Below are 137,501 nucleotides of genomic sequence, written 5' to 3'. Positions count from 1 at the left end.
AAGGAAACACAGGGTTTTATAGGTTTCAACACAATTTTCAGAGGTGTGAAAAGAACACCGTATCCCCTTGCCGTGCCTCAGGGGGATGAATGCATGCACCTGTGTTACAGTCCCCGTGAAGTGACCATGGTCCTCTGCTGGCACTGGTGGCACTGCTGGCAGTGTGGTGTGCATGAAGGCAGCAGGCAGCCCCCTCTTCTGAGGTCAGGAGACTTGTCCTGGAATAGCACATGGCCAATGCATAGGGAAGGGTTAATATTTGGATGCAGAGGCTGAAGACCTGCAGGCTGGGCTTTACTTCAAGTCCAGCCAGAACTTGAGATGGTTTGTATTAAAAAAAAAAAGAAAAAAAAAAAAGAGGTTTGGGGTTTTTTTAACAGCAAGAAAACATCTTTGGATCCCAGCTGGGTCCACGGGCTGGTAAGACATAAGGGTACCACCATCCTTTATCTGGATTTTTCCATTCTCTGAGGTATCTCAACCCTCCGTCTGCCCAAGATAATGGAGAGGCAGCCAAAATGGCATTTTAAACTCTTGGCTCTCTCTACCATCAATTGGACAAAGCAAAGAGGCAGGATGGGAGAAACTGGCTTTCTTGAAACTTCTGTTTGATGGCGAGGGGTCACACCCCCTTCAATAGAGATTGGAGTCGGGGGTCATTTTACATCTGCCTTTAATGAAGAATGGTGGGAAGGGAATTTTAGCTCCGATGAGCTAATTAAATATATATATATAATTTCCACTCTTTTAGCAAGGGAAAAAAAAAAGCCTTGGACCAGCTGCTCGGTCATTGTTTGTGAATTTAAAAATAAAAGTTTCTTGGCATAGGTTTCAGAGATGGAGGCAGTATCTTGCATTGTCATTCCAGAGAGTAAAGGAGACTGAGGGAAAAAGGGATGAGGCCAGGCAAGGATAGTTCAGCGTGACTACGTGTTGCTCAGGTGTGTCTTGGCTTTTGAGCTTCTTTTCCCTCTGGCTGGTTTAGGTAATCAACATCCTGCCCAGATGGTGAGCCTCACCAGGGACAGATTTACAGGTACCACACCCTAAAGAGGCTGGAAATATCCTGCTGTGGGGTGGCTAATGCTTGGCAGTGCCATGAGCACATTGGAGGGACTAAATGGCCCTAAGCAGCCTCACCTGGGACTCTCACCCCATGTAAGCTCCATTTAAGCTCAGGTCCAGGTACCCACTCCTGGCCTGAACCCTGTTGTAGGTGTATCTGTGTCTAGCCTTGTCCCCAGCTGTCCTGGTTTCCTGACTGATTGTTCCAAGTGGGCTCCAGTCTTTAGCTGCTAGTAGCTTGGTCTCCAGGATGCACCTTTGACCTGTGCTGCAGCCTTCTCTTCAGCCCTGTCTCCTGCTGCTCCTGACAGTATCTTCATTTGTCTAAGGCTGGGACTGGAATTTGTACCTGTTGTCACCTTGGTGGTGTTGATCACCTGTGGGACCATGCTGGGAGTGTGCTTGGCCTGAGCTGAGCTCTCCTCAGTCCCAAACTGTGCTGGAGCCTGGTCTTGGCTGTGTGTGACCCAGATCCACACCTCCTTCTTTGGTGAAGGCCATGGACTTTGCACCCTACTGCTTCCCTAGTGACCTTAGGGTACTACTGCATGCCTTTTTCTGTCCCTATGGCTTCTCAACACTGGCTTTTCCATGTCCCCTCCCACTCCTTGGCTAACTACAGTGGGGCCTTGGCACCCCTCCCCATGTCTCCCTGCCTCTGGGAGTGTTTCCTCACCTCTGTGTCTCTGAAGCACACTCATGTGCCTGCACTGCTTCCAAGTTATGATCCCAACCTGGCTTCAAGTTCCCTGTCCCCACACTGTGACCTTAAACAGGTCTTGTGCCACCATCCTCACCCAGTTAGTTCCATGACCTTGCTGTGTGTTATCCAATGGACAGCAGCCAGGGCATTTTACAAGGAGCCATCTACAGAGCCCAGACCTCCACGAGGTATGAGAACACACCTTGATGTTATGCTCCATTTAGCCCCAGCTGTGCTGGAAGTATATCTGTGCCTGTTCCTGTCCCTGGCTCTCCTGGCTTACTCACTAGTTTTCCTAGACAGACTCAACACCTGCTTTGTGGGTCACTTCATCTCCAGCCCCATCTCTGTTTCTGCTTTGGTGTTGAGGAATTATACCTGGAACAGGCGGGTCACACCAAGGCTGGAGTCATGCCTGGAGTGTCCTCTCTTATGGAACAACCCTCCTCTTGCTGATGACAAGCCAGACCATAGTAGGAAGCCTCCTCTCAGGGGCGTTGGTGCTGGTTTTTCCCTTCCCACCCTGCTGCATCCATTACTCTGATGCTTTCTGGCAGCAGCCACACATAGAACTGGAGACCTGAACTTTTCCGTTCCCCCACCTCCAGTGCTGCCAATCCCTCCGAGCTGGGAATGGGCACTACTCACTCTCCAGCAGCAAACAGGTCCTGGCTCTCCCTCTCACTTCCTGAGTCCCATGTGCTGTTCACTCCTTCTAAGAGGGAAGGAAGGGGAGAATTCCTTTCTTGCCCAGTGGGTCCAGCCCTGCTTGGCTTCTCTGCAGGCTCACTATATTGGCTGGGCTGTGGCTGCTTTCCCATTCCTGTGAGCACCAAGTGCTGCTCCTTCGCCTCTCCTGTTCCAGCAATGACTCTGGCACACTTGTGCTGTCATTCTGAAGAGCCTGTCCCTGAATGCTTGGCAAAAGTGAAATTAGCAATAATAGTAATTAAAAAGACTAATAATCCCCCCAGACACATTGTGCAATCAGGGAAAGAGAGTGAAGTAGGGAGGGCCTGGCTGGCCTCAAAGTCCTGCTCCACCTGCCTGTCAACTCATTGACCAAGCTGGGGAGGGTCAGAGGAAGCTCTTGGAAGACACTGTTTGAAGCCAAAGGAAGGTGAGAAAAGTTTTCCCTTTCTTTTGAGTCAGTCTCCCAGCCCACCTGCCTGGATTCCACTATTGAAAAAGATCTCTGCATCTCCAGACACCCCACAGACATGCTGGCAAGTTTGAGTTTGCTGCTGATGTCCATCTTTGTGCAGAAAATGCTGCTGGCCCATGCTTCCCTTTCCACTGACACTGAGCCATGTGGTCAGTACGCAGTTTAGGCTTTTTTCCTCTCCAGGAGCAAGGCTGAAAGGATTCACATGTGTGCACTTAAGACATGTCTGTTTGTCAAGAGGTGTTGGCTCCCTCCTCACTGTGGTTATGGGAAGGCCTTTTTGTTTAAAAAAGAAAACAAATGAATAGATTCCCCTGACACCCAGACTTATCAGGCACAAACCCAAGGGAGTCCCTTGTTTAAACATCAGGAGTACATTGCTGGATAACATGCCTCCTCTCCCTCCCCTCTTGGGGTTTCTTGGGATTGTGTCAGGCTTTTTTCTGCCTTTATTTGTTCTTTCTGAGCTTCTTGCTTCTGGACAGGTCTACCTGGGGAAAGTGGGAGGACGGTGAGGGTCCTACAGGCTTGAGGGCTAGAACAGCACAAGGGCAGCAGTGCTCTGAGGAACTGCCGTGGCAGAGCTGTAGGAGAGGATGCCACGAGCAGATGAAAGCATATGGACAGTGTTTAGGGCAGGTCAGGGCCATGACATGAGGAGGCTGAATTGGGAGAGAAAGTTTCATCTCCCCTTTCCTCTTAGGTTTCCCTCTCTTTTCTGCACATCTAAGTGGGGGAGGAAAAAAAACAGTGTGCTCCCTTCCTCCCTGTCTTACAAAAACAGAGACTAGAGTCAAACTTGGAATTCCCCTCTGTCTCATCACTGGGGAGACAGGGTCTTGGTGGTGATCTCACCCCATCAGAAACCTCTCTGTGCACAAGGCTAAGCAAGCAATGAAGAGGGAGGACAGGGAGGAAGGGAGCTATGGCAGGAAACCAAGAATACATCAGACACTCTAAATTTAGATCTTTTTATTCAGCTTGGACAATATTCCTTGATTTCTCATTGTTCAGGAGAGGGCAGAGGGCAGGGGATCTATTGAAAGGCTTTGTCCTGAGAGATGCCACTTTGTCTGAATATATGGAGGGTGGAGGAGCCACACATCATGTTGGTCTGGCATGGGGGAGAGGTGCATGTCCCACAGTTCCAAATGGCTTTGTGATGGAGTGGTGGGTGGGCACCTCTGAGCAGCTCTGGCAGCTGTGAGAAACAGCTCAGGGCTCCCCTCAGCCCTGCATTCACAGGCCAGGCAGGCACCCGTGAGCAGCGAGCAGCACCTCTGCTTTGGGCCAGGTCCCCATGGCAGCGGGACATCAGGCACAGGGCGGGTAGGATAAATACACACCCACTCTATACATCTCATTTTCTATATGTCTCAATGCCTTTCTGGCATTGCAGCTCAAGGTCTATTTTTAAACTCCCTCCTTTATTACATGGACCAGAAGATAGTGGCGGCCTGCCTCCTGCCAGGCCAGGCGTGCTGCTCTCCCACGCACCCCAGGGAGCAAGTGGTCCCCTGCAGGACATGGGGGGTACCCTGCCCAATGACAGGGGTGAGGTGCAGGGTGGGCTGTGGGTGGGCATGACCTCACTTTTCTCTCCAGGCTCAGGCCACAGCAGGCACAGCAAACTGGGGTGCCTGGCTGCATTTGTGCTGTTGCAAGGCAGCTGCTGATACAAGAGTCCCGCTGCAGAGTGTTTCATCCCACTGTATCAGTGTGATGTCAGTTTCGCTTTGGGCCCGCAGCTTAAGGGAGGCAAATGGGCTGAAAGTCGGCTGCAGCATCACCAAATCTGCCTGCTGGTGGTGTCAGTACCACCAGATGCGTACAGGCAAGAGGACCAGTTCTTGCAGGTAGCGCAAGAGGTGCTTTCCGTCGTGTCTGATGCCCTGACCCCCAGCGAGTAGCATTTTGAGTGGGTTTTGCTCTGTGAGCAGCAACAGCAGGTGGCAGGGGCCAGGGGGAGAGGAGAGCCACTTGGTTTTCGACCCTCATCTTCGTTTCACATGAGTCATGTTACGTTCAGAACTGAGTAACTGCTAGGGCTATTTTTACTGCAGCTCAGCAAAGCTTCCTTCTCGCTGCTGCCACTGCCACCACCGCTCGCTGCGGACCCAGCGGCAAAGGATGGGGACATGGTGAGTGGAAGAGGGTGAGGGCAGGGGAAGCAGTGTTTGGGGTGGTGTCAATGGAAAGGGGGATCACTGCCCACCTAATCAATTTGGAAACAAAAATAGTATATGCCTTTTGAAAAACAACAGATGACCTGAGATATGTGGTGTATTCACACACACATATGTATATATTTATTATACTGGGAGAGGGGATGGGGGGAGGGAGAGAAATTCCTTTTGAGTGCTATTCACCAGTCTGGAAAAATAAAGAAGGAAAGCAGAACATTTTTTCCTTTCATCAAAACAGGAAAGAGAGGGGGAATCGGGTGGGGAGTAGATCCATAGACATAATGGATGGTTGCCAGTGTAAGGAAATTGTTCCCTTCTACCCTAAACTTGGGGGTTGGGGTGGGGGAGAAATCTATGGCACTATTATCAGGGAAGGCTGCATCCCCTCCTCCCCACTCGATGCAGGAACGTGTGTGCATATGGGAAAGTGCTGGGAAATCAGTGCCCCCCAGCCTTGCTTTTTCTCTTTGAATCCTGCTCTAGATGCACATCTGCAGAGATGTGAAATGCCTTTGCATTCTCCTTCATCTCAAAGCACAGGACAAGAAGGTACAGCCGGCAGGAGCCCTCTCCCTCTCTGCCGTTGTCAGGGGCTAGGCTCTGCCCTCTGCATGTGTCTGCATGCTCGTCCCCCTTCCTCATCCTCTCCTCTCTGCCAGGTTCCTGTCAGGAATGGGTGAGATGAAGAGGTGGTGAGGGGCTGGGGGAATCCCTCTGGCGGAGAGAGACAGGCAGAGGGGAGTGGTTTCCAGGGAAAGCCTGGCAGGTCCCATCAAACGCCTGCTCCCCAGGTGACACCTTCCCTTTCCTCTGGAGCCGCTGGCTCTGTCAGGGTTTTACTCATCCTTGGAAAGCATTTTCCCTGCCAGCGCCAGGGGCGAGAATACAAATTATGCAAGCCCTGAATACCCTGAGGCTCTGCCTTTCTCCAGCGCCAAATACAAATACCAAGCTCCTTGCCTGTCTCTGTCTCCTTCCTTTGGTCTCTCTTCTCCTTTCCTCCTTCTTCCTCCATTAAGCTGAACTCAGTCATTAGGAAGTCGGGGAAGCTCGCATGTCAGCACCCCCGGGGCAAATGGTGTACAACAAACACAGTGTGAGCAACGCGCAATAACCCTGTCCTTATCACCTGGGGTAGTCAGGATAAACCCCGCTCAGCCGGGGGCTGTGGTGTAAAATCAACTCGCCCACAGAATGGATCTCCGCGTGTAAATGAGGTGTAAAACTTACTCTAGGGTCCTCGTTTCGGTGCCGCGGCGTCCCCCCGCCATAGATGGCTGCGGCAGCCCCACGGCACAGGCGTAGGGATTGCTCATCCTTCTCCTGAACTTAGAGACCGGAGCAGCAGCAACACCTAAGTTAGATACCTTGAGTGGGCGGGCTGACTACACATTGGCTGTCAACACGTCTTAATCTCTTTCCATTGATTGTTTTCAAAATAGGACTCATCATGGAGAGGCTGAGACATCTCAGCTGTTCAGACTGAGCCTTGCTTTCCATTGTAAGCCCTGTTTTTCTTTCTGTTGTTTCATAATTCTCTACCCCCTCTGAAGAAAAACAAAACAAAACAAAACAAACAAACAAAAAAAACCCCCCAAAAAACCCCCAAAAAAACAAAAAAAAAACAAAACAAAACAAAACAAAAAACACCAAAAAAACAAACAAACAAAAAAAAACACCACCAAACATCTGTCACCTCTCACTTCGTGCCGCTGTGGATGGTGGCTAGTACTGTCATTTTTTCCAACATCACGAGAAGAGGGGAGAGCAGCCTTGCAGCCTTGCCTATTGTCCTCGGACACGTGTTGCTCTCCTCCCTAGTGATAAGAGAATAACCAGGGAGATGAGTGCAGCTGTTTGCAGGTTTGAGAGCTGTAGTGGTGGTGAAAGTGTTTTAATAAGAAGTCCTGGTGCAGGCTCTTAGGAAATCTGGTTTTCTTGTGGTTTGTCTGCAGGGCGATGGCCAGCTAGCACAGTTACAACCAGATCTTGTCAAGTCATGATGCTCTAATGGGACATTTATATGGTCCAGACGCTTCATGTGGCTTCAAAATACCTTCCCAATATATGCCATAGTGGTTTCAAACTCTTATCCTGCGACATCTGGGACACCAATAGCCCTGCAGGCCTCCATGCCTACTCCACAGGCCAGGAGAAGAGGAGATCCAGTCATTCCCATTAGTTTTAGGAGTTTGTGGGACAGTTGTCAAACTAATTTCACAGAAGTAAGAGCATCAAAGAAGCCCCCAGCAGACTCAAGGCACACCAGTTTTAGGTGCATGCACCCCTATCGAACTCAATGTCAGTGAGACTGACCTAGCCAGTCTAAAGATATCACTAGAGAAAAATCTGTCTTAAAAACAGAAAGAGTAAGGAAAAACCACTGAAGCCTGAGCAGCTTGAGTATCACTTTGCTCTGTTTCCAGGCAGGGTCATAGGTAGATGATTAGTCAAATTCCAAACATCCTCTTCCTTGCTGTCTGGAGGTTCAACAGGGATTAGCTTTTTGTTTCTGATGTCAAGCTTCTAAAAACTGCCCAGCATCATCCACATGAAAATAAATAACTCTATTTCTATCCCATCTAGCATGTAATAGAGCTGGATATTAAAAAAAAAAAAAAAAAAAAAAAAAAAGGAACAAAAAACTGCACACCACACATATCTCATCCAAAATCAGGCCCTGCAGCAGCTCTTGTTGCTACCAATCAAGAAATTTGCAGCAGTCCCTGCTAGCTTTCTGCTGAGACCTTCTTCTCTCCAGCAGCAATATCTCTCCCTGCTGAGGAATTTGATCAGCCCTCCCACACACAGGCTGTTCTGTTCTCCCTGGCCAGGCAGCCACTACAGCGTGGGGGACTCCCCACAGAGGTGGCGTGAAGGTGGTGAAGCCACACCAGCTTATGTGAGGGCAGAAATCCTCAAAAGGCACCTGGGCCTCCATTGACCCCTTGGGAACCTTAAACATGTAATGGGTCATGGGCATTCAGGACCCAGCTGTCCTCAGATCCCTCTACAGAGAAAGAAGAACTCAAATCCCCACCTTTCCCCCTGCTGACTGCTAAAAAGCCCAAGGCTACAGCATTTCTTTGGCTGGTTCCATCTGGAAAGAGGTGAGATGGTCTGAGGCCCTTTTAAAACCTTTTGTTTGAAGCCCTCTGCAGATTTTAAAAGGTATTTCAGCACCCAGGTGGACATCAGGGTTGCAGCTCCACACTGCTTGGGGGTTAGAGCCAAATTATCATCACTTGAAATGGCTGGTACGCTGCTGGCAGGCCAGGATGGAGAATGAGGGGAATTCCAAGACTGTCCTGAGGAATTTGGGGTGGGACAGGGCTAACATGGCTGGAGCATCTAAGATAAAGAGTTGTAAGGTTTCTGGCGGTGGAAATGAGCAAAGGTATGCCTTGCATTTCTTCTTCCTCTCCCTTGAACTCCAATACTGGAACCGAGCCACTTGAGACTTAATTTGAGGGACTCTCAGGACCCTCCTTATCCCTGCACTCATGCACCTCAGATGGCCTGGGCTTTGGAGTTGACATGGTTTTGACCAACTCCCCAGCTGTGGAGAAATCTGCCCACTCTTCTTCTGGGTTAGGGTGAAAAAGGGTGATCCCTTGCGACCCAAGAGCACCATGCTGCCCCAGAGGACCCAGGTATTTTAAGAAAGCTATATGGAGGACCCCCAGTATTCCTTGTTTCTCTGTGCTTCCTGACCAACATCCACATCCATGAGACCAAAGTCAGGTTCAGGGGCATAGGGAGGTGCTCCAAACTGGGAGCTGCTGTCTGGTGCCTGCTACAGAGAAGCATTTGGGGGGCTGCCTGCTGCTCAGTTCTAGTGGCTGCTCCTCCTGCACCTGGACACTTCGGATGATGCATATGGAAGTGTTGGTGCAAGATGGGCTTGGCTGCAGGAGACTTGCAGGCACCCAGAGGGTCTAAGGGAGCATGTGTGATGCTGTGAGATGAGGCCACCAGTATGCCAGTGGGTGTATGTATGTGAGAAGGGAAGAGAGAGGGTGAGAATGAAGGAGAACACATGGATGCCCAGGGATGTGCGAATGAGACAAAATTTGCACGTAGCTGTGCATGCGAGTGGCTCGAACAGAAGCGTGTGTGTAGCATAGAAAAAGCAGGGAAGATGCTTGGGATTCAGAGCGAATGCCTGAAGAGTGCCTGCGGTGCATGACGGTGCAGGAATGTATTGGAGGATACGAGCCTGCACAAAGCTGGTGCAGAGATCCCTCCTGGTTGTGCCTGGAGTTGCTTTACCAGAGTGCAAATCAGTGCCGGAAGATCACTCGTATGTACATGAGAAGGTATTTTCTCAATAGGATATGACTCTTTCTTGAACTCACCTTTTAGCAGCCTTCCCCTCCCCAAACCTCTCCCCCTCCCAGAGCAAATATCTGCTCTCTTAATTTCCCTTCAGATGTTTTTTACATTTTGGAGATAATCATGCAGCAAAATACCTCTGGGTGCCATGAGCAACAAACACCAGATTGTCATACAGCAACACAAATTTCTCTGGCCTCTTTTTTCCCCCTGCACACAAAGAGATGCAAGATATTAAAGCCATCTCTCTCCCTAGAGCTAGTGGTGTAGCAGGGCAGGGAAGGCGGCAAGCAGACCTTAGAGAAATGGGCTCCAGACTGAAACAGCAAGAACCTGGGGCCAAAAAAAATAACAAACTACAGTGCTGAGAACTCGTCTCTTCTTATCGCTTGCCGAGGAGGCAGGAATTTCTGTCCCCATTCCTCATGCGATATTAAAGCCACATTATACAGGTTGCTTCAGCATTAGTAATTTTTAATTAATCATTTAAATTAACACACTTTTTATTTTGTCAGCAATGAAGTGCTACTCTCTCACTAGATTTGTTCCTTGATACCCAGCCAAGAGGAGGATGGCAAGTTATGCTCCACCCATCTCCTCTCCTTCATAAAAGGAGCAGCTCCAAGTGCCAGCTTAGTCTCTCTTGCAGCTCGCAGAAAATAAAGACCCATCGGCTCACTCATCTCTCCTGCAATTTTACCTTTTCTGCATTTTTTTGCTTTTCCTTTCTTGTTGCAACAGAGTGTGGAAGGCAGCATCAGTGGCTCCACTTTGAGGCTTGTCAAGGCTCAGCACACGCACACAAATACACACTCACAACCCAGAGCAAAATCATCTGCTCTCACCTGTCTTGAAACCCAAAGCAAACCTCCTATCCAAGCAATCTGCCAACACTTGGAACGAGAAGGCACCTGAGCCAGAATCTAATGTAAGGGGAAGAAATTCAGTGTACTCTGGCAACTTTTCTCTAAAAAGCAAGTGACCAAAAGGAAGGAAGGGAGCATTTTAAGAAGAGGACAACTAAAGAAAGAAGATTTCATTTTTTTTGGATTTTACACCGAACTTTGGAAAAGTTTTTTTTTTCCTTTTAGTTATCATTCTGTGCACCTTCTTCTAAGAACATTGAGACATTGTTACCTGCATGTAAAAGCTTTTACAGATATACAATTTTTTAAAGGAAAGAAAATCAAGAGGAAGAACAGCATGTGGACCACCTAGCCAAAGGCAGCGCTGAAGCATCCCTTGCAGCAAGGGGGACCTAGACTCTGGATGTGTATAATTCCGAGAGACTGCATTTTTTTTCTCACTGGGCTTATGAGATAGCGCAAAGGCAGGCGAGTCACCGAGAATTACTTCTGTCTCCCCTCACCACCACCACCACCTCCACGTCCTCTTCCAAGGGCTCCTGAGACTCTCTCACCTCCTCCCGGCTCGCAGGGGACATGGGAACGCGCAGCGCCCTCGATGCCTGAGGCCGGGCGACCGCGGGGCTGTCTGCGAGAAGCGCTTCCCTCCCGGGGCTCGCCGTCCATGTGCCCGCAGCCGGCGGGGCCTGGAGTCGGGATGAATTTCGGCGTGGTCTTCGCGTTCATCCTGTCGCTGCCCCTGGCCCGCATGGAGGTGAGTTTCCGCCGCGGGCAGCGGGCGGTGCTGCCGAGCTGCCGGCTCCGCGCCGGGGGAGAGCCGCCGGCGGCTCCGGCCCGCAGGTGCGGCGGGCGCAGCCCGGGGGCGGCCGGGGAGCGGCGGGGACGCGGAGCCCGGGGCGCGGTCCCGGCTCCGCTCCGCGGGAAGGGCTGCGGCGGGGCACGGCCGCGCTAATGGCGGGCAGCGACCGCCGCCCTCTGCCCGGAGGGCAGCGCCCGCTGCAGCGGGCACCCCTCTGGAGCGGGCACCCCTCTGGAGCGGGCACCCCTCTGGAGCGGGCGCTCTCGTCGGGATGGGCGCGCCGAGGGGGACGAGCCTGGGAATACGCTCACCCCCCGGCTGCAGGGGCTGAGGAGACCAGGCTCTGGTTAATGTGGGAGCAGGGATGCTGCTGGCGAGCCTCGGGGAACCAACCCGCGGCTTCTTGCCCTGCCTCACCAACGGCTGTCGACCCGGGTCGGGTGCTGGCTCCCTCGAGCCTCTCACCCCACCCGATGATTTTGGCATCACGGCAGTCCGGGCGCAGCAGGGACTGGGGTCCTCTTGACACCTCTGGAATAACGCACAGTGTGAAATCCACTTTGGCTTCACCAGGGGGGCAGCGGAGAATGGGCGTGGGGCATTGGAAGTGGGAGGAAAGGGACGGTGGAGTAGAGGCACCGCACCGACGCTGAGAGGCATGGTTATTGAGTAAGGTGTGTGCCCAGCTGGGGGAAGGGGCAGGACCTGAGTGTCTGCTGTGCTTCCACGGTCACGCAAGCATCGTGCCCTGCAGTCCTGAATGCGCTGCTCAGGAAGAAGCTGAGCAGATAGTAAGGGCCAGGTGGTGGATTTGAACAAACACCCCAACCCACTTTGGTTTCCCTATGTAGAAATCAAAGTCTCATCCCCAGCCCTGGTTGAGGAAAAGGAGCCCCAAACCCCCAAAGTCTTTGACCTCTGCTGTCACATTTCATCATCTGATTGCATGCAGATTGGGGGGATCAGAAAGCCCCTAACACTCCCACACAGTGCTCAGCTCCCACTGCAGCCCTACCCAAGATGGCAAAACTGTGGGTTGGATCTGCAGCTTGATTTTCAGGGGCAGGAAATATCCTTCGATCAAAACTTTCCCCTCTTTGCATCATTTTTCTCTTTTCCTTCCTCATTTTTGGGCGGGCTAAGTGGGTGCACCCCTTGTGGGATGGCAAAGAAGATGTTGAGTGCAAAGCATCACGTTCACCTCACTGTGGGCCCATTTTGCCCCTGCCCAAGCCACAAAAGGAAGCAGTTAGAGCTGTGGGCTGCCCAGTGGTCATGTTTGTTTTGGGCAGCAGATGGTATTTCCTCTGTGGATGGCTCAGATCTCTTTCTCTCATACAACATGAAACATCAGCTGGGGTTGGCAATGGGGAAGGGTGAAGATGGAAATGTCTGATCCCAATGAGCTGTAACTCAGTTGCCATAATCAGATTGAAATACTGCACAGCTCTGTGACAGCCTAGTAGAGTTAGAGTTTGGTAATTCTGGCCCGAGGTTTCATGGGAGGAATTGTGGTATTTCTCATTGTATGACAGGAGAACCAAGAACGTTTCTGCTTGGGTAGATGCTTCAGCCTGCAGCCAGTGCTTACAGTTATTTTCAGGGCAATGTGTTGCACCCTCTGCACCAGACACAACACAGCTCCCACCAGGCTGCTGAACCAGAGTTGTCATCTGATTGGGGCTTGCAGCTCCTCCCCAGCCCTGCCAGAGAAAGTGAATGAGGACCAGTAGCTCCCCAGATCAATAGAGGCCCTGAGCAAAGAGATGGAGCCTCCTGAGTCCCTCTTTGATCACACCCATCTGGAGCTGGAGGGCCCTGGAGCTCTTCCAGCCAGAGGAAGTACAAGCCTCAGCGGGAAGGTATTTACCAGTTGGGAAGTGAGGATGCTAAATCTATTTGCATTTGCCCTATGGGCTGTAATAGTTGCCTTGCAACATTTACAGAGATGGGCTGAGCCAGTTGTGGTTGTGCCGGGGTGAAGCCCCACTGGCAGTGCTTTCTGGAATTCCCAAGGAATGGGGTGCGGCTGGGTGCTTGCTTATAGCCTCGGCCCAGCTCTCCATTGCATCTTCCTGCTGCAAGGCTCCAGTGTTCTTCCCTAGTCTTCCTAGCACGAGGCAGTGACAAGGACAAAGCAGTGGAAGCTGGGATAGATGACATGTCTGGGGTGAGCTTGTGGAAGGAGCCAGGCGAGTCGTCCCTGCCTCTCTCTCCCTGTCAGCTGATGTGCAGCAGCGGGAGGGAATGACATGGCTCCTGCACTGTTTCCAGTGCTGCTGCTACACAACCAGCCCCGGGGGTGGAAATGCCTCAAGTCCTTGCAGGGGACGTGTGGGGTGAGTGTGGAGGAGCAGTGGAGTCCCCCTTGAAATGGAAAAAGGGTGTGTAGATCTGGCTGTATTTTAGGAACATGGACTAGATCAAACGTTGTTTGATTACTTTAAGAGGGGAGAACATAAGCCATGACTCGAAGTGGAAGGGGTTCATGTGAAGAGGGTTGTACCTGCTGCAGAGTACTGTGACAGGCATTTGTCAGGGTCCCCTGTAGCCAGGGTTGGTGCTGGAAGGGTGGGAGGCCTGTACCGGGGAAGTGCTGGTGGCCTGGTGGCAGGTGCTGCTGGTCTTGCCCTCTGCCAGGGAATGCAGTGGAGTCTCCCCTCAGGGTCCACACATCAGCTTCAGAGGGAATTAAAAAATGCTGTTTGTTTGGAGTTTTTTGCCTGGCTGATCACTTGAGACCCTGCTGCCAAGATTCTTTTGCCATGGTCAGTGTGGAGGTGCTCAGAAAGTCCTCTTCTCCTGGGCAGGAGAGCGAGTAGGTGGATGTTTCCCTGCTCTTCACAAACTGGTGCTGCTGATACCATTCTGTCCTTCTATGTGCAGTCACACCAGCTTAGAAATGGGAGTCCTCACCTCAGGAGTATCCTTATCTGATTTCTTTGAGCCCTGAAGGTCTGCCTTCCCTGCTCATTGCACAATCTTTGCTCCCTCCTCCTCCTCTGTACCTACCAAGAGACACAACTTCAGGCAAGACTGTGAAACCCTCACCAGAGGGTGTAGTTCACAACACTGTGTATTCCCTACACCAGCTTGGCAGATGCTGATGGCAAGGGGACCTTTCAGCATCCCTGGTGCTCAAAAGCATAAGTTGGGAAAAAACTCCAGAGCAAGAGGTGGTGGGGCTAGGAAGGAGGCAGATTTTGGGAGAGTGCATGTGTGGGGACAGGAACAGGGGAATTGCTGCACCTGCATTTATTTGCAGTGGCCAAACAGTGCTGCTGGACATCTGGGAGAAGGGGAGCAAAGCTGACGTGCTGAGTGTCACAGCCACAGTGCAGGCAGCAGCTGCTCTGCTGCCTTCTGTCAGATGTGCCATGGCCCCTCAAGCACCAGCAACCAGCACAAGAAAGGGAATTGAACATCCCTGCCAAGGGATTGAAGATTGGGGGTGCCCTTGCAACTCAGGGGAGAGTCAAAGTCAGGAACTGGGGAGCAGAGGAAAGGAGGGAAGAACAGACTTTCTTCTAAGAATTGAGGGCCTTGCAGGAATATAAAGCCAGGCCTTGGGGCACTTGACAGCCAGCCAAGAGTCCATTGAGACAAAAGTCTTCTTTGATCTGCCGCACAGTTAAAAAAGGAGATTGTTAACCTGTGTTAGACAAATAACTCCAGAGGAGCTGCTAAGCAGGAAAAGTACCAGCTGCTTGGGCTGGTCTCTTGGGGATCCCACCTCTCTTGCAATGCTCCTCTATCTTCTGACTCCACGGGATTAAGTGAAGGTAATTGATGGACCTCTGCTTCTGTGTGTCTCATCCCACAAGTGCCCCAGGTGTGTGTGATGTCTGATCTCAGGGCCTCCCAGGCACAGGGCTGGGGCAGGGGCCAGAGGCATGGCTGTTCCCAGTGACAGACCCCAGAGGGAGCAAGGACAAGGCAGGCAGCTCAGGTTTGTTGCTGCTTTTAGGCTGGCCTTGGCCTTGGTTTACAAGGGTAAAATAAGGAGCTTCACAGGCTTGCAGTTGTCACTGACAGAGTTGCCTTACAAAAATGGGGGAGGACAGGATTATGAGCCATGTGGGCTGGTGTTACACCATAGCTATGCTGGTAGTATCTGCAACAAGAAAAAATTGGCATCTAAAACTGCTGCCATGAGCAGGGAGTGGAGCTTATTGCTACAGGCAGTCACCAGAAATACAGCTCCTGAGGGCTTACACTTTTCAATCCCTGATTCATATCTGCTCCCCCTGCTCAGTTAGCAAGGTGACACCTCCCAGCTTGCTTCCAAAGTCACCAAGTCTCGTAACACCTGCCCACGCTCTCCCCCCAGCAAGTGCTGGAGTTTAAAATAAAGTTCCATTTCCTACATATATTAAGTGTCAGGAAGGTCCAGGGGCATCCGTGCAAAGCAGCATTTGTACACAAAAACATTTGGCTGACCGGTGCAAACATTGAAAGCCTGCAATTTCACCATCCAGCACTGAGCTCTGACTGCAAGTACTGGGAATTGCAAATGATCCCTCTTCCAGTAAATGCGTGTAGCACAAGGCAGGAAAGTGCTGCAGAGCCTCTCCAGCACTGGGCTGTTGGTCCCCTTCTTCCTCACGCAGCAGGAGATGTCAGAAGGCATCTTCATTTCACAGCTATTCAGTGATCCCTGAATTATACAAGTCTCTCTCTCGCTGTGCATTCATCACTGATGCTGCTTCCCTCTCCCTCAGAGACTGAGGGAGTAATGCCTGGGGACATAAAGTCTGCCTTTTCCTGAAGGAGGACAGCCAGATCTGTGGTGAGATGTGACAGGGACAGGGATGGAGCAGGGCAGGGCAAGAAAGCTTGGTCTGACTGAAGATGGCTGGTGGATCTGGCTGTGGAGGTTTAGGATGCTGGTGTTGTCTGCTCTGCAGCTCTCTTCAGGAGGTTTCTGAACCTTCTTGGGCTTCAGCAACCTTCACATCACTGCATCCCAGTTTAAGTTATAGTAGTAGAGGGTGGTCTGGCAGGGCTGAGGAAGGAGCACTGCTGTTGTCCTGCTATGGAAGCAAATCGTGGGTGGCCAAGGACAGACAGTGTAAGATAGTGCCAGGCTCAAGCAACCATCCAAAAATGGCTGCAGGTTTGGGCCAAAGCCGTCAAGGTTTAAAGCAAATGTTTAGCCACCTGCCTGGTGGCTTTTCTCACTTTGAGCGGAAGGAAAATGTTCTGCACTGAACGCAGGCAGGGAGGGAATAGCTCCTGTACAGTAGGAGGACCACACACATGCCACCAACTGTCCATAAAAACCCACGCAAAAATCCCAGCATTTCACAGGCACACAAGCCAAACTCTCCTCTCAGTTACAGGGACATGTGTAGGGCTGTGCCTCAGACAGCATCCAGCACCCGGCTGAAAGCAGCTTTTCCACTTGAGTAGCACTGAATGAAGAGAGCTCCCAGCTAAGCAAACACTTTGGCCAGTACTTTCCTCTGTCTCTTTTTCCAGTCTTTCGGAAGTATGTTTTAATCAGCACTTGCCTTCCCACACCACTCCTTTGTACTCTTATTAAGTGCTGTCACTGGGGCCCACTCTAGCCTAGTGCCAGAGTAAAATTCCCAAGAGACTGATGGCATTGCACCTGCCTGTACAAACTCTGTATTTGGCCCATTGTCTGATGTTGCTAAACCTGCTTACTTAAGGTTTTTTCGTGCTGGTGTGCAATGACATCCAAACTTCCATATGTTTCTTCCTCCAAATCAGCTCCTCAGCCCATCACCTCCTTGCAGCTTTTGTGGTTTCACTGCAGGCTCACGCTGGGGCAGCCTCAGCCGTGAAGGCCAATCTTCATCTCCACCCCCCCCCCGCCTTTTTTTCCTTTAAAAAAGAGTATGCAAATGATGTATATTATTGGGCCTCTGTGGTTTGAAAACACACGTGCTCGCACACGCACATACACACGATAACTGACAAAGCCCGTGAAGGAGTTTCATAACGGAGGGAAATATTGGGAAGGTTTTATCTGATAGTGTAAGGGAAGTCTGTTAAAATGCCTTTACTGCAGGCAGCAGGAATGAGAAGCCACCTGGAGAAGTCATACACCACCGGAGAAGGAAGCCTTGCTGGCTGCTTGCATAGGGTCCAGGGCTCTGCTGCACAGCCTGGGTATTTTTTGGCTTTTTTAGTCTCTTGTCAGCTTTGTGAGAGGGGTTCTCTTGCCTTTTTTTTAGGTTTCAAGTTCATGCCTTCATGAGGAATAATGTCCTCAAGGTTTCAAAGCCAACGCAAAACAACACACATCTTTGCATTTCCCTGGTTCTGGCGTGTCTCCCCCATGCTTGATTCCCTGTTCCCACTCCCTGACACAGTCAGTATTTGCAGATCATCTCTCTAATGCTTGTTTCTCCCTTTCTTTTATTTTTGTCATCTGGCAGGGGGACCCCATACCTGAAGACATTTATGAGATTTTGGGTGGCAGCTCAGTGCGCTCCATCAGTGACCTCCAGCGTGCCCTGCAGATAGACTCCGTAGGTAAATCTCCTCTTTGCCAAATGCTCTTCTATTTTTAATTAAGTTTTTGGGAAGGCTGGGAGGGGATATTCTGTTTTTCAGCAGGCACACTATCAACAGACTTCATTATAAATATAGGAAATATTCAGGAGCCAAGACCTGGCTGTTTACAGACTTAGTCCCCCTGAAACTTGTGGGAGCTAGAGGCAACTGGATGCTTTTTTAGATCTGCTAACTGTCTGAACACTGGCTTTCAAAAATGGTAGGAGATGGGCCAGGTGAGTGCAAGGAACTGAGATCATCATTCTTCACCCTGGAAGATGCTCCCTCAGCAAGGCTTGAATTGGACAAGGATCATTTTAAGAGGCAGCAAAATGGGAGGTGGAAATAGGGTGACAGAGGGGGAAAGGGCTGAGTGGATTTCCAGGTTTAGCATGCACAAAAGGCTATGAGCTCCAAGAGGCTCTTAGGATGCAGAGAGCAGCAGAGCATGTGTCCATGGGTGAGCTATGGGACAGGGGCTAAGTCAGGGTAGTGTTGCTTCACCTTCTGCCCATAGATAAGAGCTCCAGGGGCTGCAGGGCCTCAGGACCACTTGGCCAGGGCTGAGTGCAGTGAACAGCAGAAGCAGCGAAGCGTGGAGGGGTCGGCACGTGTGGGAACTGGAGCACGCGCCACGGCGGCTGGGCTGGCCCAGGAATTTATTTATAAACGGTCTCTTCAGAGCAAATTCCTTTCTATTCTAACCCTGCTCCCGCCCGTTGTCCCCCAGCCCCCCCAGCTCGACTTCTCTCTCGTGTTTTGTCTGTTTTGAGCTTTGTAATCCTTGCCGAGACACTATCTACGGGGGAACAGAATTTCCTGCTTTTGTTTCCTATGCCAGTCCAACCACTGGCGCAGTCTCAAAAGCATTCCCGCTGCCTTTCAAAATGGCCCTGGAGGGGCAGAGGGGGAAAGCGAGGGGGAGGGCACCAGCTGTGTTCAGCTATTGTTTGTCTTAGAAAGAGGCAATGAGGCTCCCCACCACTGCCAGGGCTGCTCCCTGCCTGCACCAGTTCCCTCCTCCTCATCCACAAGCCACACAATGGGGCAACTTCCAAAATTAGCCTTGCTGGATTGTCCCAGGCTGATCCTCCCCACCCCAAATGTCTTCAGTACTGATCCAGGGTGTAGAAGGACAACCTAGAGGAGGGAGAGACATGGTTCTCAACGGATTTGTTTTGAGTCAACAGTTGTTGCTATTTTTTTGGCCTCATTTGTCTTCTCTCATCAATTCAACTCATGCACCAAAGGCAGCCCCCACCTTCATTTGATTAAATGCCACAGAATGGAGGAGTGGGCAAGGAGCAGCTAAGAAGATGCATCCAATCTGTCATGGCCCATTGTCTAAGGAACAGATACATCTCTCTCATGGCTATTAACCAGTCTCATGATTAAGAAATAAAATGGCCTTATCTGGTTGCCTCCAGAAGCCCAGGGGTATGAGAGAAGGCTGCAGAGCTTTGAGTCGCTAGTTTCACTTCAGGCCCCAGACAGGAAAGGCTGGTCAGGGAAACAAAAAGTGGTATTGTGAAGCTGTTTCTTTGTTTCACCCCATGGCTCTCATCTGTTCCCAGGTACTGACTGAGGGGCATTGACATTTGTTTGCCCTGTGAGGAATTAGCAAATTAGTGTGTTAGCAAAATAATCCTGAAGTTGCTGGAGCTATTATTCCCTGTGCTGTCTGTGCACCCTGTGTGTGTCACAGGTGCTTCCCTCCACTGACTGCCAGAATGAGGCAGCTCCAGGAGGCAGATGGGCTGAGATAGTGCTCTCCTGAACTTGAGCACTACTGCAGACCAGGGAACAGAAGTGTGTCAAGTGGGAGTCATCTCCTTAACTGTGGTTGCCCACCAAGCAGTGGCTGTCCATGTAAACCAGTCATCCAGACACCTTCTCTAGCCCAAAGAGGCTCTTCTAAAGCGTGATCCACCAATTCTCATTTTGAGAGTTTGCCTAAGGGTGAAACAAATGGTGCCTAGAATTGATCACACCTTTCCAACCACTTTAAAGGGTGTCTGTCTGTCTGTCTACATCACACATTGATGTTGACTGCTTATTGACAGGCACATGATTTCTGCCTTGTGAATGCAGCCTCTGTGCACCCATCCCAAATCCATCATCAATTGCTTGAGACCTGAGCAGAGAGCCAAGTCCCTGCTCCCCTTTATGAGAAGGCTGCACTAGCACAGGGCTGAGGAAGAGGAATGGGACCTGATAGGTAAGGGAAGTCTGCTCCACCACACATCTGATAAAGAGAAATCTTCCACTGGCCCCTAATTCCCTTTTAAAAAATTGCTCCCTTGATGCTGATGTCCATTTGGTTTCCTTCAGCTGCTAAAGCAGGTCAGAGAAGGAAAGAGCTGTGGCTGGGTGGGAGTTATCTTCGAGTGCAGCCATTGTCCCGAGCTCAGGAGGGGCTGCGTGTTGGAGTGCTCCATGGGGATTATGGGCATTTCTCTATTCAGCACTTCCTATGGGAAAAAGCAGTGGGGTGGGAGGGAACTGCTCAGTGCTGGCCTGAATGCTATCGGTCTTCCTCTCTCATTGCTGACTGAACCACCTCCAGATCCTGCCTCTTACCTTAAAGTAGTCTAGACAAAAAGTAATTTTAACTTTATTTTTCTGTTCTTCTGTCATAAAACTGCTCTTACCTAGAGCAGCTGAGGTGAGTTGGGAGAGGGAAAGCAAGCACCCCACCTACCATGCATCCCCCACTTCACCTGCCCTCTCACCTCCCAACTCTCCCAGTCCCAAGCAATTCCAACAAGTCACCTCAGTGTTAAATAACGAATGTTCTGCTTGTCCCTTCTGGTCTTTGATCCTCCTTGGTGTTATCCTGGTCTCAGCTGGCCAATCTGAATCCCTCTGCAGCTCCTCTCTGATACCAGAAGGTCCTGATAGGGGCCTTATCTTTCTTGAGCTGGAGTTTTCCTCTCCTAGACCCGATTGGGTCCCCTCTTTCATGATAGGCTTGTTGCTCTGAGCTGCCTAGGCAGAGCAAAGAGTGTCTGTGCCCCAGCACAGCTGTGACCTTGCTTGTGGAGTTACATGTGGCATGATGTCCTGAGTCTGTGGTTTATCCCATGTCCCTGCACTTTGCCTGGTGATCTGAGCACAAGTGCTTGCTGTCTTCTCCTGTCTCTACTTGGTGGTATTAGGTCATATCTTACTCTTTGCAGAGCAGGATAGCTCAAGCCTGAACCTGAATGCAACTCAGCACCCTGTGGCCCTGTCTCGAGAGCGACGAAGCCTAGGTGAGCTGAGGGTCTTGCACCTTGTTATTGTTGGAGCGCTCACTTGAGCAGCCATTGGGTGGTCCAGATACGTGTCTGAGATACAGATGTAGGGGTGGGTAGATGTTATATTGCGTCTGTATGTGTGGAGGCATGAGAAGGAGGGTCTGGGCCTGGAGTGGGAGCTGAGTGTTTCACTCTGGGAGGGCAGAAGAGGGAGTCTGGACTTCTGTGCACTGCTCTCCTTTAAATCCCAGTGGTACTTGTTTGCTCTAAAGTGTCATCATCTGCTTGGGCTGCAGTGAGAGGCATCATTGTGCAGGGGCTTCCTCCACAGGGCATGGCTCTGTATAGGGAGAGAGCTGGAGGGGTGGAAGAAAGAGAAAGAACATGCGTGTGTGTGTATGCTTGTGCATGTGAGAGCCATGTGGGATTCTTCACTTGCAGCAGAGGTGGCTGTAGTGTGTTGGTGACAGCTGCAAAGCCCATTTCATCCCCTGTTTCTCTCTTGGCCTTCTGTAGATGCTCTGGCAGCAGCAGAGACAGCTGTCCTTGCAGAGTGCAAGACACGAGAGGTGGTCTTTGAAATCTCCCGCAACATGGTGGACAGCACCAATGCCAACTTCGTGGTGTGGCCGCCCTGTGTGGAGGTGCAGCGCTGCTCTGGGTGTTGCAACAACCGCAACGTGCAGTGCCGCCCCACGCAGATCCGCGTTCGGCACGTCCAGGTGAGGGACACACCTGCCACTGCTCCCTCCTCCTGCCACCCACCACCATCCCTGTGCCCCAAAACCAAACATAGGGCGAGTCTCAGGTGCTGGGCTCATGCAGTCATCTGGCCCCTCTGCACTGACCACTCAGTGCTGCAGCTGCTGGTGGGGGTGACACCCATGCCAGCTGCTGAAAGGGCTGGTGCTGTCCAGCAGCTGGGACCTGTCACCACACAGAGCTACAGGGCATTGTCCCCAGCTGCAGCTCCACGACACAGTCCTTCCTGTTGGCTTGAGGCAGCCTTGTGTGCTATGTTAGAGCAGAGGAAACAGGGTGGTTTAATTGTGGGAACTAGATTTGATGCAAAAAGAGGAGGGTTTGCAGTGTCAGTCTCCATCCCCCACTGCTGCTGCGGCTGCTTTCCAAGACATGCACTGGAACAGCTTCTCTTTCTCAGCCTACAGTTACCTCCTGACCTGCTCTATCAGCCAGCAGACACCTAACAGCTGACCTCTTGCTCTGATCCTCCCCTCACAGCTACTAGTGATCTCCTCACAGCTTCCTCCCAGACAGCTTGTTTAAAAATAATATTCATCCTATACTAATCCTCTGCCTAAGCCGTAAGAGACTCCTCCAGGCAGGCAGCAGAGGTTGGCTGGGCGAGATTGTATTCACATAGCCCTTTTCATCAGGAAATTCCTTTCTCAGAAAAGCCAGGCTGAATGAGGAAAATATGGGGGGAGCAGGAGTTGTTTTTCTGGAAAAAAACAAGTGAGAGGTCAAAAGCCAGCCTGAAAAAGTGACCTGGAAATGGTTTCTTTGAGGACAGAGGTCTCTCTATTGTTTGGCTGGAAGTGTTTGTCTAGCGAGCAGCATGTGGTCTGAAGCGTGTGGAGTGGGCTTTCAAGGAAAGATAAACAGCCTGGCTTGCTTCAGCGCTGGCTGAGGGATGCTGCAGGGGCCAGTGGGTTTAGAGGAATTCCATCCCAGATGCACAGCAGAGTGAGTATTTATAGTTTGTGGAGCACTTCAGGGACGGCAGAGTTGTTAGAAAACCTGAGTGGGGTCAGGCCTGACTGCTGAGTGGGAGGAGTGGAGGACCCCCTAAAAAGCTTGTGCCCTGTGGTGGGATATGGAGCAATGAGTCTTCCCTCTGAGTCAGCACTGGTGGAGAGTCCGAGGGAATTTCCAGAGCACCGCCTTTCCCATGAAGAGCCAAGGGCTTCAGCCCTGAAAGTTATTAAAGAGCTTGAGACAAATTCAGACAGGCCTCAGCAGAGCTGATGAGGCTGTGTTAGCTTGCTTCGGACCTGAGTTCTTCTCTTTTTGCCCTTCCTATAGGTTCCTGTGGGAATTATCCTGGTTGCCCCAGGTCTCTGCATCTGTCAAAAATGGGCTAGCAAGTCCTGCATATTCCATGTTTCTGTCTCTGATTAACCAGTCATCCTGCTTAAGCTCTGGCAATAGTTAGGATCAGGGAAACCAACCAGAGACATCCAAACTTGCCTGGTCTGGGTCTGCTCTGCTGCCAGGTTCAGAATTATCTCCCATACATACCACCTCTGAGTATGCGTTTGAGTTTTGAGTTTGAATTTTGAATTTGAACGGGGCTCTGTAAGCTGCCTTCTGACCCTTTAGGAAGAAAGCCAGGGCTAAAGTGCACTGACGCTGACTAATTTTACCAAGTGGGAGCCATGGCTGTATTAATCTTTTGCCTGCCTTCCTCTTGCAAATAGGTGAACAAGATTGAATTTGTCCAGAGGAAGCCAAAATTCACAAAAGTCGTTGTCCCTTTAGAGGACCATGTGCAGTGTCGGTGTGAAGCTGTGTTCCGACCACCCCCCAGGAACATCCGTCCAGGGCCACATGAACAGAGACGTAAGGATCTTGGCATTAGTAGAATGAAGGGAGGTGTGAGAAGAGGGCCTGGGGAGAAAGAAAAGAGACCTCCACTGGTTTCAATCTGCTTAGCTCCAGTGAATCCCAAGAGCCTTCTCTGGTTTATAGCAGCTGAAGGACCTTTACCGGGATGTCTGCCTGCTGGGAAGGGGCTGAAACTGGGGGAGAAGGAGAGGGGAAGGTGACAGGTGAGGGGAAGGGCATGGTGGGAAAAAGGAAAGGGCAGAGATTATGGAGAACAGAGGACAAGGAACAGAAGAACAGAAAGAGGCCTTGTGGCCCTGCTGTTGCAGAGCTCTTTGTTGACAGTGTGTGGAGAAGGGTATTTCAACAGCAGCCATCTGCCCCTGGCTGTACAGACACTCTCCCCTCTGTTTTGGCAGGCTTGTCACCAGCGTTCACCACAGCCGCTGTCTCACAGAGGCGGCGAGTACGCCGGCCGCCAGCACAGAAGAGGAAACATAAGAAGTACAAGCATGTCAATGATAAGAAAGTGCTGAAAGAAATCCTCATAGCATAGAAGTGCTGGCAGGGGAGAGAGAGCACAAGGCAAGTAACAGCAAGCTGCTTTTCCAGTCAGGAGAGATGTCCTCCTGGGACATGGCATCTTAGACCATTCCCACACCACTGGCCACTCGTTCAGTGTGGAAATACTGCAGGACAAAACCTAGGTTGAAGGAGGGGAAAGAACTAGGTTGGGTACCAACATGTGGGTTCTATTTATGGAATTAAGGCTCTTTGCAAAATTGGAATGATCATGTTGCAGCCATCCTTGCTCTCAGGCCCCGCCCTCTCCTTTCTCTGCCTCCCTTTCAGGCAGAGAGCAAGCTTGACTTCTCCCTACACCTAAATCCCCTCGGGGTCCATGTAATTAATCTCTTCTGTGAAGCAACTCCTCTTCTAGTTTCTCTATTGGTTCTCCACTGAAAACAGAGAATTAATGTTGCTCTAGGGATCCGTTTTCCTTTTATTTCATTAGTTGAGTTGGCAGAAAGACTGAAAAGCAGCAACACTTTTGGTTCATCACTCTCTTAGAGGGAAGCCTATGTGCATGAGAAAGGTCATACCAGAGGAATGGAGAACTGGAATCTCTGGCAAGAGATCTGGATTTTGTCAGGCCAGGGTCTGATTCTTCTCTCCATGACTTGTGTAAACAGGAGTAATTCACTCATCAGAAGAAGAATTTCACTGGTACAAGGGAAAGGAGGCTAAGCCCTGGTTCCCCATGAGAGGAAAAAGTGCAGAAAAGAGGGAAAAAGTAGTCAAGGTGCAGATTGGTGGGAGCTGAATTTAGAGAAATGTGACACAGCTTAACAGGGAGAACCCTGGCCCACAGCTCAGCAGTTCCAGCTCTGCTGCAGCCACCTGAATAAGCCCAGGCCACCACTTCACGTTCACTTCCCCTCACCCCAGGAGAGGGGACAGCAGGCTTCCATTCGTGGCATTTCAGGATCTGGGGACAAGGGGCACCAGGCAGTGTTTTGAGACTGGTATTCCCATGCTTAGCACTACAGTGGCTCTGATTATCCCAGGATTCTCCTGGCCACCCTAAAATTCCCAGGATAGAAATGATGCAAACCCATGCAAATCTCAGCTCTGGCTCAAGCTGTTCAGGGGAAAAAAATAGAGGAGGTCAAAATTCCTCCTAGGCTTCTAATCTGGCTCTTTGGCACAAATATTTCTGGAGGAGAAAAGGGGATAGGAGGGGTGTTGCAGCGGGCAGAGGGTTACATGTTCTAATGCTGTATCTGGTTTTGTTTCCCTTCCAGGTTTATTTCATATATTTGCTGTATTGCCCCCATGGGGTCTTTGGAATGATAACTTTTCCTCTTTGTCCATCTGCCTCGATGTCTGATTCAGACAGCAAGTGGTGCTTCCCTTTCCATCAGTGGACCTTCTCCCACCAAAGCCTCCCTTTCATTTATTAGCATAATTTTAAAGTTTTACACACACACACACACACACACACACACACACACACAAGGACAAGGACAACCTACACATATATATATGAGAAAAGAACAAAGTACAAATAAAACCATGAATGCCAGCAGCCATAACTTGCGATAACAGGACAATTTCTTCCCTGCTATGGAGAACAGGATGGAAAATGTGAAAAGGAAAATGGGTCCAATTACTTCTGAGAGAAGGAGAAAAACAGATGGACAGAGGCCATAAGGGGAATATTCTCCCGTTCCCTCATGCTTCTGGTAAAGCTGGGGGTGCCCAGCTGAGATCTACTCTTGCATTGGACCTACCTTTTGGAAACAGGCAAATCTCAGATTGTGAGCAGCGACCAATGATGGAAAATGCACTAAGGACTTTTATTGCCCTACCTGGACAGATATATATTTTTAATGTGCGTGTGTATATTTTATTTTTAAAAAGAAAAACCAAAACCACTAAGGTATACAACATCTCGGGGAACAGAACAAACAAGCAAAGAAATAAAACAAAGAAGCCAAATGCATTCCCCCACTCCCTCTTTCCCTACTCCTGGTGCTGACTGGAAGGTGTTTGGATTATGGGGAAGGTGCACACCGCAGCAAAATCATCTCCACACCCCTGGCCCCTGCCAAGGGGAGCCATCTTTGCACATGCTGCTGGAGAATTCAACTTTCCAGGCTCGGAATCAAATTATTTTTTAAATTCACTCTGGATGGATGTGTGTGTATAAGTGTGTGTGTGTGTGTGTATATATACACATATATATACACACACACATATGCATGCGTGTGCGTGTGTATGTGTATTTATACATACATATATAAATATATATATATATATATATATATATGTTCTTAAATAGATTTAATTCCCCAGTGGCAGGAAGCTCAGAGGCACATGCATGCATCAACTTCACTGGGCTGGCAGAAAACACACTGTTACTGCAAAGTGCCTGCAAGGCTGGGGATGGGGCAGGCAGAGGCATCATCTGATCTCTCTCTTTCTTGTTACCCTTTTCTCTCACTCTGCACCAGCCCCCTCTCATCACAACTTCCTTGCAGGAGGTGAAGTGGCACCACAACAAGACCAAGGACAACCAAACTTAGAAGCATGACCTAATCTCAGTGAGTTGTCCTTGCCTTCTCTGTGGTCTTGAAAGCAGAATCATGTCATTCCCACGAGGTTTTTAACCCCTTCCTGGATGTCCTGCACACTATGCCTCCACTAATCTTCCCCTGCCAATGTTCCCACATCTCTCATAATTTTCCTCACATTTTCCCTCTCAAATTCCTTCTTGATGTTTACCTATTAAATGTTCCCAACCCACTTAACTTGGAAGTTGATCCCTTATGTGGACAGCTCTGTGTAGGTATAGAGAAAGAAATGAGGATGGTCTTCACAGTTGGCAGCAGCTGTCTGAGACAGTCCTCCTCTTCTAAGTGAGGGTCCTCTTCTAAAACTAGAGGGTCCGTTATAGAGTCCCCCCTGGACCATTGCCTGTCTTTGAGGAGGGAAGGAGGACTGTCTGGGCAAGGGCTGGTTTTGCCCAGGTAATATTATCCGTTAGCAGAATTGTTACATATGATGGGAATTCCCAGCATCACCTTGGAGTCGGGGTCTTGAATTAGGCTGTGCTGGGTGCTGCACACATGAAGAAAATTCCTGTCCAGAGCAATCACACGACACTTCTCCCCTCGCACACACCCCCCAGTTTTGGGGGAAAGCTCTGGAGGGAGATGGGGAAAGTAGCCAAAGCCACAGCCTGGGAGCTGTTAAGAGATGTGGAGGGACCCAGTCCTCACCCCCTGCAAAACCAGAGCACTTCTCGTACCACTGCCAAGGCAGCACGTTGCTCCCTCCCTCCAGCCCCAAGTCCTCAAGTCTTAAGACACTTTCTTACCCTGTTCCAAAATCTGTTTCTTTTGGTTTGTAAATATGATGAGGTTCTGTTTTGGTTTAGTTTAATTTTTTGCCTTTTTTTAATGTAAGATTAATTTATACTCAGTATTGTATTTAAAGTTGTAAAAAAAAAAAAAAAAAAAAAAAAAAGGACAGCTCTTGAACAGCATTTTCTCTTCCTTTCGTGAGCTGAACAGAAAGCAGAGGCCAAACCAGCTCACTGCAGGGCACAGCAGGATTTCCAGGGCCTCCAGTTTCCTTTTCAGGACACTTATTCTGAGATGGCAGAGAGAAGCAACTAAAGCTGGGAAATTCCTGAGACCCTGTGCACAGCTCTGCCCATGGCCAGCCATGCTGTGCTCCTCCTACCTCACTTGGGCTAGATTGAAATTACTCAGGTGCTGGGATTTTTGTCTTGAAGAGGTCCCCTTCTCCTTAGCTGCCCTGCTAGGACACCCGGCCAGAATTTCCCTGTGCTTTCATCCCATCTCCGGATTCCTTTGCTTTGAAGGGCTTGGGACAGTCAGCACTGTTTACACTTCCCAAAGCTGTACAAACAGTTGTCCCCTTCCCTCCTTAGTCGCATAGTCTAGACAACAGCAGTGCTTCCCTTGGTCAAAAAGGCCGTTGCATTTCCTTTTCCTCCCAGCAAGGGAGGTATCATACATCTGGCATTTGAGTGCCTTGCTGTGGGGAGCAAAGGCAGGTCCTGCCCTGTGCCTCAGTTTTGGTGCCTCCCCAGCACATGCACAGCACCCTCAGTCCATGGCTCAGCTGTGAGGTATGCAGACCCAAGCACAGACTTGTGCTGCAATGGTAAACCTGGGGACATCAGTGTCTAGGAGTAATCCAGGATGTCCTTAAAGGACAAGCTTGATGCTCACAGGTCTGTATCTTGCTGGACATGGTTCATTTTGGGGTGACTGCCTGTTTTCTCTCATCCTCCAAATGGTGAGCTCTATCTGCCCCCAAGAATGAAAACACTGGTAAAATCACAATCCCCACTTTGACTTGCAGAGGGTAATTCAAGGAAAAGAAAGATTTTTGACATGAGACTTCTTTGGGCTTGAGGGCCTGTCAGCAGGGACTTTGAGAAGAAAAGAGTGCAAAGAGAGGTACAAGGCACAGGAAGCATGGGAGCATCATCTTGGACTGGGGAGTGGGAGGAAGGGCTTGGTGTCCCAGCGTCCAGCACACTGTCTGCCCATGGATGTCCCCAGGCAACCCCATCTGCAAGTGCAGTCTCTGCTTTTAACAGCTTGGAATGGACTGGTGCTTAAAGGCTGCAAGCCCTGGCACCTGGAGCCACCCCCTGCCTAATGCCTGGCACTCACATGCAGCAGCTACTTGTCCAGGGGCTTGCTCAGATGCTCCTTGCTTGCCACAGCACCCTGGTGCGCATTCAGCACAGATCAGAGTGGAGCACAAGAAGGAGGGACCTGTGCCACTTCTTAAGGCTGGAGCAGGTCATTAATATCCACCCTGCACAGCCAGGCTCAGGAAATAAATCCTGGCAGCATGTTGCTGGAAACTGTCTCCTGCAGCTTGGTGAACCCATTGCTACAGCTTATCTCAGAGATGATGGGGAGTTTTGGCAACTGTCCCTGGTTTAGCTGCTCAACTGCTACTTTACCTGAAGGCCCAGTCTTGGGATATGTCATTCAACAGGAGGTCCACCTTTTGATAGAGGAAATGCATCCAGCCTTCCAGGCAGTTAAGAGAGGCTGCAGCAATGGATCCTCTCATGGTAGCAGAGCTCCTGAAAGCAGCACGCAGATGGGAGAGCAAGGCAGGGGGCTATTTAGGCACAAGAAGCAAACCCCTGTGCTCTAGAGCCAGACTTCCTAGATTTTAGCACTGGTGGTTTGAAACATGAAATCTGTTTCATGGGTAAATGAAGTGAAAAATCACTTCACAAGAACAGGCCTAGGAAAACCCTTCACTGCTTATTTTATTGGTGGAATACGAACAGCTTAAACTCTCCCCATACCTGGCTGTGGCTCAAAGGAAGATCCTTCTCCAGCCCAGACATGTGGCATAAAGCCCATACAGGCATTCTCCTCCCTGTGCTCAGCTGTGCCTCCCTGGCACAAGCTGTGCCGCCACCATGAGAGCCACTGTGTCCTGCTGCCTCACAGTCCAGACCTGGCTGGAGACAGCTCAATGGAAACCAGCGCTTTCCCTCTTTATCCCAGGGTGGGATAGGGATGCATTGGAGTGTGGCCCCATCTCATTGTACATGCACCAAAATTTGGTGGGCCCCAGGGATGGAGAAGCCAGCTATGCCAAGGGAAAAGCAGGGTACAAATAAGGAGGAAAATATGAAGACTTGAAAGCTATTTAGGAAAAAATCCCACAACAAAAACCTGTTGCCTGAGCATGCAGCTGTCGCCTTCAGACAGCCCATGACCAAAGGATGCTGCCCCTCCCTGATCCATGATCTGCCTGTGATCAAGTGAACTTGTTGCAGGCTTGGGAATTTCCAATCTTAAAAGACTCTGCAAGGAAGCCAGGCAGCCTCAGCTGTTTGTGGATTTTGTCACAGAGCAGAGAGCCCTACAAAAACTGAGTGCTAAGAGGAATGGGAAGTAACCCCAAATACTGTGGCCTCCCTGCAAGGAGTGCAGACACTGCCTTAACACAAGGAGTTAACAGGCATAGCAGTGGATCCGTGAAGCTCTTGGCAGAGGAGCCAGGAGATTAAAGATACCAAAATATAAAATTATGGCAGAACTCACCTACTGTTTTGCGCCCCCCCCTCCCCACTCCTCCAAGTCAGGGAGATTCCAGATAGGACTCTGGCATGATGGACTGCCTTGGATTCACAGCAAACTCTGGAGTAAATGCAGCCTCAAGGGAAACAACCCCCTTTTTTATTACTCTTTCATTACTATCTCAATAAAGCTGTTTGCAAGGGATTAAGCCCAAACATGGCAGGCACCCAGGCAGCAGGAAGGTTTGTGGTTTGACAGTCAATGTACTTTTCAAAATGTTTGCTGTGAATTTTTTTTGCACATGCTACAAAAGTTAAATGGACAGTGCAGGAACACCAGGCAAGCAGCTTGGCCATAAGTCTTGTCCCAGCAGCTTTGGAAACTCACAAGTTCCCAAATGTCCCAACCTTTGGCCCTGGCCAAAACTGGCCAATGTAGTCAGTGAAGACAGGCTCTGGTCCCCAACCCCAGGCCCTGCCTGGCTGTTTTCTGTGGGAAAACAATTGATTTTTCAGCAGGAATCTCAGCACAGACCCAGGGAAGAGCAGAGGAAATGGTGTCAGCTACTGTTGGTCTCTTCAGCTGTGAGCAGCAACATCAGAGACAAAAGTAAATTAAGTCAGCACAGGAAAAGTGCTGATGACTGAACCAAGGTGTGCTCCCAGAAAGAAGCCCTTCCTCACACCTGTATCCACCCCACAGAGGGGATTCCCCAGGCCTTGGGTGGGGATTTCAGCAGATTCATGGATATCAGCAGGTCGGGAGATTGCTCAGGAGAGCTGACATTAGGGCATGCTGGGGTATTAGCTTCTCCTAGAAAGAAGGCCAGGGGGTTTTGCTGTGAAGCTGCACACACTGGCTTGATACCTGTGAGGAAAAGTTCTGGGAAGTGCCTGCATTTCTGCGGGGTGCCTGCAACGTCTCCTGGGCATCTCTCATGCCAAAGGGCTGTGCAAAGTGACCTGTGCCTTTAAAATCTGCAGAGGTGTTATTTAGGTGGAAAAAAAATGTTTCACCGTGACCATGGTTATTGTTTGTATTTCAGTAATTGACGGGGGGTGGGGAGAGAGAGACAGAGACAGAGAGAGAGAGAAAGAGAGAAAAGACCTTCCTTCCCTCTGACAGGTTCAGGAATTTTTTCTACTAATTAAGAATAAAAACAAAATGCTTGCAGTGGGAGGGGGATGGGAGGAAAAGGGGGTCCCCCTGGTGTCCCATAAACCTGGTAGCCATGGACAAAACACCACAATCACAGCAGAGCCTTGCCCTGGAAAGTTTGAGACAGTTCTGGTCACTGGAGCGAAGCAGGAGCACACTTCTCACTCACAAGGGACCCTGCTTTCCAGCATCTCAGGCTGGATGAGGAGCAGCTCCTGCCCAGAAGGATGCACAAATATGTATGAGGCTCTTAGTCTGTGAAGGGTAGGACCAGTGCCTGCTGCAGCGAGGCGACAGCCAGTGGTGCAGGTCATCCCCTGGGAGGGATGGGGGATGCTTTACACATCAGACATGTCTCCAGCTACAGTGAGATGCAGTCAGATGGATGTAAAAGGACTGAAATTAGTGTTCCTTGCATTCAGGTTTGGCTGGGTTGAGGCTCTCCTTGCTCCACTGAGGCAGGCATGCAGAACAGCCCTGTAATTGAATAAGGCATTTTCCCAGCATGGCCACCTTCAAGTGTCTTAAATGAAACAGAAAGGAGCAGCTGAACAGGATCTGCAGTTTTTTCCCCATGATACATATTTTCCCTTTTTCCATGGATAGTCCCACTGGGTATGCTGTGACCTATTGTTGTATTTATTTATTTACTCAGGTCTTATAGATTATTTCAAAGCTCATGGCCAGGAAGGAGCAGCTAGATGCTGTTGCCATGTGGGACACAAAATCTGCTCCGGTTTCCCACTTTGAACACAGATGATAAGGCAGGTGCAATCCCCAAACCCAGGACTAAATCCTGTTCCCTTACCTCCTTGCTCTAACCTAGAAAGTGGAATATTTCATTGCAAGTTCATCCTGTGTGGTTTTTTTTCCAAGCAAGAGGTTAGCTGATTGGAGCAATTTGAGTTAAGGGGCTGCTTCTCTTTTTGGGGAAAGACAATGGCTGGGTGGAAGGGTGTAAGAGAAGCTTTGGGTGCTTGGAGACTTCCTGAAGACAGATACCACAAATCCCTGAAGAAGCACAACCAATAAGAGAGAATTTCTTTTTCCTAGCTGGAAAATGTGAATATTTTTCAACTTGGAATAAAACATCCTCCAAGGAAATTGGGTGCATATGCACACCCATCCAGGGAATGGAGGCCCTTGGGCAGCAAATGCTGGGAGCTGGCACAGTGCTGCTGTGCCTACTGTGCATTGTCTGTGCTGTGGTGCAGATGGGGAAAGATGTCATCGCTGCTGGTAGTGTCCCTGGCATTTGGAACACTTGTGACTACAAATCCAAAGTGTCACAAGTGTGAGCTGTGAGTGGGTCTTGAACTTCAGATGTGATCAGTTGTTACAGAGCCAGAGTGGAGGGAAACAAGGGCCTCGTGAGACCTGTATGCCTGTGCTCAGCCAGAGCAGTTCCACCTTACATTTCTGCAGGCTGAGGTGGTCACTGCAGTGCTTGAACTGGGGAGAGTAACAAGGACTGCTGCTCCCCAGTACTGATAGGACCTGGCTCCCTGTGGTATGTGTCACTGCATGGGAGAGGTCACTGTGCCAAATTTTGGAAGTTAGCAGAGGATATGGGATATATTGGATATGGGCATCTGCATCTCAGCTTTCCATCGCTGGTATGGGATGCCAAGAGTTCCCATCTACAGGTTTGGAAAGGACCTGAGAAGTTTGTGAGGAGCTGCTAGAACCAGTTACGGAGAGACACAGTGGAGTAAAGGAGTGGGAAGATGAAGGTAAAGCCCAAAGCAAGGATTTGCTTTTTGGGAACTTTTTCTTTCACTCCTTTCCACCCCTCACCCAGAGACCCCTCCTGCTTGCCAGGAAACCTGGTCAGGGCAAGCATTTTGCCACCTGGCTTATGCACGCACCAGTCAAGGAAACAATTCTGCAACTGAAAGAGGAAATCTCAGTCCTGGCTATTTCCAACCGCTATTGTTTGTTACCCAACTCATGCATTACACAGACTAGTAGGCAAGGCAGCAAGATTGCAACACTATGCATGTGCTTTCAGACACTTAATTTTAGCATTGCATCCTCTGATTTGTGGTACTGAGAAAACCCAGTTCTAAGGAAAGAGGAAATCAGTGTTTCTGACACTTGATTTTGACCATAAAAGGAAGCAGATAATTTCAGTGACCTAATAGGTTTAGTCATTCAGACTGTAATCCTCTGACTGTCCATTGAATCCCTGGTGGGGTTTTCCCATTCCCGAGGAGGTGGATTGCTCGGGAGCTCTGGGCTGGGCTGAAATCCTTGAGTGACTGGAGCTTTTGTTCCTCTGATTAAGCTCCTGATCTTTGGACCTTTCCTCTGGGCAGCACAGGACACATGCACGCCCCTTGCCGAGCAATCTCAGGATGGGACTGGCTTTGCCAGCAGTGTCAGACCTTGACACCCTTTCTCCTACAGACCCAAATATGTTTTTAAGGCACTTGTCAACGTGTCCAAAATCTTCCTGCCTTTCCCCAATAACAGGGCTCTCCTCAGCTGCAGATATGAAAGGCATTTTTCAAAGAAGTTGAATACAATGAATTTAGAAATAAACAGCTCTGAAGGGAGCCTCTGTGCAGCACTGGTGGCTGAGTTCAAAGTGCAAAAGCCCCTTTTGCCTTGTCCTGCACTCAGCTCTGCTCTGCAGCATGGCTTAGTTCCCTTCCAGGGAGGGGAAAAAAGGCCTTCCATGCTGGGAAGAAATTGGTATTGATGTATGGCAGCTCTTCCCTACAGAAGCAGGCCCTGAGACAGCAAGGACCTGCCTCCCTGATGAGCAAAGGCGTCTTAGCTGGCGCTGACTACAGTCCCACAGATACCCTGACCTTGTATTGCAGGGATTCCCCCACCAGCAATGCAGCAAAGAAACACACAGGCCTACCAAAATCACAGTGCTTGTCGCAAGTGTCCACCCCTCATCCAAGCAACAAGCAAACCCCAAACCTCTCCAGCTCCTCATCCCACCAGTGCCAGGGCAAAGGCACCTGGCACTGGGATGAGGCTGAGACCCTTGCTGCATGTCCAGCCATGGGTATGGAAACTGCATATGGCAGGTTTTCTTCCCAATGGCTGCAGGGAGGTCTGCCACCAGGACTCCCTTGAGAGCTTCCCAAAAGCTTGTCCAGGCCTAAGAATGGCTGTGCTGACCACTTCCTAAAATGTAGAAGCATATTTGGGGTTTGTTTTTTTGGTTGGTTTGGTTGTTTTTTTGGTTTTTTTGTTTGGTTTTTTTTTTTGCAATCCTACAGAGAGAACATGCTTTCAATTCCTCAAAAACAGCATTCTGCATGTGATCAAAGGCATTGTCCTCTGTCCTCCGTGGGTCCCTTCCCCTTCCAACAACACGTGTGTGCAGATGGTGATGGGAGCCAGGGAGTCTCCTTCTCCTTCCTTTTCAGTAGTCAGTGGGACTATGACACATGCCTGTTTCATTGAGAAAGGTACCAAAGCACAGAATGCTGTGAAAGGGGAAAGAGGGAAGCTGGAGTAGGTGGAACAGGAGTATGCTTTAAAGGAAGAAAACTCTTTTTTCCAAGTACCTGGTTGTGCAAGACCCAAGGATTGTGATATGACTGTGGGACAAAACCATCATGACATAGCTTTGGCTGAAGGTCAGCATTGGCCTTGTTTGGTTTGGCGGGGGGGGGAGGGGAAATAAAAACAAGAAAGAAAGAAAAGAGGTCTAGAAATATCTGAGTTGCTGATCCTGGCTCATCTCTGCAAGGGTGGAGGAGCTGGGACCAACAAAGGGGCACTCTTGGGCTCTGTGCTTCTTTGGGAATGAAGCAGGGCTCTGGGTGTTTTCCTGCACCCCCAAGAGCTGAAACATTGCCGAGAGAAAGAGAGTGGTGTCCTCCATCCCTATGATTGTTCCCAACATCCACTTGGGTGCAGGGGAAATGCCAAGCATCCTTCACTTGTCTGGATACAGTGAAAAGTGCAATCTGGCTGATGAGTTGGAGATTGTGGAAGAGGAAGGAGCAACAGAAATATGCTTATTGTGAGCTAAAATCAAGTACTCATACCAGGGTAACTTCTTCTGCTGTATATACCTGTCCTCTGTATGCACACACTCCAGTGGGAAAGAGAGCAGGGCTTTCTCGTCCAGTGGGTGCCCTGCTCTTCCCTCTGGGCTGTTTTGCAGTTGCAGGGCAAGACAAGAATGCCAGGAATGTGAAATCCCGGCACACTGCCCTGTGTCCTGTCCCCATCTGTCCCCCCCGCCGGCTGCGTCCCGCTTCCCCGGCCCGTCGCAAGAACAGGATATTCACCCAAGCGACGAGCGACATACACTCACACACGTCTTGTTATCAGGAAAAAACACTCAGTCAGCGTCTGGAATGGGCTCTAATTAACTATGTGGCCACCGGGACTTCCCAGTGGGGCCTTGAGGAAAGCATTCACTCATGATGGGATACGGGCAGAGTGGGCAGCAGTGGGTCAGTTCTTCCAAGACCACGAGCTTGGCAAGGGCTGGAGGTAAGCCTTGACTGCTAGCACAGCCCTGTCATCACCCCCCAGTGGTCCCTTTCCTCCTGCTCTCCCTCCTGGCAGAGCCACAGGGTGGCAGGGAGAGCCTCTACAGAGCAGAGCATCCACCCCAGTGCAGGGTTTCACCCCCTCCTTGCTGTGGTGGAGTTAGGGTTCTCAGGCTGAGAGCTGTCCCCAGCCCCCTTTCCCTGTGTTGGCCACCCTCAGTCATGTCAACATATCCCTGCTTCCAGCACAGGTTCTGCAAAGACGTCCTGTCTCAGGTAAACAGGATCTCGCCGCACTGTGTGACCTTGTTTACCTCCCTGAAAGAATTTGGCTGGAATTTTTTTTTTTTTTTTTTTTGCTAAGGGCTGGTGAGTCACCCTGCAGAAATGTGTGCTGCCTTTCCACACTGACTCACCTCTTTGCCCAGACTTCTGCCCTTCCCTCCTACCCCCGAGCTCTTGGGTAGTTGAGAAGCCCCGTTTAACTGATGATAGAACCCACGGATCAGTGCTGGTACCTGTGCCAGTGGATGTGGCAGTGGTGTCACAGGAAACACAGCCAAGCATTTGGGCAGTCTCTGTGCCAAAACACAGGAAAAGCACCAAGTAATTACCCCATTACCCCACGCATTGTCAACTCCAAAAACACCAAAGAAAACAAAACAAAGAAAAAAAAAAATAAAAAATAAAAAAATTGTTCTCACTAGAACAATTGCCCAGAAGAATAGAAAAGAGAAAAAAAAAAAAAAAAAAAAAAAAAAAAAAAAAAAAAAAAAAAAAAAAAAAAAAGAGGCCAATGGACTTGGCTCAGTGCCAGGACTCTTGTTTTCCTTTCCCAGCACAATGCATGTTAAATAATACTTCCTTCTCACAACAAGGCCCTCCTGGGCCAGTTTTTGTTTTTCTCCCCTGTTGTGTGGGGGTCGGTAAGCACAAATGGCTCCTGGGAGCATCGGCACTTCACAGCTGCTGCTCATCCCCACTGCCATGGATTGCCCATTCCCAGCACTTCGAAGGAGTGAGGGCCCTGTGGTTGGGCTGCTCGCCTCTCCCTCAGCTTTCTCATGGAGAGTAGCAGGCCCTTGAGTACTTCTCCTGACCTCTCCCACCACTTTGCAGGATAACATCTCCTCCAGGTGAGCTAGGTAGCCATCCCAAACCACTGCTGTGTAACCATACTCAGGCTATGGAGGCATCCAGACCAAGAATCACAGCAGCCATATCACACATGCTGATTTATTGCCAGATTAAATATAACCGAATAAGAGAACAATATACATTACATGGGGCATGAATGGCTTCATGACATTGCTGTCCAGGTTTCCCCATTGGGACGAGGGGAACCCCTATTACTTGCACCTTGGCTCTTCAGTTCCCATTTGGCTTGTGGTCAGTTTTCTTTCCTTCAGGATTTCTTTTCCCAATGACAGTGTCACTGGCACCCAACTGACTGTATTTAAATGTCTGTGTTGCAGAGGAATCCAAGTAAAACTAGTTTTGTTTATTCTAACGTCTTTCCTGAAAAATTTAACATCTGAGATACCACACCTCTCATTTGTTGTCAGTCTCAGTCAACAGTCTCCAAGGGGCTGATCAGATCCATATCTCTCTTGTCTGAGGATTGTTGGGATTGCTGATTGAATAACAGGTGCAAGAAAGAAAGGAGTTGTCCTTCTTTAAACCAAACTGATGCCTTTGTACACAAAATGACATCACATCAGCTGTATATGCGTCTCCTCAGATTTCTACTTTCTTACATGAGGATACAGGCTGCCGGGCAAAATGGACCCAGTGGCTCAACGCTCAATCAACAGCTCGCTAAACTGGCCAGCCCTGTCCTGGCACAAGGAAAGAGGGACAGATGCAGCAGTGGAGTAGAAGGTGGCAGATCTAGTAGGTATTTTGTGTACTTGCCCATTGACGCCCAAAGTTGAGCAAACTCATTTATTTCAAGGATTGTCTTTGCACATGTATGTTCTTGAGGTGATCCAGAAAAGACAGATCCAAGGTCTCACCTACCTGCATTGTCTGGGCTCAAACATCAGTTTCTGGCTCTGAGTAAGGATTTGTGTTCTGGGAAAAAACAAATGCTTCGTGAAGGTGAGATCTTCTCGGCACTGTTTCGGTCTGTTCATCTCCCATCAGAAGATCCCCTATCCCCTGCTACAAGGGTGCATGTCACATGTCAATCACATCAGCAGTCAGAGTGATGTCACTGACCAACCTCTTGGTCAGTGAAAGATGGTTTCTGAACAAAGTTAACCATGTCAAAGAGGTGCAGGAGATGGATTAGTGGGAGTTAGGACGGAAATGGGGGCAGAGTTAGAGCATACATGCAGCCCTGCAGAAGTCTGTGTTTTTACTGGCCCTGTGTTTGCTGTGCCCTCCATGCATTCCCAAATCTCTGTGGTGGACATCAGTGGGATTCACCTTACAATAGATGTCTAAACACTGGCTCTGAAGTCTCAGCCAGCTGTCTTATCTCCCTCAATAATCTACGGAGTGAGATGGGCATGTCCAGAAAAGAACTTGGTTCCCTGACTTAAATTGTTTAAATTTGGGATGAATCATGCTGTGGCAGTGCTCAATGCTCTCTTTTGTCTAGAGAAGGAGACAAGGGCTGTTGGTGTTTGACTGCTTCATTTTAACTCAGCTCAATTTAAGGTGCTTAATTTTTAGCTGGCAAATGCCAAGAACAGTGAATCCCACCTCAGGAGAACAATGTACCAGTCCATGACAAGCAGCAGCAAGTCCAGGAACACCGCTCATCTCTTGATTTATTTAACAGCCACAGTTATTGCTTAAACTTGATCATGAGAACCACTGTCTCAGCAAATCCATCTTGCTCAACATACAAGAGTATGCCTTGTCCTCCAACAGTGCTGTCAAAGAATATGTCCTTCAGGGACTTCAAAACACGTGGGAAAGAGTTGTTGTGGCTAGAAACTCTCATTTGAGCAGGGGGTTTTCCCTGGATCTGGCATGCCACTTGTTTTTATCAGCTGCCAAACCTTTAGCAATTCACCGGCTCTTGATAATACAAGTAAAAACCTGGAAAAGACAAATCCAAATACTTATGCTGAATTGCTGTGTAGATACAGGAGTCCTCATGCCTGGTGGGAACAACCAGGTTGTCCATATTTGCCCCTGTGTCCAGGGCAGCCCCTGGACACCAAGTCTCAGTGACAAAGAGCAGCACTGTTGGCATATCTCCCTCATGCCAGTGAGACCTTAGTGGAAACTTTTATCCAGCAAATGTTTATTGCTTGGCCTCTTCTGTTAAGGCAGCAGATGCTGAAGGCTGTTTGGCTAGCTGATTAAACAAATTCCAGTGTTTTCTGCCAGACCAGGTGAAATCAAGCTCTTTCAATCCCTGGTCCTTACAAGATCATCCAGCAGCATCCAGCAGCCCAGTTACTGATGAATATTCAGCTTTAAGAGTATCATTTTGATCATAGCCCTGATAACAACCATGAATGTATATTTCAAATGGTCCTTGGAAGCACCAGACAACTGCAATACAAAAGGAGCGTATTCAGGTCAGGCTGTGTATGTGCTCTTTAAACCATTTTTAATGTTCCTCAGGACTCAGACTTGGAGGCCTGTGAAAATAAGTGATGGGATTTGCTGGTCAGGTGAACCTGTTCAGGGCTGTGTCAGTGCTATGCCAACTTAACAAATTGAGGTATTGTCAAGGTGACTATTGGAATGATCACTTCCCATAGCAATCTCTCACATGGAACATGTGCTATTTTGATTGGGAACGTCCATCCCTAGCTCTATTTTGTCACCCATTTGCACCAGGTACACATCTAGGATGCACGATGAAGATCTGCTGAGTTCATCTGTATCACAGAAAGTGGGAAGCAATGGTGGTGACATTTGCCATGACTGAGTGCTGGGAAGTCACATGAACATTTATAAAAGGAGATACTACCTTGTATGTTTGGCATCTCCATGCTCCCTTCACTCAGGTATAAACCTTCTGCATATGGTGCCAACCCCAGTAGCTCAATTATCCACCAGTGCATGACCCACTGCTCCTCTTGCCTTTGGTGAACAGAGATGTTACTGGAGATAATATTACTTCTTCATTTACATCTTTTGTACATCCCCTCATAACAAACTACCAACTTCCAACACTAAAAGAGGATCAATTTAGATTAGATAGAAGGCTTTATGAGGTGGAAACACTGGTGAAGGTTGCCCAGCAAGGTGGTAAATGACATTTCCTTGGCAACATTCATAGTTAGCTCTGACAGGTCTCTGAGCAGGTTTCATTTAGTTGAAGATGTCCCTACTCATTGCAAGGGGGTTGGACTTGATGACCTTTAAAGGTCCCTTCCAACCCAAACCATTCTAGGATTCTATGAAAACCAGTGGCCATGGCCATGAGGAGCTGCAGCAGTCTGCTTTGCGATGAGGCACATGCATAGTGATGGCTTTATGGTGACATCTGTAACAATGATTATCTATTTTTCCTTTATTTTTTGCAACTTATCCTACAAAATAATTCTATTCATTGGCAACTTTCTTGACATGAACTTCTAGGGGTTAGGATGAGTAGTAATCTTACTGAGTCCTGCATCTTTTAAGGGGGTTGAACCACCCTTTTTGCCAAACTGTACTGAGAACCAACTTTCTACTGGGTTTTGCAAGTAGACGGTGCTGTACCTGTCAATCTTGCTGAGGCAACAGTTTTCCTCAGAAACAAATCTACCTATGCTGCAGTTCCAGGTTCTTCCTAAGAAAGGTTTTTCTGAAGTTCAGTGTAAGGCTGAATAATTTCAGATGGGAAATTATTTGGGGAGATTTCTGTCTACTGAGAAAAATGGGAATGTACACTCCATTTTAAGCCCATTACAGAAAAAATTCGAAAGTCATGCAGGTGCAAAGCTAGTATCCTCTAGATAGTAACTGCTGCATCTAGTACTGCTCAGTAATGTGCAAAAATAGAAGTAGAAATCCACACAGACAAAAGCTAAGATTTTTTATCTGATGTCCATCAGGTGCCCAGACGTGGCTCCTGAGCTGTGAACATCCCATTGGCCTGACTGTCCCAGTGATCCCTGCTCAACCCCATTCTCCCAGACACCTGCAGTTCTCTTTGAAGAAAGGACATGGCAGGCATTTCCCAGAGACATGTCAGGACAAAGAAGAAAAAGCAGAGAGATGGACTCTATCTGTCAACCCACAATAAAATACAGTGACGGCCCCCCAAGTCCCAAAAGAAAGCTCAATTTTTTATAGTTAAAGAAAGTGTTTGGCTCACTTGTTAGACCAGCTGCTTCCTACATAAGTAAGAGGCATGCACAGAGTACAGAAAAGAATATTTGACATTCCTAATCAATTAGATAAGGGGAAAAACCAGTCCATTTTCCTGTTCAAAATAAAATTATCATGGTTACTTCAGATTTCAAGGGCATTTATCTTTTAGCTTCAGACTGAGGGGCACTGAGTAGACTGCAGGTTACTGACCCAGGGCTAGAGAATGACTAAGCTGCCAGCTGGAATGGAGGAGCCCAGGCTCAACTGTAGTGGAGCACTGGGATAGGAACAGCTGTGTCAGTTGTCAGCCAAGTCAGGTGTGCCTTAACAGAGCCAGGACTGTGCCAGGCCAGGAAAAACTGGCAGCATGGGAGGAGGGAGTTAAAACACCTCAAACCAAGTTGTTCAAGGGAAGCACTCCTAGATCTTGCTCGCACACTCCCTGGCTTTGAAAACTTGTGTAAACATTTAACCAGGGAAATGCCAAGGAAATCAAGGTGAGGAAGAAGGTGGCTGAAAGGGTTGTTGGAGAATATAGGCATTTTCTCAACCTGAGTTCAGCTCAGGATGTTTCAGTGGAAAAGGCACAACCTGAGATGTATTGTGTATCTTTTACTCAAAAACATATGAGGCTTCAGGCCCCAGGGCAGATGCCAGGCACCACTGCCAGTCCTGCAGCAGAGGCACAAGGAGCAGGTACAGTGGCATGGTGCCCTCTCCTTGAAGATAATGTGTCTCTGGATCATCTTTGAGGCCTCTCTACAGGCCAGTGGAGAATGGATGACGTCTTTGAGAGGACTGACTGTGCTGTCTCACAGTTCAGAGGAAAGCAGCAGCCCCTTTGCACTGCCTTGGTGCAACCAGGGTGAGCAGGGTGGGCTGAAGGTACCAGGTATGGATTTACGCCAACCAATTACAGGCTCCCCCTGCAGTTTTTGTAGACTTCAATCCCTGACAACTGTATCAGAAGTCTCTATTGCTGCGCTTTGTACTTGTAATACCAAGCCTGTGTTCTTCCACTATTTTTCAGGACAGCATGTTCCCCCAGGAAAAATATGCCAATAGTGCAGCAAAATGTCGAAGCTTACAAACCCCTGTCCAGACCCAACGGAGCCCTCTGGAGACTGCTCTCACACGTGGAATCTTGGGCCTGTAGTGCCACCTAATGAGCAGGCGCAGCTCAGAGCCCACATGGATGCTGCTGTGTGCAGGGAAATCAGGTGAAGGCACTTGGTAGGGCACTTTGTTACTCTCTAATGCCTTTCATTCCTCTCCCAGTGCTTCAAAAATTACTTATTTTATTCTCACAACCCTGCTGTCAGGCAGCAGACAATAGTACTCCTGTTTTGTGAACAAGATGAGGAGCAGCTGAGCCCAAATACATAAACCCAAAACCACGAAACAAGTCAAGAGTAGTTGAGTAACAAATGAGAGTTAACTCCTTTTTCCATGTTGCTTTTGGAAATAGTGCTTCCAAGGGACAGGACAAAGCAGTGACACGGTGCATTGTTGCAATTTTCACCCTTCTCCTGGGAATAATTGGCTTGTTTGTCATGCACCAACAGGACCCACTTGGGTGACGAGTCATGAACTCTTGTCTTTCAGTAGGCAGAAGCTTGGTTCTGTTTGATTTGTGAGGACAATGGTCAGGCATGAGGATCAGGAATGGCTTTCAAGGGACTAAAGGGCATTCCCTCAGGAAGAAACCAACTGATGATTGGTTTTTACATAGAAGATTGTCAAGGAGAACAAATATTCCACACAAAGTGCAAGCTTCATGCTGGTCCCAGCAACTGCATTCTCAGATCCAGAGAGCAAGACACTGAGGGGTCTCACAGGACTGCGTTCTGGTTTCTGGCTTCTGCTGATATAAGGAGGCATCCCAAGGGACAAACCATCACCCAGGGCAGGGAGCTGGCAGTGTGGGGAGTTCAGTCTCTCCCTGGAGCTTAGGAGTTAGGGCTCTGCATTCTTCCTTCTCCCTTTACCTTTTCTGTCGTGATCTCAGGTCAGGCACCCACCAGAGCAGAGGCCTCTTTAAAGGTGCTGTCACAGAATGCAGCATGTGTGTAAATGACAGCTATGTGGTCAGAATCCTTCCCCAGAAATGGAGGGTCTGAGCTAAGCATTCTCCTCAGCCTGGAGGGACTGTAGAGCACTCTTTCAAGCAGCCCAATCTGCTCTATCCCACACAGCATGGCACCGCAGAGCATGGTTTAGTATGGTAGGTCTGTAACATTGGTGAAGAGCACCTCCCAGGTTCAGCATCCCAAAGGCATAACCCAGATATGTCCTAGCACGAAGGTTGGGAGCCTACTTCTGGGACCAAAGCAGCAGATCTGGCCACAAATGCCAACCATGTCATGACTGCACAGATGCTGAACCCTCAGCTAAGTGTGAAACAGGCTCTAGCCCCATAGCCAGTTTTGAAATCTTCCAATTTTTTCAGAGTGCTTCAAAAGTGAAGGAAGTGAGCACTGCCACTCTGGCCCTTCACAAAGGAAGGAACAGGGGACATACACTGTCTCACATGCAAATAGTCCTCCACAAAAAGAAACATTTTTAGGGCCGGATGCTCTACAAACAGGTGGTGCCAGGAGAAGATTATACGTGAGAGTGGGAGTCTTTGGAAGTTTTAAGCAGTGAACAGCTGAAGAAGTTTCCATAGAGCATGTGGGAGCCAAGGCTTTTCAAAGATATATCATATGCCCACAGATGGGCAGGCTTTCACTAAAACAACAAAACTCAAATTAATTGAAACAACAAAACTCAATTTCATTGAAACCACAAAAATATTTTTTAAAGAAAACAAACCACAAAAGCATTTATTTTCTCTTGCCCACTCACATTTATTGTCTAGGCTTCAGAGCAATAAAAATTCTGCTACAGCCTCCTTTAGAGGAATTTATCTGAAGTGTGTGTTTTGTGTACCAAACCAGCAAGGTTCACTTTTGCTGTGACAGTCAAAGTGGCTCAGAGAGAAGGAAGACTGATCTCTAGACAAGTGTTTATCTTGGAAAGCAGAAATCAGTGTTTCAGCACCTTCACTAGGACATGTTTAGGAATTTTGCATGAGTCAGCACTGGATGACATGTACACACAGCCAGGAGTTGTGGTCGGGACACAAACCTCTTCTCATCTTGCCCAGGAAAAGCACCATGCCATAGCTGCTCCATGGCCCAGTGAACTCTGAATTTGTCTTGCATTGAGCAAGTGATTCAATGAGTGAGAATGTCTTGCCCTTGCTCTTGAAAAAGAGAATAATCTGGTGTTTGGGCACAGTCTCCCAGAAGGTAGGATTTTATGGCTCTGAAGACAGAGGAAGGACAGGACCTTGATCACCAACACTGCTGGGTTTGTGCAGTAATCGCTGAGCTATCATTTAAAAGATAGGAAAACAACAAACCCTCTTCTGGTGGCATTTGCAAAAAAGTGATAGCTGCTATTTTTTGCACTGATCCTGCTCTGGGAAGTAGCTGAGCTCTTCAAGGAAGTCTGGGAAGAAGCACCTACCTGGCAGTTCCCAGCCACACCTGGCTGTGAGACAAGATGAAGAGGAAAACAGCTGCCTACCAGGTTGATCTAAGACTAAAGGACAAGTGCCAGTTGTGCTGGATTGAGAGGAACACAGTCTGGAATTCTGGCTTACCATCCCACTAAAATGGTCTTCAAGGGGCCTTAGATGTGCATCCAAGGCATGGCCACATTTAGAGAAGTGCTGGGTACTCACATCTAAAGAGGATAGAAGGCTGCAGTTAACTGTGCTGTGAGCTGCGTAAGGTGTGGAGAAACCCCATGCTGGGCAAAAAGTGTTTACAAATGGAAACAAAATCACACGGAAAGTATTTTTCTTCATGATAGACCTCAACCAGAGCTCTCAGGGGGTCCTCTGCTTGGGCCAGATGACCTTTCCTCAACCCTCTAGGACTATTTTCTTTGGCAAGGATGGGGGATTTCCACGTTTACTTTCCTTGTGTCTGCTGTGTAACACCCAGAAGCAGAACACTACTTTGGGCTGGGGCTCACTGGCCATTCAGCGTGGGGAAGTTCTTGTGCTGGGAGCCGATCAGAGAGCCAGGTGAGAAACACACAGCAGCACAGATTTAAACACACTGTACACGGGCTGCTGGTGCCAAGGGCTCTGGATAAGCCGAGGAACTGCCAGCTGGCAGCAGGAGGCAGCTACATTCCTTCCACACTTTTTAAGAAACTAACATTAAAAATACTAATTGATGTGAGCATACCGACAGGGTAGTTTTTCTGGTGCCCTTAAGCTTAACTGCACTGATACCCGGTGCATCCTGGGTGTGTCTTCCATGCTTCCATGGGGCAGACAGGGCTGCTCCCCGGACCCAGGGCAGCACCGACTGTGCCTGTTTACTCTTCTTTATTCCTGCGATGTGCTCGGAGGCTGCCTGTCGTAACCGCAGTGTGCAAATGAACAGGACCTGTGCTTTCAGGGCAGCAGGAGAGCCATCTACTGCTAATTAGACACACAGCACTGCAGCGGGAGAGGCCGGTTCACCCACTGGCTCAGCCATACCTTGCACCCGGCATCGACTGTTCGACTCCCCAGGGCTGCCGGCTCCGTGACATTAGGGAGGCTGCCAGGACTATCTTCTGCTTGCAAGGTCGTTTCTTGAAGCTTCACCAAACAGCGTTTCTTCGGGGATGTGCTGGGTGGTTTTGAGGCTATGCTGATCTTTGCTGCAGTCCTGGGGGGAAAAAAATATCTTTGGCAGGATTAGGCTTTGTAGAATATAAATGACCATTAATAAACTTTTAGCATTAATGTAAGTGCTTGTATCAGCTGGAAGCTGAATCGCTTAATCAGGCTAGCAGCAATTAAAATGGTAATTTTTTTTCTGTACTAGATTCTGCTTGCAATTTTTACTCAAGTAAAACTCTTTGAAGTTAATTGAAATTTTGATTAAAGCCTCCTGGATCTGGGTTTCTGAATTTGTACTAAGGAAGGTTCAATATTTGCTTTGGTTTCCTGCACATGGAGTTCACTGCTATATATTAGCACGACTGTACAATTAATGGTTACAGGAACAACTCCAATAAAGATTTCTGTAATCTAGTTCTTGATATACTTTAGAAAAGGTCTTTTATCACAGAATGGCTTTTGAAGTACTCCTAAAACAGCTGTAAGATCCGAAAACCTTGATTGATTAAATTGTTTGTCTTAATTATTTCTAGCCCCAGCGAATGGTTTAGCACCATTCACTTAACGGTAATTCAGAACTTGGATGGGGTGGGAGGATGGGAAATGTTCCTGCTCTTTGCCTTCAGCGTTCAGGTTTTGGTTGCCAACGTGAAAGAAGGAAACTAAGAGAACCCCTACTGAAATTACATTATAAATTACATTATAACTATTAGTAGAATGAAAAGTAACTGTGGTGAAACAGCTTTTAAAGATAACATTTTGCTCAAAATGTTACAAAATAAACCCCAAGCAAATGCAAAACCCTGACTAGACTGCAGTGAGGCACTCCAGCATTTTGTGACAAGTGCTTTCAGGCAAAGGAGTGCTTTTCTGAAAGCTGTGACATAACTGGTGCAAATATTACTTAAACTTCACTTGAGTGAGTTGCTGGTGTGGGAAAAGCAGAAAGAAGGGAATAATCACATGGAAATTACACCGATATACCAAGCATGTGGGTTCTTACTATATATCTCTGTTTATAAAAAGAGTTTTAAAACTTGTGATCAAAATGCAGGTTGATTTGTTTCTAAGAACTCCTTTGGTATCCATTAACAAAGTTTATATATATAGATATATTCTTGACCTTAAGGAGACATATATTAAATAACAAGTTGTAAACATTCTGGACTAAGAAATACAAAAGTATATCAATAATTGAAATAATAATAACTCAAAGTTTGTTGTGACTAGGGGGTTTCTTTCTTTTATTTTATCCTAATGTAGTCATTGGAGCACAGTTTCTTTTTTTTCCAGTCTGACACCTCAGCAAGTGAGGAAAAGGAATATAAACAGATCCTTGCAATTCAGAGGAATGTTCTGTTCTTCTTTTGTGTCTACTTTTTCTGAAGGTCTTAATTTTGAGAAATAAAGAACATTTAACCTTAAATATTTTCCCTATTCCCTCTAGAACATAGACACAGAATGTAAGAAAGGAAGACTTTAAAAGATCAAAGCTTTTATTATTATTATTATTAACAATAATTTTGTAATATAGTATAAATGTCTTGAATGTTCAACAGCTCTGCTATTAAAGTACCAAAACCCTGTTATAAACTGCTAGTTCTCCCTACTGATTATCCAAAGGGTCACCATTCCCTGACAGTGGACTTTGAGATCTTAGATGGTTTAGGCAAGGGTAAGCACATTGCCAGTTACCCAATCCATACCTGTGGACACAGGATGTTGTGTGCAAATGAACACCTGCAGACTAAATGACTGAGATTGACACATTCTCATTGTATATTTGCCATTTCTGCAGTAACATTTGGCCTGTTTCAGACTTCACGTGCATACAGCACCCAGTGCATTCAGTCACAGCAGAGGAGCAACTGATCACACTTGTGGTAGAGGATAGGTATTTGCATATGTAGAAATAAGTCCCTGCTCTGATGTAAAAAAATTCCTAGGAGACTTCAAAGAAAAAATCCTCAGTCTGTTGTTTGAAGCAGTGGTTGGGAAGCAAAAGCACATTTCTGCAGACTGGTGTGCAAGGGAGCCTGGATACCTGAATGCCTGCTCGTGATGTCCATTTTCTCACGTCTCACCCAGGAAAGCCTTAGCTGCCTTGAAAAGGTGGCCTGAGGTCCTGCTTGTTCCACGATGACTGATAGCTGAACCTCTTTCCACTGGTAGAGGCACAGAGGCACCCCCAGGACCCTGGACGTCTGTCTCATCGGCTGGATGGATGCAGCTGGGTCAACGCTGAAAGATTATCAACTGGATCAAAGTTGAAACAAGGACTGACATCCCATCAGCTGAACTGATACTAGAACCAGGACTGGTGATCCCTTTTCTCTCTTTTCTCCCGTTTTTATAGTTCTTTCTTTCTCTCTCTCTCCCCTGCCCTGCATCCTCCCACTCCCTAAAATACATCTCTTCTTTTCCCTCTTTCTTTTCATCTTACTCCTTTTTTCCAAAACTCACTGCCGTGTGCTTATACAGTAGTTCAGGGACTAACACACCAATTTCCATGCCAAGTGTGTAATTTACTAGTAAAATTTTCTGATCGTTTGCGGGCCCTCAGACTTTGGTCGTTGTTTTGCACCGCGAGCATTGACGAATCTCGCGTGCTTCCCTCCCCGTGCAGGTGGGCCGTGGCAGGCACCTGACGCCGAGGCGGCCGCAGCGGCTGCCCAGACAGAGGAGCCGGTCCGGGTTCCTGCCGCAGCGCTGCTCCCGCCTCCACGCCCTGCCGCTCGCCGCTTCTCCAGCCGCCGCCGCCGCCGGCACGCCACCGCCGGGGGCCTCGTTCCTGCGGAAAGCGCCCGTAAATGCCGCGGCTCGGCGGCGGCGGGCAGCGCTCCCTCACGGCGCTCCCCCCGGCGGGAGGCGGCGCGCCCGGGGCGGGAACCGCCTGAGGGGCCGCTCCCGCCCCCTCGGCTCCCGCCCCCTCGCGCGCGCGCCGGGGAAAACGTTGCGCAGGTTCTAAAGCGGCGGCGGAGGCGCGGCCGCGCGCGAGGGGGCGTGTGAGGGGGAACGTTCGCCACGGGCACGGCTTCGGCCCGCCGCCGGCCCGCCGCATGGAGCTGTCGGCCATCGGCGAGCAGGTGTTTGCCGTGGAGAGCATCCGCAAGAAGCGCGTGCGGAAGGTGGGCAGCAGCGGGGCGGGGCGGGGCGGGGGGAGCGCACGGGGACACCCCCCGCCGCTCCCGCCAGGAGCGCACCAGGAGGGGGGAAGGCGCTGGGGGCGCGCGCGCGGCCGCCGGTCCCCGTCCCCTCAGGCGCGCGGCCGGGGCTGGCGGGCAGGGACACACGTGTTGCTCGTGAGGTGGTGCGGGGCGGAGGGGAGGCTGTCACTGCTGGGGTTCAGCCTGTCTGCAGGATGGGTGCTGCTGACCCTAAACGGGAGAGCCCAAACCGGAGAGGGCTTGGGAAAGCTCCCGTGACTCAGTTTCCCCAGCCGTGGAAGCGCTCCCGTCCCTGCAGAGTGTTGCAAGGATTTAACTTGTAAGCATGCAGTGTGTGGAGATCCTCCGGTGAAATTTCCTTATGAAGCAGTGTTTTCTAACTTTGTAAAGCTGATGAGCCCCCCAAAAGGAAGATGAAACCTGCTCTCTCAAGTATCCGAGTGCTTTCCTTGCTCTTCTCTCCTGGAAAGGTGTCAGTGGCTGCAGCAGCCGCTCTTGGGAGAGCGGTCGTCCTGCATGCACAGAGGCCTTTGCCATGCTTTGGGAAGTGCTTAACATACTCCTCAGTATAACATTGAATATTTTGATAGTTGTTCACATTGCTTGCGGAGCCCTTGAATGCGGTTTCCAATCACTGCACTTTTTATTTTTTTAATCTTGTACTTAGAGTGAAGAAAAAAAAAAAAAGGATAGCTCTGAACTTCAGCTGTGAGCCGCTGATTGCTTGGGTCAAAAGGATGAGTGCCTGGGATGGATGGAACAGTGTCTGAGTAGAGCGTGTAGCAAATGAAAAAGAACATGCCAGAGATGCTTCATAGGTTCTGATATACTGTGTTTCTTCTCTCTGCTTAAAAAAAAAAAAATCATCTGACATTTGCTCCTGGCACACATCTCCTTCCTACATTTATGTATGCTGACTTCTTGTAGGTTTGCCTGTGAATGTGTGAATGGTTTGGTCTTGCTCTCTAGTTGGCTTTTAGTGTTCTGCTTGCCAGCCTTCTGTAAAGCTGTGCTCCAAGCTGATGGTAGTACAAGCATGCTTAAGCACCCCTGTGTGCCAAATGTTTGGAGAAGAAGGTACAGTTGAATGGGGAAGTGGCAATGTTTTGAAAATAAAGTGATGAGAAACAAGATTTTTGGTTGTAGATTTCAGTCTGTTGATTGGTTGCATCTCGTACTGTAGCCCATATTTGCTTCCATAGTTCACCTGTTGTCTTCTGCCTTTTTCCACCCTCAGGGTAAAGTAGAATACCTGGTGAAATGGAAAGGATGGCCCCCAAAGTAAGTTGCATTTACTTGTCTTTTTTTTTTTTCTTCTAACATTCCGTAATAGCTTGCACTGCGTCTCTGCAATTGAGCATTTCATTCATAATGGGCAATGGGTTATCCCTCATTTCAACAACAATAAACAAAACCAAAGAGCTACAAACCAAACCCAAATCTATTTTTTAATTGGTAGCTAAGGAATACAAACTGTGTGCCAGTCTATTCTGACTGTTTTTTGCCACCACTGGAATATTTCATTGACATACTTTCTAGATACAAATGTTTTAAAATTCCTTATGAGTTCAACAAAGAATCCAGATTCTTCTGAATTTGGAATGGCTTCTGCTTCTCTGAGTCAGCACTAAGAGGACCCCACTTTATGTTTAGAGCTGTCTGTAGTCTTTTAAAATAGAAAACATGTTGATGGTCTTGTCTTCCTCTCCTACTGCTTCACCTCTGCAATTCACCAATGGAAAGGGACAATGTTTCAGATTTATTGATTGTAACCAAATGCAGGTGATCTTTGTCCCTTAAAATTACCACCATGCCTTCATTTCCTTGTCTGAAACCTCCTGTTATTTTGAGTACCTTTTCAGCTTTTGCTTTGGTTGCTCCATTGCAAAAATGAAGAAAAGTTTGGGATTTTTTGACATTGCTGTGGACTGTTTGCAGACACTTTTCTCATTAAAATGCAGGTGCTTCTGAAGAAGAGCGATTTCTCTGTGCTTAAGCAGTCTATGAAATGCTTTGAGATTAAAAGGATTAGGTAACTGGAGACTATTACTATGTCAGCTAGCAGTTTAGTAGAACAGCCTCCTGGCCAACCCATATGGAGCCCTGTCTTTGCTTTTCTGTTTGTGCCTGTGTGTGTACATACACAGTGTGCGTGGGTACAGCAGTGTTACACATACAGTTGCTCTGTGTGTTGCTAAGCAAAGGGAGCTGCTTGTTAGGGGTTCGTCCTCGCAGCTGAAAAGTGGGGCCTGCCGGGATGGTTCTGTCAGGCTGTACCTGGTGTCCAAGAAGCTGAAATGTGTTCTTGGGTGCCTAATTGTCATGTGTAATCCTTATGATTGTAGGCCATGTGTGAAGATAAGCAGCTTCCCCTCTCTGGTGGTGGTGGGAGAGGGTGACTTCATTCTTGAGTGTTCTGCTGTCAGAGTGTAACCTTGTGCACTTGTTAAACAGCAGCTGCCATGTAGCATGGGTCACTTCTTGGACTGCTTCAGCCTCAAATAGCCAAGTCTTGCTTCATCACTGATAGAGGGTGGGAAATGTATTTGGAGCCTGCGGGGCCTCATCCCCTCTTGGCCAGAATAACTGATGTTTATCCCATTCTCCTTTGAACCAACGCATTGAAGTCCTTCTCTTGTAAAGTCCCTTGCCAAGAAGGTGGGCTGAGGCATAGTGTATAATGTTTCTTGGACAGTGCAGGCCTTATACTTAACTGCTGCCTTTTCTTGTCCTGTGTTTTGGAACACTGTGGGAGACAGAAACACTTTGGGGAATTTAAAGCACAGTTTATGGGTGTAAGGTGATGTCAGGGTTGTCTTATTTTGATGTATGGCATGTCCAAGCAATCTTCCCTCTTCCCTAAAGCACCAAGTCTGAAGACTTGATTTTTTTTCCTTCCTCTTGCCTGCCTCCACTTTAACTGTTGTCTCAGTGGTTTGAATTACTTAAATTCAAGATGCTCAGACCATTGGAGTCACTTTCATCATACTAGCAGTCTCTGTTCCTTGTTTCTAAACATACATATATTCTTGATGGCATGCAGCACCACAAGCTGTTTGTATCTTTGTGTCTGTTTCCTCATCCCACATCATTCCCTTCCTTAATTACCAACCTTGTTGCATTGCTCTTTGTAATCTCTCTACCTATCATCATTCCCTTTGGAAGTATCATGCAAGGGAATAAGGATAGGTCAGTAGTTTACTGCTTTCACATGCAATTCATATTTCACTTTTTTCCCCCCTCTTATTAAAAATTTCTTATTCCTGCCCTACACCTCAGATTTATGGATTGCACTGCTGGAGTCAGGGAATGGAGGAGTGACAATCTGATTCTAGCTACAAGCTTGTTTACAACTTGTGGCGGAGTTAAAAGGAGGGGGAAGAGGAGGAGTAGAAGGAGGGGGAAGGAGGATCATATGATCTGTGTTTTCCAGAGTGCCTGCTCTCTGCAGTTTGCTGCAGCCTGGGCTGTGTGTACCCGTATATAAAGCTCCATGTGCGCGCACGCGTGGCAAACTCAACCATGTTTTTTTTATATGCAGTGTTTTGCCACTGCAGCAAAGCCAGAATCTGAGCTGCTGAGAAGGCGGCAACATCCACCAGGGTGGGGTTTTTTTAAGCAAGTCCCTTTTCTTCTGCCTATGAAAAGCAACCCGATTACTTTTTTTCCCCTTGTGGAGTTATTTTTCTTACATTTGTAAGATGAGTGCCAGAATCCCTGCAGCTGGGAGGAAACCTTCCTCTTTTCAAACAATATCTTGGCTTTGACAGCTCACAGTCAGGTTGCTGCAGGAGGCATGAGCAAAGGAGGGAGAGAGGGAGGGATCTATGAAGACATGTCTGTTCTTAACTCTCTGATGTACAGTGCAGCTTGGGATATCTGAATGTCAAATTTTTGTTTCTCCCTTTTGTAAAATAATTGGATTTTCATTTCTAGACCTATCCTCCAGTAATGTTCCTGTATTACAGTACCTTTCTTCTCTCTAATGGAAAGATAAAAGGGGAAAACTTTCCCAAACCACCTCCCCTGTATACCCCATGTATCCCGTATCCTCACATGCTGTCTGTGCTTCATCCAGAAATGCTTCTTCCTAAAATGCTTTCTTGCTGTTTAAATGCACTGATACAAATGCACCTGCATGTGACTCCCCTCTGGTCCTCCTCCTCAGGGCCTGGAAAGGAACTCTGCCTCCAGGCCTGGATCTCATATTTCAGGAAAATTAGGGTTCTGAGTCATTTGAGGATTCAGATTTGCTTTCTTGCCTTAGAGTTTGTATGGTAGAGACACAAGACCCACCTTTTCTGGGCAAGTGTGACCCCTAAGAAGTAAACATGCCCCAAGGACCACTTTATGATTCTTTCAGTTTCCACAGTGGGAGCGTTTTGGCTGCTTTTCCCTAGTGTTACGTGCATCTGTGCTCTCTGGAGACCAATTTTGGAGTTACCTGCTAGGTGGATTCAGTCCTTTCCTGAGCATCTGATTCCTGTCGCAGCTGTCTGGCTGTCGAGGAGGGAGCTGGGGCAATGACTGACGCTGTTCCCAGGCTACTTTGGGAGCATGAAGCCTGTTCGGAGCAGTGTCGGTGGCCCTGCCCGCAGTGCGGTTGAGGTACTTTGTATCGATGAGCTCCGCTCGATAGGAACAACCTGTAGGGGGAGCCCAGCAGGAGGAGGAGGTGTTGGCAAGTGGCCATCAGCTTGCCCCAGGGCCCAGCTGTCAACATGTTTGGTTGACCGGCATTAGTGGAAAAAATTAAACTCATAAATGAATCCTTTCAGCTTCGGTGATTAGAAGTAATTAATAATGCAGGTGAGAAAGCGTACTCACTCTTTGAGCGCTCTAAATTAAGAGAGACCTATTTTTCAGAAAGATATATCAGACCATGCCTCATTGTTCCATGGGGTTTGTGGGATTTGAGGGAGTGCCGCAGATGGGACCTGTTTAGGCATGGACTTAAAAACGGTTTGTGAGTGTCTGCACAGGCTTTGCACACAAAGTGGAAGGGGCCCTGGGGAGGAAAGTCTTCCCTGTTTTCATACAAAGAGCTGCTTGATGCTTGGCCCTGCCTGTTTTGGGAAGGGGAGGTGGTGTCTGTGGGAAGCTGGGGAAGGAATGGCTGGGATTCCTCAGAGCTCTCACAGTGTTGTGGCAGGCCGCACCAACCCTTGTGAAGATGGTATCCAGGGCTGCAGCACACTGGTAGCAGGCCTGCAGAGAGAATGTTTCATTGAAGTATTGTTTACTTATTATTCCGTATGTTTTTCTTCAGATACAGCACATGGGAGCCAGAGGATCATATCTTGGACCCTCGCCTGGTAGTGGCTTATGAAGAAAAGTAAGGGCGCATGCTCTTTCTCTCCCTGGACACAGGAAAAGAAATAGTGTCTTTATTTCATTATATGCATAAAGTGCCCCTGTTGTCCCCACTTCAGTCAAAGATGAGATGTATAGAAATGAATCCTGCTTGATTTTTGTATCCTGGTGTTGACTGAGATGGAGAAGACAGGGTTAAAACAGCTTTGATTGGCACTGTTCAGGAAATGAGGCCAAGAACAGGCAGCATTGAGCCAGAGAACAATCAGATTCAGGTTTTAATCAGGTCCAGAGCTGGACTGGAGTGATGTGAGGTGGGAAGTTTCTCCAACTCATCCTTGATTAACTGTGTCAGAGAAATTCCCCTATTGCAAGATTTTCACTCTTACAGGAAGCGGTTCTGGGATGTTTTCCAACCTCATGCTGGTCACTATTGGGTTTTATTGAAAGAAATGGAGGGAGATATGCTGCAAAAGGTTGAAGTCCCAACTAGGTTTTATGCTGTGGTATTTAGTACTCAGTTTGATTTATATTCCTCTTTCACAGGGAAGAGAGAGACCGTGCATCAGGGTACAGGAAAAGAGGCCCCAAACCAAAGCGCCTCCTGCTGCAGGTAGCCTCTTGCTCTTCTGTGTATTTCTAGCTCCTTAGCTGCTGTGCTGCTCCCCTGCTCTCAGTGAGATGGAAACTCTCTTTATTGTTGCATGGACAAAATTTGAGGTAACAAGTTAACACAATAACCTGAAATCAGTGTTTAGGCATATAGTTTTAAGCTGTTAGCTGAAGAGCTAACTGATTTGTCTTTTAAAAAGCAAAACAAAATAAAACAACAGCTCTTTCTCTCTGAACTAGAATTTTATAAAGTATGGATTTGGGTAGTTGCAGGTTACCCGGTTTGTGTATTCTTTTTAGTTTCATCTTGAGCTTGGACTTTCCATCAAGTCATAGTTGGAAGTGAAGTTTCAGCATGCTTTTACTGTTGCCAAGCAGAGCAGCCAGTCCTAGGGAGCAGATATTAGGAAGAGCTTAGAAGGCAGTTGAAGAGGGGAGAGAAACAGTGTTGTAGAAGCAGCACACCTTATCCTAGCTCATCTAGATGTGCAAAGAATGAACAAAGAATATTTTCCTGGTTCCCAGTGGGGAGCCCTCACTGCATGATCAGATGTCTGCTCTGACCCTTGCTGCATTGGTGTCTTGGCAGCGGCTCTATGGCATGGACTTGAGGAGTGCTCACAAGGGGAAGGAGAAGCTCTGCTTCTCTCTTGCACGGAGGTTTGGAGGAGGAGACAGTAGCCTGCCAGGGGCCAAGACAGGGCAGGCAGAGTTCCCTGAGAAGACTGCAGGTGCAGTCCTGCCGTTCTCTCTCCGGAAACAACGTAAAAATCAGAAGTACCTACGACTGTCAAGGAAGAAGTTCCCCCGCATGGCTAGTCTGGAGAACCGAAACTGCAGGCATGAGTTCTTCCTGAATGATGGAGTGGGCTTAGAGGCCAGGCAGAGCCCTGAGGACTGGGAGGCCACGCAGCACACCAGGAAAGAAGGTGAGGCCAGTCACCCTTTTGTGAAGTTCTGGGGCATGTGAGGGATGTTCCACATCCTTCCAACTTGGTTCCAATCCTTCCTCCTGGGATTGTGGTTTAGGTCAGGTCTCAGAGCAGCCCTTGCTGGCCCATATTATGTCCCTCTTATTTGCTGGTTTCTTTCTTGTTAGAAGAGCACAGATTAATTACTTTTTTGGTCTTGTTGGCTCTATGTAGTCTTACATCCCTGATGTCCCTCCCAATGTCAGAAAACATGCAGAAGATACTGCAAGTTTTTCCCTCTTAAAATTTCCTCCCAGCAGAGGTGACACACAAGCGTGATAGATGAACTCTGCCTCTGTCCACATTATCCACATGTGCTCAGCCTGCTGCTTGGATCAAAGGACTTTGGCTGGCAGTGGACAAGCTTGGACAGCGGCACTCCTCTCATAGTGCTGCTTTAAGAAGCATAGAGGAATGCTGCTAGGAACGCTAATGTACTCCCTGCCCCCTCCTTCCCTTTCCTCTCCACACTCCTGTAAAGCCTCTTGCTATAGAAGGGGAGAGGGAGATGAAATGAGGATGGTAGCTCCTGCCTGATCCCACTGAGTAGGCAGCATGAGTGTATGCATGGGAGATGTCCAAGCACATTTGGCATTTTTGGGGAAGGATACCGGCATTTTGTGCAGGAGGGCTGTGGGATGTGTGTGTTGCTCTCAGTTACCAGGGAAACTCTATCCCTGCATTTTTAAAGCTCCTGAAGGCGTAGCTTTCCTGAGGAGTGGAAAACTGGGGCTTATGCTGCTTGTAGTAGTTACTCCTTGCTAGGAGTATCTGTTAGCCAGGCTGGATTAGGCAAGATCTTAGGGAGAGGGCTGTGTTCTGGGAATCAGCACTATTCCCTCCTTTCTGAGAAAGACTGGAATGGTGCTCAGAATCCAGGGAGGCAGCAATGGAAGTAGCACGGAGGAACCCAGTGTTACATCCTGGCAGCGAAGAAATGTTTGGGGCTATTCTCCCCAGAAGGGTGTGCCACTAAAGCACTTGGGGATCAGAAGAGTGAGTAGCACTACAGAATTGTAAAACTATTTTTGTTCTTCTCTTGACACGTGGCCTGTGTGGAATCCCAGTTACTCTTAGGGGGAGTTGGACTCTTTCTGGGGGGAAAGTAGACATTCCAGGTGCTTGAGACAGAAGCCAGGAAATACACTCTTAAGGGGGTCTCATTCTTTGACCAGGTTGGGGCAACAAGGTATGTAGTGGACAGGTAGAGTAACCGGGAGAGGATGTGTTTTCCTTCCTTTCTCTCTAATGGCAGTCTCTGGGGGCTGTGGGGAAGTGAGGCTTTGGGTGCCAGAGGAGATGATAATTATTCTTACAGTGGGAAAGTGCAGGGTTTGCTTGGGTTTCTTGTATGGACCTGTCTGGGAGCAAATGAGGTATATGAGGAAGGAAGGGCAGTTTCTTCATGGAGCATTACTGAGGGATTTTTGAGAGCATCACACCCAGGCTGCATTGCAGGTGCAGTATGAGACAGACCCTCAGTTTTGGCTCCCTCTGTCTCCCCTAGGAGTATCTGAAGAGTGTGTGTAAGAGATTTTAATATTTACCTTTTCAGCAGGGTAGGGCATTTAGAAGACAGCTCAAACCAGGGTGAATGTGCTTTGCTGACACAAAACCAAATTAGGGGCTGAGATGGGATGAGGAGTATGAGGGAATTGTGGATAGTTAGATGAACTCAGTGGTTTTACAGGATCTTTTGACCTCTGCATAGGCTGCTCTGATACCACTGTGTATCTGGACACCTGATCCACCATTTTCCTTTAGCCTCTGAGGGTAGGGTTTGCACATGTTCTTTCTTGCTCTGTACATTCAGATTCAGTACAGGCTGATTTCACCTATGGTTTGTCAGAAAGGAGACCCTTTTTCCATCCTTCCTTTCCCTCTCCCCTTCCTCTTTTCTTCTCCCTCACCTTCTCCGTTTCACTAACATGCCCTTATGTGTCTTTCTGCAGCAGATGCAGATGCCAGTCTCCCTTGGATCCCCACTGTGCCCCCCAGCGAAGTAACAGTGACAGACATCACAGCAAATTCCATTACCGTCACTTTCAGAGAAGCACAAGTGGCTGAGGGCTTCTTTCGGGACCGGAGTGTGCAGTTCTGAATCTCTGCAGTGCTCCCCAAAACCAGTGCTTTTCGGGTGGGGCTAGGGAAGGGTTACATTACCCCTTAAGAGAAAAAAAATCCAAAATGTCTCCTCTTAAAATGTTTACAGAGACCTTTTTTTCATGTCCTTTTTCCCCTTTCAGATACACGAAAAAGGGCTGTGTAGCGGGTGTGTGTTTATCATTGTTTTGTCCAGCTGAAAAACTGACAGCCCTTTCCCTGGCAAAGACTCCCCTCCTTGATGTGGAAGCAGCAAGCTGAACAATTTGCCTTTCATCTTGTTAAGTGGCGGCAGCTGCATTTGTGGGAGAGGGCATGTGGAGGTGGAAAGAGAGCTGGATCTCTAGCCTGCCGCCTTGTTCTGCAATTGATATCTTGGATAAAGATACATTTCTGTACATTGCTCTTCCCACCTTCCTCCTCCCTCTCTTCTTGCAGCAGTGAGAGGCACTGGATCCTACTTGTCTAGATAACTCCAGCCTGTTAAGACTTTCTCTCCAGTGCTGTTTTCTCTGTGGCCTGCTGTCAGGACTTCAGAAGTGTATTTGCCTGTCTGTGGTAAGTCAGTCTTCACAGCACGGGTCCGTATAGACAGCAGAGCTTTCTCCCTTTGATTGTTGATCATGTGGAAAGACTGAAATGCATCTCTGAAATCCAAACTGGCAACATATATTCAATTTGCCCTTATTAAAAGCTCAGCCAGCATAGTTGAGACATACCATTCTGTATATGCTAAACAGGATTTTCAGGCTTGGCTCTGCTGCATGAGGAATGCGTTATGGAAAGTGGGGTCTTCTTACCCTTTGCCAAATTCAATATTAATAACAAATCCTGCCCTGAATCTGTGGTAATAAGTTGGTCGAAAACTGACTCCTCTCCCCTGGGAGGAGGGACTAATAGGACAACTGAAGCATTGCCTGGCACTGCAGAGATATCCAAAACACTGGCACAGGCCCAGGACACAGGAATTGGACAGAACTGAGCTAGAAATGGACCTTGATTAGCAGCAAATTCTGGTTTTGGATCCCATAGAGAGATCCAAAATAAACAACATGTGGAGAAGGAATGTATTAAATTTGACGAGTGGAAAAATTCCTAATTCTAAGCAATGAGAATTCTTGGATTGTGCTGCCTGAGTTATACTCTTCCATGACTCCAGTATCCTCACAGTATCTGTGATCCTGTCCTACTTTACTGATAGGAACTTCCCCTTGGAAGGCTTAAAAATTTTTGCCAAGGGAAGTAGTCTGCATTTCAATAGACCCACCTGATCTTGCACTTCAAAATGCCTTGTGCTGGACTGCCGGTGACACTTTGAGGTTTTGGAAGAATTGCTGTATTTTGAGTTCATAGTTTAGCATAGCATCTGTTCTTGCACATGCATGTTCTCTTCTATTTTTAAAAGCAAATTTAATTTAAATAATTTAATTTTTCAAATATAGACCTTTTCCAATGGAAAGCAAGAAAAGTAAGGTAGTCTAAAGTGGGAACTTCGAGACAGACTGCTGCAGGGTAACATTGGCTACTGTAATGATTACTGTCTTCAAATACTATCTTTCCTTGCCCCACCCCACCTGAAGCATCTCTTATCTGCTGTATTTATTCAAAATGAAAATATGAGCCTTCTTAGCTCTGAGATAATGACAACTGTGGAAATCCTCAGTGTGTTTGTTTGAGGGGCTTGGCTCCTGGCCTGCAGAATTTGGAAACTCTAGGGTTTCTGGTCCTCCAAACATCTACTTATTATAAAGTGCTTAAACTGCCACTGTGGGTTTTTACTAGAAACAGTTTTTACCTCATTTAGGATATGGCAGCTCAGTGTAGACTTAGGATTTCCCCTTTCATCCTAGAGCTGTTGGAGCAGGTCTGTCTTTCATGCCATCAGAGCAGTTTCAGGATCACTGGGAAGATCTTGAATTTCTGGACTGACCTTTTGTCTCTCAAAGAAGTAAGATGGGAGATTAATTATGGAGAAATCTGAGAGGGTGAGAAGTGGAAGCTGAGGGGGAATTCTGTGGTGGGAGGAAGACTGAGTGGGAAAGAAGCTTGCAATAGCTATCAAGGGCAAGCTGATAAGGTAAGCATGCAGGCACAGGATATTTGTTGAATGTGGGTATCCAGAGTGAGGCTTCTGTGTCTGGAGTTGCACCCTTTTTTGTAGGATGTGGGGTCAGATGGTGTTACTACACACCCCCTCTTCCTGACACCTGCCAAATATGCTGAATACCTGCATATCTCTTCTGTTGTGACCAGTGGACACACCACATGGTCCAGTCCACTCTTGTGCGTTGGAGCGGGTCAGGTAGTGATGCTTGCAGAAGCATAGCGTTTTCGCTTATTTTAAAAGAAGTCTTGAACTGCAGCTCATCCTACTAAATCTTCATGGCATTTATAGGATCTGGTTTCTTTATTCTAATAAAGCAACTGCTGCCTTTGTCATATCTTCATCTCAGTGTACAAATGCACCAAAAAAAGCTTCCTATTTACTAAGTTCCTGGCTTTGGAAAGAGCTTGTCCTAATAAACTAAATTTCCATCCTTTGCTTTTCTCTCCACTCTCCAACGGACACGTCTCAACACTTTATTTTGGCATTTTTCTTTAAACATATTTTCTTTCTCTAGCAGTGGAGTTTTCAAAGACCTGTGGTGGTCTTTCAAAGAGGATCTACCCACAGCTTCATATCTTAATCATTTTTTTGGATCAGGCTATCTAGTGTTCTGCTGAATGGTGACTAATCATCTTGCTACACAAAATGTGGAACAAAGTACTTGGCTGCCATGCTGCTTTGTGTCAATGAGGAGCTAGCCATAATGGGGTTAAGGCACAACAAGCTGCATGTGTGTGGGTTTGGAGGGGAAGGTGTGAAGAGGAGTTTGTGGTGGGAAACTAAGCAGTTACTTTGTTGTCATGGACTTTTTTTTGACATTCATAAATTTTTGTTCATCTCAAAGAATTTTTTGAGAAGATTTTTCTCCTAATCTTTTAAAAATACGGTTCTGTTCCACATTTTCTGCTAACATATCACTGTAAACTTCCTTGGCAGAATTGTTCTTCAAGGACTTTAAAATTAGCTTTATTCCACCTCTGCAGGTGTAGAGAGGGTTTTACTAGTGATGGAAAGACAGGTTGTCTGGGTTTTTCTCTTCTCCCCAATACTGTCCATCTGCCAGTTCAACCCAAAACCTGGCAATTGAATTGGGACCTCCTGTACTAACATATCATGAAAATCAGATGTTGTGTTTGGATCTTTGTTAAGCATTCCGTTTGATTAGAAGAGCTAGAATAGCATCCAACTGAAGCTGAGTTTAATAATTCTATTTGAAGCACAAACTGAGAATAGAAATGGGCTAACTCTCCCATACCTTGTTTGGCTCCATGGCTGTAAACAAGAAAAATAAACTTCAGCCAGTGGAAATTACTGAACTACACAAGAAATAGCCTTCTCAGAGAACTGCTCTAATACTCATTCTTAGAACAGCTTCCATGTGAAAATTTACCAGCAGTGTTGGGGGACAGAAGTTTTTATTTTATAGATCTTACAGTAAACTCACTGTATATGTGATAGACCTGAGGGATTTCATGAGACTGGAAAGCCTTTTTTGTTAACACTGTGTTAAAAAAAACCATCTATATGGAAAGGACTGCCTTTGTTCCTGGATGGTGATACACTAGATGTTATTGCTCTGATATACAAGCCTTGGAACAGCAAGGTTTAACACGTAAATAGTGGCATTAAGTAGCCTTCTGCATGCTCCTTATTGTCTTGCATTTGCTTGGGGGCCCTTCTGCTTGTGAAATCAGACTAAGGTGATTTTTTTTTTTAAGCAGGACCAGGATATTATTGTAAGAATGCCCAAAAGCAGTTCTACTTGCCAAAATAAGCCCAGTTTTTTTAGTGAATTTACTCTTGTTTATGTCAAAGCTCAGACATAGTGAAGCTTATTGATAAATGAATGGCTTTTTTGTTATTAGTGTTGTGAAACTGTCCAGAATTGTTCTTCTGGTGTTTTGTGACTGGATGTATAAAATCATTTGTTCACCTCACAGGGAGCCCTTGGTCCCAGTACTGTTTCATGCTGTACACCAGCTGGTGTTGATGGTTTCACTGGAATAGAGAAGGGAGGCCTCACACAGGTCAAAAAATAGGCAGGGTAGCTCAGGCAAGTCCCTCCGTGGTAGCCACAAAGGAGGCCAGGGTGCGGAAGACCGTGGGGGCTGCCAGCCACATCTATGTATTAACCAAAGCAAAGTCTACCACCACCTTTCCATCTCTTCCTCTCCTCTCAAGCTTTGAGCTTTTGTTTTCAGAAGTAGGGAAAGTACAAAACCCCCCTTTTGAAAAACAAAATGGTATCTACCCATCTTCTGTTCCTCCCTGGCCTATCTGCAGCCTAGGAAGAAGAGGGTAGTGCACGTCTTTCTGGGAAAATAATAGGGACAAGTGCAGGTTAGGGAAGGGAGGGACAGAGTTGCCTCAGAGCTGCTCTCACTAGATAGTTGAGGAGGGGCCTTTGGGTGAGCTGGCAGTTGAGAAGGTGTGCTATAAAGAAAGAACGTGTTGTGAAACTGATCCCTTGCATCTGAGTCGAGTGAGTGGAGTCCTGAATGGGCCTGCAGAGAGATGAGTGCTGTGTTTATGTACCAGTCTTCTGCCATTTGGAAATGCAATGGAGATGTGTACATTGACAACTTGCATAGCGTAATTTCTACATGAAAATGTATAGCATTGGAACACATTCCTTTGGCCATGCCTGTTGTTAAGGTTTTCCCCAAAGGCATGATAAACTTGTTTTGAGATAATAGCTTATGATCAACAGGCCACATTGTCCTGTGCCTGAACTTACTGTCCTCACAGAGAAAGTGGGAGCTTCTGGGTATCAAACCACCTGAACAGCCCCAGGACAATTGGAAGGAGAGAGAAGTAATCACTTAAAATGGAATTCAGACCCTTCAGATCCTTTCCCATAACTAGTACTTGCTGTAGAGATGATCCTTTTTCTCTTCCACCTCTTTCTCTCTTAACATCTTGAAGTGCAAGGACCAGGCAGGAGATGATCCTTAATTTACCGAGAGTGATAGAGGAGGTGCAGGGCTCCATGGAAGTATTTGGGGCTGCTGTGGATTGCTACAAAGTTGGGATGGGGTAGAATTCCTAAGACTGTTTGGAACCTCCATCCCAGTTTATCCCATTACTGGGGTAACAGAGTTTTGGCTAGAAGGGGAATTGAGGAGGAGGAGGTGGAAAACCTTTTTTTATTATTATTGTTGATTTTTAACCAGAAAATGTAGTGTCAGCACAAAGAAGCTTTTAGCAAATCTGTCAAAATGTTAAGCAGCTTTTTTTTTTGCTTTTAAATCTGAAGTATGTTTTGAAGCACTTTGGAAATGCAAAGCACTAGGAGTGCTAAGTACTCCTTATCGTCTGTCTAAAAGTGGCATTTGAAAAGCAAAAGATGTATGTGTTTCAGGCCGCTGGCTGCTCCTTATCACTTTTCCAGAGCTGCCACCCAGCCTTTTGCCCTCCCTCCCATGGGGAAAAATGTACTCCGTGGTGCCGGGAGCAGAGGGTTCCCTAAGGGAGAAGAGGAGACCTACTAAATCCCTTGCTTGCCTTTGGGGCATGGGTTGACTTCCCTCCCTCCCCACCTCCTTTGATCCAGGAAAGGGAAAAATGAAGTTGAGTTTCAGTTTGAGTGGTCTTAGTCTGGAACTATGACCGTTTCTTCCAGCTCCAGAGACATCTTAATAGAGTTTTCTGTCTGAAAAATTGCACCTTATTAGCTTAATTGAGGAAGGAGGAGATGTCTGTCCTTCTGCAGGGAGTGGGGAGAAGAAGGGAGGGTAAACCAGGAGCTGTCTTTAGTAGCTGCTGGACTTTTCCAGAGGCCGTTTCTTCGTCTCAAGTCCAACAGAACACCAACAAAAGAACTAAAATAATTTAGATGAAGTTTTTGTTCTGTGTATCTCAAGAACCTTTTGAGCAGGCTAAGGGCAGAGAACCCTTTTCCCTCACCTAGTCAGCTCTACAGTGTGGGAGTCAACACCCCAGTTCTCTCACTGGGTTTTCAGCACCAACCTTTTCCCTCAGTGTATGCACATCGTTAGAATGCTTTTGCACACTGAGTCATCTAATTTGGTGTGCTCCCTTTGTGTTGCAGGGGGAAGATGGGGGACAATGGGGTCAGTTAGATGAGAGGGTCCCTGATTATTTTTGTTCCTGTCTCTTCAGTTGTTGCCGTTGTTCTCGTCAGCACGCTAGAGTGTTGGAGTCTTTGCACACAGAAGGCTTCCTTTTGCACAGAATGAGCTTCTAGCTTTTGTACAGACTAATTGAATGTATTTGGGAAAGGGGGGAAATAGGGAGTAAACCAATTCCAAACAAACCAGAGTATAATGCCTTTTCTGAGCAAGTATGTGCTGTAAAATGAGATTGTAATAGCAAAGGGAGGGCAGGCTCAAGTATAATTTGACACAAAGTGTGGTTTTATTTTTGTACTGATATGGATAAGAGACTGTACAGCATCTATTTATTTAGATGATTTATGTGGTAAATGTTGCAAACAAAATTATTAAAATATTAAATATGAGAAGTGACATTTACCTCATGGTATGTTTGTGTGGTCATTTACTCCCCCTTGCTTTAATTTTACAGCTGAATTATTTTCCAACAGTCACATCTATTGGTGTATAAACATGCAGTGCAGCTGGAAAAAGAATAGAAAATGTGCATGCCTGCGTGAGGAAGATCAGTAAAGAAGGATTGATGAAGAATGGAGCCTGCGAAAGGGTGTTTCTGACATATCTTTTTACTTTGATTGGAGGAGGTCAAGTTTTTATTAATTTTTAACCCACTGGGTAAGTTAGGGCTGTCCAGGGGTGACCTGGGATGACTGGTCTTTGATGGATTATAATTTGACAAGGAGAATGCTGATGGCAGGATGGCTGTTGCTCTGGGTTTAGGGAGTTCTCTACATCCTTGCATGAGGCTGCATTGCCAGGACAGCTCTGCCAGCACCAGGAGAGTGCTGGTATGCCCCATATCCTTCATCTCATTGGAATGGAGAAACTCTGAGGTGAGGCCTGGGCTGCCAGGCATGCTGTGCAGTGCTTGCCAGCAGGACAGCAGCTCTCCTCCAAGCCAAAGCCTCCAATGGTTTGGCCAGCAAGGTGTCTAGAGACCTCTTCAGGAGCACAGCTGCTCCTGGGTACAGTTCGGCCCCTGGTTCACCCCAGGGTTTAGCCAAGGAGCCCGAGTCCTGGAACTGCTGATACTCCATGGAGGAAATCCCAAATGTAATTTAGTCTACTTAGGTGCCTGGCTTGCTCCCTCAAAGTGTGTCCCACTCCCCTGTGGAGGGGGAGGCCAGGTGTTTATCGAGGTACCTGGGCAAGAGAATGGGGCTGTCTGAGATACCTCGAGTAGATGTAATGTGGGGGTGAGCCCCTGCACCTGAATGCAGCCATGGTATCAATCACAGAAGCATGTGGAGCAAAAGCAGAGCAGGATGGGATGCATTTCCTGAGTCAGCCATGGCTCACAGCAGCGTGGTTAGGTCTTGCCTGAGTTACCAAAGTGCCGTCAGCATGCTTGCCTTGAGCCAGGGAAGCTGGAATTGAGTGATGGCATCAGAGCAGGACTCCAGCCAGCCACTTATTTTCTGGCAGCAGCTAGCCAGTCAGCTGAAGTTGTAAGAAACTGCAGTGCAGTGTTACGGGAAAGCCTGCTCTGGAGATTGTATCTTCCTACCTGTGCCAATGCTGCAGAGGCTGGCTAGTGCTAAAAACAGCTTGTACTTTTACATGCATGTGTTGGCTGGATTAAATGTTAATCTGGGCAGTCCTTTTTTTTTAATAATCAGTTGCTATGCCACCCCTCTGATCCATGCAGTGCAACCAAACTTGCCTTGCACAGCTCTGCCCATCGGATGCCTGAGAACAAGGGCACTCGGTGAAAGGGGAAACCACAAGGGTTGAGTGGTTCAGTGTTCTCCAAAAAGCACAGAGTGCAATGCAGCCTGTGTGACCCCTGCCATGGCAATCACTTCCTGTCTGTTCAGTGACACACAACTTCCCTGCTCTTCACAGTATTTTGCTTGCCAAACAACTGCTTTTGAAACAGAATGCAAGAAATCTGGGGAACTTGTGTAATCATCCTGAGCCAGTGGCAGCCTGGGCAGCTGGGCCTGCTTTGGGAACTCCTAGACAGGCCCCAGGGATATCATAGCATCCCACTGCTGTAGGCACAGTACAAACCCCACGGGCCTTCTCTCTCTGCTGCATCAAAAAGTTAGTGGGCTGGAGGGCTGATTGTTCTGCTTGGGCCATGCTGAGCCACACGTACCTGGTGCGCAGGGTCAGTTCCAAGGGACCAGCCTTGTGTTTCAGAACTGCAGCAGGGAAATCCCAGCACACATTCATCTGAATGCCCATAGTGCCAAGGGTTTTTTTGGAAACATACATGGCATTGGCTTGAGGGCCTGGGTTGTGTGCAGCTGTTTCTAGTATAGATGAGGGACTGACCATTTGCTTTTCAAAATCCGCTGCTTCTAACAGTGAGCTCACTGGAGTGAAGAGCAGCAGAGTCAGTTGATGAATCCTTGGAACTGTTCTCCTGGAGATAAGTGCTGCTACTCCTGCCAGGTCCAAAACAAAAAACAAAAAACAAAACAAAACAAATTAGCTTGAAGGCAGTTACTGACTTTGAGTGAGTTTTCCATTATCAAGTGTCATTTAAAAAACACATAAAAATGTTCTTGCACCTGCTGCTGTCCCCTTGTGTCCCTACCCCACTGGCCAGGGGTTTTGATGTGAAAGATTTTGTTGCTCTCCCAAAGCTTATGGTTTCCAGGCACTGACTTCCTGGTGCTAGTAAAAAATGATAGTGTATCCTACAGCACCAGGGTTTTGCAGGCAACGAGTTGCAAGAAAAGTATTTTATTTCAGTGTCTGTACTGAACAATAGCTGTTCAGAGAGGGCTGTCTTCCCAGGTGGGTTGTTTTTTTTCGTAAGTGTTTGACTAGAAATGTGAATGAAACAAAGGAAATGCCCAACAATGCTCTGAACAGCTGGATATTCTGCTACTATTTTGCTTTATGAGAGAAAAAGTTAGATGAAAGTGTTAGGTAGGCCATACATGTGCAACGGCAGCTTGCAGTGATTTGAGCAGTGTCTGTGGCTAGAAAGAAGATTCTGCTGACAAATGGAAGGAGAAAATAACTAGAAAGAGCCCATGGAGCTCTCTGAAAAGCTGCTGCCCCTTCTAGTCCATGGATCATGGTGCCTTTTGCTCCTGTCCTGAGGTGGGGTGTGCTATTCGTGATCCATACATCTGCTTTGGGACAAGACCACCAATCTTGGTTGCTGCACATGTTTGTTTAGCCATGAAAAGACTTTTCCCCCTTTAGATTTAAGGGTGCCTGCTTTTGAGTGTGGATTATGTTGCCTGTTGAAAGCTCAATTGCTTGACACTCAAGCTACAAATGTAAAGCAGTTGTCTAAACAAAGTGAACAGTAACAAACACTAATTTAAACGTGGATGATATTAATGAACACTTAATGTGCAAAATTTAAAAAGTGAAAAGCAAAATGCAATGGGTGTGATGACTTCTTGTTTTGAAGTCACTTTCAAAGCATGTGAAGAACTGAGATAAAAAAAAAGGTGGTGTCTAGAGAAAAGGAGGAGTCCAGAAGGACTTAAGTCACTCTAGGTGAGAGTCTTGGGCTTTTGTTCTTGGCCTGTGACGTCAAATACCTGAGAAATGGACTCTTAGAGCCTGTTCTCAAATTGAGAGGGATGACCTAAATGCAGAATTACCAGTGATGAAGCACTCTGTGGTTCAGTCCTTGACTGCAGAAACAGTCATTCTCCAAGTTGTTCACATGTCCTGAACCAGGGTCAGTATGATTGTCCCCAACAGCATTCAGCAGCCCTTCCATTAACCCCTCTTTAAATGGGAACATGGCAGTGAGGAGCACATCCCCTCCTGAGTCACTTTTCCTCCGGGCAGAGAGCTTGTGTTGGCTGCAGTATTTCAGCTGCTAAGGTGAAAAAGAACAAAACACTGACAGATCTTGCCTGAATCACAGGCAGTGAAGAAAACATTCATTGTCCTACCTGCCTGCCTTGACTTTGGGAAGTCTGTCCCTGCTCGTACTGATATTATAGCCACAATATAGCTGTTTCCAGAATTCCCTCCTTCTGGGTGAAACCCCTGAGCAAGAGATAGGAAGGGAATATGAGTGCAAATGGAGAAAGGGTTAACAAGGGCCACAGGGTCTGTGAGGGGTCCCTGCCAGCCCAGCTGAGGAGCACGTAGCAGAGGGAGTCCAGTGCTCTGCAGGTACCTTGCTGGTCAGGGTGAGTTTAGAAAGAGCAGCAAATGCAGGACAACCATTGCCTATAGCCCTCATCACAGTTCCCACTTTTTCCAGAAGGTGTCTGTAAATCCACAGCCTTCCCACCCAAAAAAACAGGTGAGAAAGCAGAAGAGGCCAGATAAGGTCCTCCAGGTAAGGGAGGACCCCGCGTTCCACACAAAAAACAGCTGCAGGGTGGTGAGCTTCCATTTTGAATCACAAAGAATGATTTTTGACTGAGATTTTTGTCTTTTTAGCACCTGCAAGAGAGTGTAAAGTATGCTGCAAATTAATTAGTGGTTTGCAGTAATAGTCAGGGCAGGGAATTCCTCTAAGTGAATTAACATTTTTCTGGTTCCCGTACCGGTTTATGTGGCATGACTGGCCCATTTACCCCGCAGTACCTTACATTGGCTCAAAAATGGTACCTTATACTGGCATTCACTCACGCCAGCTAAAAGAAATAAAACACAGAAAAAAACAAAGAAAATATTTAAGCGCCTTTATTGCTGGTTTTTGCCTGGTACGTGCTTCAAGGCTGCCTGCTTCCCCGCTGGCGAGACGGGGTGACGGTGCATCTACAGCTGGAGAAGAGGCTGCCGCCATTGTTTTAATAAAAAGGCCCCGTTAGGGCGGGAAAGGGCAATACCGCCGCCATGCCGGGGATCTGCCCGGACGGGATTCGATTCGATTCGATTCGATTCGCTTCCCTTCCCTGCGCTCCTCTCCCCTCTGCGCGACCGTCCCACGGGCCTCGGGACCTGGACCCGGACCCCTCAAGCCCCGCCCAAGGCGCGGCCCCTTTAAGGGCCTTTAACCACGGTGGGGGGCGGGTCACGCGCGGCCGCGGCGGGAGGGGGCGCGCGGGCGTGCGCGAGCCGGCGGCTGCACGAGGAGGGCGGGGCCGGGGGCAGGGGGCGGGGCGGCGCGCGCGGGCGGGCGGGATTATTATGGGCTGTGGGCGCCGTCGCCGCCGCTGAGGGGGAGCAGCAAGATGGAGCTGTCTGCAGTGGGGGAGCGCGTCTTCGCCGCCGAGTCCATCATCAAGCGCCGCATCCGAAAGGTGAGGAACCACCCCCACTGGGGCTGCGGGACCCCCCTCACCCCAACCTCAGTCCTCGCTGCCGGGCCCCGGCCGCGCCGCTGGCCCGCCCGCCGGGCCCCCGCCTCACACACCGCCCCCCCCAACCCCATCTTCTCCCCCGTGTGTTGCAGGGGCGCATCGAGTACCTGGTGAAATGGAAAGGCTGGGCCATCAAGTGAGTGTATCCCGCCCGGGCTGCGGGGATGGGATGGGGCAGAATGGGATGGAGGGGGAGGTATCTGTATGTGCAGCTGCGGGAGTATTTGGGCGCTAATCGCTTTGCTTGTCCCCTCCGCTGCTCCCGACCCGCAGGTACAGCACCTGGGAACCCGAGGAGAACATCCTGGACTCCCGCCTCATCGCCGCCTTCGAGCAGAAGTGAGTGTTCATCCCCCACCCTGGGTTGGGGGGGCTGCAGCAGCAGGTTTGGTTTTGGATGGGCGAGCGGGAAACAGTCTCCAGGCGCTCTTTTTTTCTTTTTTTCTTTTTTTCTTTTTTTCTTTTTTTCTTTTTTTCTTTTTTTCTTTTTTTCTTTTTTTCTTTTTTTCTTTTTTTCTTTTTTTCTTTTTTTCTTTTTTTCTACTTGTATGCTTGTTTTTCCCTTTGGGAAAAGTTTTAACTTCTTGACAAATTTGATTCCCTAAAGGGAACGAGAGCGTGAGCTGTATGGGCCCAAGAAGAGAGGACCTAAGCCTAAAACTTTTCTGCTGAAGGTAACTCTTATTTAAATAACTTAGGCCTAGCAAAAAAAAATCTCTCAAACCTTGCCGGCCTGTACCCTTGGAAGGAGTGGACTTTCAAGTGACTTGTGCCTGATGCCTGGCTCTGGGAGCGCGGGGAAAACCCGACAGGAAAGGGGGGGTGGGCAGAGGCGCAGAAGCATGTGAGGGGAGAACGCGTGTGCGTGCATCGAGTGCCTCAGCAGGACGGTCAGCACACACAGATGCGCATGGTGAGCCTGCAATCTCTTTTTCCAATGTCCTCTCCTTTTCATGGATTTCTGTTGCCGCAGTGGAGAGCTAGTCAGTCCTATCCTCTTCCTTTAGCAGGCTGTTTCATCTGACCCGTGCCCTGCAACTTAGCAGCATGCTGAGCGGTCAGGCAGCAGAGGCGGGAATCCTGCTGCCGCTTGTGCTCCTCTGATTGCATTTAAGGATGTAGGTGCTCCATGAGAGTTTCATGAAGGGTTCACGCTTTGATCTGTAAACTGCAGGCTTGTTTTGCTTTTGCAGAGGGTGAGGGGTGGATAAAAGGAGGAGGAGTGTTTCACCTCTGCATAGGATGGCAACTGAAGTTTCCAGTTCCCCTCTGATAGACTCAGCATCTCTACAAGATGTCATAGCATCTCTGCTTGCTTGCAGAGAAGAGCAAAGAAGGTAGTCCCTAGTGCAGGCCTTCTTGCCCTGTATTTTTACCTTCTTTTTTTTTTTTTTTTAATTTAGAACTCTGGTATATGTGAGCTCTGTGAATTTATTAGTTTGCAGATGAAATGCCTTGCTCTACTCCCCTCTTCCCTCCCCTTCCTCTCCGACTCTCCAACTGTCACAATCTCAGGCTCCAAATGAGCACAGAAAGAACACACCTTTGTACGGTTCAGATAGATGAGCAAGTCCACAGTTCCCATGGTTTTATTCTGATAGGAAGCCCCGGAACAGCCAGTGTGGACCCTGTAGTAAGGCATCACTATCTCCAAGTCATCCTGCGGCTTTGGGCAAGTCACTTAGGCTTTGTGCGTGTTTCCCCATCTGTGAAACAGGTTAATACTTCCCTTTGCCTGGCAGCAGTAGGAGCTTTACTCAAGTCAGCGCAGCACTTTTAACTGCATGAGCACCAGAAAGCGCAGTGAGGGGTAGAGTGTCACCTCTTCTCTGCTTTGAGAGGGCACAATGAAGCGCACAGAAGAAATGTAAGAACAGACATATTCTGATGCTCTGCGTGAAATCCAGGGGACCATGGTAATCCTTGGGATGTCCTGTGAATGGAACTGTCCTCCCTTCTCTTTCTGCTAAAGAAATGTTCTGTATCTGTAGCCTGAGAATTACAAACATATCTCATATGTGCTACCTCTTATGCTGTATTCAGGGAACACAGACTAGTTGGCTTTCCTCTTTCTGGAAGTAAATGTAACCCTTGTGTTTAGATTTCCAGCAATGCAAAGGAACATTTGAAGGGAAGCTCACCAGCTTGGAATAGTTCTCTGTGTGTATTAAAAAATACTGGTATTTGTAACACCTGACACTGTTCAGAGCTGTAGAGAGGTGACTATGCTATGTGTAATGAGTTTATTTTTGATTCTGAATGTGATATGGCCATATCTACTGCCATATCACTCATTAAAAAAAAAAATCACTCATTTTCACTCATTTAAAAAAACAAAGCCAACCCCTGAACTCAAAACCCACTCATTGCTTCTCTTTTCCCCTTACCCTTTAAAACCCTCCTAAACTGAATGGGAATTATTCAGCAGCGTCCTTTGAATCATGTCCATGACACGTTTTTGTGGCACCTCTTTCTTCTGCCAGCTCCTCAAATGGTAGTGGAAACCTGTAGGTTTGCAGAGCTGGCTTGTTACTTTGTAGAAGATGAATTGTGATAGGAAGCAAGATCAGCTCTCCTGAAGGCTGGTGCCATGTTGTGGGAGAGGCTGGCAGGGCAGAGTGCTATCACTTGGTTTGCACCTCTGGGAAACAGAGGTGGTGGAACTGTTAGTGCTCTGACTTGCTGTTCCTTTATGACTTCAGATCCTACCCTAAAAATAACACCCCAGACCAGGCAGTGAGAAGTAACTCTGTCGGAGCCAGCCCCATCTGAACTTGTGTGAGCTCTGTTCAGGTAAACCAGAATCAACACAACTGCGACTAGAGTTATGACAGAGATGGTGACGTGGTATGCAGCTCAGTTCTTCTGACACCTGAAGATGCACATTTGACCTCTTTCAGCCCTGCAGCACTGATGCTGCTGTGAGAGGAGTGGGATTGGGTTCTACCTCGTGCGTGGCTAACAGTATTTTCAGTTCTTTCAGCTGCAGAATCTCTTGCTGGTGAGAATTTTGGAAGCAGGGGAAGAAATTTTGTTCTTGTATGCCAGAGGGAGTATTTGGAGATGGCAGTTAGAACAATATTCTTTTTGACCTGTTAACTGAACAGATTAGGCCTGGATGCAATGGTATTTAAGCAGGAATCTGGTCTAGGACTGCTTTGATAGACTAGTATGCCCTTGACTTAGTGCTTGCTAGGATTTTTCATGTGTATCAGTGCTTAAACTAGGCTTCCGAGTCTCCAGAATGGCATCAAAAGATGTGCCCTGTTACACCACTCAGTCCCTTGGTTTGTGTTGGGTGTTTTAGCTTGCAGTTGGAACGAGGTTTATCCTGGGATTAGTTCTCAAAAGTTGCAGATAAGCACTCAGGGGGATTTACAGAAAGCATTCCAGCAGGTTAGTGGCCCACGCCTTTGAAAGAGCTTTGAAAAGCTGCATCTTTGACCACCTGCTGCCTTTGTAAGCCAGGCTTGTGTTTCTGAGAGCTGTCTAACACGTGCTTTTTCAATCAGACTGCAGAGGCACATCACAATCCAGCCTTTGTAATATCACTATCAAGATGGCCGGTGTGTTGGAAGCTTCTTCAAACAAAGCTGCAAACTTCAACTGCAAAGTTTTGGGCAGGAAATGGGTCTTTATCCTTTGCAGGCTAGGGGCAAACTTTCCCACAGCTGAGCTCAGGCTTGGCAGGAGGTTGTGATTCTTGGGAGGCTGCTGGTGTGCTGCAGCCCTGTGCTGCGCAGATGGGAAATGAAGTTCTTGGTCTGAAACGGGCAGTGCCGTATGTAAGGCTCTTACCTTATTAGGTGTCTGGCAGAAGTCATCTTTGAAGACAGGCCCTTCAGCATGGACAGTGGTGTGAGGTTAGAGAGAGACATAGCACATGCTGTAGTGATCTTCTTTTTCTTTTGCTCAGTTTGCTCTTTTTTATTTTGCATTTTTCTCTAGGTACTCCACTGTGTGAAATGCAAACCTCACCAACTCATCTAATAAATTCTAGCAAGTGCTATTCAGAGACAGAGCCTGATCTGCAAGCTCAGTGGGTGGCTGGCAAAGACCCCTAGTCAGGGTGACCATAAATACTAAGGTGACAGGAGTGAAGGTTAATGGAAAGGAAGAAGTAAGGGAGAACAAGAGTAAAGGGATTCTTAGTAGGAGAGCGGGGGAAGAAGGGGCTGAGCAGCATGGTGCTCTGGCCTTTTGCCCTTTCTTGAACTCCAAAACTGGAATTGAGTTTCTTTTGATCTCCTCCCTGTTTGTAAATTATCCTGAGTAATTTGAAAACAGATGGTTCCCCTTTTGTAGCATTTTGTTCCCAATCCAGAGGGAAACTTTAGTTTATGGCAGTGTTGCTTGGGAGAACTGTGCTATGAACTGGCTTGCTTTTGCCTTGTCACTTGGAAGACTGCAGAAGAAAGAGGGTGATAAAAAAGCAGCAGTCAAAAAGGGAAAAGAAGAGCTCTTGCAAAGATGGGAGGAATGCAGGTGGAGAATAAAAGACAACACAGAGCCAATAATTCATGAGAGAGTAGCGCTATTATGGTGCAGCAGTACAACTGGAATTGGCGAGATTTTGAAATAATTAACTAGAAATCCATTGCCTTACAAGGTCTTTGGTTTGGTTTTTTTCTTCCAAATTGGAGAGATTTTGATACAAATCAGGTAAGAGAGGTCTTTCTAAGCACGTGTCTGTGTACGTGCTTGTGTGCCTCAGTGCGTTAAGGGAATGAATGAACAAATATGCTTGCTGGGCCTCAAGGGACACTTATTCAGAAATAGTAGGGAATGGGGGAGATACACTGGTTCCCAGGGGCAGTGAGGAAGAGCTGTACAAGATAAATAAAGGTGATACATATCCCAGATGGGAAGAGGGGGAAGGGAAGCAATCCCAGCAATTGGCTTGCTCTCATGACAGAGCACTGCAGCAAGCCTCTAGAAGCTGCATCCTGATGTAGGCTGAGCTGTAAGTAGAGAGTGAATTACTTTGTATACATGCTGAGTACCTCTTCAGCAGTGAGCACATCCTGCGGGTGAAAGCAGCAAAACCTAGGGAGGTGGTTTCCATGTGGAAAACTTGTGAGCCAAGTAGCAAACTGTGGTGACACAGCTGAAAGGATTCAGCAGGTTTGTTTTTCAAAGACCTTATCCTCATATAGCCTTTGAGTGTCATCGAGGAATGGATCCAGAGCAGGGAGAAGTGCATTTCCAACAAATGAAACTGAACGTTGAGTCTTCTCCAAACCAAAGATAGCAAGTTACTTAATCTAAAGCTGGAAACAGGGGAAGGAGAGCCTCTGTGCTGTCCTCTGCAGTGAAGGGATGAGTTTGTGTAGGTGATGCCTGAATAAACCTGATCCTGTGGTAGGAATACTAAGCTTCCTAAGTGAGAAAGCTCTGGGGGCTGGTCTTAGATAAAGCATCTGATACAATTTTTCTTGAAACCGTACCTGAAAAAACAAGATAAGCTGAGTATTTACATGATGCTTTTTGGAACTTGCATCGAAGCTGGTAACTGCAGATAGCAGTGTAGCAGCAGGGGAGGACTGTTGGGCCCTAATTTACCCTCCCTTAATAAATCTGACCAAAGTGTCAATGCTGTGTGTAGACTACCTGGAGACTACTGAAGCTGGAATTTAGTAAAGGCAGATAGCTGAAACATGAGTTAGAAACAGTTTCAGCCTTGAGAAAGTGCCCCAGAAGTGACTGGAAACACAGACACATAGCATGTAAATGAGACCTATTGGTTCTGGCACATTGGAAAAGTCCAGGCCATGTACCAGGGCTCTGCACTAGCTGCTGTGCAAGCACAAAACCAAGACAGGCCTCTCTGTGAAATCAGGACAGGAGCTGATGAATGTGTAAAGCAGAGAAAGTAAAATCAGCAGGGCTGTGAAAGTGGCCAGGTAGTGACCATCCCACTATTACCACTTTGTTAAATGTGGCTGATGGGAAGCTTTGCTCAGGAATTTTTGGGATGTATAAGGAAACTGAGGGTGTTTGTGATTGCTTCCCCCACACTCCTGGGAAGCTGCCTTCTTTCTCTCCTTGGTGATGGAGGTGGTGCCTGGTGCAAGGCAACAATTAGATTTGACTTGGAGCAGAATGGCACAGAAGGGGCAGAACTCCTCACTCCAAGGCATGATTACAGGGTAGGCAATTAATCTGAAAGATGTGCAGTGTTGGCAACAGGAGAGGCTCTGAAGGATACCTGTGTCCATCCACTGAAGCTGTAGAAGGGTTTTCAGTGATGCATCTGTCTGTAACCTCTGCCTGGCTTCCCTGTCCTGTATTTTGGAATGGGACATTTTGTTACATTTTGCTCTTGGGTCAGCAGTGGTAAATTGGTGAGAAACCCAAAGCACAAGAGCAGCAATGCTGGAAGGGCTGGCTGTGATGTGAAGCAGGATGAAAAGGAACAAATTGATTAATTCAGGTCGTGCTGGTATGTAACGTCAGAAAGCAAACTTTAGCTTGTCCTTGTGTCTGCCATCTGCTTCAGAGGGACCTGAAGAGATGGAGTAAGCACAGTCCAAATGTGCATTTGCCTGTGCCTGCACCCTCCTGACCAGATCTGTAACGTCTCCAAGCTGTGTCTTGATGAGATGGAAGGGGGAGAGTTTGTGGTGCAGGGAGTTCACCTGGTGCTGTTGCTGTGCTCACGCCTGTGCAATGTCTGTGACAGGAACTGTGTCGTACTTTCTCAACAGTTTGGGGCATGGAGCAAGGCTGAACAAAGAGTAACTAGATGGACACTGGGATGCTTTCTGCTACAGCAGGATGTGTTGGGATTTATGTATGCTGGCAACACTTCCCTTTAGCTAGGTAGAAACAGCCCTGTTTGTTAATGTGCAGAGTGTCTGTGCCTGCCTTGGGGTTGTGCTAACTTGTGTCTGTTTGTTTGTCAATCGGCTAACACAGAATCTAGGTCCCCAGTCAGGATGAGCCTTCAGATGCATCGTCCTCAACCTCAAAGTCATTGACAAAGGTGGGAAGACTGTTTTCTTGTACAGTCAGAGGAGGCCTCGTTTTTGCAGACATTTTAAAGACAGAATACAAGTAGTACTTAGGCTGTGATCATCCAGTGTTAGTCAGAGAGGAACAAAATGTCTTCATATCTCTGTTCTCTGCTCATTCAGGATCTTCTGTGGTTCCCATGGATATCTCTGTGGGAGAAGAGGGACTCTGGCTAACAGCAAAGCTCTGGAGCTGTAGGGCCAAAACTTTGAGCTTTTTGTGCGAGAGCTGGCTGGGCCCCTTGCTTAGATCTATTAGATCCCTGCCTTTACAGGCACATTTTTTCCCCAGGCATTTCTCTTGTAGGAGGCACAGCCTGCAGGGTGACAAAGGAGATGGAGTTGAGTGCTAAGCTCTTAACTGGCAAGAAGCCATCCCGATCTTGGCATGTGCAAGGGGCAAGGGGATGGAAAAGTTGGGGAGGAAAAGCAGCTGTCGTCTTCTAGCGCTGCAGTTCTTGCTGTACCCGCGAGGTGGGGGAAGCTGCTTGTGGGATGGACAGTCACAGGGTGGGCACTCCCTTGTCCCCTCCAGGCCTGTGTGACTTCTACCTGTTACCACTGCTGAGAAGGAGTGTGGAAGGGGGTTGGTTTGGACAATTACTGAGGTGCAGGTGGAATGATGAGCTATACCAGCAACAGTGCTCTGATGAGATGTGATGTAGGAATAGAAAGTGGGTTTCCATGCCCACAGGTCATACAGCAATAGCTTACCAATGAAACTGTTGTTCCTGCTGCCAGAAAATGTTCCTGTCTCTGGTGCATGAACCAGGGCAGTTTTTGGCACCAGAAGAGCTTAAAAACATTGCTTTCCTGGTCTGGCCCTTGGGTAGGGCTAGCCCTGAAACATGCCTGGGAAATAGCAGTTTCTCCCTGGGGAGAGTGTGTGTCAACAGGGTACAGCCTAGGGAGACATTAGCTGCCCAAAATGATACAGACAGTGTCCTGTCCCTGGAGGCCGTGATGGAGCTATCAGTAGTTCGTAGGTGTGTGCCTGCTCTTGTCATTGATGTTGGGTATAAATGTGTCATAGTACTGCCAGTGAGTGCTTGGCCTGACGTGAGCAGTGCCCGATTTGAGATGCGGCTGCACCTAGGCTGCCTCTCTGACCCTGTTTTTTTTCTTCCTCCCCACCACTGCAGGCTCGGGCCCAAGCGGAGGCCCTTCACATTGGGGATGTACACTTTTCTGTCAAGCCTGGTTCCAGTACCTCCTCTCCCAAACTCCACTCCAGTGCTGCCGTGCACCGGCTCAAGAAAGACATCCGGCGATGCCACCGTATGTCCCGGCGCCCCCTGCCTCGTCCAGACCCCCAGAATGGTGGGAGCGTGGGTGGCGGGGCTGGCATTCGTCCTCCTGTCTCGCCCTTCTCGGAGACCGTCCGCATCATCAACCGTAAGGTGAAACCCCGCGAGCCCAAACGTAGCCGCATCATCCTCAATCTCAAAGTCATTGACAAAGGTGGGAAGCCAGCCAATGGGGCCGGGGGCCTGGCTCGGCCCAAGATCCCATCCCGAAACCGTGTCATTGGCAAGAGCAAAAAGTTCAGCGAGAGCGTCCTTCGCACTCAGATCCGCCACATGAAGTTTGGCACCTTTTCGCTCTACAATAAGCCGTCTGCTGCTACTTCCTCTCTGGAGGGCAAGGGGGAGGCTGAAGGCTCCCAGGCAGCCTCCTGTGGGCTCATTATGGGCTCCACCCCTTATGATGCCCCGAGCTCCAGCTCCTCTGGCTGCCCATCACCTGCTCCCCACTCCTCCTCTGACCCAGATGATTCCCCTCCAAAGCTGCTCCCTGAGACCCTCAGCCCAACCATTCCCGACTGGCGTGAGTCAGAGGTCCTCGACCTCTCAATCCCACCTGAGTCAGCTGCCACCAGCAAGCATTCTCCCTCGGGAGGGTGCAGTGGGGGGCAGACACCCTCCTTGTCCCTCTCTTCTTCTGATCCAGAGCAGGAGGCTGGTGACTGGCGTCCTGAGATGTCCCCTTGCTCTAATGTGGTGGTCACAGATGTCACCAGCAACCTCCTCACTGTAACCATCAAGGAGTTTTGCAATGCAGAGGATTTTGAGAAGGTGGCGGCAGGTGGTGGTGGAGGAGGCAGCAAGTGAGCAGCCAGGTCCCCCTGCTCCAGGGTTGTAGGGGGAGCTCTACCTGAGAGAAGTCGTGGTGCGAATGGCTGTCCTTAGTTCTCTCCTTCCTCCCCTTGGCTGTCCTGCTGCCCTCACTGCCACCCTTCCTTCTCCTTTACTCCTGCCCACTTCCTCTTGCCTGGAGGCTGGAGTGTGTCAGTGGGAGTGTGGGAGCACCCACTGTTCTTGGGTGTTCATACTGCTAGGGGGAGGCAGGGAGGGTTGTGGTGGGGCTGGGGAGGGGTTGTTTGTCCTTGAATGTGGTGTTGTCCAATGGGCATGGAGCCTTTGGGGCTGAGAGATGAGTGAGCATGTGTCTGTGTGCCTGTGCAGATGGTGAGGAAGGTGCTGCTCTTCTTCGTTCCCCTTCCATCTTTGACAAAAACTAAAGAGGAGCTCCAAACCTTTGAGAGGAAGATGTAAGAGGATTGGAGCCCTTGCCCATGTCCTCCAGACTTTCTCCCACAATGTGCATGCAAGACTCTTCCATTCTTCCTTGCCATGACTACCATCCTGCCATCCTTCCCCTCTTGGCCTGCAGCCTGGATCTGCCCTCTCCTGTACTGTCCTTGTGGCAGTTGCTGATCCAGATGCCCTCAGAGTGAGGGGGAGAAGGACAGGTGAAATGTCATGCCTGGAAGGTGCTTGAGAAAAAGCTGGGGTGGTGGGGGGTGCCGCATGCAGCCTATGCCTCATATTGGCTTCCCCTTTCCTTTGACTATTGGTGCTACCTTGGCAGTTGTATGGGTGCTTTCAGGTGCCCTGATCCCTCTTCTTCTCCTGCATCTTCCAACCTGTTCAGCTCCTCAGGAGAAAGGGAAGAAAAGGAGAGTCTGCTTCCAGCCTGCTTCCAGCCCATATCTTCCTCATGATGTTCATCACCTGCACTTGTTTGGGAGAGAGGGGCAAAAAATGCCTTTCCCTGGTCTTTCTGTGGCAGAAGCAGGAGTGGGGTGTGCATCCATCCTTCAGTCTGTGGGAAGAAAATGCCAGCAACGTTACAGCTGCCCCAGCTGCATGAGGCTGCTCTCCCGCCTTGTGCATACATTTCCCCCAGCCCTCTTTGCTTCCTCTTGCTCCTTCCAAAGGAAGGAGGGGTGGATGCTAAGGCAGGTTGTTTGTTCTTCCTGCTTGCTTTTGCCCCTCCTGTTCTCCCCTCCCCCTGGTGGGTGGCCTGGAAGAGGTTTCCCCTCTGTCTTTTCAGCATCTGAAACAGCCCTTACAACTGTCAACCAAAGGTGCTCATAAGAAATACCTATCTCTCTCACATCCTATGCATGTGTGTTGGATCTCTTTCCCTCAAGCTCCTGTGAGCTGATCTAGAAATTCCTTCTCTTCATCCTAGCAAGTAGGAGGGAGCAAGATCACAGCTTGCTGTTTGTTCCACAACTCCCTCTTCCCCTGACCAGCTTTGTTCACATCTAAAATAAGCTCTGTTTTTTGCCTGCCATTTCTGGCTTGCTCTGTTTCTGTGTGGGTCCTAAGCTTCACGGTGAGAAGCCGTTCCTTTGCTCTCCTTTCTTCTTCTACTTGCACAGGACTGAGCCTCTAGAGACAAGGAAAAGAGGTGCTGTTAAACTGGTGGGAGAGCCTCACTCTCCCAGCTCTGTCCCTGGATGCGGCAGAGGGATATCACTTCTACATAACATGCTGCACAGGTGAAAAGGGTGGAAAAAGTTCCTCATAATCAGGGCTCATTTACTTACAAACCTGCCCTGGGCAGGTGAACACAAGTGGAATTGGCCCCTCTGGTGCTTTCACACAAGGATGTTCAGGAGCTGCTAGCTCTGAGGACTGCTCTCCTGCAGTAGTGATTTTGTGGTTGCAGTGATCTGAGGATAGAAGGGAGGCAGTTTGTGGGAGGGAAGTAATATTTGTCTGCCCAAGGGACATTGTCAGGGTGGTAGAGAGATAGACTGGCTTCTGACCTTAATTAGGGCTTTTGTGCCCAGAGCTTGTCTATTCCCTGCCTCCAGTGCCTGGGCTGGTGTAATAAAATCTTTGCTGCCCTCCCCACAAACCTTTCCTTACAGTGAGTGGCATTCCAAGCTGTGGGAAATGGTAAATTTACACCAGTTGCAGTTGGGTGTCTGTGCAGACAAGTCTGAGGGGGATTCCAGGTGCTTGTTAGCACCACTCTTGGTACACCTCTTCCTTTTTCTTTCCTTGGTTAAAGAGCTTACTGGACTCTTTGGGGATGTGCTTTCATTCACAGCTGAAGCTAGGGGCAGGGAGACAGAGTTCCGTGATCCATTCACCAGGCTAAGGCTTTCTATAACTTGTTGGACTTGTGTGCGTGTCTGTGATAATACCTGCTTGTATTTTTTGTCAGTGTTTTTTTGGGGGTTTTTTTTTGTTTGTTTGGGTTTTCTTTTGCACATCTTTCCTGTGCCTGGCACACCCAGGGATCCCCTATGTTAGCATAGCCTATCCATTTGACTGCAGCTTCAAAGATGAGCAGTTTGTAGGCATAGGGAAAAGCTCTTTCTTAGGAAAATAGTGAGGAGATTCTTCTCTTTTTCCTCACCCTTCTAAATAAGAACTAATCTGTGGCTGTGAGATAAGAGGAGCTGCTTTATGGGGTGAATGCAAACCAGCCAGTCACTTTAGGTTGTTAAGTTACTGTTTGGTGTGTATGTGGTGATGTTTTGTTTTGTGGTATTAAGGTTCTGAAAAAATTGTTGAAGCGTTTAAGTGGGAGATAAAAGGGATCTTTAATAGGAAACTCTTGATGTGTTTTGGCCAAGATGTGTTGCTTGGCAGAATTCTTTTCCCCAGTGTCTCTTGTATGGTGTTCTTTGGGGGCAAGGGGCAGGAATTGTTTTATTGAAGGGATTTTGCCTTTCTCCAGTGTGACAAGCAAGGGAACTGTCTGTGTAGAGCAAAACAGTGGGTCACTGTAGGGATGCTCCTCAAGGACCTTCTTCCTGCAGTGAGGAGATAAAGGGACTTGTTGCAGCAGAGAAACTCGTGCAGTAGATCCTCTTCATAGAGGAGGAAAAGAGTATGATCTGGCTTGCAGACACAGCTCACCTGCTTGTGTGACAAATCCCTCCCTGGGTGGGTCACCATGTGGGAACCAAACCCTGAACCTCATCCAAAATGAGGATCCCATGTTGTTTTGAGTTAGAGGTTTGCTAACTTGAATGCAGCAGTCGCCTCAAGTTCCCTTAGGTGGAGACGACACTTGAGGCTGACTAACCTACCTTTGTATTCACATGGGCTGCACTCCCTCTGAATTTTTGCCCTTACTCCCTAATGGAGATAGGAAAGAAGATTCATCCATGCCTTTTAAAATGGGCATGGAATTGAGGGAGGAGTTTATTTGAAAGTATCCCCTTCCTTTCCCTTTAACCCTTGGGGAAAAAAAATCAACAAAAACAGGGAGATATTCTCTGTGTCTGTGCCATGTTTGTTCTCGTTGTTGTGTTTTTAGAGGAGATTTTATGATGGAGTGGAAAAAGTGAAATGATTAGTTTTGCATAAAAAAAGAAAAGTTTAAAAAAAATTTCTACAGGGAAAGAGCGAGAGAGAGTTTAAAAATGAATAATAAATGCAGTGATTGCACAAACTGTAGTGGTATTAAATGGTCCTTAGAGAAAAGAGTATTTTGTAGTATCGAAGCATGTGTGTCTGGGATGGTGTTTGGCTTGCTTGAACTGGAGGGAAAGGCATTCTAGGACTAAGCAGTAATCTCTGAGATTAAAAGGCAAGTTGCATGATGGAGAAACCCTGTCTACAAACCTTTCCCGTCCTTGCCTCCCAAGTGTTGGAGTGAGTTCCCTTCCCTCCCATACCTCTCCTGTGAGCTAAGGTGGAGTCTCCAAATGGTTTTCTGGCTGAGCAGCCCTCAGAGATGGCTGGTCACATTCTGACAGAATGTGGGTCAGGCCATCAACATGGAAACAGTTGACTTAGTTTGCATGCACAGCAAGCTGCTAACGTTTGGGGTTGGCATGTACCTTTCCTGCCAAGTTGCTGTCTCTTCTCTTTTCCATCCCCTATATCCAAGTGGAATTAATCATGGTGGGCTTATTTCCTGGGAAGCAGATAGGCTTCTTAACTTCTTCCAATACCAGGTGAGGGATGGCATTTTTCTGTATAGCACTCACCACATCAGGACAGAAAACTGAGTCTCATTGGTGTGTATTCCAGCACCCCTTCTCCAACAGTGGCTGGATCTCTAGAGGCAAATGAGAGAGCTGCCTTGTGTGCTCTGGTTGCCTTGCTGAGGGATGTGCACCCTCTTCTTGGGGCCAGCAAATGCTGGAAGTTTTTAGGGTGGAGGGGGGAGAGGAACACCCTGACAGGACTGTACTCAAGTAGGGCAGCCTTCTTCAGCTTCCCTCAGGGTGATGGGGAAGAGTCGCCTGAATGTTTCTTCAGAGCAAGGAGGCAGCTCTGTGCACTGGCTTCCCTGTTCAAGATGTCTCTCGTGTTCATCTGGCATGTGGGAGTGACTGCAGGGAAGAGGAAAACCACCAGATGTTGGTGTCTGAACAGAAGATGGCAGGCAGGGATGTTTGAACAGCTTTTCTTGTCTGGACTTCTCTGGTGCCCTTTGCAGTGGCAGATGACTGTCTTGATGCTTCCCATAGTCTGGGCTGCACTTGGGAACTTCTCTCTCTGCCCATCAAACTCTGTCGGTGCTTCCCATGGTTTTCAACTTGGAATGGAAACCTCCTGTCTCTTGCTCTCTTCTCAGTGAGCAGTGTGGGACTGGAGGGGCATGAAGCTAATGAGATATGAGCTCCTTTGGGGATGAAAAACAGAAATAGTGTGATGAGCAGGCCCAGCTGTGGTGAGCCACTGTCTGTTTTCAAAAGAGAAAGGGAGCATTTCTCTATATCTCCCCTTACTGAAGTTCCCAAGGAGATTTTGTAAAATAAACAATTAAAAAAAAAAAAAAAAATCACAACCACAATCATGCTTTTTACCAGGTAGGAGCTGTCTCTGAGCTGAGTCTTCCTAGGGATATCACTCCCTTTTCCAGTCCCTCTTTGTAGAGGAGGCTTCGGCAGCTCCCAGTGTTTGGAGATTATCACCTTCCTGGGGACTTCCTGGCAGAAAGAGATTGCCGTCCTTGAAGGATGGTGTCCCGAGTTCCCCACACTTCTGCCCACCCCAGGCCATGGCATTAGCGGGGCTGCTCAGGAGCAGGTCATTCTTCCCAGGGAGGTGTAAGAAACCTGGAATGCGTGTTTGGCTAAATGCTTTTTTTCCCTTTTGCTTCCTTCCCCACCTTCTGATGACTTTTTCCTCCTTGCCTGACACATCCTTTTAATCCAATGTTGCTTGCTTTTGCTGCATTTTTCAGTTGTCCAATAATCATGCAAGAGCTGGGATCTTACCTACTTATATATAAATATATGAATCCCCCCTTTCTCCCCGTCTCACCCACCACCCTGTGCGCAGCCTCCCTGATCTTCGCTCTGAAGGCGATCTGCTGCAGAGGGTTAATTTGGGGTCGGGGATTTGGTGCCTACTGAGTTCTGTTCCTTCTTGGCTTGCTGTAGTTTTTCTGCCAGCTGTGTCACTGCCCTGTGCCTCTGTCTCCCTCATGCAAAGGGGATGGAGGTGGAGGAGACCATCCTGCTGAGGATGCTGGCAGCCCAACTCTTGAGGCGTTTGCACAAAGATGGAGTGCTCAGTGTTGCTTCAGAAATCTCCTGCTCCCTGTCTGTGCTTCCTTCCCCAGGTAATTCCAGAAAGTATCTTCATTTCACCAATGCTCTGAGGTTGAGAAAATATTTTCTTTTTTTACTTTTGCTTTTGAGATCCTTCCCCAGAGTGCAATGTGTATGGTTTCTTTTTGGGGGTGTAGATGGCAGGAGATGTTGGATTCTCTTTCCATCCTCACCTTTGCCTTTCTGTCCTCTGCTTCTCTCACATTTTGCTATTGCCCTGTGTCAGACTGATGTGGTTGGAGGTATTTGTACCCTTTTCTGTGGAGGATCAGTCTTGGCACCAGGAGCTTCTCCTGTGTTCTGTGTGGTACATTCTGAGGTGCACTGTGTCCTACCTGCCTCACCTATAAGCATGCAGCAGGGCCCTGAGTTCTTCTTTCTTCCCTTCTCAGAATTTCTCCTTCCAGGAATGAAGGGAGATAGAGTCCTGTGGTGGTGGTTGGCTGCCTCTGGCAGCTCTTCTGTCCATTCTAGCTTCTCTGTAGTGGGAAACAAAACTTCTCCATGGCCATTCAAAAGCACAGTCCTTGGGGTGAGAGTCCTTCCACCTCAGATGAGCTCTGTGCTTTGAGTGCACACCCCCCAGGCACTGGCAGATGGCACTGGGATGGAGGAGAGGGATGCCCTCTGTGCCCCTGGGAAGTGAGCAGCAAGCAGCGTGCTGTGGCACAGGGAAGAAGTAAGGTAACAGAACAGCAGCAAGATGCAGTCAGAGTGGTGCCAGCTTCTGCAACAGTTTAGAAAATGTGTCTGCTAGGAGGAAAGGGGCATGGTGGGACATGCAGGCAAAGTGTTAATTCCCATTGCAGGGCCCTGGTTCCTTACTTCATTCCTTGTTCAGCTGAGCACTTAGAGCTCACATTAAAACTCCGGAACACGGCTGGGTGGGTCAAAGCACTTGGTGGGGCTTCAGGGCATTGTAGGACTAGTGAGGCTTTTTCATGCTCTTGAGCAGCCCCCCAGCTGGCTTGTGTTCTCTAGGGATGCTGAGGGTTTCCCTCTGGGCAGAGCAGCAGGCAGGTGCTCTTGCTTAGGTGGGTTGCTCTTCAGCTGCCCTGGAGGGAGCCTGCTGCTTCCAGCCCCCAGCTGCAAAGCGGGGCAGAATCTTAGGTCAAGTTCTCAAATGGAACAAAAAAATTATTCATTCTGATGACTTTTTTAGAAAAGAATTGTCATGCCTGCACCTCCCGCAAGCAAATCAACTCAGTGTGCTGTCCTCCTTCCTCTTCTCCCCTGTGCCATTAAGCCTTGTACACTCCCTAAGAATAGAGGAGACTCTCTGCTTTGGGATTTTTTTCCCTGTTTGTTTTCTTTTTGCATATAAAGTTGTCTGCTGGTGGTGGAGGACAGGGGCCTGCTTCATTTGTTCCTTCCTTTCATCTTCCCCTGTAACAAGCTTAGGCACAAATGCTGCAGATTCCTGTAAACACTGAACTTTGAGCAGGCAAGTGCCTCCACTGAGTTCCGTGGTACTTGGGTGCTTCAGATTCTGCACCTGTGCTTGAGCTTTGGCAGCGTCAGAGCCCTTCTTTTCTCTTGGAGAAGGTCAGCCCTAACTCCAAGAGTGCTGATAGTTCTGGTGCAACCCATCTGTCTTTTCATTTCCCCTCACTTGGCATACAGAGTGAAGGTGGTAATTTTTTTTTTTTTAATTTAAAATAAACCTAAATATGTATCTTGTCATTTTTTTTATTTTTGAAAAAAATGCATTTAAGGATTGTGCACGGATGAATTGTATATCTATATATTATTTTTTTTTGTCTTGCAATTTTCATTTTAAATATAGTGTTTGTTCAGTTTTTTTGTTTTTTAATCCAGTTCCCAGCTGGCTAAACTCTGTCTAGAGTGGATGGGTGGGAAGCAGAGCCACGGGAAGGGTGATTGAATCACCCCTTCCCTTGGTGCTTCCCACAAGAAATGGTTTGCTCCAGGTTTGGGGTGGGAGTTGTGCTAATTACTCTTGTATTCTTGTACATTTTGTTCTTTCTGCTGCTCTTGAATATTGTATCAATGCCAGAAATGGAGAGTTAAAAATGAAAACAAAAAATTAACCCAAATAAATTGTTACATTCCAAAACCTGTTGTTTTTTTTTCCTGTGTGGGCTGTGACTTGTGGAGCCTGGGAGGTGGGCTACAGAAATGCCTGCCCTGAGCCAGCACCGATCAGCTCTGCAGTCAAACACAAGCACCTGCACTCTTCTTGAGCACCGTGGATCAGCCCTGGTTTGATCTTTGGATCTTTCTGGACACAGGGAAGCTCTGACAAAAGACAAAGGAGTATTCTGGAATGTTAAGGGAAGAGGGAGTATTTGGGAAGGCCAAGCTTATAGCAAGTGAAACCTGAATACTCTCTTCTCAAGTGCTTCAGAGAATCTTCTCTGGGTCTCCCACATCCTTTTCTTTTAAGAACGAAATTAGATCAGAGTACAGCCTAGCACTTGATGGCTGAAAAATGCTTTAGGCTTTTCCCAACTCCAAAACACATGCTTAGCTGCACTTTCTGACAAGCTGATCTAAGAACTATGGTGAAACATTTTCTCCCTGTGTGTAACTGAAGCCCCAGATTCACTCCATCACTCTCCAGCCCATAACAGTCGTATAAAAAGGCTCAGCTAAACTTCTAGGGGGTAAGTGCTGGTGGTGGGAGATATGGTGGGGCAAGTGCATGGGTTTTGGACAGAGATGCCCTTCAGGCAGGCAGGAGAGAAGGGCTGGAAGGCAGCACTTCAGGGTACTGGGAAAGGGCAGTGTTTGGGCACAGCTCCAACTGAAGCACTCTCAGGGCTGCTCTTCAGGAGTGTGGGATGAGGTCTCACCTGGAGGGGCGTGATTGGGTTGAGCTGGGCATGCCTTGGAGAGTTGCTGCCTTGAGATACTTCGCGTCTGAGTTTGGGAAAGCCACAGCAGGGCAGGCCTGCTTCAGTGGTGACATGGCTGGCAGCAGGGAATGCTGCCCACCAAAGCCAAGCATATCCCAAGTGTCATTCGTGTCCTGTCATCGGGCTCACCCTGCATCTTCTGCATGCCTAAATGCTCACAAAGCTGGCACTCCTTCCTCCCTTCCATCCTGGTTTTGTTCAGAAGCCAGTGGGCTTCTGGCTGGATTTGAGAACACCAAATGAAGCCAACTCTCATCCACGCTTTCTGGAGCAGAAGGAAGGCTGGAGAGACAGATCCCAGCCTGACTGAACACATCCAGTGAGGTCCTGCATCAGCACACCAATGCAGGCAGACCCAGTAACCAGGGCAGGGTGATGCAAGTCACATCAGGGTGGAAATGAAAGAAGTCAGGATTTCCATGCTATGTCGAACCTGCAGATGCCCATGATCTGAAGGCTCCTGGTCAAAGGAGATGGTGAGGCTGAGTCCATGGAGTGGCAGTGGCAGAGGAGCCCTATCATCTCCTTAGGGTGGCCTTGGGGATGCTACTGAGCTGGGTGATAATGTGGGAGGAGAGAATCCCCCACCTCAGAGGCATCAGCTTACTTGAGAAAAAGTTTCTCCCCTTACCCCACCAACTTACTGGCCTCAGCACCATGATTGGGCCAGGGTTTCATGCTAGGCAGGATGGAGCTGCCTGATTCCTGTGGGGCAGGTTGGATGCAGGACAGCCTTGGAGCAGCAGGTGACCTTCTCAAGCTCAGCAGTCCATCCCAAACGTCCCTCTCACTCAGAGGACACAGCAGGGTGACCCTTTGTCCAGCCTTGCGCTGCTTGCAGCCACCCCTTTGGGACAGCAACTAGCCCCAGACACCATTTGGGTGTTAATTAGATAGAAGAAAACCCCTTAACTGCTCGCTCCCAGTCCCTCTGGGCTGAATCCAGGAGCTCTTGTTAAATCCAGCTTCTGTCACCAATCCTGCTCAAAACAGGAACCAAAAAAGCCCCATATTGCCTTCCCTCACCCTGCCACGCGCCGGGTCCTTGCAAGGGCCGGCTGCCCACCGAGCATCTCTGAATTGTTATTCATGGAGCAGGGAGGCTGCTCTGGCCACTCACCAGTCTGAGTCATCACCCCCTGTGAAAATCTATTTTTGTCACCTCTTTGTCGCTGGGAAGAAGCTGTGGTCCCAGCTGAGGGACAGGTCGGGACCGCGGGAGAGGTGAGCCCTGTCCTGCTGCGATACCCAACTCTTCCACATCCCAGCATGGGTGAGTGTGGCTGGGCTGGTGCAGAGGGGCTCACCCTTCCCCTCACTGCCAGAGTGGCATCAGCCAAAGGTATAAACCTTGCTCCCATGATCCTGCAACCTTTGGTAATAATAACTGGACAGTGCAAAGTAATAATATCTTGAGAGCACAGCATCACTTCCCCTGGCAAGAAGCTTTGTAGAAGCATATGGCACTTTTTTTCCGCAGTGTTGCAGATAAAGGATACCCCTCCCACCCTGATCTGCACACTGTGAGGTAGGGTGGCCTAGTGCAGCACTCATATGAGTTCCTTTCAGATCCACTCCCGCCTGGCTGCTGTGGGCATGCAGTAGGCAGGGGGTGATGCAGCAGGGTGCAATCCCCTGCCACCGTTAGCAATGGACAGGTTGGAGGTAGGTGGCCTCCCCTCATGTCGTGGGGTGCTGGCTTCTGTTTCCTTTGAATCCCACACCAGTGCCCACTTGTCCCAGCGCACCCAGTACTCACCCTCCCAGAGTGCTCAGTGGCCACACCACCAGGGCCAGATGCCTGTTGCTTGGGCTTTCTTCACATCCACCTGCCCAGACTACTCCATACCTGGCTCCACTTTTCCTCCTCAGCCTTCCCTTCATTTCTACCTCTTCCTTGAACCACCCCATCTGTCTTCCTCTCCTTCTCCCTACAGCCTTACAACACCAGAAGTCGGACAGGTCTCTTGCTGGCTCCAGGGTGAGAGTTTTGAGGGGCTGGGGTACAATGCACTCTGTGGGGAGAAAGGCTGACTGTACCTGTCAACTGCCAAATTTGAGGAATCTTTTGTAGCTCTGGCTCCCTTGCTATCCACTCAAATATGCCTGGGGGAAAACAAGAGGTAATCTTTACCGTTGTTTCATACCCAGCGCTGGAGCTGTTTTAAACACATGCTCCTGCTTCCCTGCTTCCCAGGAAGGCCCCAGTGTGCCTGGGCAGCAGGAGGGCGCATGGCACAGATTCTGTTGGAGCAAAGAGAGTGGTTGTCTGAAGTAGCTCGTTTATGAGCAGTTCAGACTAGAGTGAAAGTGGGGGAAGATTAAACGTGTGTCTTTATTTCCCAATTTGATAAAATGGGCTTGTGGGGCAGAGCATGAGGCATCCCATGGCAGCTCTCTGCAACAGTCCTGTTGGTGGGAGAGCAAGACAGCTAGGAAGTTTGCTAGTTTAATTTTTGGGAGAAAGGCAAGGAGGAAAAAGCCCGAAAGACCATCATAGGGAATGACTGATTACGAGGCTCTCACCCTCGGTGTATCCAGGGGCCCTTTACTTCCAGCCTAGGTATCTCGCAGGGGAAAAATCATGCCTTGAAATGTGCAGGAGCAGCATCCTCTCGCCGGAGGCTCCCGCCGGGCTGGCTTCAGCGAACCCGAGGCAGGGCTGGCCCCGTCCCCAGGTGCCCGCGGGGCGCCCTCCTTTCCCTTCCCGTCCCCCTTGCCCACTCGTTCCCCACCGCTCGGAGCGTCGCCCTTGCAGCTCGAGGAGGGTGCTCAGCGGAAAGGGGGGTCACTAAGAGGGGCACGGCCGGGGCGGCGGCGGCGGCGGGGGCGGTGCGGTGCGGGCGGCGCCGCCCGGCACATATAAGCGCGGCGCGGCGGGGCCTCGGCGGTAGGGCTGCTGCCGGTACCGTTCTTCTCCGGCAGCTCCCACCGGGTTGCCCGTCCATTCCTCCGACCGTCCGTCTCCCTCTCCGTCCCCGTTCGCTTTGTTTTCTCGCCGTCCGCGGGCTCGGGCCCCCCACGCCGCTGCCACCCTGAAGTTTCTGGCGGTGCTGCTGGCGGCGGGCATGCTGGCTTTCCTTGGAGCCATCATCTGCATCATCGCCAGCGTCCACCCGGCCGGTACCGCCGCGCCCGCCGCCGCCGCCGCCGACAATGACTCGGCCGCCGCCGCCCTCCTGCCCGCAGCCGACAAGGGGCTGGGAGCGCTGCACGGCCCCGCCGAAGCTCTGGCCAGCGCCGGGCCGCGCCTGCCGGGGGGGCCGCCGCTCTTCAGCCGCTTCGTCTGCACCCCGCTGAGCACCGAGTGCCCGGCCACCGGCACCGCCGCCGGCAGCGCCGCCGGCCCCGAGGAGCTGCTGGCGCTGCGGAGCGCGGCGGCCCAGCTACGCCGCACGGCGCTGGAGCAGAAGGAGCGGATCCGCATGGACCAGGAGACCATCCGGGAGCTCACCGGCAAACTCAGCCGCTGCGAGGGCGGCCTGCAGAGCCCCCCCGCCGCCGCTGGGCTCCGCGCCGCCCCGCGCCCCGGCACCATGGGCCACCCTCCGGACGAGCCGCCCGCCGTGCGGGAACTGGAGGAGGCTGTCCGCACTCTCCAGGACCGAATCGACCGGATAGAGGTGCGAGGGATGCTCCTGGGTGTCTGGGAGGGATGCTTCCAGGGAAAGATGCTCCTGGGAGGTCTGGGAGGGATGCTCCCAGGAAAAGATGCCCCCACACGTGCCATTCCCCAGGCCTGCAGCTACATGCATTCCCGAACTAGCTCATCTCCCTCATGAGGCTTCAGGAAAGTTGTCCTTGCCTCCCTCTTTCCTGAGATCTCTGCCCAGGGGCAAGGGACTCGCCCTGAGCCCCACTCTCTTCTTTCCATGCAGGGTAGTCCCAAAGCACCAGGGCTGCTACACTTTCCCCCCTGGGAGGGTACCTTGCTTGCCCCATGGCACCTGCTAAGGACTCCTCCAGAGCAGATTGGCAGCTCAGGGCCAGATCCTGCCCTTTAGGAAAAGGTAAATTACATCTGATGCTATAATGTTACGAATAGAACATCTCACAAAGTAAAGTGCAGTGCCACCCACTCTGAGCCTGGCACCCTTTCCTCAGATGGTCCATAGGAGCTGGAGAGAGAATGGCACAGCTGGACTTATTCACTGTGCCCATTCCTGTGGCATGGGGCTGTTGGCACTTGGGATGCAAACCCCTGGTCCCCATTCTGTAGCAAGTGGTGCAGTGTATGCCTGGCAGCCTCAGCCCTGGCCCAGCCACAATCCAGTGGTACCAAAGGCTCTACCATGATGCCTGTCATGGGGCACATCATGGAGTGCATGTGAGTGTTGATTTATTTGGGCTCAGCACTCCCACAGAATTTGGCAGACTTTTCAGGATATTGCTATGGCAATGGTTCTGGCACGTAAGGGCTGCGAGAGGAGAGTTGTCTGTGTTCCCTGTGGGAATTGCTCCAGGTAGGACTTGTTCCTTGAGGTCTATCAGGTGTCAGAGCCACCTGCAAGGATCCTCCTGGGAGTCCTTAACCTTCTCATCTTCCTGTTCAGTTCCCTGTTGACCTCTCCACTCTTCCCTGGAGTGTGGAGCTAGGAGGAGGGTCATGCAGCACCTTATGGGGTCCCTCTCCTCAGCTTTGCCCTTCTGCCCCCCATTCACTACAGACGTGGGCGCAGCAGCAGCAGTAGGCAATGGATGGGAAATTCAGAACCACTAAGGTCACAGGCTGAGAAATGTGACTGGGAGAGAGGGTTATTGTAATCAATGGAGATATGAACAGGAATAAAAAGACAGAGAATGGCAAACAAACACATGAACACAAGAAGGAAAAGAGCTGGAAGACCACAGAGGAAGCACCTGTGAGCCTCTCATTACTGTGAGAGTAATACGCACACAGGCACAAGAAGAAACACAGGGCATGCCAGGCACATGCAGGGAGAATGGGATGTACAGCCTGACACGTTGCCCAGAGATAAATGCAGCCAAATGGAAGGACAGACCCCCTCAAAAAACCCTGCAGCCCTAAACAAATTATTTTCTATCAGTGAATAACACAGCAAGTATGCTCACCCAAAAATGTAGCAGGGAAATAAGTCTCTTCACACGTATACCAGACAATGCAGGGTGGAATGGTGCCCAGAAAATCAGTTTGGATCTTGAGGAGCATCAGGCCATTGAGTCATGCTCTCCCTCTTCTCTGTGGGGCAGCATCACCCATGAGCTGCTCTGGCCCCTCTCCTGGGGTTTCTGATGATGATAAGAGGTTTGGGGTGGAGGAGGAGGGTGAAGCTCACAAGGGTTGGAGTAGGCCGTCACATGCACCTAAGGAGCCTAAAGCAGTGCTGGGACAAGGCTCATGCATACGCTGATGAGGAAGCCAAGTGGCACATGACCAAAAATGTTCAGTTTTTTGTTGCCAGGAGCTTGAGAGTCCCAAGTATATTCTGCAGGGGAGACACAACACCCTGAGGCTCAGTGAGCATGCCAGTTGACGAAATAGGGCAGCATGTTACAGGTGGACTGGACTTCATCCTGTCTCTTGCCTGGTAAAAAGTGTCACCTGTGAGCACCACACCCCAGTGATGGCTGCAGCCCAGCCAGCTGAGCCTTGTGGTCACACCTCAGCCATCCAGTGACGGTTGCCTGTGGCTTCCCCCTCCAAATTTCCTCCCACCCCAGGAGCAGACACCTAAAACTTCATAATGGGGTACCTGCACTTTTCTATCCCACACGGCTCCAGCTGTCAGCCCTGGGAGCCTTCCTGGGGTAGCCCATGACATGGGATGCACTCATCCCAAAAGGTGACCTTTAGGGAAAGTCCCAGTGTGGCCCCCATGTGCTGAAGACTCTCCAAAACCCATTGGGAAGGAGAGGAAATGCTGCCAAGTCTGTGGTGGCTTAGTCTCAGAAGAGAGATGACACAAAATGTCATGAGCTGCTCTGGGAAGACTGCATCCCAGGGAGTCTCCAGTCGGATTTGCCAGCAGGGATTAGTGCAGGATGCTTCAGTGCTGGGACTGCGGGAGGGGGCTGGTGGAAGATTGCTGATCTAATCTGGGCACTTTCAGCCCTGTCTGTAAGACATAACAAGATTTATTTATGCGCTGAAAAACCTATTAAGGCATTTGTTTCTTAATTTTGTCAGCATGTCAGAAGGATTTCCCAGGAGAGGATGAAGGGAGGGGCCCCTGTGGTCTCGCTCTTTGTCCCTTGCCGTTTGCGTGGGGCTGGGCTAGCATCAGCAAAGCATTCACACATCTTCCCATAGCTCTTCCTAATGCCACCCGAGGCACTGACTGTCTCTTCCTCATGCACAGCAGCCTAGTTAGGTTTTTCATCCTAGTTTTGAGGGTTCCCCCTTTCTCTCAGCACGTGCTCATGTCTGTAAACTGGTGTATCTTGGAACACAGAGCTGAGGGACCCAGGTGCTCCTTTTCCATGCTTTTAGTCATTGCTGCAAATGAAAAGGGATCAAGGAGAGAATCGCCTTGACTGCCTGGGCTGTGCAGAGATGCAGATGTCCTCCTTCTCCCCATCATCCCTTGCAGGAGAGTGGACCCTGCAGGAGAGGGGACAGCCTGATGGGCTCCATGGGGGACCTGGTGGAATTGCAACCGCTTGTTTGCTCCTCAGCTGGTTCGTGGCTGTGCCGTTGTGGCTGGTGACCTGGCTGATGGCAGGAAACCCTTGGGGTAAGGGAATGGTAGTGACCTAGCTGCTTCCCTTGTGTCTTCATCTCCAGCAGTGTGGGGACATAAACACCCAATCTGTGACAGTCCCAGCACCCCCTGAGCAAGGTTTTAGGGGGACAGGATCAACAGTGAGCCCTTATCTTGTGAGGAAGAGGGAAAGGCTGATGCATCCCTGTTTTTCTTCTGCTCCATGCAGTCCTTTTTGGAGGGGACCTGCCTGAGTCCAAAAAACCCTGGTACAGCAGCTGTGCTGTCCTGCAGCAGTGAGCATCCCAGGGTAGCAGCCACTGGGGAGTTTTGTGCAGGCTGTAAGGATTCATGAGTTCAAGGAAGGAATGGGTCTGCTGTATGTGTGCACCCAGCTGAGCATCATGATCCCTGGGTTGTGCCAGGTCTCCATCCCACAGGCATCGTTCTGTACTCCTGCCTGCCCTGTCCCAGCACCCAAAGTGGGCACTGGTGTGCTGGGGGCTGAGGGGGAGCAGTGGCGCCCAAATTTGCTGGTGCATTAGTAAATGAGGCTCTGATCTCTTTATGTAAATCAAAGTGCATTCACTGACTGAGGGCTGCAGCCCCCGTGAGCACACGCTGTCATGGCTGCCGCAGCCCCCTGCCCCCACCTCCCCACCCCCTGCAAGCCACTGACATTTAATGTGATTAATATTACCTGGCATCTTTCAATCTTTTTTGCCAGTTCTGGTGGCCAAAAAGTGTGGAACGAGCCTCCCCCACACCCACTGCCCACTCCCCTGCTGCCTTTGCAGCAACAGATGGGAAGCTGGGTGCCTGCTGAAGAGCCAGGGAGAAGGCGCTTCCCCCCCTTCCCCTCCCCAAAGGTTACCAGTAAATAACAGCTGCACATCAACCATTAATAATTTTGCAAGTAATTTGCTCTGCGAGAAAGATGCTCGAGCAGCAGCTCAGAGATGAGGATCATGGCTTGAGGATGCAGCCCAGTCTGGCATCAGGAGAATCATCCAGCACTACTCAGCTTCACAGTGAGAATGGGGAGTCCAGTCTCATGTCCAGCCATCGTCTGGCTGTGGGGATATGGATGGTGTTTGCTAGAATGGCTCTGAAACCCTGCCAGATGAGGGTACTGGCTGCAATCCCTTTCCAGAAGGAACATGGGGTCAGCAATGGTTCATTCAGCCATGTGGCTCCAGCTATAGGTGCCCTGGCTGCCAACTCTGAAGGACCAACAAGAGCTGGAGAGAGGGCTGGATGGGTAGAAACTCAGGAGGGGGAAGAAAGTGAATGAAAGGGGAGAGACACAGTGTGTGTGCATGGAGAGAAGCACCAGGAAGAGATGCTCCAAAGCCAGAGAAATGAAAAAGCCATAGGGAGAAAAGGTACAGAGAGAAGAAAATAGCAGCAGGGAGAAAAGCAGGAGGAAAAAGAAGGTCAAAAAACTACTCAGTCACTACTGAATAATGTACGGCAGGCTATCAGAGCTAGTGAGAATGACAAAATCTCCCAGCTTTTTCTTTTTTCATCATTAACAGATGGAGCCATGCATGAAAGCAGGGACGTAGGCTCCAAACCCGCAGCTCGAGCAATCAAAGCATGTGGCAGACAGGAGCGTGCCAGCCTCTGTTGTAGCCAGGCAGCCTGAAAGGATGAGAAAAGCACTTGGAGCCCAGGGGATGTGGCCATAGAGGCAAAAGCAACCCCATCCCACCTTTACTGCCTCCTACCAATGCAGCCAGCTCAGCTTGAGTACAAATGCAGAGAGCTCCAGGTGGGAATTATTATCCCTGCCAGGAGTATGAGGATTAACCTTTCCATTTCCCTTCCCTTCTGCCATCTCCACCCTGCCTTTCATCCAGTGGATCCCCAAGACCCCTTAAAAAAAAAAAAAAAAAAAAAAAAAAAAAAAAAAAAAAAAAAAAAAAGACGACATTAAAGCCCTTTTCCATTGGCTAATCCTTCAATTTTGCAAAGACCAAAGGTAGGATACTCTTTGCTGGGCACTTTTCCCTTACCAGAGAGGTTTTGTTCTCACTGCAACAGCATCCTTAATGCTGCCCAGAGCAAGCTGGCAGTGAGAGCTGGCATTTGGTTCAGGGCTGACATATGTCCTCAGCACAACCTCTCTTTTCTTGCTGGGTTTTTCTTTTCCAGGTTGGTTTTCCTCACAGAACCTGTGGGTTTGCCCTGTCAGACCCTGCTGGCAGCTCTTGCCGACCTTGGGGCATCACAATTTCCATTTTATTTGTATCCTGAGCATGTTGTTGCCCAGAGTGGGTACATTTGTGCTCACACCAACACCATCTTCTTACTTTTCCTCTCCCTGCATGTTCCCATCCGTGAAGTCTGCACCCTGCTGAGCCAAACCTGACTTTCCTCCAGCCTTCCCCTCCCCTCTGTTGTTCATGATGGATAGCAAAGATTAGGGGTGACATGGGCAGGCATCCCTCCCCTTTAAGCTTTGTGTGCGTGATTATTAGGTCCTGTCCAGCCTGGAGAAGCTGGATGTAAGAAAGAAGAAAAAGCCAGAACCACAGGTGAGCGTGCTGACTTCCCCATGCTAGCTCCAAGGCAGGAGGGAGGCTGTTCAGATCGACAGGGATGGTATCCCCCGTGTCCTGCCAGCACAAGCCATGTCCAGGGCTGAAGCAGCCATGCAGATCCCTTGGTGCCAGAGGAGCCAAGGCAAGGGTCTCCATGGCTGCTCCAGCACCCCTGGGATGGTCTAGCAACACGGAGAAGGTGGTTGTCATCTTTCAGAACCCATGGCAGAGATACTAATGCACTAAGGATATGGGGAAAGAAGAGGGCTCCTATTTACAGAGAAACTCCAGGAGCATGGGAAAGGGTCACTTTCTCCCGTCCAGACTGATTTTCTTCCAGCTGGGATAGGGTCTTTCAGTAAGGTGGGTCTGGGGTCTTTGCAGAGTGCAGTAGCAGCTGGGAGCATCCTCACCAGCTGCCGTGTTGGATTTGCCATGGGAAGAGTTTTGGTCTGAGTGTTAACCCTGATGGGACAAGACAGGTTTGATGTCCTGAGGTGATGGCTCATGCCTTGAGGACCAGAGCCAGATGACAGCCTGGCACCAGTCCCACTTCTCCCAGGCATCCTGGTGGCCTGGGAGCGGTTGGCTTATGAAGAGCTATCTGGCACACGTGCAGACACCCCTGCATGCCAGCTGAGCTCAGCTAAGAGGATTACAGCCCCATTAAGTGATGTTAGTGTGCTGACTATAGGTAAGCAGCTTCATGAGCAGCAGGAGTGGCCAGGAGTTCCAAGGTCCTCCCCGCATCGTTTCCTTATTGTGGGAGGCTGCCTGCAGGAGCAGAGCAAACATCCCATCCTTGCTCTGTCTCTCTGAAGCAGCAGAAAGTCATTAAGAGCAGCCAAGGTTCGTTTTGCAGTAATGAGCTCAATGGGGGCTCTGAGAGGGGAGGTACAAAGTCAGCTGGAGGCTCTTGGAGAAGACCTCAGTGTGGATATGGGACTGTCATCCCAGCATTACCTGTAGTGCTGCAGGCTGGACATGTCCTTATTTAAACTCTTATAGTGACACTGTGCTGAATTTTCTCTTTTGTGCCTCCTATTCCCTCCATTGTGGCTGCCGCCAAATGCAGCAGGAGCTGCCAGCCCGCACCAATGGCTCAGCACCCACTGCCCCAGCACTTGCTCAAGATGCCCTTCACACCAAGATGGAGCAGCTGGAGGAGCAGCTCCTTTCCAAGATCCTGACCCTGCAGAAGGAGCGCCAGGCCGCCAGCACTGACCGCAGCCAGCAGCAGCACAACATTGAGAAGGAGTTGAACTCCCTCCAGAACCGGGTGATGGAGCTGGAGCACGGTGAGCCCTGCCCAGTGGGGATGGAGGTGGGATGGAGGGTTCATACCCCGAGGTACATCACCAGGAGAGCCCCAGGACAGGTCACCCTTATCCCAATTACAGATGCTGACCCTCCTCTCTCCTCTCCATCCTTGATATGTAGGACCATTGGGGTACAGCCCTCCTGATGCCTTCAAGGTGACTATCCCGGTGCAGAACAACTACATGTATGCCCGCGTGAAGAAGAGTCTGCCAGAGCTGTATGCCTTCACCATCTGCATGTGGCTGAAGTCCAAGGCCCTGGCAGGCATTGGCACCCCATTCTCCTACTCTGTCCCAAGCCAAGCCAACGAGATTGTGCTGTTGGAGTGGGGCTCTAACCCCCTGGAACTGCTCATCAATGACAAGGTCAGCCCAGTTGCAGGAGGGGCAAGAGAGAAAACCCTGCCCTCATCTTCCCTGCTTCAATCCCCCTAGGAAATTATATTCCTGATGGCACTGGTGTGGGGAGCTGGGAGGAAGGGGCCCTCAGTTTATAGTGGGAGGCAGGAGGATTGGGAAGATGGCTCATTGGGGTGAGTTTTGAGAGGGAGAAGCAGCACATCTGGATGTCTGTAGATTTTGGGATGCCACCACCACCACAGGAGTGCACTGATTGCTCTGTGAGGGGCTGGGGAGACTCTGGGGTCCCCCAGCAGTCCTACCGAGCACCGGGATTTTGCTTTTCTCTCAAAGGTTGCCCAGCTGCCACTGAGTCTGAAGGACAAGGCCTGGCACCACGTTTGTGTGGCATGGACCACCCGGGATGGGAAGTGGTCAGCATACCAGGATGGTGAACAGCGGGGTGCTGGTGAGAACCTGGCCTCCTGGCATTCCATCAGGCCCCAGGGCATCATCATCCTGGGTCAGGAGCAGGTAGGTACCAGTTTGACACCAAGAGCTGCAAGTTAGCATTGCTCTAGTGGGAACTAGCTGTGGGGAAAAGCCCCCACATGGTGCAAGGGGATGGGGCAGCATGAGCAGGAGCACTCAGCAGGGCAGTTGGCTCTCCTGCCTGTTCATCCAGCCTCCAGGCTCACTGTGTGCCCTCACTGTCTTCTCTTCCCTCTCCCTATCCCTTTGTCCTCCCTGCCTTGTCTCGAATCTCTTCCATGCATTCATCCCCTCCCCTCCTTGCCATCAAGCACCTTGCTCTGCTTCTCCCCAGACTTCTCCCTCTCCCCCTGGATTTCCCACTGGATGTGTGTTTCTATTCTCTTCATCCCTGTCCAACCACCTCTCCTGCTCTTTCCCAGGACACCCTTGGGGGCCGCTTTGATGCCACACAGGCCTTTGTGGGAGAACTGGCGCAGTTTGGTGTCTGGGACCACATGCTGGCGCCAGCAGAGATCCTGGGCTTGGCTAACTGCACCTCCCACCTCCAAGGGAATGTGATCCAGTGGGATGAGCAGGCGGTGGAAGTCTTTGGAGGCGCCAGCAAGGCAGGCTTTGCCGCCTGTGAGGAAGGGAGAAAGGCATGAGTGGTCCCCAGCCCTCTTCCCAGTGCCAAGGAGCCCGGTGACAGCCCTGAAGCAAGTAGCCCCTTTCTCCCCTCCCAGACCAGTAAGCCTTGCTGGGGCAATGCTTGAGCCCCCTGTGCTGGTGTCCCAGGAGGGAGAGGGGCCCCTGGAAGCCTCCCTGTTGTCCCTATGCTGGTGCTGTGGCTTGTCCTCATTCCTGGCAGGCTGGCTCCTGAGTATCATCTTGCCCCAGTTCTGTTTTGGGTGGAACTTGTACCTGCAGTTGTCCTTGGTATGGTGAAGATCCTCACCTTGTAAGACCTAACAGGGAATGGGAAGGAGAACTCCAACTACTTGAGTGCAGTCCAGCCTCAGTGGGATGCCAGGGTGCAGGCATCACCTGAACACATCCCTTCTCCTTATTTATTTCTAGCAACCTCACTCTCTGGTTTTATAAGCCTGCATTCCAGGATTTCATCTCCAGCCCCATCCTTCTCCTGTTGCTCTGCCTTTTCAATTGTGGCTCCAGGAAGCTGAGGGAGAATGGCAGTCAGTAGCACAGTACTTATCCACCTGCATCCCTTTCCATGCCTCTGCTGCCTGTTTGGACAGGGCTGCCCAAGAGGAGCCAGGCTTTTGAGGCAGAGGGAAGAGAGCACCCCCCACCACCTCCAAGCTGGGGGATGGGTCAGTCACCAAGGGAATGGGGGGACAGAGGCAAAGCATCTCCCCCAGTGCTGGCCGAGGGGGAAAGAGTGCAGCACTGCCATTGAAGGGAGCGAAAGCAAGAAAAAAGAGATGGAGGATGGTGGCGGTCAGAGGAGCCCTGCCATCTAACCCCCAGTCTTTTGGTACTGGATTGGGCTACTGCCCTTGGTTGCACCTAGATCCCCTTCTTTAGCTGCTCCTTGCCAGGAACAGGGCTGCCACTGGCCTTGAAACTGGGAGGGTGAAAGAGCAGGCTGGTGTTTTACCTGTGGAGTGCCTGAGAATATGCTGTTTCTACATTGCGTGGTCACCAACATCTTGATATGTGAGTGTGTGTATGTGCACGTGTGTGTGTCTGGGGGTGGGAGGGTTATTTTGGGGCTCTCATGGTTGCTCAATGCAGTGTTCAGCTTCCAGTGTTCCCCCCTACACCAAGTCCCACTTTGGGTGACAGCTGCCCCCACCCCTGTCTGGGAGAGACAAAGCTGGCAGAAGGAACACTCCTGCCACCCCCCATCCTCCGCCCCCCACCCCCAGGATCTCTGCCAGTGCTGGGGTGGCTCAGCCCCCTGAGGATGACACAGCAGGGATGGGGAGCAGCCCTTGTGCCAAGTGGGAACGCTGTGACCTTCATGCACCCTGAGGAGCTGCCCCTCTCCCTCGCTTGCTTGCGCGCTTTCTCTAATGCACGTTCGTGAAAAGGGCCCCTGACACGCACCTATGTTGGGACATTTCTTTTGTAAAGCTGATCGTGAACAATAAAAGTGATGTTTTCTGTTCAAGCCTCCTGTGGACTGTGAGGTTGCTGGGAGGATGTATGGGACTGGTCAGTCCAACATGAGGTGACCTTCCCCAGGGTGCTTAGGGTTGCATCACTGAAGGGAGTTGGCTGGGCCCACCACTAGCATCATGGGAATATCATCACAGGGGTTGGTACTGTAGCCCCAGAGGAGCAAGGGATGGTGTCACAGTCTGACCACCTTTGATCTACCCCACTGCAGAGCTGTATGGGGTACAAGCTGCTTCTGGTGGGGCATGAGGGCTGAGGGAAACACCTCTCCATGAAGGGAAGCAGAAACAAGTGAGAAATCATGGCCTCTAGGTCAGAGCATGGTAGCAAGGAACTCACATTGAGTACAAATCCAGTTAAGTACTAGTAATGAGTTTCTGACCTCATTACCTCTAGGTAATGAGGTCAGAAACAGTAATTTCTGACCTCACTCTGGCCTCTAGGCACAAGATGGTTGAGGCACGGCTCTTGGAGCTCCTATTGCAGAACAATTTGTGACCAGGTCTGCATGGTGCTTTTGCCTCTCAATGGGTCCTGCTCCTCCTATGAAAGGCACAGCTTCACCAGTATTTGGGGCAAACTAAGCATGAAGCCAGAGGACTGAGTTTTCCCATTGCTTGCATGCTGATGGGATCACCTCTCTGAGTTAGAGCTGCCCCCCTCCCCGCCCCCCCCCACCTTAAATACCCTTCTCCTTTTGGAGGCTATTTAATGCCATAAAAGAAAGGCCGGTGCTCTCATCTTCAGCACATCTTAACAAAGTTGAGGGCTGGTTTTGAAGAAAAAGTGTGTACTTGTTCAAGGGCCTTGCCGAACTAGAGGCTCACACCCCCATTATTAAGAGGAGGGGGTTCAACAAGTGCCATCTGCTTGTGCATCCAAATTATAGCAGTTTAATTAAGAAGCACAACGTTTTTTAGAGGTGGAAATGTCAAAAACCACTGCTGGGATCATAAACTCAGAAAGAGATTAAATAAGATTGGGGGGGTTGGGGGTGGAAACTGGTCTAGAAAACCCTCTGTCTTGGTTTAGGAAGACAAGATATCTGCCAGGGAAAGCTGGAGCTTCCCTTGGAATGGAGAATGTAAACTACCCTCTCCCCCCGCCCCCCCCCGCCCCCTTGCTTTTTCCAATTATAAATTTGCAGTTAGAGGCTTTCAGGCAAAGATTTGGAGATAGAAATAGCAATTCTTTATTAGTATGTATTACAAAGCAAACAAAAACAACAACTACAGCATTAATAACAAAACAGTACCAAGAACCTTGAGGGCTTTACTTCACAAAAACGCAGGGGAGTTGGGTCTCGGTGCCCCTGCAAGAATTTTCAGAACACCAAGCTGGAATGGAGGAAAGTCCCGGGCTGGTGGCTGTGTGTCGTGGTTTGAAAGCAAAACGAGTGAGAGGCTCCAAGTCAGAAATACAATTTAGTAAGAAGAAAGGTAAAAAGGTAAAAATAAAATAAAATAAATGCAATAACACAAAGGACCACTGATAGAGTCAGAATACAACCTGAGTAGGATGGTGGAAGCAGTCCAGGTGAGGTGGTCTTCCTGAAGCAGTGAACCTGTAGAAAGGTCTGGTAGCTCTGCTCCTCTGGGAATCCAGGGGGTAAGGGCTGCTTGTACTGTCCCAAATACCAGATTATATCCAGGTGAGAATGCTTGGCTCCTCCCCCTGGGTGGAGCATCTCACAATGGGATGATGAGTCGTGAAGTGGGTCCTTGATGGCCCATTAAACAGAAATAACTCCTGGAGGGAGTTACCTGTGAGTCACGGGCCAGGCTTTGATGGGCCATTAGCAGAAGACACCCCTAAGGAAGGGGGCCTGGGGAAACACTGCCCCACCTGGTTTCAACAGTTCATGAAGATGGTGATAGAATAAATACTTTGTGTACATCCTACACTACAACCCAAGACACTGTGATGGCAGGATGTCCCACCAGGGCAGGGGGAGGTGCAGGGTCACACTGTAGCAAGAGGAGCAGTGCTGAAGAAGCCGATGGCGGGGCAGGGCTGGCCCAGCTCCAGCAGGGTGACAGAGGAGCTCAGAATTCCAGGGTGAGCAGATGATGGTAGATTTCCCAGGACTGGACCCCTTTGGCCACAGTGAACTCCTCTTACAGCAAGCAGCAACCCAGCCGTTCTCTCTCCCCAAATGCCTCAAGCTCCGTCCTTTACCTGCCCCAAAACTCGAATTACCTCTCCCTCCGAGCTTTGGCCATGTCTTTGTTTTGGTCAAGCATTCTTAAGTACCCAACACTTAGTTTCCTTGGTAACTTATGGGGAAAAAAATCTTCAGAATAAAAAGGAACAAACCTAACCCCCAACACCCTCCTATCAACACCTTCCTGCAGAAGCACTATGAGAGGGCTCTTGAGGCTGCTGACCAAGGCAGAAGAAATGTGAGGATGAACTAGGATGGAAACAGCCTGGCCACTGATGTTGTCTATTGGCAAAACACCCATCTCCTCCAGAGCCTGGAAACTCAGCTCATGTTGAAACTGTGTGTAAATCCTCTCCAGAAAAGCAGAAACAAAGGGTACACCATGAGATGCTTGATCAGGGCCTTCAGTGCTGCCCTCCTCATCCCTGCCAAATGATGCTGGCATGATCCTGATCTCAGCCATGTCTCCAGGATGTGGATCTGTCACTTCTGGAACAGGAGAATGGAGAGAGTCCGGCGACAGAGCTTCTGCAGGGCAAGCTCCTTTCTGCCAGAGGTTCACAGCCAGTTAGGCAGACCTAGGAGCACACAGGAAAACTTGGTAGAATTTTCCCAAACTTTTAAAAAGCTTCCAGCAAATGCCTCCACGTAAGGCTCTTCAGGAAACAAAGGCATTATGAAGAGATTAGAAACTGGATGGGAGACACAAATGGAGAGAAGAAATAAATATTTGATTTCCATCCTGCCCTGGCTCTCTGCAGGAAGCAACGTCTGCTTCCTACTCGCCTGAGGAGGAGAGATAAAACCATTTCTTTTCGGTACGCTGAGCCTTGCAAGAGCTGCAAACCTGCAAAAGGGCTTAAAAGGTAGAGGAGATGACAAATCAATAGCGTTGCTGGCTGCAAGGAGTAATTACAATGACTTACACACATTGCTTGCTTCTAAATTAACCAGGAGCACTCAGGAGAAGCCCCATGTCTCTCTAAGGGCAGCTGGTTGGAAAACAGCACAGCAGAGATAAGGAACAACAAAGTCAGCCTTGAGGGAAAGAGGAGGGGTAAAGAAGGAAAATTTTAACAATGGTGTGGAGAAGGTTTTGTGATTGTGGTAGGTGTTTCAGCTGGTTGGCTGTGTTGTGTCCAGATATCCAGGATAGAGTAGAAAAAGTGGAGGGCACCCAAGAGGTGGGCAGTGTAAAGCAGGGGCACTGCTGGGTTGTGGCAGTTCAGCAGGAGCTGGCACAAGAGGAGGTGGTGTGGGAGACAGACAGGTCCTGACAGGACCCACGTGCTGTCCGCTATCTCCTTGCCAATGGCCGTAAGCACACGTCTAGGAGAGGAAAGGGACTGCCTTTTCCTTTCCTAGTCTGCAGGATTTACTGCTGCAGGGATTTCTGCTAGCCAAGGGATTAGCCAGACTCAAATACCACCTACTCCATACACCTGAAGAGTTTTCTGTGGCAGTGAAGAAGACCATGTCAAACGTGGCAACAGGAAACCTTCGGGCCTGATAGCTATTAATTATTGTGTTTGAAAAGAAAATTCTGACATTTTTGAACCCCTCCAGCCCCTGCTCCTCTTTCCAGAGGGCACCACTGGCCATGCAGGCTCTGCCTTCCCAGGGACATGGGCAATCCTGGGACCCTAGACTTCAGAGTGGGCTTTGGGGATCTCCTGTGCTCCACAATCCCTACAACCTCAGCAGAGTTTGCATCGTCATGGCTCCCTGCCATGTGTGTCAGCCTCCAGGTGCCCTCAAACGAGGTCAAGCCAGCCCACAGTTGTCCCCAGGAGGTGACTGCCAAAGTCCTCACTACCTGCTCTGCCCTAGCAATGGAGTGCTGCCTAATTGCCTCCTTTTACCTCCCTGTCCTGCTGGGAACCTCTCTTGCTCCCTCCCAGAACCAGGAAGGCTCATTAAGACTTGTGCAGTGCTCACACAGGGAATGCACCACGATTCTGGAGCATCTGGCACAGGAACAGCCTGTGTACACCTGCTAGTGCTGCAGCAACAGACCTTAACAACAGCACCTGTTGTTTCTAGAGGTAGTAGCTGTGGGATCACATGGGGCACTGTGTTTCCCAGCAGACAAAGGGATCCAGCTGTCCCAAAGTGAGCTGCCCTGTCCTTTGGCACAGAGGCTGAGCTGCTCCTGGCTGCCCTCCATTCCTGTACACCAGTGTTCCCATCTCTGCCTTCCTTCAGCCTAACAGGGTGGGGGTTCTGATCGCAGTGAAATGTGGCTTCAGCATTCCCACAGGGCCTCCTGAAAGCTGCCTCCACACCATCCTGGGGCAGCTGCAGGGTAGACCCTGGTGTGACACAAGTCCCCAGCCTTGGCCCTCAGTTACCACCCAAGGTGGTGCGGAGCAGTGCCCAGTCCCTGGGCTGTGCTGACAGGCTGGACAGCAAGCTCCAGCCCCCCTGCTTTACCACAAAGAGGAGATGGGGCACGGCAGAGCCTGTGCCCACAGGGACAATGGGGAAATCCCAAAACATGGCCAGAAGCAGGTAAGAAAAGAAAGGAAGAAAAAGGAAGAAAAGAAAGGAAGAAAAGAAAGGAAGAAAAGAAAGGTGTCCTCCACCTGATGAAGAGTCAGCCTGCTGTCTTGTCAATGAAGATGACTAAAAGAAAGCATGAGACAGTATATTTATCACACATATTTATATTTTGCAGTCAGTGGTTACTTTTCTGCACTCAGCTAAGAAATACAACACACCCTCATGACAGAAGGCAAATGGTACTTTGTTTCAATGCATTTCACTGTGGCTGCTGAAAACAAAGGGATGAAAGAGTTTCCACCTCTGATTAGTGGCAAATAAGGCATGACCAGCCAGAGCAAAGCAACAATTCCAGCTCCCTACAGATCCACAGGGGTGAACTGAACTCTTGCTGTGGATTTGCTTTCAGCTACAGAAGGGTACCTGGTCCACTAATACTGGAAATTAAAGATCAGGTGATGTGCTGTCCGTGCCATCAGAGCCAGCAGCAAAAGGACCAGTATATGCAACCTCTGTTGGCTCAACAAAACTCCTACTGGCTTGCAGAGTTATTCAGAGGCAGCCTGTGGAAACCCTGCACTTGAGCATCCAAAAACCAACTACTCTTATTTTAGTAAGCCTCAATAGATGGAGACAGGCCAGTAGAACACGCTCCTTCCTCAGGAGGCATCTCTATCTTGCAGCCCCACTGTATCACCAACCACAATCACAAAAACATTGTTTTTCCTATCTTTGGGCCCAGTGCAGTTTTCATTTGGCCATTTTCCTTTAGCTTCTCACCTAGGAGCCACTGATGATTAATCCTTAGAAGCAGTCCCAGCATTCCCTGAGGGAAACACTCCCAGGGGTCACATTGATCAGAACCAAAGCACGTTTAATTGAACCCAGAATTGCACGGACAAGCATGCTCACCCCTGCCTCACACATGGAAGCACATGCACACAAACATATCAGCTCACACTTGCTGCTTGGTAGTAAAAGTGGGTGAACTACACAGGGATTAAAGCATTAAAAAACACAGCAAGAATACGGTGCTTGAAAGTGCCGTGTCCCTGGAGAGATTAGAGTAGCTGCCTGGAGATAAAGTAATGATGATGGAAAGATCTTCTTCCTCACAGAGATTCTCTTCCTAATTATCTTGTCTGAAAAGAAAAAAATTATGATCTCCAGCTTTTATCTGCCTCTTGACAATTTTAGCTCTGTGCCTGCCTTGTTGCAAGAGGCTCAAAAGAGGAAGAAGGAATTAGCCCAGGAGGTAGGAATGGTAGAAGAACGTGTGGCACAGGAGGCAGTGCTTCATTTTTGTCACCACCAGCAGCGACAGAAAAGGAAAACATGAATGATCTCTTCAGCTTTGTCTTTCCAAACCTAAAGGCAGCTTCCCTGCCTCTAGCACTGCTCTGTTAGGCAAAGGACAGCCAGGAGGTCGGATTTACTGCTGAATCTGTGAAAGAGATAACAAGGTGTTCTCCCTGTGATCACAGAGCAGAGCTTGGTGCTACAGTGAGGGAAGAGGACTCCTGAGCTGGCAGGGGCAGAACAATGCCTAGATTATTCCTTCCTTACTCTTCTAAAATATCTGGAAAGCAAATTCTTCTTTCAGCAGGCAGTGAGCAGCAAGAACATTTCAAACACACAACCAGAAGGACTCCATGAAAAATCAGACCCATGAGCAACTGTGCAAGACAAGGATGGCCACTGATGAAAAACCAGGCATCACACCCAGCAGCTGGGGCTTTGCATAGGAGAAGTCTTTCCCTTGGTATTATCCTGGAGCTTGCTGCTTCTCCATCCGTGTTAATTTCAGATGAATGCAACCCTAGACTTCCCTGAAAATTATTTAAGCCCTGGTTTAGAGGGAATCAGTGTTTGGCTAGCAGGGTGCAGAGACAACAGAGGTTTTGTAGCAAGCCCAGAGCCAAGAAAAAGTCAAAACAAACAAACATTACAAGCATAAAGCTATGGAGGACAGGAGGGAGGTGATTTTCTCAGCGGGGATGGAGGCTGGTGCTGTAGGAGCTGTTTGCAAACTCATGATTCATCCCCACAGCATCACTTTTTCCTTTACAGTCCTGTTGACATGAGCTGTTGTCTTCTCCAACACAATGAGAACTGTGTCCAGTTCTGGAACCCCCAGTTCAGGAAGGATGTTGAGGTGCTGGGACATGTCCAGAGAAGGTCAACGGAGCTGGTGAAGAGTCTGGAGCATGAATCCCATGAAGAGCAGCTGAGGGAGCTGGAACCGTTCAGCCTGGAGAGGAGGAGGCTCGGGGGTGACCTGATCACTCTCCAAGTCCCTAAACGGAGGCTGTAGCCGGGTGGGGGTCAGCTTCTTCTCCCAAGCAACTAGACAGGACAAAAGGACACACTTATGCTGCACCAGGAAGGTTCAGGTTGGACATTAGGAGGAACTTTTTCACAAAAAGTGATTAGACATTGGAATGGGTTTCCCAGGGAGGTAGCGGAGTCACCGTGCCTGGAGGTGTTTTAGGAAAGACTGGATGTGACACTTACTGCCATGGTCTAGTTGACATGGTCGTGCTGTTCGGTCATAGGCTGGACCATGATCTCAGAAGTCCTTCCTCACTCGAGTCTGTGATTAAAAAAAAAAAAAATGCCCCAAATCGCTCCTTGTTCTTATATTTCTCCTTGTTGTTTAAAAGAAAAAATAACCAGAACCAGTTTCTTAGGGCGTTTTAAGTCAGAAAAATATTAAGCTGCCGGACACCAGGTTTGGGGCGGCACAACGCAGGCACTCCGCGGCCACCCCACTGCTGCCGGCGCCGCAAGGCCCCGCGCGGCGGCCGGCAGGGAGGCCGCCAATCAGACGCGCCGGGCGGCGCGCCCCGTCCAGTAGATGGCGAAGGGGGCGGGACTTCCCGCGCCGGTTGCTATGACAAGTGCTACTCTTCCTTAGCAACGGCGCTGGGCCGCGGCGGCTGTGTAGGTGAGGCCGCGCCCGGCGCTCCGCGATCCTGCGCCCGGAGCTCCGCTGGCCGAGCTCTTCTTCCGCGGGGACGAGGGTGGCGGACCGGCGTGACGGCTTGCATTGGGTGTGTGATCCCCTAGGGCCGCGTTCCGCTGCCTCACACCTTCTGACTGTGGCCCCGGGCACGCCCCGGGCTGGGGATGGGTATTGAAGTGGCTCCCGGGGGTGGGGACAGCGAGGCAGCGGTTCTGTCCTGCAGAGGTGGTGGTTTGGGACACCTGCGGGTCCCACGGCCCCTTGTGACGGTTGGTAATCTGGCTCGGTGCTTTAGCCAACAGCTCCAAGTGCTGTGTGCCTGACACCGTGTTGGTTTCGTTTACCTTTAAATGGGCTCGCTCTTGCTCCCCCTGGGTAGGAGAGGAAGATGCTTTGTTGTGGGTGAAAGAACCAGAGGGAGGACCGCAGTAAAGTGCTCTGAATCTCTCAGTCAGTGCTGTGCCTCTGCGCTGCTCGAGTAGAGGCAGGCTGGTAATGAGGCCCTGAGGCACGTCCAGAGTTTTCCCATGTGGCCCTCCCCAGCTGACAAATGCTCGGGGATCTGAGAAGCAAGTACACAAACGAGACCAAGATGTTCCTGTTAAACATTTCTGTCCAGACAAGTATGCAGATTTTGTGCCTAAAATACTCCTACCCTTCTCTTGTAATGTGCAGTTTGAAACTATTGCAGATAATAGTGTCCTGGGAAAATCTTTTTGGAATTAATCAAGAGTAGTAGCAGCCGATATACTGTCCTCTCTTGAAAGCTGTACCTTGGCTCAGCTCTTCCCTCAAGCTCCACTGGTGCTGCTGTGCTCACTTATGGAAAAAGATACAGTTTAATAGTTTGTTTGCATTAATGGTCTATGAGCTAAGACTCTCAGTGAGTGGGGTGTGAGGGTGCTTTTGAGGAAATGGCAAGTGAGTGAGATAGCATGATATTCTTGTAACAGTTTCATTTGCCTTTTCTTTTAATTGAAAACCATCTGTCTCTTTGCTGCGTTTGTTTTTGTTGAAGCAGTGTCCTCTAGGCCAAGAAGCAAGAAGACAGGAACACAGAGCCCTGTTCCTCTCAGCTGGCTGTGCTGCAGCACTTTGCTGAACTCCAGGAAGCCTCTTTGCCCCTTCCTGGAGTCTCTGTGGAAGGACCATGGAAGAAACTGAGGAGGAAAAAAAGGATGAGGCTGATTATAAAAGGCTTCATAGTTTTCCTCTCATTAGGGTAAGGAGGGAGACAGATTACACATTTACCAGTGTCAGCAATATGAAAATCTGCCTTCATTCTTACTGTCCTTCTCCAGCTGAGTAGCTACTGTGAGAACATGTGTACTGCTGGTCCTGTGGAGCAATCCTGGTTGTCACTGCTGCTTTCTCCCTGTCCTTGACCTCTCCTGGGGAAATCTTAATAGCTCTGGTGTTCCCCATGTCAGCCAGAGAAAGCCTGGGGCAAAGTGACCCATCAAACAGATGGAGAGCACACTGCCTTTGGAGCCCTCTCCTGTGTTTTGGATGCAGCTTGCTTTTTGTCCTAGGGAAGCTGGAGCAAAAGATCTTGCTAGACAGCCAGATAGCAGAACCAGAAGAAAAGGCTGTGTAATTTAGACTTCTTTGTTACTCATATAGCAGTAATTAAGGACTGTGGTTGAAACAGTGTTAGTGCACTTCCCTTTATCTTATAGCAGAAAAACTGGCAAATGTCTTGATCTCCTTTAAGCTGTGCTGTAACACAGTGCTAGTTTCCATGTAGGTCGAGAGGAGTTCCTCATTGGCTGGAGGAATGGTTCACTTATAATGTAATCAGCCATTTTCATATTTAGTACATTTAAGCCCCTGACAGAACCAATGCAGAAGTTAGAGTAACTTACTGTTGTCTTGTGTCCAGCTTGTATTTTTCTGCTTAGTTGTCTTGTGTGTTTGCCCTTTCCAGCACTCGGACATGCCGGAGGAGATGCGTGTAGAGACTATGGAGCTGTGCGTCACTGCATGTGAGAAGCACGCCACCAACAATGAGGTACCAGCCACCTCCCACAATGGGCAGCCCACTGCTACTGCAGCTCAGGGAATCTGCAGCAGCAGGGATAAGGCTGCAGGGCAGAGTGGTCAGGTCCTGACATCCTATTACTCTCTCTCTCTGCAATGAGCTAGGGTAGAAGGAGGCAAAAAGCTTTGCTTGATCTCAGATTCAGTTCTCTGATGCTGTTGTACACTACAACGACACAAAGACTTTGACTTCAGAAGGCTGAAAATGACTTGTTTATTTTTGGGATGTGTCTCTTTTATATACTATTTTACACAGACCAATTTGATCCATGAAACAAAGACAAACTTCTTCAATTACATTGGTTAGACTAGAGGGACATCAAGAAGAAGTCCCTCTTAGGGAAAAAGTGTAAACCAAGTTTACAGTTATTCAAACATGTTTCTTGTTTACAGAAAATTCTCTGGGAAAGGAATTTCAGAAAACCAAAACATCTTAGGCACAAACTAGGGCTACAGTTCCCTTGGTCTGCAAGATCCATAATAGCACTTTGCAGAGATTAGTAGTGGTGCTGGCTCCCAAACCTTACCTCCTTGCTTATCCTGCCTTCTTGAGACATGCTTCCACTGTTCATAAAATGCCCTATATCCTGAGGGTTTGGATCAGAACTGAATGGACTCTCTTGTTTTGGGGATAAGTACATGAAAGTCTGTTAAGTATTCCCTCTTGGCTTGGAGACCAACAATAAAGGGAAAACATACCTTGCTTCATGGGCAGGGCACTGCCTGTCACTGCAAAATCTTCCTCATGCTTTTTTTTTGGATCAAGTAGGGTGGGATGTGGGAGAAGTGAGCCTTTTAAAAGTCAGCCTACTTTCAGTGTTTTGGTAATTAGCTGGAGGGAAAAAAAATGGACTCCTGTAAAAATAGCTGAGGCTTAATGACCTGCTCTTATACTGCAATCAGCATAACTCCAGCAGCATCTAAAAGCAGAACTCATGCTTCAGACTGTGTGAACAACAGAAGTGATACAGTTCTTTAATTTCTCCTAGCTGGTGTGCTGGAGGCTGCTGAGACCAGTTCTACCCTTGAGTTACCTCTGGGGAGCTCCCAATTCCTGCAGTGCAGCTGCCATACCTGTTGCCCATGGCTTGAGTAGTCCTAAAGGGAGGAGCAGACTAGGCAGATGTTTTCATAAAACCTTCCTGGTTGCTTTGTCTCATCCTATGCTCTCTTCCTTAACATTCTCCAGAGTGCTGCCAAGATGATCAAAGAGACAATGGACAAGAAATTTGGGTCCTCCTGGCATGTGGTGATTGGGGAAGGTTTTGGCTTTGAGATCACTCATGAGGTGAAGAACCTGCTGTACATGTTCTTTGGTGGCAGCCTGGCTGTATGCGTCTGGAAGTGCTCCTAACCCCTGGCTGGGTCCCAGACTTGTTGAATACAAGAGATTTCTTCCTGCTCTTGACAAGTTTTGTATGATCTGGAGGTGGGGCTTTATTTTTAATACTTAAATGTAAAGATTTCTTTTTTTTCATACTGACATAACAGTTCTGTGGGATACATAAAGTTGGTGCATGTGTGTGTATAAACTTGCTAAACTGTCCTGTCCTTGCTTGTGGGATTTCTCATCTGTCTATGGCTCTTTCCTTGGTGTTTGAGCTGGAGCAGGAGGGAAGTGAGGAGTAGGTAATCTCACAACACACTGCACAGCAGCGCTAGCAGGGGAAAGCAAAAGCAAAAAAGTGCTATCTACCCCTATGGTTTTTTTAACTCGCATTTATTCCACATAATTTTCCTCTCTCCTCTGCTTTCTCTGCTACCATGTAGTATGGCTCTGAGCAGCACCTGTCTTTCCCCTCTCTGGATGCTGCTTATGCATTCTTCCTCCCTTCTGTGGTGTCTGTGCAGACCTGACAGCACAAAGGGTCTCCCTTCAGGCTGCCTGTGGAGGTGTGAGCCACAGGGAAGCAGTCCCAGATTGCCCTTCCATGCTGTTTTGGGAGGGTACAACAGCTGAGCTGCCTGGGTGTAGGAGGTTGCTATGCAAACTGCCTCCTCCTTTCTCACCCACAGCACACTGAGACAGCATGAAAACACAGGCGGCTGATGATGCCTGGGGAGTGGGTGAGAGCTCTTTTTAAGGCTAAAATGCCTCCCTGTCAGTTCCTGGGGGTGTTGCAAGTGCTGTGTACTTTCAGCATCTTGTTTGGAGGCTGACAGAGGAAGGAGGCTCCATGTGAAATATAACTTTGTCATCAGAAACCTAATGTCTCTCTGGACTTGCATTCTTTTAGCCTGTTTCATTTTTTAAAGCTGTTGGTGTTGGAGGATTGAATGAGCGTAACTATGTTGCGTGTATGGCTTATTTATAAAACCTGAGGAACTGTGTTTTTACAATAAAAGTTTAGTAAAATGTCTCTACGTGCATTTATATAGGCAAAGTAATTCAAGAAACATGGAAATAAGTAAGCCATGGTGTAGTACAGGCAGAGGACAGTAACAGAGTTCCATCCTGCAGGTTAACTGTGTGACTCATTCTCCCTGTTCAGTTCCTTTTACCAGTGCAAGCCATGATGGTGAGGAGGGTTGCCAGGCCCATGGTGCTGCTAGCCACATCCCGCTGTCCTGGCAGCTGTCTAAGCAGTAGCAGCAAGGGAATATAACTGTGTGTGCGCCTCACCAGTGTGCCTCAACTCTGACCATTGGAGTTTCATATTTGTAGCTTCCTTAATTTTCAGATTTCCTCTCAGAATGTTGCCACCTCTAGTCCATAGTTCAAGTCAGAAGGATTTTTCTGCATTAATGCCTGTGGTGGACCAACCTGGTCTTACAATTCCTTTTGTTCCTTTTTCTGAACCTCAAGTGTTATGCTAGAGATATTCTTTCTCAATTTCATCGTGTCAGGGAGCCAGGAATTGGAGTAATATGAAGACAACTAAGAATTATTTCAAATTTGGACCATCTGTGCTTGGCTGGGCTGGGGTAGGTTGGTACCATGATTCCTGCCCCATGAACAGGATTGCTGTGCTGTATAGAAGAGCCCAAATCCTCTGAGCTGTCACGTCATATGGTTGCTCTGTGTCCTTCCAGCTGGCTGCCTTTATGTGAAGCTAGTGATATTGACAACAGTTTCTACAGCTGGCATGTGGAAAAGATTATTTCCTCTTCTGCAACCTTCTATCTCCTCTAAATTGCAGAGCAAGAGGTAAAGTCTTTGAAATGCCCCACGCTGGAGTGGGATGATCCCCTCAGCCATACCACAGTCACTTTAATTGTGCCTCTTTCACAGTAATGAATAATTAACTGTTCTGTGCATATGCACAGGCACACTGATCATGGGCATCTCTGCAGGGTCGTGGTGACCTGCAGATGACCACAGGAAGCTGCTGACCTCAGCACACAGTCTCTTGGACTTGCTGCCGGTTTATCTTGGCCACCAGCTGACCAAAGCTAATGTTTCTATGACCTTTGCCAGCGAGGGAAGGATGAGTGCTCCCCAGCCTTCACAAAGCCTGAGTGCGCAAACAGATTGAGGTGAGCTAGGTGTGAATGTGCAGCAAGTCAGCTCTCATACTGCCATTCTCACCAGGTAAGTGCAAGATGCCTCACAGGAGAGTGGCTAGATATTTTTATTCACAAGGGTAACAGCTTTCCTACAGGAAGTTACTATGAGGAGGCAAACCCCTGTTAGCTGGTTTGCAATGCTGTCATTGGCGTTGTACTTGAGAGCACAAGCCTCAGCCTCCAAAAATGTGGCTCTGTGTGTCAGAGCCCTTGCCCTGAGGCAAGTGTTCCATCAGATCAATTGTCCTGCCTGTTGCAAGTTGAGTCATGCTTTGCTGGCCTCTATGTGTTAGAAAAAAAGACTTTCACCGTCATTTTGCTGTGGAGCTGGAACATCTTTGGGCATACCTGTAATTTTCAGAGGAGTAAGGTTTATGGATCAGAGATGGTCCCTTATCCTGTGTTTTCCCGCAAGAGACCCCTCTGTGACTGATGAACCTGCTGGATCCAGTCCAAACAAGGCCACGAAGATGATCAGAGAGCTAAAGCACCTCTGCTAAGAAGATAGGCTGAGAGGGTTGAAGTTGTTCAGCCTGGAGAAGAGAAGGCTCTGGAGAGACCTTTTACCAGTACCTAAAGGGTGTCAACAGAAAAGCTGGAGAGGGACGTTTTGGCAGGGCCTGTTGTGATAGGGTAAGAGTTAGGGGTTTAAAACTAAAAGAGGTTTGTTCTAGATTGGATATAGGGAAGGGAAGAAGTCTTAGAATGAGGGTGGTGAAACACTGGAACAGGTTGCCTAGAAAGGTGGTGGGTGCCCCATGCCTGGAAGCATTCAGGGATAGGTTGGATGAGGGTCTGAGCAATACCATCTAGTTCAAGGTGCCCCATGTCATTGCAGGGACATTGGAGTGGGTGATCCCTAAAGGTCCCTTCCAACCCAAACTATGATTCTATGAGGCTTTGGAGCCTCTACGGCCTCTCTGCTTTTTACTATAAAACTGCTCTCAGTTGCTGGAGGATTTTTCCTTATGGATTTTCAGTGGAAAATGGAAAGTTGGCAACAGTTTGCTTGCTATTGTGTTTCCCTCTCATTACTTGCCCCCCTGCATATTGCTGCCATTACCCATCAAAGCATCAGGCTGAGTCAGATATAGAAAATGAGATTTAAAAACTCAGGCTGATGGATGGGTGGCAGCCAAAATGACTCTTTCTATCCACCCGTTCCCTAGAGCTGTGATAGCAGCTCAGAGGTTGTGCCTCATGACTTCATCCCTCCCTGCTGAGGGGAGATGGGAACATCATTATCAGCTGCTGATGAGTCCCGATTTGGAGCCAGCAGTGAGGATGTACCTCACTGTAGGGATGTACGGATCACCCTCCGCCCCAAGGGTGATTTGAACCTGCTGGGAAGATGGAGGAAGAGCTGGAGGGGGGAGATGAGAAGAAAGAGGTGCAAATTCAACCACATCTCTGTGAGGGTGGCATGGCAACAAAGTACATTGAAGTGCTTGTCGGGTGATCAGGGCAGACTTTGAAGGTCTCCTGCTCTTCTCTGTTGCTGCAGGCTCATGTCTGACTCGATGAAAAAATCTTTCAGGTAATATTTATACCAGCATTGAAGTGCTAAGGATGGCAAATGCCTCAACTAAGCCCCTTGCCTTTGTTTTCCAGTGGGATGCTAAATCAGAGTGAGGAGGTAGGATCGCAAGTTTCATTATCTAGGAATGGGACTAACAGTCAGTAGGGTCGCTTCAGCCCATAGGGTCCCTGTGCCCACCTGACTGAAGGACATGAGAAGGAGGTTTCTATCCCCTCCAGCCCCATTTGGAGCTAGTTTGGGGCACTGGAAGAAGGAGGTCTCCCTCTCTTCGGAGCTGGCTCTGGAATAATGAAATCCGTGGCCCTGCTCCAGAAGCTGAGCCCAGCTCCTTTGATGCTATCAGTTAGTACACGGCGTTGGTGGTGGTTTTTTTTTTTTTTTTTTTTTTTTTTTTTTTTTTTTTTTTTTTTTTTTTTTTTTTTTTTTTTTTTTTTTTTTCCCCTGAGCCGTGGCCTAATGATCCTATTTTCCAGCTACAGCCCTTCCTAGAGACCTTCTGTCTGAACCGTGTGTCCGGACTGAATTCAGCAAACTTCCCGGAGCAAGACGCTGTGTTCCCCCACCCAGGGAAGCCATCTGCTCCCCTCCACCAGTTCCTTCTGCGGGGCTTGAAGCTCGCCAGCCGGGCTGGAAAGCACTCCTCCGCCTCGCTTGCCCCGGTTCTCCTCGGCCATCTTGTTAGCAGAAGGCTCAGGAACGCGGGGCTGGCTGAATCTGGGGCGGTGATGGTGTCAGCCGGAGGCGGTTTCCAGGCAACTGTCGCGTCGTGGGACACGCGAGCCAAGAACACCGGGGACACCGCGTTCCCAGCGGGCCGCCTGGGAGGGGACCGAGACACACGGAAGGAGCCGGCACACGACGGTGCGAAGAAGGAAGCTCAGGGATGGCAGCAGAAAGGGGGGGGGGGGGGCGGTGTCTCCAGAATATCCCCTCCTGCCCACTGATCATCATACCTTCCCTGGCTGGGAGCGAGCATTTTCAAGCTGGCTGCTGGTGCGTCACGTGACAAGGAAGGACTACATAATGTATGGGATTTCACATGCCTTCTGCATCCTTTGGAAGATCAAAGAGAAAAGAAATGTTGTGCCGGACTGTGCCCCAGCCCCCAGACTTATTGCAGGTGGTCCTGTGCTTCTCTGTCGTTTATCAAATACAATGCTCCACCCCTACAAGTCATGAACCATTTTTGTGCACACATCCCAGCTCTGTGTCTCTGGGTGTCACTGAAAAAGCGATTTTCTTGTAAAAAAAAAAAAAAAAAAAAAAAAAAAGCTCTTCTCTTCCACAAGTTGACAGTCCTCCCCAGCACTTGGTGATCCCACTGCCCCTCTGTGTTCATGCCCGAGGCAGTACCCCCACTCCTGCCTGCCTGCCCTCCCCTACCTGCATTAGAGGCCCTGGGAACATCCCTCCCCCTGAAATTCACATGCCTCGTAGCCCTTCCTTACACTGCCTGCCCAGCATTTCCCCTCACAGCAATGTGAATACTCACATCCCCTTTGTTTTATCCAGTTTTCTACAGGAAACTGTATGGTTTATGGGTTTTGTGGAAACTATGTGGTTTCTGAGAGGGGGCTTGAGTACAACTGGTTTTCAATGGATGAGGGAGGGTGATAAAATTGGTATGGCCAAGCATTTTTTTCCCTGTTTTATGGGAAAACAATTCTTCTGGATTCTGAGAGTGCAGCTCTGATGAACATGGGGAATGGGGCTACACAGTGCTTGGCAAGGTGTGTGCTGCAGAGGGGCAGAACCATTTTAATGCCCTGTATTCAAGAAAATGTTCTGCAGCCCTGTGCAGGTGACAGCACAGAGAGAGAGACAGGACAGTGGGGAGTCATCTGCAGCCATTGCTCTCCCTGAGCCAGTGTTGCAGCTATTGATTTGGAACTTGCTCTGTTTACTCTAACCTTGGCAGTGCCAGCTTGACCCTTAGCAGAGCTGATAAACCCCACCGCAACCTTCTGTCCCATCCTGGTGGTGTCACACCATGAGGTGCTGTGGTGACAGATCTTTCCTGCCACTCTGCTCTTGCACCAGTTGCTCTTTTGCTGTGATGCTCTAAATCCAGGAAACCTTTCTCCTATTTTTGCACAGAGGCTGCAGCCACACCAACATTTTTAACCTGTTGTGGGTGCCCATCACTTGCCAAGTGTTTTGTGTGAGGAAGGATGCGGTGCCGGCTGCAAATGCTTTTCCAGAGGAAATTTAAAATCAGCCTTCTCCTTCTTCTGCTCTTGGCCCTTCTTGTGCACCTGGTGATGGATTTTGCTCTCCCCACAACCCACAGGCCCTGCACCTGCGATACCAAAGCATCAAAAGCTGTGGGTGTCCCGTCAGGCAGCCCCATGCCGGCCAGACACAAAAAGCTGAGCCTGCGAATCCTTCAGGATTTCAGTGGAAGCAACAGCTCCTTGGAGAAAAGTTCCCAGCCACAGATAATGGGGCTGCACTTGAGGGCTGGAGAGCCAGGGGTCCAGCAGCAGCATGAAGAGGGGAATGCAGGGTGGACCAAGGGATCAAAGCTGGCCGCGCTCTTCGAGCATCCTCTTTACAACATCCAAGTCCCAGAGGTGACAGAGAAAGACAAGCTGTTTATCATCAACCCCACGGAGAAGTTCAGCCTGCGCAGCAGCAGAAGTGATGAATGGTGAGGAGCAGCTCAACCCTAGCTTGCATTTGGGGGATATGTGGGTTTGAGGGGACAAGCAGCAGGGGCCAAATGTAGTGTCCTTATGTAAATCAGCATCCTACCCCAGAGGAGCCCACATTGCTAAGCATGCTCTTCTCACATCTTAAATCCTCTACTAGCCCTGAATTTTTTGGCTGCTACCCATAAGCTTATAGCACACAGCAAAGCTAAAGGAGACTCTTGAATTATTCATTGTATTTATGGATCTATTAGGTGATCTCCTCAGCTCCTTCTCTTCCCCAGTGCAGACTAGCCCATAGTATCTCTCTCTGTATATGAGGAAGTCCCTGCACCAGATTTCTAACCAGTTTTATCCTCCTCTCGCGGTATGTTGGAGATGCAAAGCCTGTAATGTAGGTTACCTCTAACCGTGAGACCATTCCTGTCCTGCATTTTGTAGGATACTGCCTGACCTCTTTAGGTTTGGCTGTATGGTGAGCTCACTGCTGACGGCTGTCTATTTTTATCTTTGGACTACTAACCTCTAATTAGAAGGGAAGATATTAAAAGCTTTAGCATTGTAACACATAGCAGCTTCCTTATGGAAAGGACACCTTTCAAAAATTGTGCCTGCTAGAACTGGGAGAGAAAAAAAGCTGGCTTAAGAGCTGGCTTCCACAAATGGGCATTTGCCTTGTCTCTGAGGACCACCTATGGGTAGCCTTGGGTCTGGTTTGATGAAATCAATGCACAGTCTGTGTTTTCTTAGAGAGAGGCATGGATATGGGTTATAGATACCCTGGCTTAACTGTCCCATTGCAGTGCCTCTGTGCACCTAGCACAGAGGCTGGGCAGATACCCCAGAGGCTCCCTTGGATGCCAGCAAATGGCAAATTTGCAGGATGCAGGGGGACAGGGATAGTGCTGACCCAAACTTATCCCCCTAGGGAAACCCACTCAAGGGGAATGGGTTGTTGAGGATTGGAGTTCAGGTCAGTGCTGGGAATGGCTGCAAAGCCCATGCTACTCCACATGTGTGCACACATGTGTCCCCATTAATCACATGGAGGGGTGTAGCAGACTGTACTCCTGGGAGCCAATCCCTTAGGAAAAAACAATGAGATGATCTGTTCCAGCAGGGGAATAAATGCATGGATGAGAGAAGCAGATCAACCCAGGGATTTTCCATGGGGGATGGAGGGAAGACACTGTGTCCAATCCAGCCATGCTGGTGGGTCTTCCTGGCCACCAGCTTTGGGTGGGATCTGCCAGGTGCCAAAAGCCCCATGGAGGCTGAATGGGCAGGGAGTTCTACCACCATGAAACCTGGAACCCATCCAGGGCTTGCTCTGGGCTTTCTCCCTACCTCACCCTCCATGCACTGGCTCCCAGGAAGGGCCTGGGGACATGGGACCCATCCTGTCCTGACTAAAAGCTGTCATTGTTGTTGGGGTGGTGGTGGATTTTGGGCTGCAGGGTCAGCAGCAGTAAAGCCGAGACGCTCCTCCTGACAGGGAAGACAGCCTATGACGCCTACCCCACCTGGCTCAAATTCCACATCGGCATTAATCGCTATGAGCTGTACCCCCGACAGGACCCCTTGTTGCCCATGCTTCTCCAGGATTTGGCCACGCAAAGGATTGTCAGTTCAGGTACCACCTCCCTGCCTGTATCCCTGTCCACACCCCTGCCCTGCTGCCTGCCTCCCTCATTCCCATGTGCCTTCTTTCAGTCCAGAAGTCCGGCGGGACCCAGCTCAAGCTCATCATGACGTTCCCAAACTATGGGCAGGCCCTCTTCAAGCCCATGAAGTGAGTAGAGCCTGGGACAACCCTATACCTCACCTACACGGCCCTGTTAGGTAGTGAGGAGTGGCCAGAGGGAGTCATGGAGGGAGAAATGGAGAAATGCTTTATGTGCTGCCTTGCTTCAGCACCTCCATTCCAAAACTGAGGTGAGGTGAATGGCCCCATTTCTCTTGCCTTCCCTGGCCGTACTTGCTGCAAACTGGATGCAGCCTGTGATGGGGTAGTGACCTCCAGTGGTAGAAAGAAGAAGGTGGTCCATGAGGACCATCCAGGAGCCTCCAGTCCATGAAGGGCTTCCCCACCCTTGACTTGGAGGCAAGGGGTTGTGTGGGAGTCTGGATAGGGGGCTTGGAGCCACCCACTCATCAGGAAGTGACTGGAGGAGGCTGGGTCTGGCTGTGTCTCCAGTGTCACCAGGGAACACAAGGTGAGTGGTGGTTTGGAACTGATCCCATGCTTGGAGTGACCCCATCCATAATGATTGCCTCCACTGTCCCCTCTCCTTCCAGGCAGACCCGGGACCAGGAGACCCCCATTGATTTCTTCTACTTCTCAGACTTTGAACGGCACAATGCAGAGATTGCAGCCTTCCACCTGGACAGGTGAGCATAAGTTTTGCGTACTGGCAAAGCACCAGAGAAACTGCTCCTTCATCCCACCTCTCGCTCCCTGTTGTGAGGGATACCTGTGTCTTCTGTCAGTTTTAATAACTCGCTGTTATTAAACCAGCTGAGGTCAGTAAGAAATGGTTCCAAGTTCTGTGTTTCAGGATCCTGGATTTCAGGCGAATCCCCCCAGTTTCTGGCCGTTTGATCAACATAACAAAGGAAATTCGGGATATCACCACAGACAAGAAATTGGCCAAGACTTTCTTCATCTCCCCAGGTGAGCTTTCATGCTTTCTGTCCTCTCCTGTGGCCACCTGGATGGAGCTCACCTGGAGCTGGCTACTGCTGCGCCCACACTCAGACAAACTATCCTGCTGGGAACTGTTCAAGCTCCCATGGGTAGCCTGCCACAGGCCTTTGCTCCTCACAGCCTCCCTTGCCATTGCTTTGCTGGTGGCAGATGGCCAGAGTGCATGGAGCATCCTCCCTTGGCTGCTTGCTGGACCATTCTGCCTGGGGGTAACAGGCTCATTGCCTTCCTTCTCTTTGTCAACCTTTGCTTTGTCCCCATGGCCAGCGGGTAACGTCTGCTTCTACGGAGAGTGCTCCTACTACTGCTCCACTGAGCATGCCCTCTGTGGCAAACCGGACCGGCTGGAGGGCTCCATGGCTGCCCTGCTCCCTGACAAGACCCTGGCCAAGCGCCGCTCCTGGCGCAGCCCCTGGCGCCGCTCCTACCACAAGAGCAAGAAGGCTGAGTGAGATGGGGCATGGGGGGTGTGGGGACAGAGCCATGGGATGGGAGGAGGCATCTCCACAGCTGCTCTCATGGCCCCATTGCCCTCCCTTGCCTCTGCCACCAGGTGGGAGCTGAACCCCAACTACTGCGCTCAGGTGCGAGAGACACCACCCTATGACAGGGGCCATCGCCTCCTTGACCTCATTGACATGACGATTCTCGATTTCCTCATGGGTGAGCCCCTCTGTGCCTGTGTTGGGGGCTGTGGAGGTCCTTTAGGACCAACAGGCCCAAATGGCTCTATGCCATGTGGTGCCATGCCTTGTGAGTTTTGTTGGCCAAACTGCAGTGAGCTGCAGTCTTACCCATAATAAAAGCACAGGGCTGTGCCACCAGGGCATTTCCTGGGCAGAAATGGGAAAGTTCAAAGTTGAAGGTCAAGAGATTCCAGGGACACCCCAGCTGAATGCCCTGGACATGGGAAGCATCTTCCAGCATGTTCTCACAAGCAGCCCCTGGAGAGACAGAGGTGGAGATGATGCTGCCCAGGGCTCTTGCTGCCTCTTCTCTCCTCTCCCTGGGCCATTTCTTCCTCCCTGCATTGCCCCCTCACCTGCATCTGACTGGGAGACTTTACCATCTCCTCATTCCTGACCACCCAGCCATGCCTTTGTCATTACTTCTGCTCCATTTGCCACTGTTGTTCCTCTGTGGGGCTGCTGGGATGAGAAGAGGCCTGGAGGCCATGTGGTCTCTGCTCAGTTCCCCTGTACAGCCATGGCCACCCGATGGATACCTTAGAGGTACCTCCAACCCTTTTCCCCAGGCTCTGGGTTTTATTCTCACACCAGGAGAGTGGTCCATGTCCCTGCTCTCATCTCCCAGCCCAGAACCTGATGACAAATTTGTTGGCCCACCACAGGCAATATGGACCGGCACCACTACGAGACCTTTGAGAAATTTGGGAATGACACTTTCCTGCTCCACCTGGACAACGGTCGTGGGTAAAGTTGGGGAGTAGGGGCCAGCAACCACAGCAAAGGGTGGGGGAGACCTCCAGTCATGCCAAAATGCCACCCTGACACATCCTTATGGGCTTCTCCGCACCCCTAGTTTTGGCACACACTCACGCGATGAAGTGTCCATCCTGGCCCCTCTCCAGCAATGCTGCAGGTAAGGGGCCTGCCACCCACCCTGGATCTGTTGTTGGGGAGAGGCTCCTCCTATTGAGACCTCTCCCTCTTCATCTCTGGCAGCATCAAGAAGTCCACTTACCTGCGGCTGCAACTGCTGGCCACCCAGCCCTATCGCCTGAGTGATGTGCTGCGAGAGGCGCTGGCTGCAGATCTGCTGGCCCCTGTCCTGGCTGAGCCCCACCTGCAGGCACTGGACCGGCGCCTGGGGAAGGTGCTGGTGGCGGTGGAACACTGCCTGGCCAGGGCAGCCCGCCAGGAAGAGGTGCTTGTGGATGATGTGGGGTCATGGGTGTGATGAGGGGCTGGGTACCCTGCTTGACTGGGCTGTTTTGGTGTGCTGCTGAGGATGATGTGGGGATGGATGTGCACCTCTGGTTCTTTGTAGCATCAGCATCAGCATCAGGTGGCACTGGAGCTGGTAGCGTGATGAACCAGGAAAGCAGGTTACAAGGATAGCTGGGACAGGGAGGAAATTTAAATAAAAAGGTTGGCCTAGTGGAGAAGACATGAGCTGTGATCTTTCCCACCAAGATTGCTTTCCCAGCCCTGCCCTGTCCTTGTCTGCCTGGATGTGTCACTTCAGCCCTCCAAAGCCTTTTAGGAAAGGGTAGGGATTTTTCCTGCCTTTCTCCAGCAAGAGCTGCCAAACTGGAACAGCTGGCAATTTCCTTCTGCCCCACCCACAGCATGGTCATGCCCTGGTGACCCCCAAAAAGAGATCTGAGATTCCTCACTGCTGGTGTGGGGAAAATGAGGCAGAAGCTCCCAGCTACATACCACTCATCTTTGCCCTCATCCTCCCACACCCACTCAAAAACTCCTATAGCTCTGGCATCACCACCTCCTCCACAGGACCAGGAATGCAGCAAGGACAAACCCCACTCCCCTCAGAACATCTTCCCAAATCCTCTGGGAACTGCCACTGACTCCCATCACACACAAAAAAGTGGCTCCTGAGGAGGGGATGGATTAACCTGGGACTGTGCACCCTACTTAGTGCCTGGTGGCTCTGCACCCAGCTTATCCCCTGAGCCTCCCGGGGGGGTTAATCCATGCAAGGTTATGTCACCTGGAGCAGGTGCCATTGTGACAGCTACTGCCAGTGTACCCAGATTGGGATATGGGATTGCCATCTGCATGGCCAGAGATAAAGGTGTCGCTGGGGAGGAGAGATGTCCTCTGTCCCAGCCAGACACTTGCAAAGGGATGGGAAGCCACGAGAAAGGGTGAAAAAGGGCAGCTGGCACAGTGGGAGATGGAGCTGGAAAAGCTAGGCAGAGATTTTGGCTGGAACAAAAAATGGGCTCAAAAGGAAGAAAAAAAAAAAAAAAAGGGAGACAAAGAGGATCTGTGTGCGTTACACAACGGGACTGGGGACGCTGAATTGGGGTTTGTTGCGGTGTGCCCTCCCCCTGATGCTGACAGCACATCCTCCTGCCACAGCCCTGGCTTGTGTGCCAAAGGGGGCACATGGAGGAAAAGGTTTCATGGTTCTTTTGCAATAGGTTCCTTCCCTTCTGCAAGCTTAGTTTTTTGGGTTTTTTTTCTCTTTATATTATATAAATACCTTTTTGCCCCATACCCAAAGCCAGGGGGACCGTTCCTGCATAAATATAGCCTAAACAACCGCATCCAGACACAGGTGGCCAGTTGCCCTGACTCTCAGAGCTCCCCCCGGCAAATCTTTTTCCAAGGACCCGTCAGATTCAAAAGGCGGGGGTGGCTGTTTTTTCAGCCTGGTGAGTTTGCACAAGGTCCCAGCCGTGCCGCAGCAGTTCAAGGTCCCATGAGAGCAGCCTCATTTGGCTCACACGCCCCTGAAGAGCCTGCCCAGCCACCCGTGGGGAAAGAGCGATGGCAGCGGGATGTCTGGGCCCAGTGGCCCCGGGAGCAGCAGAACACGCCTGCCCAGTCGAGGTTGTGTTGGCACACGGGTGTCGAGCGGGGGTTGCCCACGCCCCAGGGATAGGTTCGGCCGTGTCGTCGTGACGGGTGGTGCGTGGGGTACGGGGATTTCCACTCCACCAGGACCAGCAAACCAGCCACCCCAGCAAAACCCCAAGGGGGCTGGGGTGCAGCCTGGCACCTGGGAGCTCCCATTTTGGGCTGGCACCCACACTCTTGGCTGGCAGCGTGGGCTGACTGCTGTCCGTGCTGGGCATGGCGGGAGGAACCTCAGGGCTGAGGTATTTGGGGACCAGGTCCCGGTGGGCAGCAGAGTGCGGATGGGCCCTTATCATCGGCCCCCCACAATGATGAAAAAAAATGAAATAAAAAGAATATGCCAGTGGCGGTAATAATAATAAATAGCAATAATGATGGTGATAAAGAGATTCCCAGAGCGGTGTCTGCCCCCCCTCTCCGCTGGCGGCGGCGGGCGGGGCGGGGCGGCGGCGGCGGGGGTGTCCTGGGGGAGGGCGGGGAAGCGGGTGCCGCCTTCCCCCGCAAAACAAAAGGGAGCGGCGGCCGCGGCGAGAGCGGCCGGGAAGGACGGAGGGGATCGTTTCCCGCTGTGCGGCACTTGCTGGTGGGTTTGCGAGGGGGATGGTGCGGCGGGGGCAAAGCCGCGGGCTTGGGTGGGGGCCAGCTCAGTACCGGGGCCTTGGGGGAAGATGTGTCCGGCCGGGGGTGCGGAGGGGCCGGGGGTAGCCGCTCCACGCGCGGCCGGTCCGCGGAGGGGAAAGGAGGCGAAGGGGTTTATCGGCCTTTACGGGGAGGCGGCTCCATCCTGGGGCACCCCGCGGCCGCCAGCTTCGGGACCCCGGCCACAGGGGTGGGGTACCTGCGAGTGGGATTCCGCTGGGTGCGTCCCTCCAGGGACCCTGCCACTGCCACTTCCTTCTCTCCCCCACCCTCTCCCCGCCCCCAGGTGAGCCGAGACCCCCTCCGTGCTGCGGCCATGTCCCGCCGCAGCCAGCGCCTTGTCACCACCCGCTATTACCCCGGGGACGATGATGCCACGACCAGCAGCAGCAGCGCATCTCTGCTGGGTGGGACACAGCTCCCCTTCAAGGAGACCGCCGGCAGGTTAGTGGACGGCACGAGGGGGGGCTCGCCCCTGCCCAAGTCTGACAGGGGTGGGGCATTCCATCCCACACCAGGGACCTTCCTGGGTGAGGTGTGGGCATAGATTGCAGAAGGGAGCATGACGGTGAGCCTGACGCATATCGGCATGGCCACCTTGGCACCGGCTGTGCCCCTGCTCTGCCAAAGCCCCGCGCTCCCTGCCCAGCCACCTCTGTGTCCCCAAGGGCCCGGCACGGGAGCCTGCCGTGGGTGGCCGGGTGCCAACTCCCAGCTGCAGCTGGATGGCGACAGGGAGGAGGGAGGAAAGAGGGAGGTGCGCTGTAAGTGCCGGCCGGAAAACCGCAGCGGTGCGAGCGGAAGCGATGCCTGGGACGGGCGGGAGGCCTCTGCAAAGTAGAGGTTGCAGCCTCCGAAAGCTGCCGCCATCCGGTGTGGAGGGAACTAATGCTGGACGAGAGATTGGGGTGGATTGGGATTTTCCCCCATGGGTGCACTGTGACCACTCCTCCCCCCTTCCCCTGTAACCACACATGTCTGATGAGCCTATTCCCGCCTCCCGCAGGACGATCAGGAGGAAATCGAGTAGCACAAAGCGCCTCACTCCCGCCCCCAGCACCCAAACATCCTACTATAGCGAGTCCATGATGAGCGAGTCCTACCTGGGGGGCAGTCAGGGCCTTGCTGCCCTGGGTAGCTCCATGCTGGATGATGACCTGGACAGCAGCACGTACTGGGGTGAGCCCTTCCACTCTCCTATAGCAGCTGGGGACCTCCCTGGACACTGGGGAGTGTTGGGGCAACTGCCCAGGCTGGCTGACTGGGTTGCCCCTTTTGGAAGTGATGCTGGGTGATTTTTCAGTGGAATTCTGTGTTTTGGGCCAGGTGGAGAGCTCTCCACCAGGAGGAGAAGAGGCACAGGGGACACTGAGTCCAGTAAGATCAATGGGGTGCTAGAGAGCAAGACATATGACACCTACACATCTTCGTCTGGGTACTCCTCGGAGGACGACTACACTGGTAGGGATGCACTAGTCTGTCTGTACTGGCAGGAATGCAGGGGAGGCATCCCCAGGGGGCCCAGCCCATGGCCTGGTTGTACCCATTGTTCTGCCAGTCCCCACTAGATGCTACCCCCAGTGCAAAGCCTTTGCTGTGGGCAATGTACTGGGATGCTGCCTGCATTGGTGACTTGCTGCTTCCTTTCCAGGTCACTATTTCTCAGTCCAGAGTAGCTCTGGGTCAGGTCTGAGAACTGCAGCCTCCCAGGTGGGCTCCTTCCTCTGGCAGGTGTTCACCTCCCCAGGTAAGTGGAGGGCTGGCAGGGGCACTTCTACCAGCAGTGTTCTTGCTAGTCAGCATCTCTATTCTCCAGGTGCTGTGTGTGCTATTCCCTGTTTGGGTGGAGGGGTTTTATCCCCTCATGGTGCTACCCCTGGGCATGGAGGGGACATCTCTGCCAGGACTCCTTCTGAGGCTTGTTTTTTTTCTCCTGGCAGTTCAGTTAATAGGGTGGCTGTTCTCAGGGCTGGAAGGGGCCTGGCACCGTCTCACTGGCACAGCTTCCCACCTGGACAGCGTCCCCTTCTCCAGGTGAGTGTGCTGTGGGGGGACACCAGGATGGGGGAAGCGTGGGTAAAGCCTGCAGGACCCTGTAAAGGGGAGGCACCTTTGGGGTGGTGGTTGTCTTGTCATCTCTGCTTTCCCTCTGGCCCCCATCCCAAGATGATGGAAGGTGGCTGCAGTCCTCCAGGCACTTCTTTCTTCTCCATGCTCCAGGCGCTACCCACGTCTGAAGAGGTCCTTGCAGCTGCTGCTGCTCCTCCTGCTCCTCACTGCTGCAGCCTATGGTGAGCTACCCTCCCTTGATGTGCTGCCCTGAGATCTGGGGCAGTGCAGAGCATCCCAGTGCCACAGCTGGGAGATGGGATGGCCTGGAGCTCAGTGCTTATGTCTTCTGGTAACCTGGTCCATCTGCATCCTTGTGCCAGTGTTCTGGTAATCCCCGGAGATGCTGATGGCTGAGCCTCTGCACCCTGTCCACCCTGTCCACTGCTCTGTCCCATTACCTGCCTGTGGTTTTGACTATCTCATCCTTCTGTGCCCAGGAGCTTGGTACTTCTACCCATATGGGCTATCGACACTCAGCCTGCCTTCCTTCCCGTGGTGGGGAGCTGGAAAACTTTCCTTCTCCTCCAATGTTCCTGGGGCAGGGGACCTGACCACGCTGGACCAGGTAAGCTTCAGCAAAGGCATGATAATGGCTCAGGTGAGATGAGTGCCTTGCAGGGAGAGCTGGGACAGTGTGATCCATGGCTGAACAATTGTTTCTAAGGTATGAGGAAGGGTGGAGAATGGGGCAGATGATGGCTCCACACTGGCTTCCCCCCCCCAGCTTGTGGCCATCTCACTCTTGGCATGTCCCTGGGATGGAGCAGGGGGAACATCTGCCATTTCCTGGGAAGCAACAGATGAATAAGATGCCACTGACTCTGGGGAATGGGTGGTCAGGGTCCCCCTTCACAGGGGTCCTGTGGAACAGGCACTTCCCTGGGGAGCTGCATCACATGCTGGTTTTGTCCCTGCAGGGGGGACACCGACTCCTGGCTTGCTTCCAGTCCCTGGAGAAGCGCTTTGAGGCACTGGAGGCCGAGCTGTCACGGTGGGAGTTGCGTCGTGGGGCAGCAGCAGTGGCAGCAGGGGGAGAACCACCCCCGGGGGACATCCTTACGCTGCTGGAGGGGTTGGTGAGCCGCCAGGATGCGGGGCTGAAGGAGCGTCTCCGCACTGATATGGCCAACCACCTCCAGGTGAGTGACACGAGGAATGCAGGGAGATGGGGGTGTGCAGGTCCAGGCTTTGATAGTCCACCCTATTCCTCATCCTTCAGGGCGAGATGGATGCGTTCCGAGCCCAAGTGCAGAGAGATTTAGATGAGCGCCTGAGCAAGACGGCCCAAGCTTCCCAGGTGAGCAAACAAGCATGTGGTGGTACCTGGACAGGACACCCTCACCAGTGGTGTCATGGGTCTCACCCCTTCCCCTTTTCCCGGTAGGAGATGGAAGCGCACTTGCTGGAGCTGAGCTCGGAGTGGCAGAGGTAACGCTGGCTGTGGGGCAGTGCCATTGCTCTGTTAGGGGCAGGCAGGTACCTGGGTGAATCTCCCTCAGCCAGGCTTAGGAGGGGTTTGTAGGCCTGGTTTGGGACAACAGAGAGATCAAGAGGGCGTAGGCTGGTGGGGGAAGGAAGGAAGGAGATACATATGTGGGTATCAGCGGGAACCAGCACTGTGCCCTTCTGGCCAAAAAGGCCAGTGTTATCCTAAGGTGCATTAGAAAGGGCATTGTCAGTAGGTTGAGGGAGGTAATCTTGCCCCAGTGAGGCCACCTCTGGAGTGCTGTATCCAGTTCTGGGCTCCCCAGTACTAGAAAGACATGGAGTTCCTGGAGCTGGTCCAGCAGAGGGCTATGGGGATGATGAAGGGACTGGAGAATCTCTCTTATGTGGAAGGTGAGCTGAGCCTATTCAGCCTTGAGAAGAGACAACTGAGAAGGAACCTCACCAATATCTATCAGTATCTGAAGGGAGGGTGTCAGAAGGATGGAGCCAGGCTCTTCTCAGCGATGCCAAGCAATAGGACAAGAGGCAATGGGTAGAAAGTGATAACACAGGAAGTTCCACCTGAATATGTGGACAAACTTCTTTACTGTGCAATGACCACACACTGGAACAGATTGTCCAGAGAGGTTGTGGAGTCTCCCTTCCTGGAGATAGTCCAGAACCGTTTGGATGCAATCCTGTGCCATATGCTCTGGGATGACCCTGGTAGAGCAGGGAGGTTGGACCAAATGGATCCCCCGTGGTCTGTTCCAACCTGACGTGCTATTCCATGGCTGCCAGCAGGGCTCCAAGAGCAATGGCAGCAAATGACCTTTGCCGCTGTCATTTTGCATCCCTGTGAATGTGGCCCTTCAGCTGAGGGGTGAGCTGAGGATGCTTTCCCATGGGATGCAGTAGAAGAGGTCACTGCCAGTGGAATTAAAACTGGGTCTGGAGATGGGATTGAGCATAGGTGATGTGGGATGAACCTCTTCCTCCAGCTTGCAGAGGGGAAAACTGGGCCTATTGGCACGAGGTTTTGTTACCTTTCTCTTGGCACAGCTCAGTGCAGGAGAGCCTGCGAAGGACCTTCCAGCAGGAGGTGGGCAAGCTGGAACAGGAGGTGGCAGTGCTGAGGAGGGAGCTGGCAAGCCTCAAGTCAGACCAGAAAGTGATGGGGAAGCACGTGGAGGGGATACTGGAGCAACTGAAGACAGTGCAAGCTGATGTGAGTCCCTCGTCCCCAGCCTGTTTGGCAGAAAGGCAAGCAAGGGTCCCTGCTCCAGGGCTGAGCTCCGTCCACACTGTTCCAGGTGGAAGCGCAGTTCCCAGTGTGGATCAGTAGGTTCCTGTCACAGTCCCAGCAAGATGGTGCTGCTGCCTTTGTCCTCCAGCGGGAGGACTTGCAAGCAGAGCTCCAGGCTCTGGAGCACAAGATCCTTGCAAAAGTCCTGGAGGACCAGAGACTCTCAGCACGGGATGCTCAAGCTGGTATTGGAGTGGCCCTGCGGCAAGGAGGGACTGCAGGAGTGACAGAGGAGGTGAGTACTGGCCTGAGCCCCAGGGACATGAGGTGGTCATGAGGTGTGGGCTTAGGGACTGTGCAGGGGCACAGTCATGTGTGCAGGGGGCTGGCATGTGTGCCTGGCAGATGGCAGAGGCATAAGGACAGCCCCCACAGCTGAGATATTGATCCTGGGCTCACAGGATGCAAGAGCACCCTTGAAACTCTTTCTCTGCCACTCACTTCTCAGTTTGTGCCTGCTCTGTGCTCTGGAAGAGGTCACAGATGGTAATAGCTGCAGCCCTGCAAGGCTCTTATTGTCTTAAAATCCAAGCTTCTGCTTATGCATCCTTCACCTGGAATGTGGGACAGGTCCCAGCAAGGCTTCCATGGTGGAGCATCTTGCTTATCCCTATTCTTCCAGCAGCACTGCTGAGTTGTTTGGTGCAAAGCATTTCAGCAGAATGACACCAAGGGGAAAAAATGAGCCTGCTTGCTTTGGAAAGAATTGCTGGCAATTCCCTGTGGAGGTAGTGGAGGGAGGGGTCAAGCTGGGATTAGCAGTCTCCATAGTCTGCAAGCTTTGTGTACTCCTTAAAGTTTAGACCCAAAGTAATGCTGCAGGGTCCTAGCTCCTTAGGCTAGGTTTTGCTCTGGATGGATGCTCCAGCCATCTTCTCCTTTTCTGGATGGGAGGAGCTCCCATCAGTCTTGTGGGACAGGGCAGGAGGGACCAGCAGATGATTCTGATGGTCTGTCAGGTTGTGTCTGGTGGTACCTCTCCTCCCTCTGGGCCAGCCCCTCTTGGGGACAGGCAAGTGCAGCGTGCCTGGGTGCTGCTGCCCCTTCACTGCACAGCTCCTCTCCCCTGGGGTATTTTTAGCAACTCTAACAAGGCTTCCCAGCCAAATGCGTGTCCTCTCATTTTTGCCACGGTGATTCATCCCTTGGCTGTTCTGTCTGCTGGCTGTCTTGTGGGAAGGTCCTTGCACCCTCTGTCCCTGCAGGGGCAGGTGGGTGGGGGGCAAGATAACAGCCCCAGTTCATCACCCTCCTGTGCCTTTTGCCCCCGCTGCAGCAAGTGCATCTCATCGTGGGCCAGGCCCTGAAGCGCTACAGTGAGGACCGTGTGGGGATGGTTGACTATGCCCTCGAGTCAGCAGGTAGGTGGTCAGGACAAGCCAGCCATCCTGGGGAAGTGACCACAGGGTGCTGGCATGCAGCTCACCTGCTGCCATCCCCTCTCATGCCAGGGGCCAGTGTAATCAACACTCGCTGCTCAGAGACCTACGAGACACGCACAGCACTGCTGAGCTTGTTTGGCATCCCCCTGTGGTACCACTCTCAGTCCCCCCGTGTCATTCTGCAGGTGGGCGCTGAGTGGGCTTGTTCTCATGGGGGTTTTATTGGGCTTTGATTGTTGCTCCAAGCCAGCAGCCAGGCTGGTGGGAGAGAAATTATTCTGATGGTAAAATTGCTGGTGTCTCACTTCCATGCTCATAGCCAGACGTCAACCCTGGGAACTGCTGGGCATTTCGTGGCTCCCAGGGCTTTGCTGTCATCCGCCTCTCCAGCATTATCCGCCCCACGGCCGTGACGCTGGAGCACATCTCAAAGGCCCTCTCACCACGGGGGACCATCCCCAGTGCCCCCAAGGACTTTGCTGTCTATGTGAGTGCCCTCGCCCAGATCTGAGGTGGGGGGACAGACACAGTGGGAGGGCGCTGGAAGGGATGGCTGAAAAAACCCATATCTGGCTGTGGGGTGCTCAGGGGTTAGTCTTACCCTAAATAAGAGGAAGAAGCAATACTGGTAGGGAGAGGGGCAGCACCAGGTTTCAGAAACAGTTTGTGGGACACAGGGACAAACGCACTTGAGTAGGTGTAACTTTTGGTCTTCTCCCCCCCTTTATCCTTCCCCACTGGTCCCTGTTCCCATTTGTCTATTTTGACCTGGAAGAGCAGGAGCAGGGGCCAAGCACGCTTGTGTCTCCCTCTCCCTCTTCTGCCCTGGATGTATGCATCAGCTCTGGTCTCCCTCTCTGATGACCCTTGGTTCTCCCTTTCTGCCTCCCTGCCCTTCCATAGGGCTTAAAAGAAGAAGGAGAGGAGGAGGGCCTTCTCCTTGGACAGTTCACCTACAACCACGATGGCGACCCCATCCAGACATTTTACTTGGAGGTAAATGCTTTGCCCCTGGAGCACCTGGCCACTGAGAAAGAAATGGGGCCTCTGAGGTCCCTGAGCCTTAGAGAGCCCTCAAGGTATCAGGTTTTTCTTTTCTCCCCAAGGGTGACTCCATTGGCACATACCAGCTGGTGGAGCTCCGGGTGCTGAGCAATTGGGGCCATCCTGAATACACTTGCATCTACCGTTTCCGCGTGCACGGGGAGCCGGCACACTGATCCCCAGCCCTGCACTGGATGAGGAAGGATGCTGTTGGGCTGACAGCAGGAGGGGATGTGTCTGGTTCACTGTTTCGAACGTAGAAATCCTGGCGTGTGTCAGCAGCTGCCCCAGGAAGCTGCTCCCCTGGAGGGAGGAGAAGAGCTGGTGTTGAAGGGGTGAGGCTTTCACTCTTCCAAGGACCGGGGTGGTGATGCAAGAGCATCCCACGTGGGTCCTAGCGCAGCCTGGCTTGTTTTCAGTGCATATGGGACATTTAAACTTTTAAAGCTAACTTTGTATCGGGTTTGCGCTACCCCTCTTCCCTGTTGTCCCACTCCTTTCTAGCATGGCCAGGGCTTGGGAAAGATGTGTCATTTTGTGATGCGCTTCATGCGGGTTTGGTACAAGGGATTGGTGCATGCGACCATGGTGCCTGACTTGGTGCTGCCACAGTAGATGGAAGCTACCAGTCATGCATGACCACCATTGTGACCTCCACACAGGGTCACTTCTCTTGCCTTGGTGTTGGTTTGGGTAAAGATCTCCAGCCGTCTAATGCTGGGCTGGCAGAGAGGAAATAAGACAGTATTAATGAAGTATTAACATAAAACTAATGGTTTGGGGCAGCAGGAGGAGAGGAGTGTGGCATGTGTTGGTGGCAGAGCCCATGTTGGTGCTGCCGTCCATCCACTCAAGCCCTCCTGCTAACAGTAGCCGAGTTGGGTCTTGGTGATGCTGTTGGCCTCCCTGGCTGCCCTCCCCAGTGTTAAGCTTGATGATGCTATTGAAAAGTTCTGTTGCTTGCTTTTCCTTTGGGGTTTGTTCTGATTTTTTTTTTTTTTTAAGAGGAGTGGGGAGCTATTTTCCAGTTAGGGTGTTGGGGCTGGGGTTTTTTTGTGGGGGGGGTGGGTTGTAGTAACAAAGGGAAAAAAAAACTTTTTCCATGCAATTTGTACTTAACCAGAGAATGTTACATGGTGCCACTTGGATGAGTGGCTTAGATGCGGAGACGGCTAGAGCTTTTTTTTTTAGTAGAATAGCACACACAGTAGGATAAGCTAGAATGAGATGAGCAGAGCTGTTTAAAATACAGGCCTTATGTTGTTGGTGGCTTGGTAGCTGAGCTTGGAAGCTGGGGTCCTCTGTGCACTGCTACTGGTGGGGTGCTGTGGAGGTATTCCTGCCCTTCTTGCTCTAGATGTCCTCTGAGACTGCAATGTGTGGCTGTGGCCGCTTGCCCATGGCTGCATCTGTATATACTTGACTGTTAGCAGCAAGTGGGAGTTGCTGCCCCAGGGCTTTGTAGGGTTCTTGTGGCAGGAGACAGGGCAATCGCCAGGACTTGCAGGTGCCAGCATACAGAGCCACCTCAGCCTGCAGGGCTCCCTCAGCTCTTGGGTCCTTAATGGCAAATGGTTGGTGCAGGCTGACCTCCTTTCTCTTCAAAGGGCTCCCTTTTCCTCCTACCTCTCCTCACTGGCATTATGCTGTTTTATGAGCCCTGGCTGTGGGAGGACTGGCCTGGAGCAGGAGGGAGAGTTCAGCCTGCAGTGGGCATGTAAATCTTGCCTGTGTTGTTGGGATGGTTGGAGGCACAGCAGGGGTTTGCAGGAAGGATGCACAGGATTCCCCTTCCCCAGACTGGGGAATGCTAGGGCCATTTGGCCTCTCCAGCTCCTGGCTGCCTGCATGACAGTTTGGCTTATGTTCTTGGATGGTGTTAACAGCCTTCAGCTTTGTGTTGTTTCATTGAAAGAGCTCAAGGGCTCATGGTCAGTGTTTCAGTCTGGTATCGTCCTTCCCCTGACGATATCAACCACGTGTTGATTCCCACTCTGCTTGAAGCAATATAGGCATAGAGGAGGAGGAGGGGCTGAAAAAGTGTCTCAGCATCCCCTGATGGACGTCAGGCAGAGCTGCTGAGCCTTGACTCCCTCCATGCCAGCCTGGGAGAGTGAGGATGGTGGCATCCATCTGAAGGGGTCTCCTTGCTCCGAGCAGGGGAAGTGAGCACAGAGGGCACGGTCCTGTCTCCAACAGGTTAAAATTACCCTGTGGAGCCTCTTGCAGAGCTGGGAGGCCCTGCTGCAGGGAGAAAGCTGACCTGGAGCCAGAGCCAGGGACTATAAATTCTCTCCTATATTGAGCATAGTCTTAATTCTTGGCATCCACAGCCAGAGTTATTTTAAACTTGTCTACAGCTGCTGCTTGCCTTGGAGTCATGTCCATAAGTGCACTGAGCACATGGAGTTGTGCTTTTATGAACGCCTAGACCTGTTCTGGGTTTGGCAGACCAGCTCCTGTATTTATTTGAATCATAAAGAGGGCAAAGATTAAGCTCTCCCTTTTTCTCACCTTTCACTGGCTGCTGGAGCAAGAGCTATGAGCCTGGGGCCTTCCTTCTGGGTCCCTGGTCTCTGGTTTGGACTCTAAGGACAAGAGAAGGTCTTTGCCCAAGAAAAAAATGGTTTTGTGTTAAATCAGGCTGGTGGGAGGCAGGAAAGGTGACCTCTTCCCCAACAAAATGGAGTTGTAGTGGGATCTCTGCCCCTTCCACATGGGTGTTAACTGCTCTGTCTGGGTTAGGGAGCATTTGGCTTTACAGTGCATGTCCTTTGGACATGAAAATCTTTGCTGTTCCAAGTAAAACTTCCTGGGGCCACCAGTGAGAGCTCATCCTGGGGCTTTGTGCTCTTTTCAAACTGGTTTTAGAGGCGTCACCATGCCATCTGTGTGAGGATCCCCATGAACATATGCTGGGGCTGCATATGGGTTTTCAGCCCCCAAATTCAACATCACTGCTGGGCTGCAGCCTGAACAGCTGTGCTGAGTGTCCAGAGCCACCGGCTCTTGAGATTGGAGCTTGCAGCATTTCTGCAGCACATCCCAGAGCTGCAGAAGAAAAGGGGACAGAAACCTGCTGCTTCAGCATATGCTTCATTGCCCAGGGGTATTTATTTCTCGATCTAATGCTGAAGATGAGCCTGGTGAGGCGGGAGAAATGCAGAACAGCTGTGGGAGCAGATTTCTCTTTACCTCTCCATTTCCCTCTATTCTCCCTCTCAGTTTGCCCTACACACGTTACAAATTAGCCCTGCAGAAACAGATGGTTACAGACAGGGGTTTGTGTTTGATGCTGTAGCCTGTTGCAAATGCTGCACTGTTTTGTTTTATTTTTTAATCAACTGATTGTAATTTATGCCTATGCAAGAAGAAAAGAAAAATGACCAAGACATAAATTATACCAAAACTGCCCCGAGTGGTTTGGATGTTTTGTAATTGATTGTGCTGTTGGGAATGATGTACAGTTGGTAGATAGACAAAGCTATTCTTGGAGCTCTTCTATGTAGTTTTATGGCAAATCCTTATTTTCCAGCCTGATGCACTAATTCTAGGGCCAGTTAACAAACTTACCCTCTTGTCATTGAGCAGGCTTAAGGATGCAAAAACTACTTGAAACAATGCTGAAAACAAGACTTATCCTAAAACCTCCAATTCCTTGGGACTAAAAACTTCTACTAGACTTAAGTCTGTGGTATCATGGCTGTCCTAATTCTGCAGTCACCTCCCAAGCCCTCCCATCCTTTGCCTTACCATGAGGAGAGCCCAGTTGGCCCCGAGGAGCAGCAAATGAGGCTGAGTTAGCAGGGGCAAAGCCTAACATAAACCCCCATTCAGGGTATCTGCATGCTTCTCTTTCCTTTCACATGAGCTGTTAACTACTCATCAGCTACAAAGCAGGCGGAAAGGAAACATTTAATTTTCCTTAGCATGAGAACGGCTGAAAAACGGGAAATTGAACTGGCCTGAGGAGGGTCACAACCTTGTCTGCTTAACCTGGGCTTGGAGAAAGGCTTATGTTGAGGAATACCATGCAGCTCCTCCTAGAAGACCATGCCAAGGCCAGGCTCGCTCTCTGCTGGCTTGCTCTCTTTCCTCCAGGAGAAGGGCTGTGTAAGCCTCATCTTTGGCTACCACAGCCCAACGCTTATCTACAAAAGGGCTGTGCAGACTAGAAAAAGCCTTTGTGAAGCTCTGAGGTCAACTGAGGAGACCCTGCAGAGTTCCACTGTATTTGCAGAAACAGGTGAGGTGCATATCCCAGGGAGCACAGTACACAGGCATTGCAAGTGCTGTGATAATGCTGCACCCTGTAGCAGTTTCTCTCATGGAGCTGGCCCCAAGTGATTTGCTAGAGCTGTTCTTCACACCCATTCACACACAGCTCGGAGAGCATAGCTCGTGCCACACCCATGTTCTCATTTTACCACTCTGCTACCAAGGTGCACTTCATTTTGGCCAGACTAAAAACTGTCAGGGCTGTGCAGAGGCTCAGCTGCAGGTCTCCTGTGCTGTACCATGCCCTGCCCAGCCGTCACTATGAGCACAGCATCCTTGTAGCTGGCAAAGGAACCTGGTGCCAAGAAAACTTCCTCTGGCTTTCAGCCTGGTTTTCCAGAGGGACAAAAATCAAGAAGACACACTTGGACCTGGAACAAACTTTTTAAAATTTATTTTATAGATCACACCAGCATGAGTGATCTGTAAATGCTGGTCACAAAAGAGAGATCACACCACCTCCTTTACACAAATTGAAGTGAACCTTCTTTCAGTCTCGGCAGTCTCCTTCATTTGGAGCACAAGGAATGGAAAAAGAGAAAACCGCCTGGAGCTCCCTGCTCCCCTCAGAAGCAGAGGGCAGTGAAATCAGATGCAGTTTGATGCTGCTACAGGGCCAGAAGACAAGCCAGGCCCTCGTGCCCTGCTTAGCCACACCTCACACCCTCTCGCAATGTGGGTGCTATTAGTGTTGTAGCCGCCTATAGTTCCTCCCTCGCCAGGAGAGTGCTGGTATTTAGGCACATAGCTTGGAAAAGGACTATCTGACCTCCCCCTTCCACCCACTGCAGTCTCTAAGGCAAAGGACCCTTGTCTCCAAACCACATTTCTCGCCTCTCCCGTGCCTCTTAATGCTCTTGGAGTGCTGGTGTTGGCAGCGGGAAATGCGCTCTGCTACTCAGCCAATCTGGAAACCTATCCCAAGTCACAAGGTGAACTGGAATGAACTCACACAGGTGACACAGAGTGAGGAACAGGAACAACCTGCTAAGGAGGGACAGAAACTTTGCAGTCTCTCTCTAATTAAAACAGAAGTCCTTCATTGGAGGAGGAAGCCCTCAGAGAAACCGAGCCTGACTGTGCCTGCTGGGGAGAGCCATGATTTGCTGAGGATGCCACCTCCTCCTCAAAATGCTACCACACTCCCAGAGCTCACCACAAGCTGGCAGAAGATAATTCCAGTCCTCACCAGAGCTAAGCGAGGAGGCAGGATTAGA

General features: G+C 49.8%; 7 protein-coding genes and 1 long non-coding RNA gene across 15 annotated transcripts; 7 read left to right on the top strand and 1 right to left on the bottom strand.

Annotated features, from left to right (window-relative positions):
- Nucleotides 1-4,188: 4,188 nt before the first annotated feature.
- PDGFB (platelet derived growth factor subunit B) lies at nucleotides 4,189-27,709 on the top strand. Its single transcript, XM_083859627.1, has 9 exons — nucleotides 4,189-4,262; nucleotides 4,997-5,074; nucleotides 10,196-11,074; nucleotides 17,527-17,623; nucleotides 20,824-20,898; nucleotides 21,400-21,605; nucleotides 23,325-23,466; nucleotides 23,871-24,036; nucleotides 25,257-27,709. The coding sequence occupies exons 3-8, from the start codon at nucleotides 10,919-10,921 to the stop codon at nucleotides 24,005-24,007; spliced, it is 813 nt and encodes a 270-aa protein (XP_083715753.1). The 5' UTR covers nucleotides 4,189-4,262; nucleotides 4,997-5,074; nucleotides 10,196-10,918; the 3' UTR covers nucleotides 24,008-24,036; nucleotides 25,257-27,709.
- Nucleotides 27,710-48,588: 20,879 nt separating this feature from the next.
- CBX7 (chromobox 7) lies at nucleotides 48,589-58,871 on the top strand. 2 transcript variants are annotated; one of them, XM_083859718.1, is made up of 6 exons: nucleotides 48,589-48,739; nucleotides 50,016-50,059; nucleotides 54,048-54,113; nucleotides 54,638-54,704; nucleotides 55,293-55,632; nucleotides 57,630-58,871. In XM_083859718.1, exons 1-6 carry the CDS (start codon nucleotides 48,671-48,673, stop codon nucleotides 57,773-57,775), a joined length of 732 nt encoding a protein of 243 aa, XP_083715844.1. In that variant the 5' UTR covers nucleotides 48,589-48,670; the 3' UTR covers nucleotides 57,776-58,871. The 2 variants fall into 2 exon arrangements, with proteins under 2 accessions (XP_083715844.1, XP_083715843.1); XM_083859717.1 differs by having other exon boundaries at nucleotides 48,600-48,739; nucleotides 57,627-58,871.
- Nucleotides 58,872-69,080: 10,209 nt separating this feature from the next.
- CBX6 (chromobox 6) lies at nucleotides 69,081-78,613 on the top strand. 2 transcript variants are annotated; one of them, XM_083858714.1, is made up of 5 exons: nucleotides 69,081-69,197; nucleotides 69,350-69,393; nucleotides 69,531-69,596; nucleotides 69,865-69,931; nucleotides 77,467-78,613. In XM_083858714.1, the coding sequence occupies exons 1-5, from the start codon at nucleotides 69,129-69,131 to the stop codon at nucleotides 78,379-78,381; spliced, it is 1,161 nt and encodes a 386-aa protein (XP_083714840.1). In that variant the 5' UTR covers nucleotides 69,081-69,128; the 3' UTR covers nucleotides 78,382-78,613. The 2 variants fall into 2 exon arrangements, with proteins under 2 accessions (XP_083714840.1, XP_083714839.1); XM_083858713.1 differs by having other exon boundaries at nucleotides 77,413-78,613.
- An 11,269-nt stretch (nucleotides 78,614-89,882) lies between these two features.
- On the top strand, nucleotides 89,883-100,421 carry NPTXR (neuronal pentraxin receptor). The gene is made up of 5 exons (XM_083858796.1): nucleotides 89,883-90,591; nucleotides 97,252-97,474; nucleotides 97,617-97,861; nucleotides 98,189-98,368; nucleotides 98,749-100,421. The coding sequence occupies exons 1-5, from the start codon at nucleotides 90,037-90,039 to the stop codon at nucleotides 98,971-98,973; spliced, it is 1,428 nt and encodes a 475-aa protein (XP_083714922.1). The 5' UTR covers nucleotides 89,883-90,036; the 3' UTR covers nucleotides 98,974-100,421.
- A 4,841-nt stretch (nucleotides 100,422-105,262) lies between these two features.
- On the bottom strand, nucleotides 105,263-107,992 carry LOC310908654. The gene is made up of 2 exons (XR_014589926.1): nucleotides 107,631-107,992; nucleotides 105,263-107,462 (listed from the first exon to the last, which is right to left on the bottom strand). It is a non-coding gene; the product is annotated as an uncharacterized lncRNA (long non-coding RNA).
- Nucleotides 107,993-108,013: 21 nt separating this feature from the next.
- On the top strand, nucleotides 108,014-112,491 carry DNAL4 (dynein axonemal light chain 4). 5 transcript variants are annotated; one of them, XM_083859913.1, is made up of 4 exons: nucleotides 108,014-108,063; nucleotides 109,103-109,303; nucleotides 110,009-110,092; nucleotides 111,311-112,491. In XM_083859913.1, exons 2-4 carry the CDS (start codon nucleotides 109,232-109,234, stop codon nucleotides 111,473-111,475), a joined length of 321 nt encoding a protein of 106 aa, XP_083716039.1. In that variant the 5' UTR covers nucleotides 108,014-108,063; nucleotides 109,103-109,231; the 3' UTR covers nucleotides 111,476-112,491. The 5 variants fall into 5 exon arrangements, with proteins under 5 accessions (XP_083716039.1, XP_083716042.1, XP_083716038.1 ...); XM_083859916.1 differs by having other exon boundaries at nucleotides 108,047-108,063; nucleotides 109,100-109,303; XM_083859912.1 differs by having other exon boundaries at nucleotides 108,060-108,169.
- Nucleotides 112,492-117,339: 4,848 nt separating this feature from the next.
- Nucleotides 117,340-122,446, top strand: LOC310909140 (extracellular serine/threonine protein kinase FAM20C-like; the record flags this gene model as incomplete). The annotated part of the gene is made up of 10 exons (XM_083860705.1): nucleotides 117,340-117,818; nucleotides 119,277-119,452; nucleotides 119,533-119,611; nucleotides 120,118-120,210; nucleotides 120,378-120,493; nucleotides 120,794-120,974; nucleotides 121,080-121,189; nucleotides 121,878-121,959; nucleotides 122,069-122,128; nucleotides 122,212-122,446. 10 exons carry the CDS (start codon nucleotides 117,340-117,342, stop codon nucleotides 122,444-122,446), a joined length of 1,611 nt encoding a protein of 536 aa, XP_083716831.1.
- Nucleotides 122,447-124,181: 1,735 nt separating this feature from the next.
- On the top strand, nucleotides 124,182-135,600 carry SUN2 (Sad1 and UNC84 domain containing 2). Of its 2 annotated transcripts, XM_083859222.1 has the most exons (18): nucleotides 124,183-124,678; nucleotides 125,021-125,178; nucleotides 125,741-125,913; nucleotides 126,061-126,195; nucleotides 126,386-126,481; nucleotides 126,675-126,768; nucleotides 126,955-127,025; nucleotides 127,284-127,411; nucleotides 127,764-127,985; nucleotides 128,066-128,143; nucleotides 128,231-128,274; nucleotides 129,337-129,502; nucleotides 129,588-129,815; nucleotides 130,857-130,941; nucleotides 131,032-131,147; nucleotides 131,282-131,449; nucleotides 131,866-131,958; nucleotides 132,069-135,600. In XM_083859222.1, exons 1-18 carry the CDS (start codon nucleotides 124,433-124,435, stop codon nucleotides 132,180-132,182), a joined length of 2,415 nt encoding a protein of 804 aa, XP_083715348.1. In that variant the 5' UTR covers nucleotides 124,183-124,432; the 3' UTR covers nucleotides 132,183-135,600. The 2 variants fall into 2 exon arrangements, 1 of the variants encoding a protein (XP_083715348.1); XR_014589834.1 differs by lacking the exon at nucleotides 132,069-135,600 and having other exon boundaries at nucleotides 124,182-124,678; nucleotides 131,286-131,449.
- The last annotated feature ends 1,901 nt before the right edge of the window (nucleotides 135,601-137,501 follow it).

Source organism: Zosterops lateralis (genome assembly GCF_965231275.1).
Source record: "Zosterops lateralis genome assembly, chromosome: 4".
Lineage (NCBI taxonomy): Eukaryota > Metazoa > Chordata > Aves > Passeriformes > Zosteropidae > Zosterops > Zosterops lateralis.
Note: the sequence above shows the minus strand (reverse complement) of the source record. Positions and strands in the feature narration are given on the sequence as shown.

Excerpts from the sequence above, each read along its gene's own strand:
- DNAL4 (XM_083859913.1), top strand. The coding sequence starts at position 109,232 with ATGGAAGAAACTGAGGAGGAAAAAAAGGATGAGGCTGATTATAAAAGG. Across the intron at positions 109,304-110,008 it reads ATAGTTTTCCTCTCATTAGG|CACTCGGACATGCCGGAGGA; the intron begins GTAAGGAGGGAG and ends TGCCCTTTCCAG. Across the intron at positions 110,093-111,310 it reads AGCACGCCACCAACAATGAG|AGTGCTGCCAAGATGATCAA; the intron begins GTACCAGCCACC and ends AACATTCTCCAG.
- CBX6 (XM_083858713.1), top strand. The coding sequence starts at position 69,129 with ATGGAGCTGTCTGCAGTGGGGGAGCGCGTCTTCGCCGCCGAGTCCATC. Across the intron at positions 69,198-69,349 it reads TCAAGCGCCGCATCCGAAAG|GGGCGCATCGAGTACCTGGT; the intron begins GTGAGGAACCAC and ends CGTGTGTTGCAG. Across the intron at positions 69,394-69,530 it reads TGGAAAGGCTGGGCCATCAA|GTACAGCACCTGGGAACCCG; the intron begins GTGAGTGTATCC and ends CCCGACCCGCAG.
- CBX7 (XM_083859717.1), top strand. The coding sequence starts at position 48,671 with ATGGAGCTGTCGGCCATCGGCGAGCAGGTGTTTGCCGTGGAGAGCATC. Across the intron at positions 50,060-54,047 it reads TGGAAAGGATGGCCCCCAAA|ATACAGCACATGGGAGCCAG; the intron begins GTAAGTTGCATT and ends GTTTTTCTTCAG. Across the intron at positions 55,633-57,626 it reads GCAGCACACCAGGAAAGAAG|CAGATGCAGATGCCAGTCTC; the intron begins GTGAGGCCAGTC and ends GTCTTTCTGCAG.
- NPTXR (XM_083858796.1), top strand. The coding sequence starts at position 90,037 with ATGCTGGCTTTCCTTGGAGCCATCATCTGCATCATCGCCAGCGTCCAC. Across the intron at positions 97,475-97,616 it reads GGTGATGGAGCTGGAGCACG|GACCATTGGGGTACAGCCCT; the intron begins GTGAGCCCTGCC and ends CTTGATATGTAG. Across the intron at positions 98,369-98,748 it reads TCATCCTGGGTCAGGAGCAG|GACACCCTTGGGGGCCGCTT; the intron begins GTAGGTACCAGT and ends GCTCTTTCCCAG.
- PDGFB (XM_083859627.1), top strand. The coding sequence starts at position 10,919 with ATGCCTGAGGCCGGGCGACCGCGGGGCTGTCTGCGAGAAGCGCTTCCC. Across the intron at positions 11,075-17,526 it reads TGCCCCTGGCCCGCATGGAG|GGGGACCCCATACCTGAAGA; the intron begins GTGAGTTTCCGC and ends GTCATCTGGCAG. Across the intron at positions 17,624-20,823 it reads CCTGCAGATAGACTCCGTAG|AGCAGGATAGCTCAAGCCTG; the intron begins GTAAATCTCCTC and ends TACTCTTTGCAG.
- SUN2 (XM_083859222.1), top strand. The coding sequence starts at position 124,433 with ATGCCAGTGGCGGTAATAATAATAAATAGCAATAATGATGGTGATAAA. Across the intron at positions 130,942-131,031 it reads CTATGCCCTCGAGTCAGCAG|GGGCCAGTGTAATCAACACT; the intron begins GTAGGTGGTCAG and ends CTCTCATGCCAG. Across the intron at positions 131,959-132,068 it reads TCCAGACATTTTACTTGGAG|GGTGACTCCATTGGCACATA; the intron begins GTAAATGCTTTG and ends TTTCTCCCCAAG.